We start from the raw sequence: 126,471 nt of genomic DNA, 5'->3' as shown, positions 1-126,471 counted from the left end.
CTATTGAAAAACATGTGAGATATCCTTTTATGAAATTAACAAACAATGAAGTACTGCATACACTACATTGCGAAACAGCGTGCAATTATTATATGTAACACAATACGAACGATCACATAGAAAAGAAAGACAAAAGGAGGATACTAAGAACTGGATAATACAAAAATTCGTATATAAGGTATCTTCTTGATATGCCGGTTCTTATTTAGAAGAGAAAAGGAAGTGTAGGACTTGAAGTTAGTAATGGTACATTATTTCTTCTATTACGATTGTTCTTTCACTAGAGCTCAAAAAGCTTCAGCGAGTACAGAATTCGGTCATACCAACGAGAGTAAGTATAGAGTTTAGAGAAAGCAGAACAGAGCAAAGGAATCAGCACAGTATAAGTTGAATCAAGAAAAGGTCCATCGGAGCAAAAAACATTCCATATGAATGTTGTATAATATTGGATTGTTTGGAAAGCAAAATCCTTTAAATGATACACATTATGGTTTTCGGTGTCTTTACCACACTAAGTAGAAATTGTGAACCGCGTAGATGTTAATTTCATAGAAGAATTGGATCGGACGAGAAGGATAATAAACTACCTTTTAGAAATATGTCGCCGAATTTGTGACGAAACTTAAATCCAACTGTCGATTAGGCAAATTACCTGTTACTGAAATTTGTCGCACAAATTTGCATACTGTCATTCTGTCAGTAAAATATTCCGAGCAAGGTAAGATAACTATAATGTTGCTAACTATGCATCACGGGTTGTTCACAGCACTGAGTGTTGGTTGAAATATCCTCATATTTTTCAATAGTTGAGATTTTCTCATCTGTTCGCTTACTAACTTACTTATCCAGCGCCATCACTGTATCTCAATCTGGGCCTACCACATCTCCTTTGTCTATGTGGACGACCACAAGTCTGTAAAGGACTTTACGGGCTGAGTGTCCGGTGTTATTCTCATGACGTGACAAACCCGCTGGAGCCTGACGAGTCTAATCCGCTGTACGACGGTAAGTTTTACGTACCACCCGTAGAGCTCGTAATTGTAGCGGATCCTCCATTGTTCTTGATTTTTGCCTCGTAAATCTCCAACCCCAGGGTTTTCCGCCGCTTGCTCAGACCTTAGGTAAGCATCCGCTACGTAGGAGAGCCATAAATCGATGGTGTCTATATCATCAGCGTATGACGTATAGAAGATGATCCGAGAAGTTTCCACCTCCGAGTCGCGGATGGACCTCTCTAGTGCTAGGGTTAAAATTAGACAAGCTAGCCCATCTCCTTGTCGCAGACCCATGAAGGTAGCAAAAGGTTCTGAAAGTTTTCCATCACCTGGCATGTGACGTTGGTCCTAGTCGTTCGTACTAGTCTGGTAAATTTGGTAAATATAATCAATGGTTGACTTTCCATATCGGAATCGCCTCTGATAGTTTTCAACTACCTTTTCAACGAATGGGAAAATACGATCTTGTTATATAAGGAACAATATTTTGTAGGCGGTATTCAACAACGTAATACCCTCGTAATTGCTGTATCTGTATATTGGGTAGATGATAGCTAGATGCCAAACACAATGCATCGATTTCCTATCCCATATCTTAGTAATATTGCTACGAATTTCATTTTCTAGTGCTACACCCGCATTTTTCATCAGTTTCGTTATTATTTCGTCAGAGACTGGTACCTTATTATTCTTGTGTCGACGGTAGCTTGAAATCACCTGCTTGTGGAGCTGCTCGTTGAACGGATAGTTTAGTAATTTATGAAAATACTGAGCCCATCGCGAGATGACCTCTAGCTGGTAACTGATCTCCTGATCGCTGAGATCTCGACAACAGGTCACCAGAAGCAACTCTACTACAGCCAAATTTTGATCAAATTCTTAAATGATCATCGGAGATCAACTTCTTCGTTACTAACATTAAATCAATTAGAAAAGGTGCATTCTTCAAAGTCTAACTCACAACCTTCACCCTGTCGATTTGAATTTGGCTCTTAATAATCAACCTTATGCAAAAGCCCGTACTGAACTCGAAGCGTTTTATTAAAATAGTTATAACAGAACAATCATCGCTATGGTCTCTTCTTGCACAATCAATTGCAGTGCCTTTGTAACTGTGTTACTTTCATTATTGGAATCACTGGAGTTGACGAACTTGGCAAGAGATGGAGTAAAGATGGGTTTGGAAATGTCAATTGACCCAGGCACTTCAAAAACCCAGGTACTGCCTTGAATTAAAATTGGCACTAAACCATATGACCCAAACGCAAAATTTATAAAATACCATATCATATAAAATATACTATGGATGCAAGAAATTCAAAATACAACGAACAAGTCACTTGAAACGATTCGAATAAGAGATACTGCATAAACACAAGTTTTTATAATAATTCAATTGAGAACTTCAGTTTTGAGTCTCATCTCACATATTCGATTGTTCCTGTTATTATTTTCAAATCGTGGCATTCAGTTTCATATTGACATGATAACGATTTATTTGCTATTTACAATAGAATATTTTGCGGGATTATTTCTTTTAATTCCTATATAATTTTTATTTGCCGTTTTGCTCTCGCCAAAATAGTTATTCAAAAAGTACACAAATTTTAACGAATGTTCAAAATCTCACGTAGAAAATATTCAATATTATCAAAGTGCAAACACCCCAACCGGTGCACTATTTCTGAATCATTTGCTGAACTAATCGCTGAAACAGTTGTCTTGACTACACTAAATTAATGTAAATTTTATATCATTTGTGCGCCCCAAACTTAAAATTGTAATCGTCCAACGTTATGCCCCACACGCACACAACTAAGCGTATGAATACCATTCGCGTACAACAAACTAACACTACTTTGTAAACGCGGGCGATCAGGGAAAAAACCTCACTGTCAACAACCAACAAAACGACTCGCCAAACGAACGAAAAGAGTATCGGGTAAATCTGTAAATTTCACTACATTTCTCATTACTTACCTAACTCAAACACGAACAACACTAACCGGCAATTCAGACAGCAATAGAACGTAAATTAAATCGAACTCAGCGGAAAATAAGTTAATGAACAACATGCACTTTTCTAACCTCTCGCCTTTTTTTCTGGCTCTTTGTTTTGACAACTATTTTCGCCCACAAACCAAAACATTGACGCTTTCGCCCCTGGAACTGTCGTAGGGTTCCGTCTATAGACATATTTGAAATGACAGTTGCGTGTGATAAATTTAATAATGTGTTCTTCGACACGAAACAGGAATTGATTTGGAACGTTTTAATATAGTATCAGCAATGCGTTCCTTAAACCAAGACACAAACGTATATTCACCGATGTCAATACAATACTCACGCGTATATAATGCTACGCATACAGTGAACAAAACCAATTAGCGCAGATTGTCATATTTAGTTATTGTTCATTTTTGCAGATTTTTTTATTCTAAAAGTTCTACATAACTTCAATCAATTTTAATATAATAATCATATTAATAATAATAGCAATATTATTGATATATATTCTAGTACTTGTGTATATAGAATTTATTTACAATTCTATTCTGTTACGGTTGTTTTGTGTTTCTGCTTCAGTTTCTTTTCTTCTATATAGTCCTTGCGTTCATTACAAAAGGACGCACGCAAGCATGATTCCCACTCCCTAGTTTGTTACATCGTCTCGTGTTTCATTAGCAATCACTTATCACCATAAATAAAGTTCCTTCCCCGTTTCGTCCCTTTTTATTAGTTTGTCGCGCTTGTTCGCGTTGGATTTAAGAGCGTATAGCGTGTGTGCACAATCACGCTCCATAAACAAGAAAAAAAGGTGTGTTTGTTATTTATTCTAAACACCAAGATATTGCCACATGAGGCTTTTGCGTTCCGTTTGCTGTTTGTCTTGCTTACTTGTTGAGTTTTCTTATGAATATAGTTTGACTTACTGACACGTTTCGTTCATTGCTGCTAGGTTCTGTGTATGTGTATATTACATAGTAACTCTAAGTCAATTGTTGTTTTATGTGCTGTATCATTTCCTTAAAATCGACCCTCAATCCTACACTTTTTCATTATAGTGTGTGTGTTTACCTCGGTTTATGCACATTGCTTCAGCTGCTTTAAAATGCAGATTTTCTCTAGTCTTGCCTTTTCCTCTGCTAAATCTGATGAGTGTTTCATTATCGTTTTGCCATCATTTACTTGTTAGTAAGTTACTTGTTTGTTTGTTTTTACAATTTTGATTCCCTACGTTGTCTTATAATTCTAACTCAATTTTGTCGCCTCCAAGTTTGTCGACCTTACTACTCTGTATACAATATATAATTATTTATATATCGATGTGTATGCATGTGTGTATATATATAGAGATGTATAGCGCTAATATAATATCTCACAATACACTTTAAGCTTCTGTTCTATTTAACTTTCCGTTCCTTGTTGAGTCGATTATGTGTCGGCTTCATTCTTACCAGTTGTTGCTTGTTATAAACGTTTGCTACAGGTTCAATTGTCATTTTATGTGTTTTCTGGTCTGCGTATTACATAGTTTTGGTTTAGCTTTCACGCCAAATGTTTGTTATTCACATCGGAAAAGCATACCACATCAAATCTGAAATCATCTACAAGTTCTTCTTGCCCTAATATGCCATTGCTCTTAGAATCGGTTTTAAGTGGTTCGTGTTTTGTTTGTTTCGTACATTATTATAGTCTTTTAGTTTAGTAATGCTTTCAGTTTGAAGCACTTTGCAACAAAAAGTTTCGTGCAAAGTTGCTTCCAGGTTTTCGGTTTCCAGTTATGTTTAACGTTTACCTTCTCACTTAAATTATCAATAGTTTTGCCTTTGCTTTGAGTTGAGTTGCACTTTGTGAATGGATATAGGTGTTGTTGCATTTGCCCTAGCCACAATCTCACTGCCCCGTTCTATGAACACTCTCTTCGCATAATATTGTAGTTGAATTGCATTCTTGTTCGTTCTTTTATTTTTTTTTTTGCGTGACACTTGGTTTAGTATACTGTGACATGCCAACAAAACAAAGCATTAAGTGGGCGATCGCTTTTCACGTGACTTATTATTTTTAATCTGCTTTATAAATTGATTCCTTATTGATGCGAGTACGGGTAGTGTTGCGGAATCGGAGAATTCATACGACAGGCAATCAAACATTCTACCATTCATGCTAGTCAGTTGCATTAAGGATCTGATGCTTTTCACTACCCGTTTCAGTAATCATATTTAAGAATAGGCTGTAAATCATTGTGTTATGCTCAACTGTTGTGGCTCGGTTTTGCGCAACAGCTTAACCCGAATTAGGAAGAGAAGGCTCGTTAGAGAGAGGAGCACTATTGATATAAAACCATTGGTCCCCGAAACAGAAACCTACTAACAGATGACTTTACAACTAACAACGTTCGTAGCAAGATTCAGCGATAATTAATGATCGAAATCGTCGTTTCATATTATTTTACAAAAAAAAGATCAAAGATAAACAATAAACAATAAATTATAACAACAAAAAACTTAGTATAGTATTATAAAAAAGCTATAAAAACAAATTTTAAGCCTTCTGTGGTGGTGGTGTGTGTTTCGTTTCCGACATTCTCATACAGTTTTTTGTTTTTTTTTCCCACGAAATTTACAATCTTAGGTTCAGATTTGCTTTAGATTCAACAATTATCAATTGCATATGGCTGGGAGGCATCATTTTTATATTAATTGAGCTATTTCAGTTCCCTTTACTCCTTTGCGGTGCCTTTCCAGCTGTTGAAGGTCTGCCTAGAATGATTATTTATAAATATAGCCATAGCCAGATAAATCTTCGTACCCATAATGCAGCTTGTGCAATGTGTGGCAGGCTGGAAGGAAAAATGGTGATGGCTTTAATGGTGAGCGTCTTCAAACCTAATACTTTAGAAATAAACTGACGAGTTTCAACTGCAAACATGTTTTAAATCGCGGTGAATAAATTGCATAAACTAAGTCGAGCATGTTAAACATACAAATCCCGCGTGATCTGTTCAGCTCAATCTGTGCCGATTACCCGGCAGTAGCCTTGCACCAAAATGTGTTTTGAATTTTGTAAATAATTTTGAAAAATATTATTGGAATCATACTCAAGTCATATAATTCTATCCAATCCATCCATACAAAAAAAAAACTGATTGACAATAATCGGTGCTTGCACAACGATTTAAATAACACTGCAATTTGCAATAAGTTTCAAACAAACGAACTAATGAACAAACACCGATATCTACATCGAACGAAATTTGAGGCAAGAGCAAAGGATACATTGGCAGATATTCTCAAACATTGGCATTCTTTCGACTAAAATTTCTTTATATAATCTTTGATGTGAGCCACCGCGTTGTTGAAACTTTTTGTTACTGCAGCACTTCTTCTTGACGTAACCACCTGCTACTAGGTCATACCTACCATTTCTGGTAGGCACTGGACTTATTATACCATGTAGACAGGTAGTCAGTCCTTGCTATAGGGGATTGGTCCAGATGGGATGTTGGACCGGTCGTATCATGTGAAGACCGCCACCGCTACCAATATGTCACCGGGCCGTCCCTGTTTTGCTGCAGTACAGCCTCTCCGATTTATCAAAATTAAACTACACTGTGATTTTGTGTTTCCTTCTGTTAGTAGACTGTGATCTAACGGTTCCGGTTGTTTGTTCACGTACTTTTCTAAAAGTCTTGCCTTTTTTGTATGTCTCTTCAATAAGTCTTTCTTGTGTACACTTCCCGCTATTTATTATGTGAGCATTAAGCATGTAAATAATTAAAAACTCTATAAACAACATATAAAATAGCCTTACTGTTACCGTTTCACCTCCTTCATTCTCTCTGATTCTCTGACTAAACGTAGCTGTTGTTGGATACCTTTCAATTGTATATTTAAAAAAAAAAGATGCATTTCTTCCACCTACCGGCAGCATCTACCTGTCTACTGCTATGTTTTATTATCCATACCGGACAGGAACGGGACCATCCGGGTGGATCCTAATAGTGTCTTTGTGTTTCCTTTTAAAAATCGTAGGAAATGTTCGTTCTAGTTGACTAACTGTCCCAACACAGTTCGATACTGGCTTTGCCAGTCGATGCGAACTAGTGTCTTACTAACAACACCATTACAATGCAAGCGCCGGAGAATAGTTTTAAGCACAAAATACACGTCTTTAAGAGACAAAAGTAAAACGTCAGTCCGCTAAAAAGCACAAACTATACATCAGCATGTCTAGAGGTTCATAGTACATTTAACCGTGATAGCATAACCTTAGTAAACTCACTGAAGGTCCTTAAAATGGCAGAAACTCGTAAAAGACGATTTAACAGCAAAGAAAACGAAAATTTACTAACCTGGATGATTTTCTACACCGTGTTATGCAAAAGTTGAGCAAATGCACTTTTGCTATTTATAACTTAATTCATTATTCAGCGTTTTGTTCTACGAGAAAGCAAGACAACATATAAATTATTCTATACACCGTTTTAGTATGGTCCTTGTATAACAAACATGATTAGGTAGTTGCCTCTACGGCTGTGAATTAACATAAGCGCACACAGTTGAGCTATGTAGTTTGACCAACGATCACGATGCTGCTTCTGCTATTAGTTGTTGATTGTTTTTTATGCTGATCACCACCAGCTTCTGTTTGGTTACAGTTCTACGGCTATTCAATGTTCCCACGTGTTTGGATATTAGATTTAATGATTGGAAAAGTTCACGCTCGAACCAACACCATTACGGTGTGTGCAAACTCTTGATTTTACTCACGAACGTTGCAATGCAACGAACGGTTGGACGTCATTCCTATGACGAACATATAGCACCACGTCTTGCACACTAACGATCAAGTCTTTCTACCTTACCGAATAGCGAATAACTTTACGGAGTAGTGATGAATTGCATCTTGCATGACGATTGCTTTTGAATGTTCTGCTTCGTTTCACGGAAAAATTGCTGGTCCATAATCGTAGTCATTGTTGAGTGATGGAAAGTGCGGGAAGTGTTGACCGACGGATTGCAGTACGTGTGTGAGAGATTCGCTAAAGCACACACACCCGATGGATCTCATTTCTCATTTCAAGTTTCCAGCACGATTCCTATCCATTTTAACGTTGCTCATTATTGTCAACAAGTATAGCAAACTGGCTAGAACGGTTCTAGCTGCTTCTGCACCGGTTCTACCAGCAATGCCCAATGTTACATGCGCCGAAGCTTCTGAATCCCGGCTTGCACGTACTTTACGACATTGTGCAGTGAGCTATGCAGCGTCATGGGTCCATTTTCGTGATCTAGTTCGATAAAAAATTCTAAAACAAAACCATTATTAGTCACAACACCTATTTTGAAAATTAAGTTAGACAGTAAAAAGTGTAACATCAAGGACCATTCACACTCACCGACATGATTCCCCCGTGAAACTAAGCTGTCCGCTTGCTCCCAAAGGTCAAGACATGTGGAAAGATGTGTAAACAATGTTGTCTGCTTTTGATACGCATTGTGAACCTGTTACAAAAAATAGTAAAAGCCATATTAATGTACAAATATGCACTGTTTGTGACAAGTTACTGCTTGCTTTCTACAACACCAGCACCACCCGGCGAATATATTAATTATGCGCTTACATTTATTGGCATTATAATGCATTGGGCAGGGGACGAATTCATCGGTGGTATGGATCCAACGTGATTGTTCTGACCGGAGCTGTAACCGGAACTCTGCAAAAACAGAATCAAGAAACATTGCATTAATTATTTGCCTATTCATGCAGGAAACCCAAAGTTATAAGGAAATAAAGTAAATGTTAAACTACCTGTGAGCCAACGGACGTTGGCGACAGTGGTGATGGAGTGTTTCCATTAGCCAACTCTGCCGGCACTGTGCTGGTTTTGTGATTAAACTCGCCGATTGTCTTTGCCGTCTCTTTCATTTCGAGTCGGCGCATTTTGTACAGCTTGAGATAGATCAACGATTGACAGCGCAAACTACAATTGCATATAAGAAGTACGGACGTCAGATATAATCCGTTTGCTAGCCAAGCTTTGTCTTACCTCAGAATGGCCACCTTAGTATGGATGTTACCCTGGACTGTTTGATTTTGTAGTTGACTGCGAAACTTGGACGAAATGAATCTAAAAATAAAAAAATGAATCAATTAAGCAATACCCTAAGCTGCAACTGAAAACCCCTTTCCGGTGGATTATAATGAACTTTTTGACCACCTATTTCCATTCCCACATTATTTCGCACACACTCACTTAATTAAACAAAGCGTATCTTTGTACATCGTGAAGGCAGCTTTCTCGGTAATCGGGTCCCGCTCCATCGTGTCTCCGGTGAGCAAGAAAAACAACACGGCTTCCAGGTACAACATTGCTTGTGCTAAATGGTCTCCCTCCCGGTCAGCTGCATGCTTGAGTCGCTTGGCTTCCGACAGAAAACGGCTTTGGTCCCGTATTTCCGGTACTTCTTCGTTGCGCTCGAAATACGACACGTACACTTTTTTTATTTGCACCGGGATCTCTACTGGTGGTCCAACGTTACCATCGGTATTTGGTGGATTCCCTGTATCAAACCCATTACCAGGACCGACTGATATCAGATGCGGTTGACCTTGATGATTGGAGCTACTGTGAAGCAATGCTGCCTGATGCTGCTGACCACCGATGGAGCTCCTTTCTGTCGATATTGCTGACCGTCCTGCATTTGCCGCAGAAGCGCACTCATCTAACCGATCATGATTGGTCGGAGGAAGTTGGTCAAGTTGATCAGTCTGGAACCAATGGAATAAAAAAAAACAAAACATAAATAGCAACCATTGCTTCACATCGCACAATCGTGCCAAGTTTACCTGTAAATTTGCGGATGATTTATCCTTTTTTCGGCGCTTCTCCTTATACGTATTGTTGCTACCGGCACTAGTAGACCGTTTACGCATACGACCGCTTCCACCCAATGGGACAATGGATTCTCCTTCTCCTACAGTACCGTTTGTCATTACAGGTCCCACAGGTTGCTTCCCAAGTTTACTATCCACCAACAGGTCCTCCCTGTTGTACTCTTGCTTGATCAATGATTGAGCTGCTCCCGCATTGCCTTCCTGCTTTATTACACTGCTATAGCTAGAATATTTTCCGTTACCCATACGGCTACCGCCAAACAACAGAGAAGAAGCTTTGTCTTCTTTTAGGCGTTGTTGCTGTTCATCGTAGCTGAGCTTCTCGGATTTGGCCAACAACTTCTCATCGTATTTTTCACTTTCGCTCCCTTTCGAATTGATTTCCGATTGACTGCCAAGGTGATGATGATTGGTGTATATAGTTTGATGATTATGCCGTTGATGCATCGAAGGTGAATTGTTTCCGTAAGCTGCATCACTTCCGCCTCGATACTCCCGGGCCTTTTGGGCTGCACCGCTGTGATCACTGTTTATGGAATTGCTCCGATGTCGCAACGAACCTCCATTCTCTAACACCGGGGAACAGTCGTCCGCAAGAACACGGGAAGGAACACTACCGCCGTACGTTAAGCGCTCATCCAATAGCCTCGGGGTTGAGGAGGAACTGTGCACCGAGCTGCCGCTTCGATCATGGTGCTCTTGTTGGCCAACCGAATTCCGGCGCCGCTTGCCGTGCAATTGATCGTAAGGGCTATTACTCTTCTGACGCGCCGAAGAGGCACTGCGGTGTGCGTTGTAGCTTTCGTGGGTTCGCAGCCCAGGCTGCGATCGGTTCTGTGCTGGTGGCGGTGGAATTTTTAACAATCGACTTAGATCGATCCGACAGACAAGCGACAGGTTGTTAGTACTTAAGGCACCACTGGTATGTGAGAAAAGCATCTTGTCCAGCGTAGGCGAGACGGCAGCAATAACCCCCGTTGCTCGACTGTTCGGACGACTCTCTCCCGTATCGGACGAAGGTCTCGGTGGTGTGTCCACATTGCCCACAAGCTCTGACACGGTATGATGCTGCTGGGTTGTTCGACGCTGATCTGCACTAGTTGCAATTTGGCTGTTTGCATTTGGTGTCGTTGAAGTGCCATTGCTTTTCGCCACATTTAGCTCGTCCACATGGTCAATGTACACTTGACCTTTACCCTTACCACCTTTACCTTTGCCACCCTTGCCCTTGCCACCACTTCCGGCGGCCGTATTTATAAACACTCGAGCAAACAGTGCCGCTTTCTTATTTTTGTTTTGCTTCTGCTGATTGCCAAAAATAGAGAATGAATAAATGTATTATTATTATTTCATCTTATCGGACAATCATTCAGCAACACACACTTGATTGTTGGTACGTACCGTCTCTTTTTTGGTTGGAGTATCGCTTTCACTATCGCTGTGAGTATCAGAGCGATCATCGTCGTCGTCATCATCGTCATCGACCGTTTTGTTACCATTGGTATTCAGCACTCGGGATTCATCCTCCTGGACTAACGTCTGGTTCATTGACAGTTTATGGCATTTCTTCGAAAAGCTTCCATGCGTTATGACATCAGTCACTTTTCCTCCATTGTTTTGAAATGGAGAAGACAGAACAGAAGGCCTTCTAGAATGAAAAAAAGAATAATGAATAGTTTAACACAACCCACTAAAGTTACCGCTTCATAAAATAGCATCAGAATAGACATTATTCAGACTTACTCGTCATTGCTGTCGGAAGATAGATTGTGCAGGTTAAAGTTATTATTACTCCGACTGCTCCCGCTGCCATTACTGGTTCCTTGTTTTATTGACATTTCACCAGCGATCGCTTTATTTCCCTTGACTGTCGATATGTTGGTCGTGGGAACATCTATTGCCATCGTTTTATCGTGCTTTTTCTTCGTTTTGTGCTTTTTTGTTTTCGCCGCAGGCACAACAGGACCGATTTCAACTGGCGCCGGTGTAGATCGTTCATTGCCAGAATCTGAATCACCAGAATCTACTGAGGATGCTCCGGCGCCGGCTTCAATAGACGAACCAGATGACGAGGAACTGCTCCCCGTAGAAAGCACTGTTTCGCTGCTGCAAATTCTAGAGGATTTGCGTGATTTGCGGGAGGTTACCTTTTTCGACATCACAATTCTATCCACAGACGGTATGCTAATCGGAGGGCTCATTATACCCGCAACTCCACCTGTATCACCTGCTCCGTGACCGTACGCCATGGAGTTTCCCACCGTTGAGTTACCACCCTTTTTCGTTGGTGTCGATCCATGTGATGATGTTTTACTGGACCGATGCCCACCACCACTTGCTATCGAATCCGCATCGGAAAAGCGAGCACTGGATGCGGCACTCGTAGTGCCCCCACCGCCTCCACCACTGCTATGAGTATTGTGCCCTTTACGCGCCCGTCCCCGTGCTTTGAGATGTGTTTTATCCTTCTCAAAGGACTGCGATCGACTCCGCCTTGTAGCACTATATCGTTCATCTTCGCTGCTACTAGTTGAGCTATCGCGAGCTTCACGTTCATTACCGGAACCGGCAATAAGCTTACGTTTCCACTTTTTCTTTTTTGCAATGTTAGATGTGGTCGCTAATAATGCTATACCATTTCCAGATGCAACCGTGTCACCTTCGGGCTGATGAGCTAAATGCGCATTAACGTTGTGCAGGTTCACACGATGCTGCTCATGATCGCCACCAACCATAGTAGGTACATCTGCGTCATCCGAATCGGAATCAGACATGCTTGAGATAGGCTTGATCAGGCTAAACTCTTTGGCTTCCTGCAGGGCACATATCACATCTTCCTGCTCGACGATACTGTCGCCGAACAAGTGCTGCTGCTGACGATGGTGGAGATTGAAACTACCAACCGGATGATGCTGTAGATCCGGACTTTTCGTGGGACTAGACAACGATAACCGGTCGGCGCTGTCATCCTTTAGCTCACTTTTGATACCGGCAGTTGGCGAGGCACTGTTTTCGCTGGGATACGGTTCCTGTTTTACATACGATGACGACGAGGACGATGCATTGATACCGGACGAAGATATACCCGTGCCTGCAGGCAGTTCGCCATTGCTTGCGCTACTGCTTGCGTTTGACAAGTGGTCATCGTCCAGCGGTGGTAGCGGTTCGTTTTTTACCGGCGCACCAGAACGTCCATCCGCGATAGGGGATGCAACGAGCGTACACGGTCCACTGTCACTTACACCGCTCAATCGTTGCGGCCGCAATGGAGATGATATGGAATTTTCCTCGAGCGCGCGCTGCAGACTATGGTGTTGATGTTGGTGATGGTGATGCGAGCCAAAACGGTCCCCGGTGGCACCACCAATATGGGGGGCACTTTCGCTTGTTGGCACTTGTTGACTACTGCTGGTAGGTTGCTTTAGGAAATTTAAAAGCGACCAATCGCTCGGTCTCCTCACGGGACTGCTGTTCCCACCGGCACTTCCACTTCCTGTTCCAGCTGATCCAGCGACCCCTTCCACTCCCGCTATGCTTCCGACGTTTCCATTTACGTCCCCGCTCATTGGAACGCTGGAAATGGGAATGCTCACGCCCCGTTTATTGCCAATGTTGGAGTCCTCGCTCGAAGATTCCTCAGCACTTTCGTTCGAAGAGGTATCACTAGAATTCCGTTTCTTTGATTCACCATCACCTCCATCATCACTATCCGAACCATTGTTCTGATTATCGTCCTCTATGTTTGATCTAAAAGTGACAAAAAAAAAGAAAATATGTTTACAATCTTGCGCTTACAGCGGGAAATTTTTAGTGGAGACAGAACGAGCATACTTACCCTAGTGGACGAAGCATCGCTAATCCGGAAACTGCTCCACACGCCAACGGTAAATGGTACAGCAAATGTAGATACCGACACCAGCGGTCATGTTCGCAAGGACGACGGTGAAATGACAGGCGCACCAATCAATCCATCATCAGGTCACAAGCACACAGTTGCAAAGGCGGTCATCAGGATAATCCAAGGGATGCGACACACATATGGACACAAATGTCGGACCACAATGGTAAAATTCGAAGAAAGACGACACGATTCAGGCACGGTAAGCAGGATAGTAAGAAAGAGAAATATCGATTAAAAATTTGTAATCAATAATTCAACGATTACGGACGGCACAGCTACGCCAGCCTGCTGGCAATGCTTGCTTACGAAACTACGTACTCTAAATGGGTGTTTTTGTGTCATCAGTGAAGAGTCGTAAGGAAAAGGGATAGTAGATTATTCCGACATGAAGTTCGTACCGTCCCACAAATAGTTTGAAAGGTAAACCATAAGTGAATGAGATAAATTCCTCAAATGTTGCATGTACGAGCAAACACAAATTTATGCTATTAAATCCATGCACTATACCAACTACCGTTTAAAAAAGAATATGTATGCTCCTAACATTATGTAGGCATTTATTAATATTACATCAACCGACTAATGTAATTATCTTCGTAAAAACACGTTTGTTTGCAATTGTTTTCCTGTGGGCTTTGTTAAAAAAAATCCCTACCAAATCGTGCAACATGAGTGCATAAACAACTTTCTTTGCAATTGCGTCTCGCTAGCGAAGAAACAATGCACTACGACAGTCGCGCGACTTACGACAAACAAACGCCAAACAAAAGCCCATTTGCTACCTTTGGTGCACAGTACAAACGCTACACACACCCAACCAACCATAAACTCAATTACTACGGGATATCTGACAGACACGTGGGTCAGCCCTACGCCCCCTACCCTACTTCTCATCTACTATCTGAACCGACATGGCAAAACATTCGCCCACCGTTATACTTACGGGACGCTTTCGTGGCACCTTCCACCAGCGGCTCCAAAAACCCCGGTGTAGCATAAACGTGCCTCTTGTTTGCGCTCGGGTTGTTGAAGTTAAATTTCGATTCCAGTTCCTTACGCGGCGTGGCCCCGATCTCCGTCAGCGGTGTCAAGATGTTCTTCTTCATTTCGTGCAGTATCTTCTCAACGTTGCTGCCCTGTTTGAGCGGAGTTGAAATATCACTTGAATTCTGTTTTGGCAATGGCATTGTCACATGTTGGTGTGTTTGTAAGTGTGTTTGGTATTGTGTCGATGGGGGAGATGATGTTTGGCGCCGGTGTGAATTGAGTAGATAAATGGTTAAAACGGAAGCACGCATGAAATGGGCGAGAGTAAACATGAAAAGATTGTAAAAAAAGAAATAAGAGAGCGCAAACACTCATTAGAAATAAACCTTTTTGACAATAATATCCGAACATAGTACAGCTAATTGAGCTACGCAAACAAAAAATACACACACAAAACGACAAAGTATAACACATGCATTAATATGTAACGATTGCAAATAGCATAGAGTGATACAAACAGAAATTATCTACGTTACAATTGGAGGTTCACATGTCTCTTTCTAATAATAAAACGTTAATCAATTATTACTATTTTTGACATATTTTTTCATTACTTCTATGACTTCAAGAACTCAAAGAAAGATATATTGAAGCAATTAATAGTTCATGTATGAAATCAGAAATCATAAAGCAATTTGATACCTTTTTCAATATAATTCTTGAATTTTTCTACTAGAATTGAAACTATTGTTGTACAGCGGAAAAGTTACATAAACTTTACAACTTAATCAAGGTATTTATGAAGAAAAGGATTTCAGTTAAACAATAATCAAATATCGACCAACAAAGGATGCTAATCTAGGGGTATGTGTAAGTAGACGTTGACAGTAGAACAGTAGGACGACCAAACGTGAAACATTGGTGATGGTAGTGCAATGGGTTCGTGTAAGTAACATAACATAAGGACACATAAAAAAGGATAACTAACTACTCTAGGCATTTTTGCATTTGCAACCTGGGGCAGTCGACCGTTGGACATTTGCGAGGGTAACTTATCACTGCCGAAGGATGGGCCACCTGTTCCACCGCTACTACTGCCGATAGTCCCCCCGGACGATGCTCGTCCGTTCATTGCTGAAGGCGGTACGGATAAAGGCGGTCCTTTCGATGAGACTCCTCCATGCACCTAATATGGGAGAGAGAGAAAGAGAGAAAGTGGTAAGATACGACGTGTTTGCAAGAATGTAAATTGGATTGATGAAATTGATTATATCTTAGCGGTTAACATACACTTCAACTGAGCGCGTATTACTTTTTCGTTGTTGACCAATATTTCTTCAAAATAGGGCGTTCAAAGGAGAGCGATAATAGGGAGCCGAAATGATTGCTGCGTACTTTAAAAAATAATTCAAGGTTACTTGATTTGATTTGCAAAGGAAAATATGAACTGCCCTTAAATGAAGTATCCATTACAGTGAATTTACATATGAACAATAAAACGACTAAACAAAAAAAATATACGGAATACTTTTTGGAATAGTCTTACCTCGTGTTTGTTGAACGATCCAGGTGCGGAAGAGGACGAGGAAGTCGAGGACGAGTAATGTACTGGTAGATTGTTTCGTCCTGCACTCGATCCCGACAACGACGATGGTCGTCCATTGTACATCGAACGATTGTCGGCCGGTTTGACGAAGTTGGCGATACTATTGCTAATGGTACTACTACTATTGCTATTGGTTTTTGGTGCAAGCGACCGATGGTGGCTGCCAGAGACCAGGCTGGGCATCACGGTGGAGGGACGTAGGGGCGTTGAAGGGGTAGGCGCGATACCGATCACTTGATACGACGTGTGCGGTTCCATAATATGCTTCTTAACTGCCTCGAAACTACCGAGTCGCTGTGCGATGTGCATATCCATATCGGATGGACTTTGCTGCAATACAGAAAAAAACACAAATAAGAAATTAAAAAAAAGTGTTAATAAGACGTTGCTTCTAGGCGGCAGTTATGAGTTTATGCTTGTTTCACAGAGTTTGTACATGCATCACAGAGAACTTATAAGATTATTTTACAATTGTGGTATTCAAACATTCAAATAATAATTCGCTTGGAAAAACAGATTAAACCCATTGTCCCGATCCTTTCTATTGTCTTTTATTAAATTCATTCGAGAGTAAACACTATCGTTCTCGATTGATGCGAAAGGTGTCCTCCGGTATTGCAAATAGCAAAAATAACCACATTTGAATATCTCGGCTCGCGTTGTGCGTTCGTTGACCTGCAACGTCCACAGTTGGACGGACGGAAACGCGAAGGAAGCCACCATAAACAAGCGCTGAATAATCAATGTAGTGCAATCAATTAAATTTTTATCACTACCGCTGCTTGCTTCATTTCATTAAACGATTATCGTACTTAACCTGGCCGGTTGGTTGACGCTGACGCTACGTCAGCCCCATCTCCCATCGGGATTTGCGTATACTTTAGCGATTTTTCCCGCCTCTTGTACCTTTTTCCACCCACAGACAGTTTTGCAAGTCTGTTATTGATTGATATTCATTTTGCGCTGTGTTACTTTTCTCGTCCATACTTCGCGCTAAAAAACGTGTATTAGCTGCGCGATGTGGAAGTAAGAATTGCGATGCATCAAAGTACGTAAACAATCAATCAATAGTGAACAATATGGATCATTACATCTTCAGAAAAGGCATTTTTAAACCACACATGCACACAACGCTAAAATGCATAAACTGCGAACACTTGAATAAAACATATAGTTATGAATGTTTAAAATTATTGATTCCGAATGGCTCTGTATCTCTATTCTCTTCTCAAAAATTCTGGACTCCTCATTGATTCATAAATCCTGGAATCGTTAAGAAATCAAAAACTTATGCATTTCTAATAATTTACAAAAAGAGTTTCTAGGTTCTTCGGCCAAGTTTCCCAAAACAATAATAAAACACCTTAACAACGGACTATCGGAATACTCAAAGTGTTGTAAAGATTGGAAACTTAAAATCAACGAAAATAAAACCGAAGCGATTTATTTTTCACGCTGCACTAGCCAAAGAAAACTCCCGATCGGCAAAGTAAAAATAAAAAATCAAGAAGTCGAATCGCAAAATAAAGTAAAATATTTAGGGGTAGTACTAGATAAACGACTAACCTTTAAAAACCACATTGAAAGCAGAACACAAAATGCCATAAAGGCCTCAAGATCCTTGTACTGCTTCACAAATAGAAAATCTAAACTGAACTTAAAAAATAAGCTCCTTCTCTACAAATCTATTCTTCGACCAATATTGATATACGCGTTCCCCGTTTGGGCAGACAGCGCTAAAACGTATTTGAAAAGGTTACAAGTGTTTCAAAACAAATTAATAAAACAAATACTAAACTTACCCTTCTGGCATAGCACTAATGACATACACAAAAGAATTAACATGATGAGAATTATAATACACGCAGAATTTCTATTGAATAAATATAAATCAAATTTTTTTCTGAGTTTTCCTGCGGTATTGAAATTCAAAAGATAAGCGTAAAGCTGGTACATGACATGTCATGAAGTATAGTTAGTTAAAACCAATATATTGTGTAAAGGACTAGAAAAACCCAAACCAATATTGAAATCTAAAACTGAAATTGTAATTCTTAACATATGTAAATAAAACTGAACTGAACTGAACTGAACTGAACTGAACAACAAGAGTTTCTTCATCCATGTAAACCATTTGAGCTGACTTTTTATGTCCCCATCTATTTTAGTTTACAAACTACTTCATATTAAAAGGAGAAAACGTTTTGAGAACTCATTGTACTCATTTCATCACAACTGGTGCTGATAACAAATACTATGTCGAACAAAACAAAAATGAAAATGAAAGTATTAAGTATGTTTATTGTTGCTGTGGGACTAATTATCATGATGAAACAGATACATGAATTATGTGACCAGTATTGTTTGCTAACAGCTTAATATTTCAATTGAATGGCATTTTATCGAGAGCTTTATTATGGCCTAATTTCAAAAACAGATTTTCATCACAGATTTTGATAGTCAGTGGTTCATTGTCTCTATCTTTAAGGTTCTGTGTGGTGCATATGTTCGTTTGTCTGAAGCGTACCATCCAAACGACAGTGCCATCCACCATGCCGATTATACGAGCACAAAGCGGAATTGCACATGCAAAACATGGCATCGCACTTAAAGCGCACCCCCAAAAGCGATGATCTCGTTTGGATTCCATTCTCGCCTAACCGTGGCTCAAAAGACTAGCACCGGTTGCAGTCTGATTTACGGACGACGCGGCGACGTGCTTCGAGACATTCTTCCTCCGTCGTCGCCCGATGCTACACAATAATGCAATCAATGTGCCCGAGAGTACACAACTTTCTACGCATCCTGCAGAAGGTGCAAAGCGGCGTACTAAGCTTTTGCTCTAATCCTCGTATTTAACCGTTTTGGTGCAGTGCTCTTGTCACACCTTCTTGTGACAGAAGTCGTCTGTTCTGGCGGGGTGGTTCTACTAACGTGCTGACAAGTATAAACGCATAACTGCACACAGAGCAACAAACGGCGGTGGTACACAAATCGTGTGCAAACATAATAATGAGTATGGTTTACGAATCATGTGATATACAAAATTTATTTAGAAGAAGTTTATGCACACATAATGAACAGCCATTTCCGGTGAAAATGGGCATGGCATGTGGCATTTCTTTATTTGTATATTACCCATGAATAGAACGTTTGTATTATGAATGATAATGTTCTAACTCTGAGAAGAAATCAAATTATTAAAACCTATCTTTTAGTACCACATCTACATAGTAAGACTAAATAATCCCAAATATTTCCTAACAATGTTATTGGAACAGCAATAAAAATGCCATTCATTCAAGTAGTAATTATTTAATCGGTACGCAAAAAAGATCTCTAGTGTTCTATTTTCCTACACTACAACTGAGCCAAATATGCAAATCGATTCGACTAATAAAAACAGCTCCAGGGTATTTGTTTACACTACTTTATTCTTCCATCGATACCAGGGATTTGAGCTCGGTGTATAGCTCCATCGGACCGGAAGGTCAGCAAAATCGGACATAAATGGATTGATATGTATGAAACTGGAACGTGATGTATGTATCACCCCATCTCCATCCCCAACGTCAAGTATCCCTTGCCATTTGTAAATGTGAACTTTCTTTCTGCTCTGCTGAACCTTTTTTCCAGTTAGCCAAACAGAAGAAACAACCAGCAGAACCAACCATGCTAGACTTCGGTACAAAAAAAAAAGATATGTTATCTTCCACGAAACAATATAGGAATTTCTGCAAAACAAAACATTCATCCCAACAGCTTTGCAGTGTTTCGCACTAAATGGATACACTAGTGGAAAGATAAATCTTATCCAGTCTATCGTATGTGTGTAGGACGGATGGACATAAAACGATCAAATACGCACTCGTCTTGCTTCTACAACACACACACGCCAAACGATCTCGTTCGACAACGTGTGATTTATGCTAAAATCAATTTCTCCGCCATCTGGGGAGATGATGGTGACCGTTGGATTTCGCTATCGCGCTCACTGTATCACAGTACAGGAATACAAGAGCGGTGTGGCAGTTACTCGACGAACGAAAAATATATTTTGCGCTAAATCGAAACATCTTCTCCCACAACCAAATGAGCACGAGGGCATATATCCCCCCTTTGAGATCGATTTCGATTCCAGAGGCACGATTACCACACAAAGCGGTAAATAGAAGGATAACATTGATTTATGAAAAATATAACACACGACAGTGTGTCGTAGGAGGCGAAAACAAGTTCTGTTGGTGTATTACAAGACCCGAAAACTGACCTGAACTTGGAATAAATCGGAACGTCATCACGACAGCGAACCACCAATTCCACCAACCATAAGGACAAATGAATTCAACTTTTTCGCTCGTAAAATGACACTGTATCAATTTCATTTTACTTTCTGCAAACCGAAAGCATAAGGAAATGTAAAGTTTATGCCAAGCGGAAACGGAGGTAGAGCATATAATCAGGAAAACTAAGCACGAACGAACGAGTGGCTCTTGCTTTACGACTTCCTTACAACGTTCGGTTCCCAGATCTAGCAGCAAGCACTAGCTACCGTCTAAAGAAAACCCAACTTTTCTTTGAACGAAAATTGTTGAAACTCCACCATCGCAGCCTCGCACCATCGGGGGTGGTGGCCGACACAAAAAAAAAAGATGTGCTGAAGGATCTATGGCCCGCGAGAGACATTAAAGAAGAGCGGTAAAACTCTCGTTTGCTCCGTCCCGAACCAAAAGCTAGCTCATTTTAAAGTCTGGCCAAATATAGTGAAAAGGTAGAGGAAATGTAACCACTGGCAACAATAAGAAATAAAAACATTGGGAGAACAGAGAACTAGAGCATCGTAGGAGAACATACCGGGGGAAACATCCAACCTATCGTCCGAAGAAAAAAGCTCACGTTGCTATTACGAAGCTCTAGTGGTTGGAACTATTTTTAGCTTGGTTTCGTACTTTTTTCCATAAAAAGGATGAGTTGGGTAATCTCTAGGTTTGAATAGTTTCAACTATATATATTCTCTTTGTTTCCACAACATTTAGATAAGTCTCGAATTTGCTGCTACAACTTTTTTAAGAAATCCGAATACACAATACATGTTGTCATATGATTTCAAATCAAAATTATATTATGTCGCTTTTTCTAAGCTTACTTAAAATGATACTTGCCATACTACAGCAAATCTTCATACCCTGTGTAACTGTGAGGTTTTACAATGAATTTCTTTTACCTTCCCGAGGAAACACATGACGAAAATTTAGTTTGTACTTGTGGTGGTAAAATGTATGTACACTAGAGAAGCAAAAAGGAAAATTAATGAATGTATAACTGCAGCCTTATCACAATGGGTGGAAAATGCGACTATGTCGATGCTCGGTTTGTGCTTGCCACGGAACCTTGCTTCTCTTGGTCTCTAGGTGTGTGTACATAAGCGCACCTTGCTCATGCTCTGTTGGTTGGTTGCCATGGTACGAATTTTCGAAGATCAGTTCCCAATTCTTCGGAACGCTTTATTTTTATCATCCTTTTTCCTGCCCTTTACAATAGTGTTTAGCGTCCTTCTTTCCATTACTTTTCTTTGTGGTTTCTTACTGTTTTTATCAAACATAAATTTATGGTTCTTTATTTATTGCACTTTTTTCAAAAGTACACAAGAACATAGGAAAAGAGATGCTTTATTTCTTTTAGTTACATTTTTTGTGGTTTCACCAATGTCTTATTTGTTTTATTAATATGTTCTTTTCGATATGTCTGGTTACATATGAAAGGACTAGATTGAATCTAATCTAATCTAATAAATATTATTGGTTTAATTAGCATTGAAAAAATATGAGTTAAAAACATGTAATTAACAACGCTTTATGAAGTATAAAACTTCCAGAAAATCCTTTACTAACAAAATGTCCTCATCTTGCTGTCCATGTAACCCAATATCCTTTATTTAGACCACTTTCCACACATTTAGACCACAAGTTTGCTCAGAATGTTGAAAAATATTACGTATAATCTTATATTATTCTAATATGCCGTTCTTTTAGTGATAAAAAACTAATTCAACCTTAACAGTTTTTATACTTGAAGCGCAATTAACACTAAATCACAAATTGGTAAAATTGGGAAACAGTTGCTTCTAAATGTGTAACGTAAAAACACGTGTAACCTGAATTTAGATATTTCAATAACACCATTATGGGGAATGTATACCCACATATAACGAATTACGCTGTTGCAAAGTCCTAACAGCATCAACAACATAGCGGATCAGTAAACTAAAACAATTAAGCGCGTGGAGAGTTGTCAGCAACTCAATTAGCAGAAAACAAATGGGAACCGAAAGCTCACAAAAAGACAACGCTACTACTATCAACACCTAACAAATGCTCTGGCTCTCTCATAAAACCACAAAATCATCCGAAACCACCCCACAGCCCACAGACACATCCTTCAACGTTCAATGCACTCGGTCGGTTCGTTCGTGCAAAACAGATAGCATAAGCGAGGCGGAAAAAAATAAATACTCCAATGAATCGCACAACCCTGCATCGCAGGGCAAACCACCATCGGCATCGAGAGAGCCTTGTCACAAATCGTTGAACCAACCCGATAAATTAGAGCCATTCGGTGGAAACTAAAAGGAAAAAATGCAAAAAGGCAAAAACAAAAAAATCTTTGTTGATGGAAAAGCGAAACATCCTTTATTCTCGCAACTCTCTCATAATCACTGACTATAAGAGACGATTGGTTGATTCGCAAAATGGTGGCGTAATGGGCTCTAACCGGAATAACTATTTCTGTATTGATCGCAAAGACGCGACAGATAAATATCAATGAAACACAATTTTAACCTTCACCTACAAATTGTAATTTAAAATCCATCTAATTCGTTCATTGGAAACTCGTGTTCTATTTAACTCGCGAAGTGAAGGATTGCTGCTGATGGTGTTGTGCTACCGTCGTGACATTCGACAACAGACGCCACTCTATTGGTTGTAATTACACGATAGCAATCACAATGCTGGAAGCCGAGCGTTAATTTCCGATTGGTAAACAAGCCATCAATCGTTGTGTCTACGCCTTCGTCCTCGACAGTGGCGCCGCCTTCACTTGCTTTGAAGCCATTATGATGGCAGGCGATGGCGAATATCCACGCTTCTTTTATACAGCTTCTTCAATGTTACCAGTTCCACCAGAGAACTATGCGAGGATAACAAACGCGGTTTCGTGGAGTATTTTATCCGGACACTTCACCTACGGATTTGCCCTGTTTTCAACTTCGACAACTAATGCTTCACCCACAATCAGCATTGAGTAAATGGAACATGATTAAAAAAATTGGGAATGGTTTATTAGATTCAAAAATATATAAAAAATACATAAGAAGATAGAAAAGATTTATCGGAGTATTCAAAATCCCGAATTTTACAATATCCTTTAAAGAAACCTGACGAAAAAAATCTCGACATAACCTAACTTTTTTTTAAATAATTAAATAATAAATAATAACTTTCAATAAACAAGGAAGCAATATTATCCACAACGTAGTTACTCCACACAGTCAGCATAACGAGTACGCAAAATAGTCATACTGTGCTACTCATAGTACATCAAAGGGTTTATGTACGGAAGTACTATTTGCAAAAGGTGCACCCTTGCCCACAGGAGACAAAACCGGTGCCAAAGGTGGGACGGGCAACTGATGAAATGGTAAACATTCAATTACACTTAAGCGTCTGACCAGCGAACCTACACCCCATTTATTTTACCTTGCGACCGAAACGATGGGATAAAATATAACACAACCGATGACCAACTCCCAAATGTATGGTGACCAAAGCCATGTGATAAAAGCACAAAAAAGCGTTGGAAAAATACATCACGCGGGGCTTGTGGGACGGAATCATTGCAGAGCACCACTCATCAAACCAATATTATTGCGAATCCGTTGCAATAAACTACATGGTTGGATGAAAAAAAGAAAACCAAGGATGAGCATTTCAAACCACAACATTGAATTACGCCGTACTGCCGCCCGTTACCATCCCCCCCAGGGGTTTGATATTAACGTTAATATATTACTATTTTGTTGATGATTTTTCCCAACGTTTCCTATCCCGTTTTCATGCATGTGAGTATGATTTATGGTACATTCATCAGGAGAGTTGACTGACGGACGCTAATTGATAAAAAGTGGTGGAATAAACATTTGTAGATTATACAACATATTTAAATATTTGCATATTTAAAAGCAAGGAATACTACAAAATTTTGATACGTTAATGTAAAGAATAATGTTTCATTAAATTCTTTACAAAACAACAAATTGTTTGCAGTATCCGCTTTATCTATCATCAACGAAAGTTTTCAGTAGATATTTATTGACTAAAGGGTTTTTAAAGAGAGAGTAGACATAATTTAAAAAATATACATATATTTCATTTCCTGGAATTGATTTATTTACGATTGACAAGCACTCCACACAATGAAAGCCAGAATACTTCCGATGTCATTCAACTCTACTGGTCTACGTGCTATTCCTCCCGTGCGCTTTCTTTTCAGCACTTTCAGCACAAACTGGAACAGTGTAAGAAAGCTTACATCTTACCGCTGGCATTTCACCCAGCATCCAACGTTTGCCTCTCTTCAGCAGACACTAAAAACCTCAAAATATTCTCGCTCGTACGTGAGGTGACGGTGATGTACGTGAGCGTTTTAAGATGTATATTAGTGCCGCTTTCTCCCAGGAAATCAACCAACATCCCACGAGAACTTTCCGTTTTTTTTTTTTGCTTCATGCTCAAGTGTGCGCTTCCCAGAACAACCAGCCGGTACGTACTTTGTGGAGATGAAAAGTAAAGGATTACCGAAAAACTTCCCTGGATACCTTCCGTGCGAAATGAAGCAAACCAGGAAACATTGGAAAGACGGCGCACATTGCACAACCTACACCAGCGCTCGGAAGGACTGATCATGTGTAACGTACACGAGCGGAATTCCAAACGGACACAAGACACGCGCAGCTATAGAAGGATGCATGTGCGAGTTCATATCAGTGTGTCATTGTGGCTTCCATCGAACACACTAGCGCATCAACATGAAGGACATTGCACTACCGCCCATGTTTAGTTTGACGAGCAAAAAATCTAATCTTCGCTTGATCTGGTACGTCTTCCCCGTGGTAATCCTACTTTTTTTATCAGCAAAGGTTATCGCTCCTCAATTTACCCGTGGGAGAGAGCATGCGTTACAAATGTTTTCAATCATCCACTCGGAATCGCACCGGGTTTGAGCACGGTACATGCGAGTTTATGCGAATACCTTTTAGCTATCGTTTGGGGAAAAAAGTCTTCGCAATTTGAAATCGTAAAGGAACTCGTTTGATACGAAAACATCGATATTGGTATGGAACAACATTAACGAATCGTCAAACGCTTTTTCAAGTTCGTCAAGTACATAGGCAAACAGTTTGAACTAATAAGGCAACATAATATGTGTAAGTGAGCTTTCCCATCGTCGTTCTACTATAGCAATAATTTAACCCACACGACAGGACTGAAACAAAATCCCATTCGAACCGTTCGATAGCTCTACGTGGTAAAATGATCTGGTAGTATACTACGCCTAGAAGAAGAAGTATACTCGCAATAGGTTTTTCGCAACTCAAAAAGCAACTTCATTCTGCTAATTCCCCGTTCCACCGTACATCGGTATCCAGACATTGATTGCGAGGTACATGGACAACATTTACAATCAAACAAGAAACGAAAAAAACGTAACATAACGTTGGCAGAATTATACCGACAAACCCAAAATTGATGCCAATTAATCTTTCCTTTCTCGTTCACTCTCCTGTTTTATCTTGTCTCGCTTTGGTATTCCCTTTTTTTGGAACCGGTTGCAAACTGTACACTTTCTGTTTCATACTTATGCTTGATTTCCGCACGCACACAATTCGCTTGCACCTGTTGTGAGCGAACATCAGCAGATGTTACTTTAAATTATATCATCATTTTGCATCTCTCATCTTCCACGTTAAGAGCGAAACGTTTTCGTTTTGCTCCTTTGTTCCCATCATCCGATGGTTGTCCTATGTAGTTCAGTTTTTTTCACATTTCATTGGCTTCGTTTATGTACCACCATTGACCACTGACGAATTGATGAAAATTGAACCGTTTTTAATTCTGGTTTTACAAAAATGCCATTTTTTCAAGGTTTTAGTTCTATATGTGTACGTTCTCTATCAGTGTGCTACTCAACAAGGCTGATAAGGTACGGTAAGCAATCAAAAATAATCTCACAAACACAATCATATATTGGTGGTCAATATGCGCACGGTGTAAAACTTAAAGTGAGTGTGAAGTACTCTTGAGTTGTTTACATCGTTACAGGGAACAAACAAGCGACTAGAATAAAAAAAAACTCCACGAAAAAAGGGCACTGCTTCAAACATCGTTTGAGACCTGCCAATGCCAATACCGGATTTTAGCTCAATAAACGGAGTAATAAACATGGTATGCAATGTGCAATTTACCTCACTCACGAACTAAAAAGGCTCTTTTTTTTATTTCACAAATAGCAAAGTTGTTGTTTGTTTCACTTACGCGTTTAACACGTTGCTGCTCTTCATAATACGGTACCTACATGCTTTATGGTTTCATCGCACGAAAGAGATCTACATGTAGTGTTATCTTCTTGAAGTTATCAATGAAGTTGAGATAAGTGATTTCCATCGTACTTCCATCAGCAGGTGTAACAAGTGTGACACTTAAAGGCACAATGATCTTCAACGACAAGCTTGATGTCGTTATGAACATGATGGGGCCATATAAATCGAGCTGTGCAAGATGTTTACTTTAATGCAAGAAGGTGATTCTTATCGACAGCAGCACACAAGAGATTTATTCTCTTCTTAAATTTGTTTCGATAATGTTTCGATAATCATGATAATGAAACGTCTACTAATACAAAGCTTCAAACTAAAAGTTACCATATTTGTGTGATGCATATTACTGGTCTAATCGAGCACCGGAAATATTAAGTCACGTGGCCAAACACTTCTTCGCACGTTCATTCGTTTTCGATTTGCAGCGTTAAAGCGTTTCTTCTCCATGGGTGTTCATGCGGCTTTTGCAAAATACCTCATTTAGTATCAGAATTACAAACTAAACAAGGACTCTGTTGCCATCACATCGGCAACCAAAACCTGTAGGGCCACGTGACACCGTGGGCCGAGTCAATCGAGGTAAGAATCTGAACGTTCTCCCACCATCCACGGCAAACGTTGCGTACTCTTGTGTGTACAAATACAGCGAGACTGGTCGATCGTTCGCTGGTTTGCACATGTACACCAACCATACAGCGACGAGTTGCTAAAAGTGACGCAAGCAAAAGTCAACGAGCAGCATCATAGGCTGCGCAAGTGTGTGTGTGGTTTAACGACGTAACGACAAGCAGCGTGATGCAAGATGCAACGAACAGCTGAATTCGTTCATGTGTGAGTGAGCAAAGATCGTAAAAAACGGCTGCAAACAAACAACAGCTCTTCAAATGATTAGGTGCAGTTGATTACTTACAGAAACTGAAACAAAACAACAATAACAAAAAACACACACACATACCCCAAGGAAAATCATATCACGTGTCAAAGAAAGTAAAAGTAGAGGCGTTTTATTATTATATTCTTTTCAAACACTTCCATTTCAATCGTTTTTCCATGTGTATCACAATCCACAAGCTTTTTAACGACAGCACCCTTCTTCGTTACATATTTAACACGAGACACAATAAAACTGAAGGGAGTTTGCCAAGGTATGTTAATTTAATTCACATAATCGTGCAACAATGTTGTGAACAGGTCAACCAAACAACGACATGCTTCCGGTAGTACCGGTGAGAATCGATCAGGCTACATGGGGCTATCAGAGCACCGTCATAGATTTGGTTTATAGAGCAGACCACCTTATAAAAGAACCATTAACCGCTCACGCAATTGCAAGTCAAAAGAGTACAAAACAAGCTACAAAAATCATGCACACGTTCCCACATTTACAGTCTTCCGGTTCAAAATCCTGGCCACGTGACGGGAGTGTAGCTTCTCTGCTTAAGCCCGACCATAGGGAGAAGGAAGTTTTGGATTAAGGCGTGTATAAATAAATTTGCAAACGATTATAGTTTCATCCGAAACGAGGCGCTATTTATACGCGGCTTGCCATCCGTCAAGTGTGCTGTTATAGGGCGGATTGTTTTAGATGCAAGTTTTCGGAGAAGTAATTTAATGCAAAATAATCATCGTGCGCTAACGTAAGGCATAACACGTTCTCTATACATGCAAAGCGAATCTGTTGCCATCGATATCATAAACGTAAGTAACGTGGCATTATTGACTTAATTTCATGACGGGATTGAGATAATCGCATTCGCAGTAACGACATCATTATAAAACCTTGCGTTAACCACAAGGCTAATGTGGGTTGTAAGACAAACTATATATCATTCTGGTCGCAAGAAAGAATAATATGTACAATAAACATCACAATCGCAAGTGAAAGATTATTGAAATAACAATTTGTTATTTTAATAACACAACCCACAAACCATTTTGTAAACAAACAAATATAAAGCTACTATGAGCGCAGAAATGTATCGGAGAATCGTAGCTTTTTTTTGCAGGATTGAGCTACTTTTCAAAGTCTCCGAGACAATTGTCTCCGTATAATTGCACGGTCACAAAACTCATTACTAACTAACTCTAACTAACTATTTCAAAACTATCTCTTTTGATTCAATTACATAAACACCTTTGATTACCTATGACTATATTGTCAATTCGGATGCACGGTAAGGCCATGGTTTATATTATCCACACATAATTGAAAATATTCGAACACTAATAAGGTTCAGACATATTTGCAAAAAACTGCGTCCAAAATCGTTTTGTTCCTATCGATTGACTATCGACTGCTATTGATACCAAAGGTCGTTATTAAGCCTACTGATGAATTTCTCTTGTATGTTTTAATAAAATATTGCATAATAGTAGCTTTCCACATTTTTTCCACTAAATATCTACTGTAGTCTGCATCATACGCGGTATAGACAAAATAATTAAATGAAATTATATTGTGTAGAAGAGTTCGCTTCCGTCGTCTTCGTTTCTCTCATTGATTTATCATGGTTTATGCTTTAAAAACCGTATTGAAGTAATCGATAACACAATAGTTTTACTATTTGCCATTCTGGCAATTTTGAAAGAATATTTATGATTAGTTATTCGGGGTTTCTATCTCATATGAAATATGCTTATCACAACCGAGCATGCCCGGGATAAGGTGAAATGCAAGGAGGAAATGCTTTGTACTAATTGTATATAATTCAACGCAAACGTCATTGACAATATGACGAATGTCGCCATCATGGATTAATACATAAATATGCTCAACATAAAATAAGCCTAGGATGAAGGCAAAAAATGTTATGTTGCTAAACGACACAAAAGCTTTGCTAATTGTCATTATTGTTATTTATCATGTTCATTATCCAACTCTAACGGACAATTCCGATAGAACAACATTCCTAGATGCTGGTTCGCACTGCATAACTAACGATAAAAAAATACTAAAGAGGGCAAGCATGTAGGGTTTTCCGTTGGGTTGTCCTTGGTTGACAAGTCCTTATACATAAGTTACACAAGGTACCCCATACAGGTAATTGTAATTCAATCAGCTTCTTACCTACAAAGAAAAAGAGAAAACAAAAAAAAAGGTTAGTATGCTTTGCTAAAGAAGATAATAATAAAACTCACATTATGATAAAGTAAAATATATTTCAAAATAAAACAACTAATGAATTCTTTTCTTTTTTCTTAACTAATTCCAATAGCATTATTTTCTAATGTAACCGAGTATTACAACTATTCCGACCAATGGTTTTGATTTTATAAAATAAATTGGAACTTCTAAAACCATCAATCATATCTACCACATTCAACAAAAATGCGAAAAAAATATGCGGATTATGTATGCACGGTATTTAATTGAACAAAAAAAAAACCGATTGACATGCAGCTTGTATCCAAAGCTTCCATTTATGGCACAAATCTGGGGACATTAGGCCGGTGGGTGACAGTAAAGAGCAATGAACGCTCAACCGGAAGAGATGATTTTAAAAAGCCGCTCGCATTCTGCCGACTCTTAAATGACAAGTGCGGATATCGCATGGGCGAGGGATTAAATTTAATCAGCACTTCAACGTGACACTAAATTGTGACCAGCAATTAACAAATTACAGACTAGATTAATATCGCTTTCTGTCGCTACCCGGCACACCACTTCTATATGGCTCCATTAAGTATACCGAAGGACAATGAACTTTCAAATTTATTGAAAATGTTTCAAATGAAAACTCAAATTTCAAACAATTTCAAAAAATTGTCGTTCGTAAATGATCATATCGCTCGTAAATGATCATTTACATATAATTTTAACACTTTTTTTAATATTTCGCAAAAGGAAAGAGCGTAATTTTGTTTATGGCTGCTGTGGTTTTTGACGACTGGTACTTTATCAGAAACTCGCCGGACATGGAATCATTAATTGCGTTCGTGTTATTTTTACCACCACTCTTCTGTTTATATTCTTTAAATTAAGCCTTTCGACCATTCCGTTGTACTCGAAATATGACCAAACATTAAACCATAAGCCGAACCCATCATCAGGCAATCTGTCCTGACTCGATTTCGATCTTATTCACACAAGCTCGAACCTTTTCATTTCAGACCTACACAACGGAAGTGTGCGAGGAAATCAACAATCTGACAGGCGTCTGAGTCTTTAACTAGGAAAACGAAGCGTGACAACGCTTGCAATGCATGAGTCTACGTATGTGCGGCTAGAGGAATTTTTTAAAGAATGACAGACCGTGCGTACAACGTTGCAGACGATCGAGAAAATGTTGATTTTCTAGCCGTATCCTTGGACCAGCAAAGATTCTCAAAAGCATCAACGACACCTAACGTATGTAAATGCCGTCTGTAGCGGTACTACAAGACAATCTTACACCGGTTACACAGCGCTATTTGAGATATTACATCGGTTATTTCTAGTCAGTCTCATCAAAGAGATATCCAAAAATTGTTCTATCGGCATTCAGAATAAAAAAAAATGTAATGAATCGAATCTGACCGATTTCTTACAGTAAGGACAGTGACTTTCTGACTACGTAACAATAAAAATAAAACAGCGTGACCTGATGAATCGTTAAGTCAAAAAAAAAAATTGAATTGAGTTAATCTTTTAAACTATCTGCAATCGAAGAATCAGTGGTATTGGTTTATCAGTTGGTATTACTAGCCTTTTTAAAAATTTTCACCGAGATAAGGAGACTTCCTCACTTGTATTTTGGTATTCATTATTTGAGAAGCGAGAGAAATGTGTGTTGCGTTAGCAATCTTCATTGACATCAAATAAAACCACTGTTAAAACAATTACACACACTAATGAGTTTTATAGTATAAACATAATCAAAACAGAACTAATAGTTTAAGTATTGGAAACACTGTCAGCATTTGTAACTTTAAATGTTAAACGTGTTGTTAAATGCATTTACACATTTTTAACGTGTTATATTCCGAAAACTTTTGATTAATTAAATTATGAATCTATTAACTTGATAATTGACACTATTGATTATTGTTTCTTTTCTCTTGGTAATTCTTATTCTGGACCTCTTTCAAATTCCCGCTCAAGCCATAATGAGAAGCACAAACAACGAATATTTATTTCAATGAAAAGCAGCACGCAAGATGCTAGCTCATTAACCGTCATCCATCATTTTATCATAGATTAGAACCATGAACGGTTGAGAAGGTATTTTTGTGGTCTGCTTCACTTTTCGGTTGTATGAATTATGGGAATTATGGTTTCTTAAAAATGTTTTCCAGGGTTATTAGAAAAGCAAATGCTAATTGGAAGAAAATTAAAATTAATTCTTACATTCAATATCACCTAATCGCGTCTAAAAATCACACAAAATAGAGTGAATCAAAGCGATCAATACAACAAAACACCCAAAACACAAACAAACGACAGAAATTGTCGAAAAGGTATCTTATTAATGTGACAAACAATTTATCCCTTGCCCTGAATTTTCTCTTTCTGAAAATATAAAATTTACGTTAAATGAAAACAAAAGATAGTGTCACTTTGCAACTATTACAAAAAAAAACAATAAAATACAGAAACAAATGATCTATTTCATAAGCTTAAGAAATCGTGGCTTTTATTATCCCTACGTCTTCCTAGGGTAATAACAATATAATTAATGTTGGAATGAAGTTAAAAGATAATTTTAGCTCTCTTTCACGCCTCCATTCGTTTCCTATTTGTTGAACACTTTCACAAAGAAACGAAACATACTCGAAATGACAAGAACATTAAGCTATTCGCACGATCGGTTGTTTAACCTTGTGCGGCGTTAGTGGACGAAATGAAATATGACCAAACATTAAACCATAAGCCGAACCCATCATCAGGCAATCTGTCCTGACTGGGATGGTCGATAAAACGCGCTATTTTAAAGCCCATTACCACTAATTGAAGTGAGCAGTTATCCGTCAAATGTGGTTATTGTAACTTTTGCGTTAAAAAGACACGACTAGTGATAATAGATCCAATAGTTTCTTTGTTAGCTTTCGTTTATTAAAAAAAAATGCAATTATTGCATTGCATGCGCAGCGTTTTAAACGTGAACAGTAGACTGATCTTCAGAATAAATAGCAATTAAGAATTGTAGAGAAGAATATTTTCATCTCACCCTGTTGTTCATCGCTATGTACTCTATTCTAGAATTTACAAAACAAAGTAGAAAACAAACATTTACTATTCAAAATCGTTCTTTTTATTTATTTTCTTGCTCCACAAACAAAACAAACCAAGCGAATTCAAACTAATTATCTCTTCGAGGTAAGGATAAAAAAATAGTTTGAATTCGTTGTGTTTTATCGAACACAGCTTTTCCACAAAGCCCGAAAACGCGGTAAGGGCAGTACTGAATAGAAACTCATACAATCTGCTCAAGGTATCGATCGATCCGTTTATATGAGCATAAAGTATCTCCTTGAAACGAGAGCAGAAAATCTTTCTCGACCGACTACACATTGATCAAAGTTTTTTTCATTCTACTGCTGGTCCTTAATTGAAGAAAAATTAAAAATTCTGAAAAAATAACCATCATAATGGTGTTGTTTGGAAAACAAATAGCAATACTCATGAACGTGAACAACTTAGACTTCTCATGATGGGCTCGCAGCAGCTTGTGCGAAGCAATTGATGTAAACTTATACGGGCAAAAGAAATATTTCCTAAAAAGAAGCATCCCCGAGGGCTAACCAACGGAATGGATGGATCGAAAAACGTACAACATCGATTCTTTTCCTCAATAATACGAAACACACTTTTTTCAACGAAATATCCCTCAACCGTTTCAGTTGACTCTGTGTCTCGACGACTGGAATAAATTGGTAAAGAATACACACAAACAATGGAAGTGAAAAAAATACATTAAAAACCAAGAAAACTGAAAACTGATCGAATATCCTGTGTCATTCTGTTATCAACAAACAAGAAAAAATTTAACATTTACTTCCAAGCTTTCTTAGAACACGATTTGAGGCCACGCAGTTTATACCCAACAGGTATTACAACTTAAATCGGCTTCCTTATGTTCTTCCAGGAACTATTACAATTTCTAAACTATAATGTGAAAAAAAATCAAATAGCAAATAATTCTACTTACGCATTGCGTGTATTGTTTGAGGCTTTTTTTCATTAGGATTTTTTCTTCTGTAAATTAAGGATAACATTAGGCTGGGTCGATAAGGGTCCAACAACGGCTGAGTTTGCGCTATTAAGATATTGGACAACAATGCAATCGTATCATGGCCCTGTCACAAAAGACAACGCATTCTTGGAAAGACAAATAACTACAAGATTTGTAGCATAGACAAACGACAAATAGACTGATGTCTATCTTGAAAATACTTATATACAAGATAGAAGATAAATAATCTTCTAGGAAGAAAATCTGCCAAAATACACACTGGAATTTTAAAATTAATGTTGATTTTTTTTAGAACGTCCGTATAGACTTATTTTATTACGTAGCAAGGGTAGTCAGTCATGAGTACGGGGGAACATTCCGCAAGGAATATTGTCTCGGTCATGTCTTGTGAAGACCTGCACCACAACCAATGTGCCACCGGATGTTTTTGGTGCTAGAACTGCCTGACTATTCATATTAACCGATACGGTTTCTATTAATCATATTAATTTTTGAGGGTTCAACAATTCTACTGCAGTTAATGCTTAACTTACGCATTTCGAACATGACACGGTAGGAGAACAATAAGACGTAATGTTATACAAGTGCGTCGCCAGACTGCAAAGAACGCGCCATCGAACGTCTTTCCTGAAATATATGTGTTCTAGATTCTTTCTGATATATTAGTCCTACCTTGCAGCTGAATATATCTTGACAACAAGCAAGGACCGTGGTTTATATTTGTTCTAGCGATTCCATACAGCATTTTATTTCTGATAGAGTACCCTTTGAACTGTGCTTTGTATCGTGTATTTGCCACGAACATGCACAAATGCCAAAGAATTTACTTTTATTCACAATTAAATCTAAAACTTCGAAGTACAAAAATGAGTAACAATACAATGCTTAGAAGCAACAGTCTATATTGATACTTATACAAATGTCAATGTAAAAAAATCTTAATTTTATAAAAATTCGTATAATAAATTTTGACCATAACATTTGCTTCATTTATAATACATATGTATTATATGCTACTAGTAAACGCAGTACATTAAAGCATAATTATAACTTTATAAAATATCTTGCATCAAGACTACCAGAAAGCGTAAGAACAAATACTACTGGTGACTAGTGAAACAAAGCGTATATTCAAGAAACCACTTCCAAAACGTTAAAAAGCATTGTAATTTATTGCACACCTTTCACTAACCTCACTATCCCCCGCACGGTATTTTTTTTTCGGTGTAAATGTTACATGGACGCTACCCTTACGTGACTGAAAAAAATGCCCTCTCGCATTAGTACACCCCCGGTGGAAAAAGTACATTGCCACCACTCTTGGGTGAACCCTTTTATCATCCGATGTGTTGTGGTTACAGGTTTACAGGACGCAAAAACGCCTCTTTTTGTCACCCACCACCACCAAACAGTTCCGCCGGACCGAAGCAGCGTCCAAAAGAGCGGTAAAACGTACCAACTTCGGAAGAGAGTTCATGCTTTGTCACGTACACCTTTTCATCCTTGCGCACACAGCGCTTCTTCCGCATACGTACCCTCGGCGAGACGTACGTCTCTTTGTGGGTTTCCGCCGAAGGACACACCAACACAATTTCCCTTATCTTTGCGCCACCGATGGTCGCACGTTGGATATGCGCGCGCGAGTGTACCGGCACGTGAGCGAAATGGAAAATTGAATTTCAATTTTCCTCACCCGTTGTAACTCCGGGTGCCAACCAGGCCGCGTCGAACATTTTCGTCGATCGTACGCGTCCTGCTGTTATTGGCGGTGGACATGGGTGGAAGGGTTCGTGTGCCGAGGGCAATATAAACGAAGTTGTAGGTACGTTTGCACCATCACAAGAGCGTTTCCTAACTGCGTTGGTTGTCTATTTCTGGGACAATCAACATGGGTTCAAGGATTTGTGGGGAAATAAAAACTTTTACACGCCGAACTATGAATGAACATTAGAACGACGAATGCATGTCATTATAATTTAGAATTCATGCGATGAATTAATTGCATATTTATCATCATCATATTTATCATCACTACATCACATTTTAAATATAAGGACACGTGCATTTCGGATAGCAAAGTTTTATTTTAAAATACCAATTAACTAAAATTGCTGCTACAATTTACGATTTAACATTCAAAAACATTGGAATTAATTTTTTACTGCATCATTCTAGGCGCAACTCTCATCTACATTCGCCAAAACTCTGAATGAAAAACTAAGCTATAGGTGAAATTAAAAGCTCCATGCCTGCGTGCATTCTGTTAGTGCAAATTTCACAACCATTGCACAAGCTGTACCGCGAAAGTTATCTCATTTTGTTAGCAGCTCCTCACCGATACATTAAAACAAAAACGCCGAGACACAGCCTCGGGAGAGTATTCCATTTGGAGTGTGGAGTTCGTATGCCTTGCCTTGCAGCGGCTGAACCACATTATCCCTTTCTTTACCTTACCGTAACCTCATCATTTTGTCATATATGAGCGTGAGATGAGGCTGTGGCAAAGTGCATCCCCGCCCCCAGCCGTCTCAGTTTCTTCGTCCTTCCCTATCCAACTTCACCGGGCATAAACACATCAGACAGATCGTTACTCATTTTCAGGATAAATAAACTCGCAGATGCAACCGCACATCTCTGCGGATGACACACAGCTTATCGGACACAGTATACATTGTGCACTAAAAACCCAACGGCTACTCCGTTTTCTATCGTCCGGTACGGCATGGTTCTCGTACCGATCCATATTTAAATCTCCACCTAATATGGACGTGACTAGGGTCATGAGTTACGTTCACAAAATTGTTTTTCTTACTTGTTGTAGAGAAAGTTAACAGCAAAACAATAACCTTCATCTGGTGCTATTATTCCATTTAGAATGCTCTCTAAAAGAATTTATGAATCATTATGGCGTACACAGCATAATTTATTTAAAAAAAAATTAAAATGCCATGCAGTTTCATTAAATAAATATTTCGGAGCATTGTTCTACAACATAATGATATAGTTTCAGAACTATATAAAAAATGATTCAACACATTAAAGTATAAAATATTAAACAATATAAATTCACAATGGAACAAGAGAAATTATAACTTGAATGAAACGAATTATTTTCAATCCCGGCAAAGAAGCTCTGCCACCCTCGCCAAATGGACAAAAAAGTTTAATAACTCAACCACAAGGGAGAAGAAAACGGGATACTTATAAGGGCAGTCTGGTCCGCTTCTCACACGATCATCACGGATAATGGTAAAACTTTAACCTTGACGTGATGCAATTCTGCATACATCAACATCCAACGAGTTTCGCTTCCAACCAACACTTTGTAATGGGGGCCGTCGGTACCATCTGGGACCGTGTGTGCCATGTGCGCGCTCTGCTCCATTTTGTTTGGCCTCATGTTGGCCTGCTCTTGCGAAGCTGCGCGCTTGCTTCCTAACCGACAACCCCAAACACAACCAGCCCGTCTTCTCTACCTTCGCGCCGAAGTATGATGTGTAATTAAACTTGCAACAACCGGATCATTCTATTCGTTCGATGGCATCCCTTTTGTCGTCCGTTTGCCGGTTATGGGAAGGTCCGTGTGAGCCACGAGACCGTACACAGAGAAGGTATGGTTGGTTGGTTGGGGTGTATGTGTACTCTGGATGATTATTCCAGAATACGAAGCCTTCTGTAGGACCGTCAGACAGTTCACCGGTCGCTGTGTGACGTACGCGCCACCACGATGATGGGTTCGGGCTGGACGACGACGACGGTCACGAGCACGCCGAATGTAACTGATTCAAACTGTTATGCAAAATGTGAAGCTGACATGCAGAAACAGGCTGTTCAACACTACCACAAGCTCGTTCAACACAGCAGTGTGTCGTGAGCATGTGAAAGCGCAGAGGATGCATTGTACCAGCACATAGTTGAAATGCACGTCCTACAGTACAACCACCATCATTGGAATGAGGACAGGACACGACTAAGGGTTTTGCAAATCTGTATCATAATCACTAGGAGTGTATGGTGCGGTAGGTAGAAACAAATCAGAGGCAAGCGTTATGATTAGGCGACAAAAAAAAGGATATTTTATCTAAAACATAAAGTTTTTACAAAAAACATTACAATTATCAAGAAATTTAATATAATTCATAAAACATACAGATTCTGCATGTGTTCTGTGATTCTGTTCATATTTTTTTTACCTACAACGAATATGATTTGACATATCGTCTTGTTAGACAGTCGACCCTCTTCCCCAAGCAAACGATCTCCACTCCAATTCACCACCACTTGCTTCGTGTACTGTTGAAATTTTGATATTTCTATCGAATGCAAACCTATCCTTCAAACAGGCTCTTACGGTCCATCACCAACAGCATCATCATCTTCATCATCACTAACGACCGGTGCGGTGGTGGTGGAACACCAGGAACGGTTGTATTTGAGACCGATTCACTTTCCGATCCGTGTTTAGATCCGTACCGAAAGGTCAACGGGTGGCACGAGCTACGGGCTGGATGTTTGCACCGTTGGCTCAGCTTTTACTTAATCCGCACCCCGTGAGTGTGGAATGAAATTAATCGTTCAGTACACGATGGATGGATTTGCTCACCATTCATATTTTATGGATCAATTATTTCCATTTATAAGCAACGGCTATGCAGAATGATATTTATATCTTCGTAGTTTACAAGATGGACCATTACTTGCAGCAAATAAAATCAAATAAAAAATATTGGTATGGAGATGATGTGCAATTGAAATATTAACACAATTCCGAAAAATTCGTTACCTTAGAAATATTTCTCTTTCCTCAAATTAAAACTCTCTGCAGTGACAAAAAACGAATCAAAATCTGAAACACTCTCCGATTGGGATTTTTACAATCTCATTAAAAAGCAATCGCGTCTTCGTCATCATGCTTCTTCTGGGCAAAACATTTTAAACACGCTTTCGCCTCTAACGTGTATATGCAAAGAAGTGCTGATGAAGGTGCGGACTTTGATGCAAACACGCAAAAACCCTGGTGCTCAAGTTTTGTTCCGTTCTTCACACAAATATCGATTCACTCCGGTGGGTTGACTTCAATGTAGTCTCACCACAAAACATGCGCATCCTTTGCACGATGATCTACTTTGCTCCTTCCATCAATCATACTTTCCTCCTCCATTCGTTCTTCGTTTCCTTCCCGAGAATCACTAGATTTCGTAGTATCATCAACACTCCTCTGACGTTCCGGTGCTTATGGTACAGAGCAGAGCGTTTCTTGCAGTGGGTCGCACTTTGGAAACAATTTCCATCGACTAATTATGGTAATTAGTGTTTGCTTTGTCAGGTACAATCACCTCTCCGCGCGTATGTTCTCGCGCGTACTTTTTCCCGACAGCGCTGGGGATGGACGGAGCGCGCCTGGAAACGCGCATACAGCAGCTTAGTCTAAATAATGCTTGGTTCTATAGATTAAGCAGATGCGGTTGTGGAATTTGAGGTTGCAAAAACGCTTTGTCACGGTTCTGCTTGCATTACAGTTAATGCTTTTAAATGAATAAAATCACTGCGTGTTAGCTAGGTACAACTCACAATCATTAGCAAATATACATGACGAGCTGACGTACAGATGAGTCTGCGCAGATAAACGATTTATGCACGGAGTTCGTATTACATCTTGTAATCTAGATGTAACCAATTTAGTGTTGAGAACATTCAAAATTTTATTATTTTTATTTGTTGGTTTTCCGGCTGTTTCTCCAAGCGCTATCAAACTGTTCCAAGCTCATAATATCAAACAGAGCCGGTCTTCTCTGAGATATCGAATACCTCAAAGAATAACGAAAAGTACCAACATAGTCTCAAGGCTTTCGGAAATAGTTCTTCGTGATTTGACAATACTTGCGGATGCAGGAAACAGACGAAAGAGTTTTAGCATCCGTTGGCAAAACGAGACAGTATCAACAGTTCCTTCAATATTGCATTCTTAGTCGATGTAGACTGTAGAAAATGTCAATCCGTAACGTACTTTGAAGCAGGATTTCTCTTCAAGGATTTATTTTTACACAACATTGGAAGCTAGAAAACGATGTACATGCAAAAGGAGTACAAGTTAGCAGCATTTGCCTCCAGCTGCCCACTCGTTTTCCACTCTTCGCTCACAAAGCGAGCCAGGCACCAGCCACCTCGATTCGTCAGCGGAACTGAGTAAGATTTTTCATAGTGTGCAACAAGATAACACTCCAAGACAGTAGTCCACGGGACATCCACTAAACCGTACGTATCAAACCTACCAAGGAGGAAAGGAAAAGTTCGTGCCCTCGTGGGAATCGAAAGAGTTTCCATAGTTTGGTGTTGTTCCACTGGGAAACGTTTTTTTCTTACCGTAACTGCTCTGTGCAAACGAACGAACAAATATTCAACTACTCGCCAACGAACGGTCGGTCAGCAATGTGTTGGAGGGTATTTCATTTTATGTGCATATCCCATCCCGCCGGTAAACGAACGCTTATGGTAGCACCGGAACCACCGGTCGTGTGTTCGCTACGGGTCACAAATTTCAGTCAAAGTGGTCAAATTGAGAGTAGGAAAAACAACAAACAAACACACACGCCCAATGCGAACACAGCGCAATGATGGCCAAATAGAGAAATGAAAAGCACACGTACTACCTACAAAGACGACCGGTTTCTCGTCGTCACGCTCCGTCGCACTCGTAAACCCATTTGCCAACGATCTCTAGGTTACAGGATAGCACAGCAATCATATAAGCTAGCAATGATCGCAATTGGGGCGCACTCGATAAGGAATCACAAGAAATCGTCCAATAGAATGAAGCAAGGTAATACGATTTCTTGCGAGGTTGTGTTTTCGCCTTCAAAGTAAAAAATAACATCTTCAAACGATGTGCTGTTGTAAGTGCATTTGAGAACAAACAGCTCGAAAAGAAAACCAAATAATAAGCATAAAAATGTCCAAGAATTTTTATAAAACACGTCGGAAATACGAGTGGAAATAAAAAAAAATAACAAAGCAATATTCAACATTGCAAAAATTGTAATATAAAATGAATAACCCTCAAAGCACCCATAAACAAAAAATAGGAAATTATTAAATTCATACAGTTCTGGATAGCATTGTAATAGAAACGTTCCAATCAAGAGAATATTAGAGGAAGAAAAAAGAAACCTACAACCATCCACTCTACCAGACTATCCCACAGACTTCAAAAACAGTTGCACGATACTGGAAAAGATGACGACCGGCCGTAACTGCATCTAGCAGCTGCTTGTCTCAAACACACCGGAACGGGCAACGTAACATCGCACGCGCTCAGCTGGAGAGCAAAGGAATCGAGCGCCAACAACCCACACATGGCAAGAAAGAAAAAAAAAACCATCCACAGAGCGAACAGACATAACCTTATTTGCCCAGTTCACGGTTGGATAAACATTCCTCGTTTGCTCGTCTTGGGATGTGGGAGCAATATTCGTATCTCCGATGGGATTAGAAGAAGACTCCACATACAGTGCACATCCTAGCTCGCAATAGTTCCTTTCAATTTGGACCTATTCCGAATCCATGGGTAACACTTGACAAGATCCGAGTGGCACATCCTCCACAACCACAACGGAGAATTGTATGCACAGACACCGCTTTAAGCCCAAAAGTTTCCTATCCAAACGATAGCTAACATATTATGCCGGACAACGGACGGAACAAATATCCTCACACAATCCTTTCTTCTCGAGGGCATGGCACACAGTCAGCCGACCGATAGCCGAAAATGTTTCATTGATGCAGCTTTAGTCAGATGCACTTTTGGGCTGCTTGACTTTTCTGCACCGAAATATTCCTATTCTGAAGACCAATTGTATTCTCAAAAGTTAGACATTCTTCAAAAAACTGGGAATGCGAGTGTGTAGAAATTTCTAATATTTGATTAAATAGCGATTTTTGGTTTACATAATACCATTCTATCAGATAACAGAACAAAAACAGGTCAATGTCTCCAATATGTACATCCAGTCAACTAATGATTGACCTGACTTTTAAACAAATATTTCTTTAATATGCAAATATGCAAATAGTATGCAAATATACTGAATCTTTACACATGAAAAAGTAGATTTATAAAAGTAAATTTATAAGCTAAGATTTGAAGCACTTACCACTTTAACCGGTGCTGCGAATAGTGGTGCTGTTGGTTCCGGTTCCCGTTCGGCCTGCAGTTGGGCACGGGCTTGTTTATCCCGTTCTCTCCGCTCCATCCTTTCATGCTCATCGTCGTGCCTGTGGGGTGGTAGCAACAGAAACCAGAAACAGATTAGTTAAATAACGAACTCCGCGAACGACGCTTAATGCTTTCTATCCATGTCCACTCAATTGTTAAAACATATGCCTTCACATGAATCAACTTTCAATCAATGTAGCATAAAATGTACGCTTATTGACACAACGAATGAATCAAGGTTCTCTCAATGCCTACTCGTGCAATATATTTTTTGTCGCTGTATCATCTGAGGTCAAACAACAATGCATCAAAAACAACAAAACAAAAAACAAAAAAACGCGATCCAAACTCGCATCGACCATTTTAACAGGGTCTCACACACAAGTCCTCAATTTGTAGCGCGTTAAAGCATTAAAATACAATATCATGGCCAATACCGTCATGCTGAACGTTTTATTCGATCGAATGCATACGGGTGTGTAACTCTTCGAACATTTGTGCTCTCGCTTCGCAACAATGCTAATTCCATTGAAATAGGAATTAGGTTATCTTCCGTTGGGTATTGGATGCTGGTAGAATTCGCTGGAGCTTCGCCATATAAAAACAAATATCCAGCATCGTTAGCCACGCTATTGCAACAGAATTATTTTCTTATTCGTTTTTACATTCTAAGTGTGTTAACGATTTGAAGCAGATTAGGAGAATATAACAAAGATTACTCCTGCTCCCCATCATTATATTACATCACCTCGCGGCACTGTACTTTGAAGGAGTGTTCATATTAACTACAATGAACACCAACTTCCAACGGAATCCATTAAGGCTGTGTTGTGACATTAAAGCAAAATATAATTGAAAATGGGAATAGAAAGATTGTAGAGTGACATAACATTTGATTGCGGCTCGCGCGTCGTCCTGCCCTTATATACATTCTTTTTCTGTTAGTGCTTCACTCACCGCAGTAACAGATTAGAGATGAGAACAATCACTCTTTTCAATGATTTGAATCAGAGTCAAAGAATGGGTTTAAAGGGTTGAAACCTTTACTCACTCTTTTCAGATTCATTAAATTGTATTGCAGTGTATTAATGATTTTACCACTCTTTTGCGTGTATACTCACTCTCACTCTCTGTGCCGACTAGAATCTCACTCAGGAGTGAGTAAAACTGTTTTATCACTCTTTAGATTATAATCACTGTGTAAGAGTGAGTAAAAGAGTAGTATACCTCTTTTGAGATTGAGATTTGAGGTTAAAGTAGTCATAAAAACTCTTCGTGCTGATTTATACTCATTCACTCTCTCGAAGGTTTCAACTCACTCATTCACTCTTACTCAGCGCGCACATCTCTAACTCAGATATCCCGACCGTGAAGCTTTCTACTTCGTAAATACGACATAATAGTTCGACATAATGTCCGACAGTGACAGCAGCGGTCGGTGTAAACACCGCATGTTTACAACAGCATATAATTTAACAGTATTGATTATGTTTTTAATTTACAATTTTCACTTTAAAATGCTCATTTCAAAATGTTCTACTTCATATGTCATTAAATTCTCATTTTGGCACACTGTAATAACACACCGAATATGTATAAAATGTATCATCTTACGTCTCACCAAAAAGAGACATTTTACGCATTCGTATTTATTTCTCCTTAACATTAGTTGAACGGTTCCCATTATACATTGGACGAACTCTGGTTAGTGATACTAGGCGAGACACATGGAATTTTACCCCTTCAAAAGCCTATGAAACAAATTCATCATAACACAAAAACCGGAATCGTCATGGTCACCGTCCTCGACAGCCCCGGTACCTAGAAAAGCAGGATGGTAAGGTTCTCACGGATTAGATGAACGCAATACCAGGAAGTTCTACAAAATTCCCTGCTGAAATGCCAGCTTCAGTGTACCACGTACCATCTATCTTGCGATGTCTGTTCTAGTTTTCATGCTAATTTATTTATCATTTCCTACCAGTGCTGGTCACTACACACCCGTCCTATTTCTGGCAATATATACCCCGTAGGCGTCATTGAACTCGTTTACTATAACAAGATACGCACACATTGGTGAGGGAAAATTTAGCTAATGTGGCGCTCTTTCCCAACGATATTGATTATTTTGTCTACATCCCTTAGACGAATTAGAAAAAAATGAACTTATCCACATTCCGTGCACTAAGTGCACACGCAAACTTGTTCAACGGACGAACATAACGGACAAACAAAACACACATACACCATTCACTACCGCACAACTTCAACCATTCTTCGTACAGCTCGCCATCGCAGCATCTCTACATGATGCATACTTAATGGCAGCGTTGCCCATTCCTTTGGCGATGGGGAAAAGTCGTCATCAACGTTCGAAAAATTTGCTATCAAAAAGGACACGAGGTTCGTCTGGCAACAAACCCGGACAAAGAAAAAAGCGTCCGACAAGCATACTTCATCGTTCGCAGGGTGACTTTATATGATCCGTACCAGGATGCTGGGAAGATCAGCAGCAATGTCAGGCTAGTAGCTCGAGTACCATGCGACGTGATTGCTTGATACTGTGCTGCATATCGCTCCAGTTTCCCTACGTTACTCTTTCTCACTGTACAATCCCACACAATATAAATCTCGCCATATTGTGCCTTTCCTGCTTCTCTGTGATCTCGCTTATACACATCAAACATTATGCACATAGGTGCCGAAGATGGTTAAAATGAATTTTATTTTCATCGTTCACCGTACGCAAGGAAACTGATAATAGTCGTTGCAACCAGTTGGGAGTCATGGAGGATACTTTCCGTATGTCGCTACTAGTGAGCAAATGCATTATAAACAGTTTCCATCTGGACTAGCTATCGTTTGCACCGAGATGGGCTTGTAAAATTATTTTTTAATGTATTCAGCTCGTCTACAACACTAATTTAAAAAAAAACTCATTTTCAAACATTTTTATGAATTAGCACACTAATAATGAAAATTCTATGTTGAATACACAAAAATCAAAAATATTTCGGTTTGCAAATAAGAAAATATTTGATATGGAAAATTGAAAACATGCGATCAAGATATTGATTTTATAAAGAATTTTTTTATTGAGAAACATTAATTTTATAACTCTAAAAAAAAACACTCTATATTCACACTATGTTCATAGAAATTGTTCTTTTGAGTGATCGTTCTAGGTAACCTGCTATGATAAATATAGATCTATTTTTCTTTAAATTTGATTTATAATTCATCAAATCAAATTGATTACCAATCACTCAAAATTGTCCAAAACAGAAAGCAATACTCAATTCCCACTATCAGAGACTAAACAAATATATATGTTCTCTATTGTTATACTCACGCTATTAAAACAAATCGGATGAACCACACAAAAATAATTTAAAATCAACGTCAAGTTAATAACTGATAGTGGTTTATGGTTTGATGTTGATAAACCGTATTTGATCACTTCTCCGCAGGCAAATAGTTGCGGTTAAATATTATAGCCTACATGGGCGAGTTATTACATGTAGCATTCTAGGCCAGTATGAAGTCCCACAAACCGCAGATGCATTCGTATTCGACTTTGAGATTCACTTTAGGCAGATGATGTAGTGGTGTAGCAGCCTGCCGATACTTACGACTTACAGAAATGCGTAAACGCGACCCGTAAAGCAGACCAGACGCTAATTTTGTTAGATTGTGTTATCACAAAGTTAACCAACCTCATCGGCCACAGTAAGCCTTCGGTAAGTGTGTGGTAATATGTAAATATGTATACGTGTGTAAGAAATTGTCTTGCTGACAAGACAAACTGATGCCCGTGGCCCAGCCGGAGGGAAACCAATTCGTTTCGCAAATCACTACATAAGCCGTTCGTAACAACCAGTCTAGTGCACTGTGTTTAAGTTCAAGCCAAGCAACGGCAACGGAAGGGGATGTAAAGATATGTAAAGATATACATGCGTTATTTCTTCCTTTGAACAAGAAGCTTCCCCGCCTCATAACTTTTTGCAATACGATCCCGGGCCGCTGAACTTAAACAAGAGGCCTAGCTGCATTCGAAAACTGTATCATTAAAAACGGTAAGAAAGTTTAATAATAACGGAGACTGAGATGCACTGATTGTGGCCATAAACGTCATTAACCTAGACATTTCGTGGCACGGCAAAGAGTCGCAATTCAAAAAATCAAACAAGTGAAAAAATAATTTGTCGTTCAGAGTAATACACTGCAAAAAAGGAATGAAGTAAATTATTAAAAACCAACAAAAAAAATTCTCCTAAAAACATTACGGCTAATATTCAATTAAACATCTAATTAGCGTATGCCTAAAGCTCATTTAGCAATGTGCCCGCTCTGGTGAATACCGTTACAGAACAAACCGATAATGAATTTAATTACACCAATAGTCTTATCGATTGTTAGCGAGTAGTAAAATTGTAGGGTATCGATTTAAATCACCCATATCATGTGCACTACAATACCTCAGAGCATTCCAATTGAATGGTTCGAAATTTTAATCATTCCACACTCGTCTCATCATCTCCACCGGGTGATTTAGTAAATTTGCTCCAACAATCGAATCATCCCAATAATCGACACATTATAAAGCTAAACACCCCCACACGCAGTACGGAATTCCCTAACGTGGTGGCATTCGCAAAGCGATTTGTTTGGTTTAATTGAAAAATATCGCTTCTGACATCCTGACCCAGCACGAAAACTGTCCGGGCTTCAATTACGCTAAAACGGTTCAAAACGGATGGGGTTGCCGAAACCGAACACCCGGAAGCATATTGTGAGCAACAAAAAACACCCTTCCACAGTGAAAAACTCTTCAACGCTTCAAGCACCGCAACATCTCATGTTACTACCTCCCCGTTTGGAGTTTTGTTGGAGCAATAATCCGCTTTCGGAAGTTGCAGTTTAGATCGATCGGGTGTATAGACTGACCGAGTTTCACCGGAAGCCTCTGCCTCACACCTGCACCTGCTTACTTCGTCCATTTTCAGGGCAGATTCAATTATCTGACCGAAAACATTACACCACGAGCGGCATTATACCAAAATGACTAACAAATAATATTCTCCATCAAGGACATGATATGCACTTTTTGTGTTGTGTTTGATCGACAATTGCACGTTGCGGTACTGCAATAGAACAGTGCAATCGAAAAATACAGGGTGTATCACATCTGCATTTAATTATGAAATATCTTTGATTTAAATGAAGTAATTATGTTTTTTTTCTTCTAATTCTGTTTGTGATTCTAATTAATATAATATTACTGAATAGCTCAGATTTTACTCCAAACAATTAAATGAGCCCCTTCTCAGCATTTTTACTGTTACTATGTCATGTGTAGCTGTTCTTATAGCTGCTGATACCCAAAACAATGTCCTTGACTGGTTGATGTATTTGCTTTGGATCCCCATTTACCTCTCAATAGATGACTTGCGTCATCAGATCACTATATACGTAGGCCAGTCAATATTGTCTGTGAATATTAAACGATCTGCGAAGAAAATCTCACAATAAAACCAATAAGGCAACTGCAGTAGAACGATTTAGATGTTTTGTAGGCGATAATATCTGTACTGACAAACTTGTACCGCATAATCTTTAACTAAAGTGATTTATATTTTGTTAATAATCGAAATTTCACGATTTCTAATACGACCTTAACAACAACTTTTTTTTTGGTACACTCTCAGACATTAGTGTTCAAAACGGTTGTATATAGTTGGAAGTGGCAAGGCTAGGAGCCCCTATTCAAGTACAATAGGAAACAACAAATGTGTAATCATTGTTTACGCTTTGTACGTCACACATTGTTATTTGTTGTAGCGTTTTGATAACTACCCGTGCCCCAATTTATGCTGTTAGCATTGTCACTGGAGCAGCGTTAGAGTTATTATGTTTATGTGTTAGTGTTGCGAACGTTTTGGTTAATAAAAGTTTCACACCATCATGATTGTACGAAAAACAACAAAATACAACGTATATACAGTCCAATAGAAACGTAACAAAGCACAAAATGAAGAGAGTTGGCGGTAAGTGAACTCTTTCTTCTATTGTTATCGTCCTCTAAAAGGAACGATCGAATCACGCATTCCTCAGCATCATCACATCAAGAGATCTGTCTTTGGTCATAAAGAAGATCTTCCTTGATCATTACCTTGATGACCTTGATCATTAAGAGGATTAGCTTTGCATTTTCTTTCGCGTGGTTGCATTCATTCAGAGGAAAGCAATTAACCATGCGAGTCGCAAAAATTTATTTTCAAAAATTACGTGCGTTTAATGTCAAACTTTAACACGTTAAGATACAATGGAGTTACCCATAGTAAAAAGACTTTTCAAAACATCTCTTTTTTATGTTATAGATTGAATAACATTTTTGTTAAATTATTGTTAAGTTATTATGTATTTGCTTAGGTTCATGGTAAATATATATGAAATACCCTGTCATTTACACAACATACATCACGAGTTTGTATCCTGTTGCAAGCGTTTCACATAGCAGTTTTAAGCAAATTGATGGTCTATTTAAAGTTAAAAATGTTTGCTTATATGTCTATCATATTAATCAAGTCCAGAAATTTGATATTTTAAAATTTTGAAATGACAACATTTTAACCTCGTTTCAATACCTGCAACGAACGATTGAAACCGTACCCTTTAGGAGAATGTCTCTACTCATCCCATTGGCAGTTCACTCGGTTTGTGTTTATTCTATTACCAAATACCATAGAAGTTTTTTTTTCTAAACCATGACCGCCGTGTCCCATTGTTTCCGGAACACTTTCTACGCACAATTTGACGCTAATAAAATTAAACCATAGCGGGTCAATTTTGTACCGGTGACAGTTAGTTAACCCAATAAAGAACCACAGTTGCACGTACAGCACATATGGTATCTGCTTGCGGTAAACACGGTTAGCATCGGGTAAACATTCCAATAAAAGGAATGATATGATAAATAATGATAGGTGGGGGTGGAATATGAACATTTGAGCAGTAATTTTGTGAACCTTAATTGTACTGATGCACTCCAGCCAGCGTAGGCCGAACGAAATCAATCGCATTTGATTGCAGATAATTACAATATTATTCTAAAACACCAATAAATTAAACAATATTTTTGAGGTTTCACTGGACAATGTGAGTGGAAAACAGTATAATAATTACAACGAATAATTTCGCAACATTATCTATCAAAAAATCATTAATTCTTCTATAACAGCAATCAAATATTTCTATAAAAATGGTTATAACTAACATGGGATTAGAGTTCCTAGAGTTTCCTATTAACGTTCATACGCGTTCTAACGCAATTCACGCACTTCGCAGGAAATGCCAAATGAACGCCCACTTTCTCCCGCACCCTTTCCTATCTCTCCTTTACCAGGAAGTGCTAGATGACACATAAAACATCAGTAGCGTGCGTAGGAATCACTGATTTAATGGCTTTGAATACAATCCCGCTGGTTCCTCCATGCGTTTTAGTTTTACCATACACACTATCTCCCTTTATCTCTCTCTATCTCTCCCTTCAGCATTTAGCAAATCTACATACCGCTTAAACCCTATACCATATACTACCAAACGAGGACACTTGCAACTTGGCCCGGTTTGGTATTATGGTTCCAACGGTCGATCGATGCAAATGCTCGAAACAGCACTATAATGTGAGCATCAAGCACTACCTCACCCGATGGTGGATAAATATGATGGTTTATGATTTGATTACCGCGTGGCTTATCAGGTGCGTGCATCTTTCGTTTGACTTTCGTACGTTTGCGCTTTCTCCCGCTCACGGATATTTAATGGAGCATAAGCATTTTCGGGAACACTGACTGACAACGGTGAACGTCAACAGTGTGATGTGGATCAGAATGGATAGAGAGAGAGGATAGACAGAATAAACATTTGATTACATGTTTGAAAACGTGCAAACATGAAAGAATATGTTAGGCAAGTGCTCTAAACCTTTTCAATAATAACAAAAACATAAAAATGGAAATGCAGATTTGTGAGTTTTAGTATGAAAGTGAACAAAGGAAATTGATAATTGCATATATTAACTATATTCACTCAGTCTCAATTCAAACGAACTTCGTGAATTCTTGCAATGCACCAAGGTTTTTTTCCAACCTTGGTCACATGACAAACTTTGCAGACAAATCTTCGCCCGAATTCTTAGCCACCGTTTGCTCAACTCGCAAATAACACACACACACGATCGTAAAACAAGGGCCCGCGCGGTTTAAAGTGCTTCAATGTTGTAGCGACGAAATGTTCCACAACCTTCGTGACAACCTTCACCTGCTCCGCTTAAATTCCATCAACGCCATTTAACACCGCTATACCCTCCAGACGCCGACCGCCCGTCCCTTCGCTCCGTGAATATGCACTATAACTTGTTACCCTTACTTAATCCCCCGGACGACGAGATTTCTCCACTTTCGGATACATGACGGAACCGGCATCGAGGCAAAAAAAAAGCTTATAACATTTAAGATACGTCCACAGTGGACGATGTGAAAAAAAAACGAAAGAAAATGACGAAAACTATTCCACACTCATACACTCATACCTCATAGCAACTAGCTTCGCTCGCCGTGTAACAACTTTCACCTGTCCGGGTTTCAATTCCGGTGCCCGATTGCGGCGGCCCAGGTGTTGAAATAACTTAGATCCGGGTGCAGAAGGCTACAGATCGGGGGACAACGATGTCTAGGTGTTGAATGTTTGCCACTCATTTGTTTCTAGGTTCGTAACATTGATGAACTAAGCAGAGTGCTAAATAGAGCTGTAACTCAACAACAAATCATAGCTACGTTATGTAGATCGCAAGGGAAATATGTAAACAAAGTTTCAAAACCTCTCCCGTGGAATGATTCATTTGTCTTATTTCGGACATATTTTTTATGTCTTGCGTAACTTTTCCCATTGCCTCACAGCTACTGACCCGCTCCGGAAAGACGAACAACGACAATAATTAAATTCTGTTGAATATTTTCGATCAACAGTATCACACACGTGAGAAGCGTACGTATATACACGATCAAAAATATCTACACCACCAACCTTGATGCATCCATGTATAATCCCCAATGTATTTGGTTTTATTTTCATTCGAACACATTTTTTTTCCAAAGTGGTGATGATTCAGAGCTCGGAATGCAACTGCTCGGACCACCTTCTGTTCCCATTCTCAAGGCGCGGATTTGTGTGTGCAAATACAGCACACTGACACTAATGCATTAACATACAACTACTATGAAACGTAGTTTCACTCACTTTGACATCCACTTAATTTTTACTTTGTTTTAATAACATTTGCATCCACACTTGAACATGTTTTATGTTCAAATACGCGCCTGCATGAAATTTGCCAAAGAGGGGATAAATGTGATGTCAAGAGGATGTCAAGAGGGACAACTTAGTAAAAGATCAACAAAACGGAAATACGTGTAGGCATCAAAAAACAAAAACTAGTACTTTAAGTCTTAATATAAACATTTCTTTAATAATTTCAATGAAAAATTCAGGTTTCTAAGCTGTATCAAGAGCACAAATAAACAACTCGTTTTAAATCATATCGTAGCTAATCAAGCACAGGTTTTATATGAAATTCCTGCCTACAATTACAACATAGCAGTACAGTTTCATAAAAAAAATCGTTCTTAAAACCAATTTTATGCGTTCTACTAGACAACGATTTGTTTTTGTTTCTATTTACGGTACCATGACACCATTACATTCTACTCTAATCAGTGCTAATAGATCATTTCCATGTTACACCGGAAACGGCAGAACTCTCGCTGCGATGATACGTTCCAACGAAGAGTGGCGCTGTCACAGTGCCAGTCTGACTTGCCAACGTTTTCTCGTCGGTGCTACAGGACGTTCACAATAATACATATCGTTTAAAGTTCTACATTATAGATATCAATTTATCTTTAAGGGGTAGCTTCCCTGAAATATTCCCATTTAAATCAATCAAATGAAGTATTATTAAATTCTGCACCTTTCTCTATTATGATATTGTCTTATCAACTTGTTGAATTAAATCGAACAGGTATGTTTGCATTTATGGGATTGTAGTACGGTTCTTGTGCTATTATTCAGCCCGCTTGCTCCTTAAAGAATTAATATTAAATATTCAAAAACAAACACACGTTGGTACACGCATCAGTTTCAGCGTAAGTGTGCGTAACGCCTGTAACGATGATGGGTCATGTCTGTCATATTGCTAACCTAGATTAATCGTCGCGACTCGCTTTTGAGTCGCTCTCACGCACGTCCACAATGAAGACAACCTCCATTTCGAACCTTATCACCTACAAACACCAAACAGTGGCACAGCTGCTCTGCTCACTTCAGGCCGTCTGTTTGAGACATGGCCCCAACCCCTCCTTCCCTTGAGACACAATGGACGGCTCACGCGGTGCGACATTGCAAAGGCAACAAACATTCGCCATCAGTAAATGGGATCGACATCAGTTCGGTCCCATTAAATTCGCAACCGTTCACCGTTGCTACGATGACGCGCTACCTTCCGTTTTGGTCGCTTTTTACCCATTCGCGTATCAGTTTGCCCCCAGTGTATGGTACTCTTTTTCCATTGTTGTGTCTTACATTTGAACCAATTCTACGGCGCCAACGGTTGACATTCGAATGCGTATGGGTTGCAAAGCAATGGGCCGAGGAACGAATTATTATGGTGTTGGCGCACAGAGATTAATTTGAAGAAATGTGTTTCCAAATCCTGATTCAAAACATCACGAATCAAATTTCAAAATTCAACATATTATAATTTCATTAAGTAAAGCGAAATTTCAATCTTCTTTACTGATGTACAATTCGTTCAAGAATACATTAAATCTATTGATTGGACTAATTACAAGAACGGAAATCCTCACTTAACATACATTAAGTAAGTATTTCTAACATGCTATTTTAGTCTCCATTCCGTCGTTTTTGGTTAATTTGTTTCACCTCATTTTCTGACACAGTTACCAGAGATATGGTGGCGCTATAAATAAATAAATGAATCCGGCCCATTCGCCAAACTGAGGGTGGGCCAATTTCCACAAAAGAAAAAATGCAAATTCTCAACCAAACCCATTATCAACCAGACCAGTGTCAGAGCAGACACCGTTTAGTTTACAAAAATTCTTTGAAAAACCCCGTTTAAGGTAGATTATAGGACGAGACTATCAGTAGAACTAAAGCAAATACGTACACATTACAAATAATTAAATAGAATCGATAATGATTGTGAAACAATTAATTGTATATAAAAGAAGAAAACGGCATTTTTTTCTAAATAAAAGTAAATTCTAGAAGTCTCTTGACGCAGGCGGCTATATAGAGCCCAAAAAAGTACTAAAAAAAAACAAAGGCATTTTTTCATTCGTTACGGACTGTTGAGCCGAAGTTCAGTCAGCAAAACCAATGGGAATCACGATAAAACTTTGCACCGTCTTAATCCGTACCAAAACTTCGGCCGGGCGCACAGTGGGCCCACTGGATTTTCCTATCCACTTCCTTCATTTTCTCAACTACACCCGAAACAAGAAGATTTCGATATTCAAATGAAGGTCGTGTTTGTCTGTGTCTATGAGAGCCCTACTTTCGATCGTCCTTCGTTTTCCAATTCTGTAACACAGTCATACACAAACAAACAAACACAGCAACAAATTTCTCCGCGAAAACGCCGTAGCATGCTTATCACAGCGAATGTACCACCCGAAGAACTCGGTTAAGTGGTATAAGAAAGAAATTTAATTAATACAAAAAGCTTCGCCAACTTCTGTGTCGCATTTCGAGTAGATTGGAAAACCAAAGGAAGAAAAAAGATCCGGACACAATCCAACCGTTAGGTCGGACGATTACAAAAAAACAAACAAAAAATCAATGAAGAAAATGTATAAATACCCCCAAAAAACGACAAGGTCGAAATGTGTTAAACTTGAAATGATATTTCAGTAATAATTAAAAATTGCCCTCAATTATGCACATAGAAATATAGATAGAAATTGCTTGATTTATGATTGATTGCAGTGCGGCATTTAAATTTGGTGCTAAAGAAATTACTAGCGCCGAGATCAATCCGTATCTTGCATCTGACACTAAGAGAAATCAGACTCTCAAACTGTTACAAAAGTAATTCGTGCTGCGCCGTATTCACCCGAATGCGGGTGATGTTCTTTGAAATACGCCTGGAGCGATTATGACGCGGCATCTAAAGGGTTAAACAAAGCTTGTTTTACTAAGTGGTATTATAATTTCAATTTCAGATATACGACCTGGTCGTTCTAAAGCAAATAAAAAAATATTTAAATTAATATTTTAATTTAATAATTTAATTAAATTTAATTTCATATTTTAATTAAATAATTAAATAATATTTAATAAATAAACATGAACACAAATTATCGATTATTTTAATTATAAAAATATATATTTATGTAATTAAACGTCAATAGTTTCAAAAATCAAATCATTCTTGATTCTTTAGACCTGAATTTTGGCGCATAAAAAACTGACGAAGGTCTCAAGAATCCTGGAAGGTGCAAGCTAAAAAGCTAACGTTAGCTAACGTCTTAAAAGAACGTCGAATAATATCGGGCGACAAATAGAGGAATCACCACACTGAAGGGAATATTGGTTTCTGTTACAATTATTAGGTCTACTATTATTACAAACGACCAAACTGATGGAGTTCCTATAAAAATAGCAAGAAAATAACTGGTTTACTTCGTATATTTTGTAACGAATAAGAATCAAAGATTGTTGATCGAAGGTAACGTTAATTTCTAGCAACGACTACTGGGTCAAACCTTCAACTGGGATTTTGATACCGATCTTAACACTACTACGAACAGAAGCCTTCGGGTCTAGCCATGATTGACTGCACATTATCGACAGAAGGTCACTAACGTTTCGCGATCATGATGTTCTGAGACTGATGAGAGTTCACCTAAAAATTCGTTCCATTCTCTGCTCTAAAACTTCTATAAAGTCAAAGCTTTAACCAATGCAAATCCCATCCCTGGGAATCTATTTTTGGCAGCGGAATTTGAATAAATATCAGTGACTTCTTCATCGAATAACGTTTGTCACCGGAACCGGCAATGTTCGGCAGCAGTAGGTAAGAAGGTAGACACAAAAGAGGTTTGTGTAATAAAATGTAAATGTAAGCGACGAAACTGGGATTCGTGTCTGCCTTCGCATACACGGGATACGGATGGATCGTCCCTAGCTATCGATTATGTGCATTCGCAACGATCTCACCGCACGGACGGCACACACGGTGGGTGTTAAATATGCATCAAAGAAATGGTCCCAATTCTACATCTGGAGTGCTGGTACCTACCTTGGGTATAGCGATTTGTTCATGTCCAATTCACCGACTACGCCGGTCGTCCGGAGCGACGACGCGGACGACAGTGCCGATGAAGACGGTGATGATCTGCCGATCGATCGGTGGCGCCTGCTTATGTCTTATGTCCTAAGCGTACGCTTGCGTGTATGTGTTGGTGTTTATGTTAAAGAGAGCGCTGAGTCGTCGTACCAACAACTCCCGGCGAACGAAACAAACGACGTTGCTACTGTTTCTGTTGATGCTACTATTGCGGTGCGTCTCGCACGGTTGTTTCATTGCATTGCACGTGCGTGTACGATTGCACTGGAGGTTGATTATTGCTGCTAATTTTCATCTACTAACGGAAGCTTCTGCTTCGGGCGGAAGCTGGCGTTAAAGACTCCCACCGCTCGCACACAAACACCCGGCGATTATGTTAAACGAAAAACCATGCACTCAACATTCTACTCGGGCACAAGATTTTTGCTATTTCATCTAACTTTCCTCTGCTATTCCGGTATCCTACCAGCAAGCACACGGTTACGGTTTCGTGGGCTTTTTGCCATTTACTGCCGCTTTTAGGCGGAACCGCCCTTTTGCGGGGTAACAATCGCTTCATCCACCAGAACCGTTATTGCACTTGCGTCGGCTCGTCATCGATACGATAAACTATGTTTTCTTTAATCATCGATGCACGCCCAGAGGCGCTAACAAACTACGATACGGACACATACATCCATGCATATATAGAAATATATACACGACGGACGATCACTATATTCTTCCACCCCTTTTCTATTGCCCCGCTTTGCTATTGCTCGTAAGGCTACTTTTTTTTCTATTGCAAATTGATTTTTAAATTATCTTCGCATACCATTGCTACCCCCCCACGCACGGTGTGTAATCACTTACATGCACTTTCTTCTTCTGCTGGGTGTTACGGCGAAGGTACACCCACACCCACACAACCACACACGCCCACACAAACACACCTTCCTTCCCGCTGTTTCACCTTTTCCTTTCACTCTTCTTTTTCACATTTCTTCACTAATTTGTTGCGGTGCATCACGTGTGTAACGGTGTGCGAACTAGCCCACTTGGTGTGCGCACCAGTTTCGCCTCCCAAATATACAGATTGGCAAAACAAAAAAAAACAATACTACCACCCCTGAGGCGCGGGATGGAGATGTGTCTTTTAAATTGCACCGCTGTGTAATCTCAGATGTGCGGGGTGGTGATTTACACTCTCTTTCTTTTCTTTTCTATTGCACTCTCTATCAGCACCCACTAACACAGCGCCATTCCACCCGTTCACAGCTCATCAGTGCTGACGGCTCATTTCCATTGCATTTGCGCTACAGAGAAACAATGCACGCGTACGGTGTGGCACACGAACGCAACGGGCCACGGAACTTTTCCTCCTCAATTTTCTCTTACTATCACTCTCTTCGGCGGCAGCCACTGTTGTGGAGGCACGTGTATGCTCGTGTTGTTTAATCACTTGCACCACACACTTACACAACACAAATACACTGATCACCCTAGCGGAAGAGAATAGAAAAAATAAAATATGAATAAACACATCACATACGATACATAATAGGAAAGATCTTATGCTGAGATCATGCTCCACATTATTTTGCTAAGGTACGTCGTCCACTGCGAGTGATGATGGTGATTTGTTTTCACTTTTTTGAATTTTGAGATCAATTGTCGCATCAATGACACATGTTACTGATGCATCTCAACATGGTTCTCTCGATGTTTCGTCACGAGGTTTTCACACAGCTTTTGTTGAAAGTTGAACTGACGAGTGATGTGACAGTGGACAACAACATCTGAAAATGAAAGAAGAATAAAAATAGAAAATTAGCAAGAATACATAAAACAAAACTGCTTATAGCAAACATGAATGAAACAAGCAACAGAAGTGACAAATTATCATGCAAAAAGAATCACACATCAGAAAACCTCAATCAATACATGATCGATTTGTGTAGATGGAAAAACAGTCCAATCAGTTCATCCTTGTACCTTTGTCTACTTGTGCTGGTGCAGCGATTCCTTATATGAACAACAGAAAAATAGCCCCCATGCCGGAAAGGATTCAAAAAGTAACAGAAGGAATTATATCCCTAGCCCACAGAATGGACGCTGCTGATCATTTTGCATGTGTGGCTGTTCATATTCATCATATTATTCATTAACCTGCTACACAACTCCAAATCTCCCTTAATTCCAAGTAATCTGAAAACAATTACCCCACCCTGAAGGGAAGTAAGAAGGTCAAGATCCTGGAAATAATAAACCCAAGAAAAACCACACCATAAAGGTTCGGAGCGGTAGTAGCGTCCATAGCAATTCACTGGAGCTGGCAAAACGCCAACAATTTTACTGGAGATACTGTTCATTACTCTCCAGGAATATTGCGTTTTGCTATCAACTTTTCCATTCGTGATTTGTTGATTTCCGTATGGTTTCACTCTTGCATCAGCAGCCGCTAGGGCAGAAGATGAGATTCCAATGTTTATATGGGCATTACCGTATAATTGAGCACACACTACACTTACAATCATCAGAGTTATTGAATTTCCCTCCAAGTTTAATGACTTCTCACAGCGGACAAATGATCGATTTCTTTTTGCTCAGCTGTAGCATCATTTGCCGTTCTTAACTTTGCCCACCACCACCAGCAACAGTGATACTTTTCAGCGAAACAAATCGATTAAACAAACGGCACATCGTTGTCATTATCGTCATTACAATCGTTACGATTCGTTGTGTCGTTCTATTGTCGCACGAAGAGATGGGAGATGTTTCCCTTTCGGCAATCGAGCTGGTTGACTGACATTTAAATTTAATTACACACTTCCAACGTTCCATTCATTCAATGTTGTTGAAAAAACGGGAAAATTATAGAACAACTTTCAACCTCAAATATTAAATCACGTCACGACGATCGCGTGCAGTTTAAAACAGGTATGGTAATATTAAGAAGTATGGAGACATAATTCGTGCCTATTTGAAATCCATGAGCGAACTCTCCAAAAATCCAAAACTCCGAAAAAAAAAATCTCCGAAAATCCAACGGAAAAGAGAGAAAATCAAAACTCACTTTATAATTCATCTTGTAATTGTTCTTGAGTTCCATGTTGATATACCATGTTCGTAACATTGTTTAATGCTTCGTAAACTCAATCTTAACATCGCATGATTGTTTCTCAATGGAAGTTAGATATTCCAAGCGACCTTTTTTTGTGTGTGCTCAAACTCCTTTCCCCATTATTTTTTTTCATCTATTTTTTTCACTATTCACCTATTCCGCAATCTTCTGTTCCCAAGATCCAACGTACAACCTACCAATAATACACATTTTATCATGCATCCAACTTCTACTCATGCAAACCGCGTTCCGCTTTTCCGCCCCAGAACTTGTCGTTCCTTGCCGCGTATGGCAAATTCCATACAGTTCCACAACCACATCCACAATGACGTTCATCAAACGCGAACGATAGAACATCAAACATTGGCGAACATGGGACCCTTGCCAGTGGCGCTTGCCTGGGTTGGCTAGGGTATTCAAGACCATTGGAAGAAAGCTTTTAAGAAAATCAATGTAGACAGGATCTCATAAAATTCAACGCTGCTACCATCAACCGTACTGCCATTGAACGAACATAATTTTCCACTGAGTTACCAGCAACCGCATCAGCCCGTTGGTTATAATTCATGAAACATATTTTTCACCCGTCTGTTATGCATTGTGATCAAAGAAACTATTAAGAAACAGGCAAAGTTTAAAAAGCTTCTTAACTCGCTTTAACATTTCAAACTCGTTTTTGAATTGAATACATTAATTCGACTCAAAGTCGATTTTGAAGATTATTATTTTCATATCGGCTATAACCGATAAAAAGGCGATATAACTTATTATAATGATAAAAAGAAATCACCTGATACATTAAGGTGTCCCTACATAATTTCGGTAATAAATGGGATTAAATTGGTTATTCTTTTCCATGGGATACCGCCTATGTAAACATTAGAGAACACGCCATATTTAGAGAAATTAATTGAATATTTTGAATACATTTTCTGTACAAGCGGCACGAACTTATACATAGAATGACATCGAATACTACTGAATATTACAATATAATCCACTTCTTGTTCCAGCATTTAAAAACTATGCGTTTTTATTAATAAATTTGTTGACAATAAATTACCGAAAGCTATTGCCTGCAATTCGATTGCATAAGGGAAGAGCACAAAGCCTCCGCCCGCACACACATCCATTCTCCAAAGAAAAGTGCCTTCATTTCACCCCAAACTGGAAACTCTACCCTGGCTACTAGCGACGTTTCCCTAAACGTCGGCATGGACATGCTTACAGAAAGTAGGTTGCGGTGGTAGCTGGAACGATTTCGCATCACATCGCATCGCAAGTACAAACACCGTTCGTAAGAAATGCGCCAAAAAAAATGCCCCAAAGCTCTTCGTTTTAAGACCACGGCCGTGGAGGAGGATAGAAGCATCGTTATTACCGTCGTGGTACGCCATTTGATTTGGACTTTCGACAAAATGGATTAGAACTAGCGCACAAGGAATGCAAAAGCAAATAACAGTAAAAAAGTGCGATAAAAAGAAAAAAAACCAAGTGTACCATTTTCAATCGCCAACGTAACCAACATGTACGTTTCACACACATACACACTCATAGTGGCTCCAAACTTAAATACATACCGGCATGAACATCAGCACGTTGAATACACACCCGTAATGCTTTTGCAAACCATGGTGAGGAGAATAGTATCGCCACTCTGCCCTACCAGAGCCATGAAAAGGCGCAGGAAAACACACGCATACTTACGAGAAATAACGGATCCCTCTCCTTTTCCACCCACAATTGGCGAATCTTCTCGTTGAATGGTTTATAGCGATTAGAAGCGATTTGCCACACCAAAAGCCAGCGAATGCCACCCTTCGCAAGCCGAGATAACCAGCCGAAAAAACAAAAAATGGCAACAACTCTGCGTTGCAGACGAACGATTTACTTTCCTACTTCCAACGGGACAATCTGAGTGGTCTTATCGCGTGTAGTGGGGGGGGGGGGGGGGAAGAGGGAAAAAAATCCTCCGTACATCAATGGAAGTAGGGAGATAATTGAATTGAGATACAGGCACTATACGCCACACACACCCACACTATCATTCTTGCTCAATCGAACGAACGATATTGTCCATAAAATGTCGATAAACGCGGCACGAACTGCTTTACGAGTTTTGGGGAGAGAAAAAAAAACACTTTCAAATGCCAAAGCATTTGTCAGCAGTGCAAACGGACGGATAGTTTCGAATTTGCTCAAACAAGTTGCTCGATGAAATATTTACGCAGTAATGTTTGACAGCAACTAAATTTAATTTAATTATGCTATGCAATGTATTCTTCACCTAGTATCTGTTCCCTCGGAGAGCTACACGGAATGGGGTGTAAAATCACACTCGGTTTGTTTGTTTTTACATTGTGTTTTTTACCCTTCATCCCTTAAACATACAAAATCAACACGACTAAGTGGATTAGTTCACCTTCGTTTTGGCAAAATAAACAACGCAATGGTGCTGCGAGCTAATCGGACAGCATAATCCCGCCGTTTTATCCTGTTATCCGTACTTTGTACGACTTGCGCCCATTCAATACGTTTATTCGACTCTACTACTAAAGCTTTGTCGGGGTTGCTTGGTAATACAGGGTTTACGAGTTCAATTCGCAAAGTCGCATAGCGTTCAACTTGAACTAGAATTTGCCAAGGTAGAGATCTAGAATTCTCCACACTCGCTCCACATCTTGTTCAACAGGAAGAGCAAAAAAAATCATTGCAAATGTCCAAAATACAATTACAAAGCCTTTACAGTATGCATTGAGTGGCACAACAACCTCAAAAGGCCATATTTCCTGATAGTCCTGATAGTCAGTCTTGCGTCCGGAATGCATAGAGGAAGCTACAAACAAATTCAGCTTCCAATTAAAATCCAGAAAGATCGAAGGATTTTACATTCACCAAGACACATTCTAGTTTAATTTCCAAAGAGTTCAAAAATGGCTTCGACTTTGGGGACAGTCATAACTTGAGATAAGAGCTACAATCTTAGCACGGTATCTGTCAAATAATCGACCAACGTAATTCTTGAAGAAATTTCATTAAAAGCTCATTAAGCCTCTGTACGTGTTAATGCATACATAAACACTATTTAAAGGTATAAAAGACCTCTTTGCCCACTGAACTCGAAACCCCTGTAAGAACCTTTCTAAACGCCATAAACGCAATTGCTATAACACTGTGTTCGAAACAGTTTGATCTTCAAAATCTTCAACTGCAAAATGTAATCCCGGTCTTGGTCAGATACAACTAATTGACCTTAATTGTTACAATAGATGGGCAATGCTGATATTCTGCCCCAGAAACTCATTAGAGAAACAAAGAGAAATAGAAAAAGATCGTGAGAGAGATTGAAGGGATGAATGGAGGGAAGCATAGAAAGAGTTTTCGCCCGTCCTAGTCCGATGGTCCGAAAATAGAAAATATATTCAAAAGCAACAGCCGCTCACCGAGACGGTACAGTATTAGTCACACACAAATCACGGTGCCATCATAAAAAAGGCACACAAAACAAACCTCGACGACGACGAAATACAGCAGCGCGCACACAGAACAGAACCCAAACGGTGGGGACACCTACCCAAACACCCACGTTCTACCGTGTGCACAGCATCAAGTGGCGGTTGCGCCGGGATCAACAAGGGGAAGACATTTTTGTGCATTTTGTGCACACAGAGCGAAGGGAAGAAGTGCACTTAAAATCTGTCTGCTGGGCGGCCCCGTGACGAGGTGACTTCCTTCTGCGGCGGCCTCTTTTCGCAAAACATCCCTCCCCCCCTGCGCCCAAGGCCGCCACGGTTGAGAGTGAAAGGAATGTTACTTTACGGGACGGTCTTTCACTCTCGGCGGGTGTTGCGCGCGCGTAACTGTGTGTGCGGTATTATCCGATGAGGCAAAAAATGCCACCCCCCGCCCCAGTGTACGCGTGCGATCGAGCTAACGAACCGTCCGCTTTAGTCGACATTACCGGATACATCTTCGTGGGAGAAAGTGTGAAAGCAAACACAACGGATTCGATGCGAAAATGACAGTTGGAGTTGGAAACAGCAGCTAGACATATTTTCATCGCAAATTGATGAATACTTAGCTTGTTTCATTCAAGCGGATCAGAACCAATAGCCACAATTTTTCAAGCAAGTTGAATTGGACCAAACATAAGTGAGTAATTGTACATCATACTTTGATACATAAAAATAACTCACACTGATTACTACGAGCTCTAATATGGGGTGGCCTCCGGTGACATAGTCGCAGTAGTGCCAATCTTTACACAACACAGCCGATATAGAGTCCCATTTTTTTAACAGGACCTCATGAAATCTTCCTAACAAACATATCAGACCCTAGAAACGTAATAGTTCTTTTTGGGTATTTATTGTAAAAAGAATTCTCAGTGACAAAAACATTTGTCGTGTGCTACGTCACAGCAACTAGTTTTTAGGTTTCCACTGTTGTACTTTACTGTATTTTAAAGCTACCTGTAAGTCATAGTTATGTTAAAGCACCAAGCTGTTGAACTTTTCCAGTTCGAGTACGCTTGATTCATCATGTGCCTCCCACGCTCAACACAAACAAAACCACCTGCTGGGTCAAAGCACCGAAATTTGAATCCTAAGGCATAACACAAATATACTCACACCGGGCCACTAAAAATAGACCTACGATAAGGTAGCGACAGTAGCGTACAATATCGGCGGCACGAAACCGAAGTAACATGAAATATTTAAATGAAACCAAAAAATGTTGGCAAGCAATCAGTAGTGCATTTTGGGCGAGAGCTCCCTGCAAAACTACGATTAAATCCGAGCCTTCTGCTCATGCTTTATCCTATGCACTGCATCATTCTTATCATCATGTCCAAATAAAATATTGTTCATTCGATTATTTTACATTCACTTTAAATAATAACGAAAGGAGATAAAGCAAGGTGAAGAAATATTTTAAAAAATAGTAATATAAAACAAATCTTTTTTTTGGAACTTACAAACATTTTTTTGAACAAGATTAAAACTACTATTACAAACAATTTAATGTAAATAATTAATTAAAATCTGCATTAAAAAAAATTCTTAAAAAAAATACAAAAAGTTAACATATAAATGTTTTGTGTTTAAGTTCACCATAGAAAACTAGCATGGTATGCAAACTGAAAGTTCAAAGTTCGATCAACGTTCCATGTCCGTCATCGAAATCGCATAACCATTTCATCTCATTTGAGTTGTATAATAATGCAATAAACGGAGAATACGACCGTAAAACATCCGATCGAACCCAGTGAGACGCGCACACACCGATTTTAACGATTCCATACGTACCCCGGAGCAACATACCTCACACCGGAAGCATACGGCGATGTAGTGATGCTCGTGCTGAGGAATGTTCTTGCAGTATATGCAGTTTTGCGAAGAAACCAACTGTTGCTTGCCATCTCGATCTATGGCTATTTTGGACCTCCGTACCAGTAGTGAAGGCGTATACCCCCGTCGCAACAAATATAGGTGACGCGGTTTTTATGGCCGATTAACGACCCTACTTATTCTCCGCTTGCAATCCGAAACCGAACATTGGGTGCATGTGTGTGTGTGTGTTCAAGGGAAGCACTGACACGTCTAGCATATCCAGCCTTGCACTTCTTCACAACCGTGCACGTACCATCGGTAAGGGTGTTTCTCATTATGCACTCACAAATTCTCATACACCATCCGAGAGATCGACACATTGATTGTGCTGCTGAAGCCGGTGGGACTCGTTCACAACAAAGTTGCAGCCGATCGCTTCGCTGTAGCACACACCCTTCAACCCAAACCTGCACAGGGGGTTTTGGAGATGCATTTAAACGGTCGTAAAATATAATGCACTCATGTCGGTCCATAAAAAAAACACCGTAAGCACAAGAGAGATAGAATGTGAAGTGTGGAGTGCACGCGTTACGGGAGAAGAACGATGGGGAAGAACAGTAAAAACAGCTGTCACAGCCATTTCTCTCAGTGTCCCCAATTATGTGTTTGACATCTGTTTATTCAAATGTTTCACTTCCTACGCTATAACACGATAACATCCTGCACAAAGTCGATCGTTATCTTAACTGTGTGAAATAGTTGAAAAATGAAACGAAGCGTTATGGTTCAAAAACACAAGAAATCAATTGTTCGTGGTTTCCTAATGCTATGTAATAAAATCACTATTTCTCACGGAAATAAAAAATAAATAAAATCAACAATATAGCGTACAAACGAGGAGCATTATCCTTGCAAGAAAAAAAAACTTGTAAGTAGTGATGTGCGCACCTGCACCTGAACCTGAACTAACCGCTTCGGAGCAGCATTGAATCCAAGCAATTATCAATGCAGATGATTGATTTGTTAATAATTGATGTGTTATACTGAACTTCAAAAAAAAAAAACAAGATTTTCCAAATAGCCTTTGAATGTACACATGTAGTGGTAGTTTTTATTAAATTTAATTAAACACCTTCTGGCCGGTGTGACCGTTAAATTATTAATAAAAAAAACCGTTGTGTCATGCAAAAATTGACGGTTTGCCGACGATCACAGCACGGATTGTGTATATTTAACAAAATGCCATAATGATTTCAAAACATAATCGATTTTTTATTTTAACTTCTAATTTTAAATCAGAATTCAAACCTATTCCAGAAACAAACTCTAAGCCGGATTCAAAAATAATTCTAAAGGCTTTTTTCCCATCCCTACTCTTTATAATGTTTATTTGAAAACCTCATAGAATTAATCCCATTGGATGGAAATCTTCTAAAACTATCTAACGAAAACTGAAGTTAAAGTATATTAAATTCATTAATATATTTTTAACGCATTTCAAAACTATCGTATGTATCGTACAATCTTGATTTTTTCAATCACTCTATAGTTATGTAACACCTGCTTCATGGTAATAACCAATATTATTTATCCTCTGTTTCTAATTAGATATCTTCCTGTTTTCTTTTCACTTTCTCTTTTTCTTCCCATTCTATTTACTCTGTTTTGTGATTTGTCCATTTCCTCTTCTATTTGTTTCCTTCCTTTTTGTCTTTCCGGTTTAGTTGTACTCGCTTGTTCCTGCAGTTTTCTTAATTTGCTCTTTTTGTTGTAGGGTTTAGTTTAGGGCCTCTTTAGATTTAATTTTTTTTTATATCTTTGTACAGCCCGCGAGGCAAACAATTTTTTGATTAATAAATAATAATAATAAATAAATAAATATTTACTCATGATGGTCGGCAATACAATCATGAGGCAAACCTGGCAATACAATCAATAAAAAATACTAGCAACGAAGTGTTTTTGTTCCTCACATAACTTGTTAGATTGTTTGTATAGGTTACCTCTTTATAATGTTGTATAGCCAAAAATAACTATTGTCCATTTATTCACGCAGTTTACATACACGTTTGATATCAGCTCTTATAGTTTACATTTTATTAGCAACTCCGTAAAATAAATTAACTGAAGGATAAAATATAAAATCATTTAAGCAAGATAAAATATCAGATCTCTAGTATACTATTTCGATATTTACCTACAAAACACAGAGACAATGTATACTACATCTATGTCAAAATGAAATTCAAAAGCCTGCCTGCCTTCTCCCTGAAAACAACTCTTCAAATAGCTTGACGAGCGTTTGATTGATCCATCACATTGCTCGGTCACGAATATCATTGGCCATCAACATAAAACACTGAACGCCCCCTAACGGCAACATAAAAACTACGCGCCAACCAAACCATGGGCAAACTAGACGGTTACATTTTCCATTTGATTCTTGCCATTCTTGATTGACCAGCGTCACGCTATCACACTGCGCTATTGCGATCGAAAAGAATTCCAATAGTTCTCCATTATTGATCAACCACAATAAGAAACATTGCTCCGTTTGCTCTCGCCTTTTCAACCCGGTGCAGCATACATAGTAAAGTGATATAAAAATTGTGCCCAGGAACAGCTCTGCAGCCAAATTCATTCGCCTTCCGAGCATAGACAAACAAGCGTACCCCGAACAGAAATCGCGTTGTGGGAACGTGAACCACAACACGCAGTAGAGTGCTCGTTATCAAATCGATGTTCATAAGTCTAGCATTTTTTTTACCCTTTACTCATATTTGCAAATACAATGGAACGGTAGCAGCAGTTTGCTCAACAACAAAAAACCACCCCATCCTGGCGTGACAGCATTTACAATTGTTTTACGATTTTTCTCAATTCTACTTCCATTTGCCTTAACTTTGCACAAACCACAAAACTCGATTTTCACATATGGTGCATCACTGCACAGAAAATATACAACTTGTAAAAAACAAAAGCAAAATGTGTACCGTACCCCTTTCGAACGCTAAATAGAGGAATACATGCATCCATTTTGTTTATTTATTTGGTTGTGTTTTTTTGCAGTAGATGCCTGCTTGCACATTTGCACCGACTGTCTCTATTGTTCGAGAGCATTTCGGTTTTGCTCTTCTCCTTCCGGCAAACCCATTGTGCAAATGCAGCAAGCGGCGAACAGAACTTTGCTCTCAGCATTATTAATTTCTCTTCCTTTCTTTACGCGTTTGGTTTGTAAGTTTAGATGCAGGAATGCAGGAAGAAAAACACTGCTAACTACAGCAAAAGTAGCACTGTTACATTAGTTTACCGATTGTCATGCAACTAGCATGTTTTTGTTTAATCAATTATGTCTAACTTTACAAGCTTTGTTTGGAGTTCTGGACAATTGTCCATACAATAATTTTCCATTTTTAATGTATCTTTTAATTTTTGATTGCACAGACGTCTTGCAGAGGTAAAACAATATTGGTCTACTAATACTACTACTACTACTACTACTACTACTACTTATTCAATTTCTTATAAATGACACAGTGTTCTTCATCAGAGAAATGTATGTAGCAATGAGTGAGAGTGGATTCATAATTCGAATAACTCTTCAATAAAAACTACAGTGGAAAACTATTTTTAAAAAAATATTAACCACACGACTAGTTTTTGATGTTGGATCACATTAATTTGCATTTCTTTGAAAACCTGTTAAGCTTTTTGCGATACAAAAAAAAGAAAAATCTAACCACTTTACTAAAAGCATAAGCACAGTGATTACTGTTTGCAAATTTATTTTGTACAGATAAGGTAAAAAAACAAATAAAAAACAAAAAAATGTATCCATCATCTCACATAAAAACGCTTAACCGTAGCAAGAAAATGCAAAACAACTGTCGAGAGCTATAATCGGCCGAACAGAAATTGTGTTCATAGCGAAAATAAAACATTGTGACACATTGCTCCGACAACTGCGGGCGAGAAAGCTAGTCTGAAGATTGCTGCTAAGAGGACCGGTCGAGAAATTTGTGGGAGAAGATGGAGCATACTACCCTGAATTTAGTCTTGCGCAGTATATTACCAAATGATTAACCAACGAGTCCACTACCTGGATGGATGTCCGGACGCATTATTGCGAACAGTTTAATGCCCTTTTCCAAACCCTTAACAGCAAAACTTCCAGTTAATTTATACATTTTACTGTTACATGTACGTTGGCATTTAATTTATTTTCATTTTTACGATTCAACTCGATTTTAAAGAACAACGTTTACTAACAATATCCAAGTAATTATCGACATTTCAAACATATTAAGGATTAAAATATATTTAAGTATTTTAGAAAATGGTTACATACGCTAATCTAAGAATTATAGTTAGCTACTTGAAAAACTCAAAAAACTAAAAATCAATTACTTTTAAAAGGTAAAAACACGGCGACAACAAATTGGAAACCAACCTTCACACGCGTTTCAAGCGCGAGCATTGCAAAATGGGAGAACACGAACGCGAGTGGCCGAGAGAAACGAGACGGCATTCACTGGACGCAACATGAGAAAGTGAGAGTGAGCGTGAGCGTGAGGACGAAGTGCCCTTCCAAAACAAAATCATAACAAAGAAAGTAAGGGTGCACCACCGGCCAAGGTTCGCCCCACGGGGAAAGGTGGATGGTGGGTGGTGACGCGGTGGTGGCAAACGTTGAAAAGAACAGAACAGCGCAGCAGAGGAGAAACAGACAGCCGCCAAAGCGAGGAAACAATGAGCAGAAAAGAAAGCGACGGCACAACATATTTTCCCGAAACCGGGCATAACGCACGCGTCAACCGAATACCGAAACGTTTTTGCCCCCTCTCAGTCTTGCCTGTCTGCGGTGGCTATCTAGCTCTTGTTTTATCATAAACATTGGGAGGAAAACATCGCTCCGTCCCCGGTCGCATTCCCACCACCTCGCCCGCCCGCCCGCGCTGGTGCACATGGCGCTGGCACAAAAATAAACGTGCCCAAAGCGACCGTTTTCACAGTTCCACCAAACCCGCGCGTCCGTGATATTACGAGCTCGTTCCGCTCGACCCCGTAGTTTTGATTTGGCGTCCACCTTTGCCAGCTTTGTTACTGATTTCCGTATAAATATATAAATAGTTGTATGTGTGTGAGGCTGCTGTTTTGCTTTCCGCAATATAAGCTAAACAATATTTTCCTTAAAATATTTTGTAGCAATTTCGAACCACAACCTCATTTGGCTGAAATATAGCAATATAGCTTTATTGATTAGTATCGTAACGCACATGCCACAACGAAGTACAACAATTGCGCAGGAAGGTCTCCGCAACACTTTACCGAAAATGGTTCTTGTTTTGAAAACATCTGCGCAAGCAACTGTTTAAACTGTGTGGAGGAATGGAAATCACTTCTTCCTCAAGCACGGCTGAACGGCTAACTCCGCAGCGAGAAGTTTAAGAAGCCTCATTTTCCAAGTGATTACAGCAGAAGTTTTACTTTGCGGAAGCACACGTACAATCTGTGGCAAAAATAGACTCCTTTTTCTCCGCAAAACAAAAAGCGAAAGCGCCTTCATGGAAGATGTTGGGTGGGCAGGCTTACTTTTGGACTATTTTTGAGCATATCTGTAACCGGCGGACAAAACAAAGCCAATTCTGGGTTTGCGTGGGAGAAACCCCCGATAGCATTGCAATGCTATTAATAGACGCATAGTACAGACCGCCCGCCCGCCCTTAACGGCATGGAGATTGGAACGTGTAAAGAAATTCCGCTGTGCTTCTATGCTCGCTTCGCGGTCTACAAGTCGTCACGACATATTTTTAACGCATTCCATATCACGCAACATTATGCGGTTTTCTTTTAGGCGGATGGGATTACAATTTATTTGCTACAATGTTACGATCATTACACATCTTCTGATGAATGATGCGATTCACAATCATTACATCCTTTACGTCTAACTTCATCGCGACGCATATTTACCACGCAGGAAAATTAAATCCTACGCAGATGTGATCGGGTCCTGTGAGTCTAGACTGAGGAGAGGCTGAGGATTTTGCCTTCAGGTCTTCAACTTAAACTCTGTTTATCTTACAAGTTTACACTATATTTTAAGATGATGAATTAACTAGAGAATTTATCGTACATATCGTCGCTGTACAAATTTTAGTTGGAGGCGACGAATAACGTTTCCATGGTAACATTATTTCCCACATCCATGGATCATTTTTTGTGTGGAACATTTTTGATTTCATATCTCTTCTTTTAACTCCTTTCTTGCAACGCCTTCTAAGATCCTCTCGCCAACAATTTATATTTCCATGTATACTATGGTTTTACCAAATGGTTTTTACACGTATCGACGTCCACAGACGCGCAATTTGAGAATGTTTTTAATTGTTGTCCTTGGGTAATCGCGCGTTTTCTAGCAGTTTTCAATCGGATCCTTTACAAGATTTTCGAAAAGATTTTAATCGTGTTCGGTGATACAGTGTGAAAGGTTTCTTAAATGACAAAACTGATGCAAAATCCTATTCGACCCGTACGCAGCACTTACTTCTTCTTCTATCGGCACAACTTTAAGAAGTATGGGACTGACATTTCTGGCTTTCTGCGTCTTTGTTTATCCGTAGCTGAATATTCAGACCGAAGAACGGGGGATTTTGGTCCCGATCCGTTCCTGTGAAGACCGGCGTCGCTACCAACAAGCCACCATCCAAGTGCCAATAAGACTGGACTCAACATCCTGATTAATACAAATCAAGGAAAACCAGAAATGATCATTGAATCCACGAAGGATAAGGAAAAGGATACCATGTTTTATAGCAGCTTATGAAGGTATTTAAAAAGCTGTTTAACTGCTTGATTCGCTGCAATTTTTCATGTTTTTTATTAAAAGAAATGCGAGGGTGTTTCAGGAGCAGTTGATTCATCTCTGTTGTTTACTTCTCTAAAATAAATTTATCAAGCCAGGCAACCAGGAGTCTGTCATCAAGTCCCAACGGTCAAGATGTCATCAACTGCAAATAGGCAAAATACGTAATATTGCTATAAACTTCAGGAAAACATCTTTTGAAAGAAAATCTCGATTAAACCATAGGCAACATTCGTCAGAGAATTGACTTCCATCATCATATGGATCATTATACTTCACTGGATATTTCGGGTTTGCGATTGCAGTCCATGTTTCACCAGTTCATGTTCATGTCCATAAAATTAGCAACTTCCACCAATTGGGAAGAAAACGCCTTTTTAAACATCTTTAATTTTACGTACACTACGGAATTCTGTTGCATAGCCCTGTAACCGGACCGATTAGCTAGTATTAACCAAATGCATCACAATGATAGTAACACATCTTGTTCGCTTACATCTAATAATGCAACATCTTCGTAGCTACGAGTTGTCCCCAAACATGGTCACTCGAGCAAAGCTTAACCTCAAAACCTATCTCAACTTACACATACACGGGTAGTTCCCCTCTAATTTTTCTCTTCTTTTTTTTTTGGCTTTGCCACCGATGTCCATGTTGGCCTGCCGGACATGATGGATGACTATCTGTGGTTTGAATTACCCAGGACCGAACAGTTGTTGGTCAGTAACAACCATTCACGAGAGAATGATTCATTCGATTTTTGTCCTCACCATTTTACTGACTCATCAATGCATCGGAACAGAGCATCGGAAAAAAAACCGGATGGAATTGATGATAGTAAACATATCTACCAACCACCAGCCTGGAATATACTGATCTCGTCGATATTATACCTATATACTAAATACATCGAACCCACCACCATCCAGTTTGATCGCTGAAACAAACTTTCCATTACCAACCGATTAGCATTAAATGCCGGAGTGGAATTAAATACTGCTTCACCCATTGCAATCTCCGCCAAAGGGAGGGAAACATACACAGAGCTACACTTTAGCCACACGAGAACATGAGGAAACATTGTATTCTACTACAGCACAACATGGTGAAACACCGCCCTGTGAGTCGGTGAGGGCCACCTACCGATTCGAGTGCACCACCATCATCAACACCGCTCGTTGTAGCAATTCATCACGAGACGCGACGCAGTTTACCCCCGTGCGCGCCCCGCACGATCTTTAATTCCAATTCTCCAAACTCGAAGTCATCTGTCTCAGGGCCATCATGCAAGCTTGGAAGACAACAACAACAACGGGGTGGGGAAAAAAAAACGTACAAACTGAAGGTGCTTCGCTATAGCCGTTGCTGACGGTGGCAATGAGTATTTAGCACTGCTCTACGCGAGCAAAAAAAAACCATAGCCACCCAACCACCCACCACGGTATGGTCGCGTATCGCACCAACACACGCAGCACAGCACACAATCGGCCCAAGTTGGCTTAACAACGACAGCAGAAAAAAAAATCACCCAAGCCACCTGCAAAAAGTGGCACACTTCGCGTTCAACCGAAACGCACACAAACAAAATGGATAGAGTGCAGCACAACACCAAAAAAAGGCACACGCAAAGAGCGCATACAGCGAAGAAGAAGTAGGGGGGGAAAAAGCAGTAGAAGGTTTTGTTTGGGACAGGATGCGTTTTTGGGCGATGGGGTACTTTTGTTACAAATACGCACCTACGGCAAAGGTAAGGTAAAGATAAACGAACACTATGCATGCCCTTAAATTCGTATCTCTTTTCCTGTTCCAATATCGCTTTCCGATTGCAGGCAAACCCTGTTGCTAACGTCTTAAATGTGAGGGGCTGACGACTCTCCGAACACAGCGCGCAGAACGATTTGTTTAACGAAAACACCACTTATCGCAGCTCGCATGTTGCTCGTCGACACCGCAGCAGAGTGGACACAGCACACGCCAGCACACACCGTGCGTGTCAGCTTCTCGGAACGGCATTACTGGCAAGCAATTGGATGGGATTGATTGATTAACGGGCGTTATCGATTGATTGCTCTGCTGGTATAATCCCCGACCGAGAATTCCCAACCCCACCTATCGAATATACACGATTTACCAAACTATCAAACCGCGCGAATGATGTAACTGATACAGTTACAAGGCTCCCAAAGCTGCAACCGCCCTAATATGGAAAGTTGCTCTAAGACGACCAATTTTCATTTAAAGTCAATTTCAATACTTTTTATGTTTCTTAAAGTGAGAAAGATGCACACGATGCATCAATGCACCAAGTCAGAATACCTTAGCAGTTTCTTATTGGGAGCTCGTCATGGCTGCGTTGAATTGGAACACTAATACCATACGTAAACGGTAAAACATTCATGTATGTCAAATTGTCAAAGTTTGAATTCTTGGAAGATTTATTAATCCTCATAGATTCATCATTAATCCTATCAGTACTTGACCTATTTCGTCTGTACAAAAATTTTCTTGTTTCAGAAGTTCCATAAATATAAAAACTAAGTAAAAACACGATTCCTTGGAGATTCGTGAACCGTCAAAGATTGACCTTTAAGGTTCATAAATCCTTGAGGATTCACGAATTTAAGGAGATCGATGAACCTTTGAGGATTTCTGAAACATTGAGAAAATCGTGAAACTTCAGAGAATCCAGAGTGATTCATTCCATTCAAAGATTCATTCAACACCATCGAACATTATTACAAGTTTGTGACCATGACCGCACATTATTTGTTTGTTTGTTTGTTCTTTACGTTGCTATAAATATGCTGCCAATCAACAGTTGTAATTGATTGTTTACGACACATTATAACTGTTATTTATTGCTTTACCTCGATAGCATGGTTTAATTTTGTTTTTGCACAGTGTCCCCAGTGCAGCAATGGCTGTTATTGTTTTCTCAAAATATAAATGCAATTACATAGTGCTACTAGAAACCCGTAGCCTCCGTGTATCGAGTACAAACAATCGCAAAAAAGGACATTTTAATTATGACATTTATCAAACAACCCCTCACACAGTCAAAGCTTTCAATCGATGTAAGTACAACATCAACTGTAGCAAAAAAAAACAAGAAACACTCGTTCGTTCGTTACAATAAAGCACGTACACACACGTAAACGCGTGAGCAATTCGCCTACTGCAACAAACACCGATCGCCAACAAATCGCTAATGCTTTCAAGTGCATGCTGATGATCATCACTCACCGTGACAGCCTATGGTTTCTCATCGTCCCTAACGCTTGCAAAAGCGCCCAGCAACCCTTGAACTAGCGAATAAATTTACTCACCTTGGCGTTGAATGAATCGGTTTATGCTCACTGCTCACATACACACTCTTGCGAGCTATTTTTTGTTCGTGTATTTCTTCCTTCCGCTGTCATCGTTGTACGGTGTGTGTAAGCAGCAGCTGTTTTCGTGCTGCGCGTGAGCTTTTGTTGCTTCTCACAATGATTGAATTTCTGTTGGATTTGTGTGCGTACATTCACCAATCAATAGCGCATAACGTTTAAGGGGTTGCACCCATTTCAACCTTCGACGGGAAGTTTTGCGCAAAGCAGCCCCCCCCCCCCCCCCCCAACAATCCAACTTTACACTTCCTTCGTGTGAGTGTTTTGCGCTGTTGTTGTTGTTTTTTTTTGCACCCGTGTGCCATAACGTGTGTTTGCGTCACACAGAAGGCTTTTACTACACTGGCACTACTACTACTACTACTACTACCTACGAACCGCACACTCGCACACTCGCACACTATCGCACACCGCACAATTCACGAAACGTTCACGCGTTCGGTCACAATATGCTTCTCACATCTACAAACGTCCGGTATGTTTAATCACGCTGCTCACTGGCTGATTACGATTACGCGAGTTATCACATTTAGAGAAACGATCATCGTTTTGGTCACACAAAACACACACGCGCACTCACACACGCACACACACACGTCTACGCAGTCAGCGCTGCGTATACGTACGCAAACGGTAGATAATTGTCGTGTTATGTGTGCGGGGCTCTATGCATCGCATGACACGCGGATTACGACTTTGATTGCGCATTACTTTGGGGGTCGAACGAGACACAGAATTTGCACGGCGCTTTTGTTGAACGTCGAAGAAAAACAACCTTTGCCAACAACAAAACAAACACACACACACACAACACGCGTATACCATGGGTACGCAAGGGGGGGAGGGAAACAACATCCTTAGCCATCACCACTACACACGAACAAACCACATCGGTGCAAAAGCTGTGTGAACTCGTTTTGTTCTTCGTTGGTCATTTACGATCGTACTGAATTTCCGATAGCCATTTTTGCGTTTAAAGTTGGCCTTGTTACTGTCCTTCTTGTGTTTTGTTTTTCCACAGTTTCAACAGAATGTTTAGGAAGCACTCATTTAATTATTTTTCACTGCGTTTGACCCATCCCATCCCAAATGTAAAACGACGTCTGACGATTACGTCGGAAATTCCGGAGCTGTGACTCCTTACATCATAACAATCGTCGTGGAAATGAATCGGTCGGTAGCAGTGAGTGAATAGGCAGCAACTCACTCATTGGGGCTCACACATAGATCATAGAAACCAAACCAAATAATACAAAAAACCACAGAAAGATCCTATTATTACAGCCACTTCTGATAGAATTTCCCCATAACATCCGACTATTTTCCATATTTTCTTCAAAACAAAACAACGTAACAACCATAATCGAAAACAGATGCACGTATACACACGGGCACACAAGCACCCTTGCACCAACACGCACGATATATCAGTCGATGCAAAATAAACATAAATGTACGCCAGAGCGAAACGTTGCGATACGCTTGATTTAGTACAAATTGATTTCACAACCGAGAGAGAAACGAGCAAAATAAAAACCTTCCTCAAGCGGTGTTTGGCTGCATTCCACGCGAGTGCATTCGGGGTGCAGATATTACGCACGGACGGCAAACGGAGGCACATCTCGACCATCGCCAGACCCTGATTGCACGTAATGCATGCAGAGCGTAGGAAAGGTTTGGTGCTGTAAATTTAAACGACGCACAAGAAACGAAACGGTAGTGGTAGTAACAGGTAGTTACAATATTATGAAAAGTTTACCTAAAACACCACCAAATCCAAGGCAATTTCAAGTTGATTTCGAAGGCTATCCAAAGTCAAATATATTTAATGCACTTCGCAAAGGAACAAATGGAGCTAAATTGTCTCATAAAGGCAAAATTTAATTAGGTAGGACTAAGCTATTTAAGATTCAATATATTTGAAAGAAACCTTATCTGTAAGTTTCCACTAAAAAACAAATTATTTTAAACTAATGCAAATACAAATTTTTTGGAATGTACTTTTTTTTTAATCCAATTCTTTTGTTCATTAAAACATGTCTGCTTTCATAATATTAGACATTTAAATCTTAATCACGGCGTCGTTCTTCTTTTTCCGTGACAAATGAATAACAAATCAATTTGTCATGTAATAAAGGTGTTTTGACTCAACATACATATCATCTATAAGGATAGGATCGAAATAAATATGTAATGGGATTTTTAATTACATTTGGAAATTATTGGTAAAAATTTCCAACTCCATTTGATCCTTCTTCAGTTAATCAAATATAGGCAATGTTAATCCTTCGACGAAAAGTAAAATGGTTCTAGCTAACCTTTACCCACTCACCAACGCCGATGCGATACAGAAATGTCAAAGTTCGTAGGGTTAGCAACAGTTGAGTGCACAAATACAATCTAGGAATAAAGACCCGCCGCACTAAAGATTCCAATGAACTTTTCCACAGAAAAAGGTTTATGCTCTTTTGAATATGAACGCGCATTTGAATCGCGATCTTATTATTCGAGTATATCGTATTAATACAGAGTTTGTTTTTTATCGGTACAACAACCTCAAGAGGTCTAGGCCTGCCATTTCTGGCTTTCTTTGACTTTATTTACCCGTAGCCGAATAGTCGTCTAGCTTTCCAGACGAAGGATTGGTCCGGGATGGGATTTTGGATCGGGGTCGTGTCCTGTCGTGTAAAGACCGGCGCCACTATCAATACACCACTGGGTCGCGCCAGATCTACCTAAGCACATTCTAATTAAACTTCAAAAATGCCAAGACTAGGAGGACTGTCACGCCTTAAGATAGAAAACTTAAATCTTATCTTAACGGTATCTGTCGAACAATTCAGAGATGAATTGATACAATGTTTTTTTTTTTATGATTAACTTACTTGAATCTACTCGAATCTGATCTGCTGTTACGTAAAACAACGGAATTCAAGTAATTTCTTGAAAAAAAATCACCAAAATATCATTCACAATAAACTATTGTTCAGTTAATCTAAACAGCAGTTCCCATTACATCAAATGTTTTTTTTAGAAAGTTGTTTAAATGTTTAAAAGATTAGCATGTACTAGCTTGGGTATAACCAGTTACAGTAATCCTTTGTTTAGAAAATGTATCGAACAACTCACCGACACTCTTATTAGGTAAATCTGTTCTTCAATTCGCAGGTTCATTTGGGTTGCAAGTATGTGTGATAAATTAGTAGCGGATAAGCTTCCTCCCTTAAATTTTTCTTCCTCCGGTGTGTCATGTCTTGAGATTTGTGTTACGGATTCCCATATTTTGAAGGTGGGAATATCCTTTCCGGTCAAGCTTGATACAGTTGAGTAGTGATCGATGTTGATTGTGAAGCGGGTTCCGGTTTGGAGGGACGATCGTTAAACGATGATACCTTTGTGCACGTGCACAAAGTTTGCGATATGGGTGTCCTTTGTCAGATGCGTCACAATCCGTTTTCGTGACATCGATACAAAAACACGAATGAGACTACACGCACACACTCCTTCTTGTTTGTGTTAGAAACAGTAACATCATTGTGAAATGTGACAGCCGAACCCAATTGGGTTTTGGAGTTTAGAAATTTCACTATTCCATTGCGATTACTGCTTTTTTTTTTAGAGTGGACTGCTCTCATTCAATGTTCGATGGTTGGTGCGACTTACAGCTGCTGGTTACTGTTGCCGTGTTGTGTTGTGGAGCCACCCGAGACCACTTCTTCACACGGTGTGTTGTCACAATCACCGAAAAGGTCTGTCCGAAGAAGAAGATCATGTGAACGGGGGGGAAAGAAAGGGCGAACTCCAATCGAACCAACGTGCGGCCGAAAGCACACGCACACCGGCACGATGGTTTTACTCGAGCGATTCGTGTCTCGCACATAATCACACACAGTCTTGAGGCCTCCTCTCTATAATTGGCTCTATATCTCGTAGTGAGTGGTGCGTTTTTTTACTTGTTTGCCTTTCTCACCCTCTTGTCGACTCAAAGTCATCCTCATTCTACTTCACCCCTAAAAAACCCCATCTCATTAGGAAAGGCGACGGAAAGAGAATTCACTTCTCACTGGGAATAAACTCGCCCGTACTCACTCACACCGGGGTTCGTGGGGTTTTCTGGCCACTTCCTTTCTGGCAAACCCCTAACCAATGTGCGTTCCGCGTTCAATGCCTACGACAGACTTTTTTTCTTCGCCTCTCTTCTCAATGAGTTTGCATTTGCCGACGTACTACCTTCAAGCAAGGGCTTCCCGTTGTGCCGTTGTGTTTAACCCTTCATCTTTACCCGATGGCTGACGAATAGTTCAGCGGAAAAACGGCTACCGAGCTGAAACGGTCTTTGTGTTACGTTGCTTTTTTCCCTCCGATTTTCCTTGCACTCATTTTTGTTGTTTTATACATCGTTGCTTTTCGCTCACGTACAGTGTCTTTACAGCTTTCACCGTACACCGTTTATGGAAAGAAAGCTTGTATGTCACACGTCGGCACGTTTCACGTACACCAAACGGTCGGGAACCAACATAAAACACATGTGTAAAAGAAAAATCCCGACATACGCGAAATATTCACCGTCGGGCATCACTACCGCGTTTGAAAATTATGCAAACTTCAGCAATTGTAAAGCAGTAAATATGCTTCCTTTTTATCAAAATGCTATGAAAACTTCGCTAGCAACCGAAGTAGCAGCAACAGTCTAGAGCAAACTTCTTCAAAAATCGGCACACGCATGCATGGCATGCTACGGACGAATAGCAATGCACACATCATAAAAACACGCAACCATTCGAGCGCACACACACGCGTACACATAACAGTGGATGTGTGTGCGCGTGTGTATGTAGCCTTCGCTTCTCTCAAATGTCAACCGCACAAGGACTTTTATGGGATTTCTGAAACTTTTTCTGCGAGTGATTTTTCATCTCATCCTCTTGCTCGTTCGCACACTCTGTGCAAAAGGATACCGGCGCAAACGACAGTAGGATGCCGATTGTCACTATGTATTTTCGTGAGTGTGTGTGCGTGTGTTTGCATGTGCAATGCAACAATGTAACAATGGAATAGGGGTTTTTGCTACTCGAATGGATTGCAGTTAGGAAGGAGAAAAATATGGTATTAAAAAGACAGGACAATATACTTGTTGGTGTGTTCTGCTCCCAATGCACAGGAGCACACGCACATGACTCACATACACTTACACACACACACGCGCGCATACATCACATACAATGTATCGTAACAGCACGTACACATGCAGTACGCAATACTCGTTCATCGGGTGGTTGATAATTTCATTTCCCTTTACCTCCAATATTTCACCTTATTGCCTCCTGAACGATACTGTCTGCGTTCGGTCGTATCTTCGAGAAAGAACGAGCGATTTCAAAAATACACCATTCGCGAAAAAAGGGCACCCGACCGACCGTCTACTGGTGATAGTAATGATTATGAACGCTACAGAGCAGTGGGACCGAGCCAGGCTATTTGCTACTCTGGCACCAGCGGATCGCAGAGACGAATGACGAAAGGGTGCACGAAGTAACAGGCAAGGTAGATCAGTCAGTTACAACCGAAACGTATGGGGATTTCCGTCTGCACTGCAATGAACAACGGAATTGATTATTGAGGGCAACATTTTTCGGTTACTTCCTTTGCCCAATATCTCATCTGCCAGCGAGCCGTTTGGTACATTATTGGAACAGTTATTTCGACCCTTACGCGACTAGGATCTGCGTGTTCTTCCCCTATCACCATCATCCTAGCCCTTCCTCCAGAAGACAGAACACCAACCATCTCCACGCATTACAAATTACATTCGTTCACTCACTCGCGCTAACAACGGAATCACCCGTGGCCACCGTAGAAATAAAAGTCCTTTTTGCGCTCAAGACCAACGGCACATCCGCATGACCGATGGATTTTTCGGAGGCTGGCCACTTCCGACGAACCCCGCGCACCCGCAATACACGGTACCGAAACACTTTCAGTCAAAAAATCACCTTAAACGGCCGCAATGAAAAATGTACAACACGCAAAGATCGCCATTTTATTTTCTTATTGTTGTTGTCATTCCTGCTCTTCAGTGCTTAGCGCACTATGGTCGATGCATTCGGACATCGCCATACATCATCATTTGACACTCCTCGGAGTAAATTTACATACAGTTTTATGATTTTTCGTCAAATCGTACAGCTGTGCAACTAAAATCCTATAATTATGATTGTTTTGTGCTTTATATTCATTAAATAAAGTTCAAGCTGTATCTGGAAAAGTATGAAGAAGATTATAGGTTCAACATTTTTTATTGAACCACTGATAAAGCAATGTAAAACGCTGTAAATTACAATCATTTTACAGAGAAGCGATTCAGGTGCGTTATGAAGTCATCAGTTTGTTTCAATTACTTTATAATTCACTCTGTGTTTAAATATATTTGAACGAAGATTTTAAATAATTGTGGGATAAAATGTCAAAAATGCATGTCAACTTTTTAACGAAGCTGTGTTTTGCTGTCGTAATGAAATATTTCACGCAAAGAGGCGCGAAATTTGACGGTTGCTGACAATCCACGAAACGAGAAGTAAAATCGTGCTAGGAAGTCTACCGGCAACTCTATTTCTGGTTAAACAAATAACAAAATTCAAAATATCCGAACTAGACTGTATTTTAATAATGCCTTTCAGAAGCATGGAGTTATAAAAGATCTATTCCTAGTTCCTCGTACAACTCATAGAGCTCGTCATTGTAGAAGCACCACCATTGTTCTGCTAAACATTCGACGCCATAAACTCTTCTGAGCGTCTTCCTCTAAATGACCAGGTCTCGGAGACTTGCGTAAGTGCATATCTCAGCGGCATGGAATAAGGTGTTGAAAGCCTACGCATTTCTTAATTCTAACACATCTTTGGAAATAGGTTATAGGGAAATGCTGCAGTTCATGGTAAACGACGCGTGGTCTCTCAATTGCGGCTTTCGGTTACCCAAAAAACAGATTTTACTTTGAAGCGTGTGATATGAATTATTAACTCTTCCTTTACGCCAACCAACCTCTGTGTATAAGAGTTGTTAAGCAAGAAGACGATGTGTTTAACGAAGGGAATGCTAGTTTCCAAAGACACGAAATAGATCCTCATCGAAAATAACCATTCACTGCTAACTGTATAACCGTAAGGTTCAAATGGTTAAAAAGGTAACTCTCGCTATTAAGTAAAATCGGTGAACATTCTCACCCTGTTGCCGTTTTATGTACCGATACGTTAATTAACATTTATTTATTCTCTCATTTGTTATTAGTTGCATTCATCATTGTGTCACGCGTAGTTTGTTTACCTTCACTTCCATCGAGAGCGCACAACGAAAAATGGTGTTACGAGCTACGTAATTAGATGTACTCTCTCACCGAGCGTCGGTACGTATGATCCATGTCCTTATTTCTCCTCTAATCTGGTTAATCGAAAGTAATGCGCCCATACGGCTCACCGATTGGGTTTATGCGTTTTTGTCGACGTTTGCACTTGCGATTCTTTCCTAAAAGAGATTTATCTTACAAAGCTCTTTCGTTTCAAGTTGACCGTACACTAGCAAGTGGTGTAGAAAGAGGTGTTGTTTTTATTTTCTTTGTCAAAAAATATTTCTACCTCTTCGCTTTACCAAATCCACCAGCCCTTGGGTTTCGTCGCCAGTTTTACTATGTTATGGGTTTTTACTTTGTCACTCCATCAATATTGATCTGACACTGGCTTGTATACTTTCTGCTATCGAATTTGTTTTTACTCCCTCCATCCTTCATTCGCTAAAATTCAGTCCGTAGAATAGCGATGAAATGTTGTACTTACACGATATCTTCTATTACACATGACATTCACTCACGTAGGTTCTTTGAAAGTATGCGAAACTCAAACATTAGCTCATTGTTCTAGATTTTTCTAATAAACTTATGATTGCGGCCTAGATGGTTAAAAATCACCCGTTACCTTGAAATGAATATAGCTTCATTATGCTAGTTAAGAATTTTATTTTCTCCAATACCTCCGACGTTCCAAAATGCACAGAATACGAGCGGATATCATCTTCAAGAACAATGTTTTAAGTTTCGACTACTTTCAAATATGCTTCCGTTTGGATGTCGCGCTACAGCTTATCCTCGGGGGATGCGAAATAGATGACTGAATGAATCTGAATCGAATCGAATTTAGAACCGTAAGAAAAGAAATAAAACAACTATGCATGTGCAGCAACAAGATACTATTTTTCAGCTTCACACACGTGCGTGGTAATGAAATCTTACTAAATGTTATAAAAATTTGGGATACTATCTGCCACCTATAGCATTTTGCTATCGCTAGCGAGCTATAAACACACACACTAACGATTTTTTCTACTGCTTTGTAGAAATTATGCGGGTTTCTATAAACAGTAAAATTATCCTTTTGCTTTCGCTAAATCTAGGAGAAAATATGTTGAACATGTAAAGAAAACTAAAAGAGGAAAAACAGTTTCCAAATTAAAATTATATATATATACCTTCAACAGGATTCCCTATTGCAGCTTCGAACGTGCATCGTGTTTGCTTGTAGTCTAGGAGCCCCCTTCGTATTGATATTGATGTAGGATGAAAATGCCCATTTCAATTATTTATTGCTGAGCGATTAAATCAATTTCATTTATAAATGCACATTGTGGAGAATATTGTTTGCTAGCTGCCAGATTGCTAACAAACTCGTTACAAACGTTCGAAATATAAACACACAAATACTTCTTTTCTGCGAGATAATCCTACGGTACGACTGGTGAATACAGTTTCCTGGGCCTTCACTAGTTATTCCGCAGGTTTGAGCATCTGGTGCTCAACTACCTCTCCTTGCAATAGAACCGGCATATTTTTAAAAGATTTAATGCATCCTGAATTTGCTTAAAATGTTCCTTGCAATGAAAAAAAAAATAGATCTATAATAACAACACGCTAGTACTTGTCGCTATATGTCAAGAGAAAATGCTGGTCTTATAAACAAAAATGCAACTAAAGCATTTCGTATAAGACACATAAAAATATAATATTCCCGCTCGAATCGAATCAATAAACCAACGGTGGATAATCCTCGGGGCTACGATAGATTAACAACAAGACACAATTGCACATACTTCTACAGATACGTCGTTCTGTCGTACCGTGCATCGTACGTTTCACATATCTAAGTTGTCGTCAACTTCACACTGCACGTGTCACTACTATACCATCATCCGTCCTACATAAAGGTTAGGGGGAAGGGGTTCTTTTCTGCTGCTGCATAGAATTCAGCACAGCTACGACGGTCGTCCTCCCGGTCGCTGTTAAAACCGTGCCCGTACGTAGACGGCGCTGGCATCGTGTGAACCATAGCCAAGACGTTTGGCGTGTTTGTACACCTCGTTCGAGGCCGCTGTAATGGGCAACGATTGCTCCAGTCCGTCTGCTAGGCTTAACGCAAGCTTGAGGTCTTTCTGCATGTGCTTCAACGCCTGATGGGTTGGGAATTCACCCTTGATAATCGCTATTTTTACGATAGAGGCAATATAGAATGTTAAATACCATCATTTAAAAGGAACAGGACAAAGCGAACTATACAATATATACTTACCATTTCCTTTCTGCAGCATCATTTCTGAGGACATGCTAGTTAATTCTAGCACCTCCAGAACGTCCTTCTGCTGGAGCCCAGCTCGATCCGCTACAATAACAAATTGGTCAGTTTCAAATTTACAATTCTTTTAGACTTGTCGTACAATTTACTTACCTAGTGCCATCGCTTCAGCCACTCCGGCAAGCGTAATTCCGGAAATCATCTGCAGAATCAGATTCATCTTTGTAGCATTGCCAACGTCACCCAGGTAGAAAGAATTGCGGGAAATTGCTTCGAAACAGCTTTGACATTCCTCAAACAGCAATCGATCTCCGCTCGCAAGAATGATAAGCGTTCCCTCTTCCGCTTGGTTCTTCGACCCTTGTATCTGAGGATAAAAAAGAGTTTGACCGTTACAAAATCTCTCTTCTCCCTTGTGGCAAGATAAAATACAGATATGTTGCTTACTTGTGCTTCCAAATAGCGACCGCCTTTGGAGATGATTGCTTCATTGATGTCATTAGAAGTTTCTGGATCGACACCAGTCATCTCAACGTAACCTTTGCCGGCCAGATTTGCCGACATTACGCCACAGTTACCGAACACCATCTGGAATGGTGCAACAACATCATGGAACAATAGATTAAAAGCATATTTTTTATCACCGCTCGTACGGTGCGTTACTTACATCCTTTGCAACCTGCGGATCAGACACGCACGAATAGGTGACATCGGTCATTTCTACCACATCTGACGGAGTTTCCGCAACTTCCGCACCGACCTCCTGAAATTTGCGACATTTGTTGGCGCTCCGGTTCCAAACCACAACCGAGTGGCCCGATTTGATCAGATTTTTCACGATCCCACAGCCCATAACGCCAAGCCCGAGGAAACCGAATTTCAGCTGAGATGCTTTGATATTGCGCGATTGTACCGCATTCGAAACGCTTGACATGTCGATCTCAGGCGTCGCTGGTCGGGTGACAGTAACCGGACGGTTCAGCAGATGCGTTACCGGCGCATTGCGTCTTACCGGACTAGCGTAGCTATCGATATCCAGGGAAGCCAATTCGCCGGAATCGTTCAAAAGTTTCTTCTTGCGTTTCGGTGACGGTGCGCCTGTCACACCATCTTCTAGCGTGGCCTTTGCTTTGTTGCCAACTGAACGCACCTTCGTGATAGATGCCTATCCGATGCAGGGAAAAGAAAATCAAGACAGATTAGTCGACATGCATATTAGTAATGTTTGCAATTGCGATGCACCAAAAAAAGGTAGGCTACGGGATATACGGAAACCCAAGATTTATACTGGTGGGATGCAAAATTTAAAACAGGGATGGTGCCAAAACAAAAGTAATGAAATGTAATAATCAGTCACAAACCATCTTATCCACGTTCAATTTGAGTGGCAACGAGGCACGTACTTTCTTCTTGGCTGATTTCTTTATCAGCGGCGTCGTGGTGGCATCGTCCACCGATTCCAGGACGGCGGGTGTCGACGTGTTGTTAACGGAGGCTCCATCCTCTGCCCCACTTTCCTCCGTACCGCTGGTAACGCCTTCCCGCAGTCTATTAAATTCTTCGTCCGGATCCGGGCGATTAGCGGCTTCGTTTTCCCCAACGAACAGTGGCTGAAATTTCTGTTGTGAAGTAGAGTGACATTATGTTGCGCTCATTGCAATGTTGTCTTTTAGGGACAAGCAAGGGGCGGCCCGGTGGCATGATGGTAGCGACACGGGTCTTCACACGAACGGACCAAAATTCCATCCGGACCAATCCCTCGTACGCAGGACGTTTGATTATCCTGACTATTTTGGGTAAATAAGGACACAAAAAGCCAGAAATGGCAGACCTAGACCTATTGAGGTTGTTGTGCCGATAAAGAAGAAAAAGAAAAGGGGGACAGTACAAATATTTACCTCCGGATTTACGCGGAATTCTTCTATCTGTTTCAAAGCCTCTTTGAAATGGGCAGTTTTGCAGGAGTTTATCAGTGTATCCTTAAACTCCAGATACGGCTTGATTTGCGTTTCCTCGATCCAGGCACTGTAAATAAAGCGTATTTCCGTTGTTAGATAGCACTAGTCCGAATCTTTCGTTTTGTTATTGGATACTCACTAGTTGTTGGAGCCGAAGAAGAAAATACACTTTACTGGGTTGTTCTTTTTGACCGCAATTTTCCGCAGTTCTGCTGGCGGAACCGAGATACGGCCGGGCCAGGGCGAAAATCCCTTCATCTTTGCCCTGCACATAACAAAGCACGGGAAGAGAAACATACGAACATATTACTAACAATCGTCACATGGATGCAGAAGAAAAACAACAGTTCTCGGTTTGAGGTTATGTTGCCTATTCTCCCGCTTCTTTCGTTGCGACATTGATGCAAATGTAGGTTCCGCGAATCATTATTCACACATACGGTTTTATGATGCTATTCGAACACTCCATCATAGAGCCCACGAATGCACAGGGCAGAATCATAACAGAATTTTGTTCCACTGGCATTGAAAATTGGTGCCGTACGGCAGATCACTTACCAAACGAGATCGTTAACAGCATAACCCGTGCTGTCGGACATTATTGTTTGTTTAATGCTAGTCGCTGCTTGGAAACCGCACCACTGCGCGCTTGCTGTTTGCTATGACTCTGCTCTGCTGCCGTGCCTGCACTTGAAGGATTGCACCTCCGGGGTCCGCGTTTTTCGGGTTGGCTTCGTCTCGCTGCACGAACCGCACCACCCTCTTCCGCTACGTATATGCTCTGGCGTACGCACTTCCACACGCACACACTCAATCAATTAAGCCGTCCGATAAGCCGACGCCAAGCCGACGACGATGATGGTGGTGGCTGCTCGGGGGTGACCACGCTTAATGTGACAATTATGCACACGTCGTCAAAAGCAACAACGTAATGAGAAACGCTAGCCCAATGGCTTTTCCGGCGTGCCCTGCGGGTATCGGATGAAAACTGCTTCGAGTGTTTTTGTGAAGCGACCGCGCGTCACTTTCGTCACTATGGTGGTCGTGTGTTTGCGCTTCCCTTTCGTACGCGCGCTCAATCTCTATCTCTTTCTTCTCGCTCTCGCGTCAGCCCTACGCACGCACACCAGCAGAGGCAAACTTACGGCAAGCGCTAGAAGATGATTGCCACCGTAAAAAAAGTTCTCTTTGGCGGAATGTATCACGGAACTGCACTGTATACTTTACAAACTGTACAAACTGTACACTTTCGTACAGACGGCACACGTCTAGGGCGTTTCCAGACTGGGGAGTTCCTCACCGCAATCGCTTGTACAAACTTTTCTTTGGTCAAGTTTTTCACAAAAAAGTCGTGCTCACTGGTGCAATTGGTGATAATAAAAAATGGCGGTTGTTATGATTTTGATGCTTCCGAAGACTTGACACAGGACTTGACAGCAGTTGACAAAACGGAATCAGTGTAATAAAATTTCTTGGCAAAGAATAGTAATTAGCACTACCTGTAAAAGCAGAAATTCAGCGCAGTGACTTGTTTATGTGGTGTATTGTACAATTAAAAATAAAATACTAAACCAAACCTATTTCTCTGGATGCCCAATGTCGACTTTTGTTTATTGAAGTCGCTTTGTAAATTTGAAATAAAATCGAAAAATTTAACGTAAAACAATGCTTGCTCTAAATATAAACTGAATATCATTAATTAAATGCGTAAAAACAAAAGTTTACGCTCCAAATAATGTAATGACATGACCATCAAATTCTTCATCACTAACCATTGTGCATCATGGTCCGTGTGGGGTGACGTTTGAAATCAGACGTTTACCTTTCGAAACGGGTTTGAATGAGCCGTTACGGAGTTGAGCGATTATACCATGCTGTATATTTTTGGATTCCAAATATTGAAACATTTATTAAGCCCAACCTGTTGATAGCCTTAAACTCTTATCTTGCCTAGTATATACTTTGTGGGCTCCATTTGCTGAGCGTATTCTCGCTATTAGGGAAGCTCTCAGATAGCATGTGTATCTCCATTCTAGGGCATACTTTTCCGTTGAGCGTGGGTCACCATTATGTAAGTTTGAAGTAACCAGAGATATATTTGAAATCTCGGTCTCTTCTGGAGATCTGGTGCAGTGTGATCCACTAGAACAGTGATCTTAAACTAGTTTAGGCTAACGGGTCAGTTTACGTGTCTAAACCTTCTTGCACGTCAGAATTTAACTTTTTCTACTGGCATCATACTCGTGTTTCTGGTTAAATGCTACAGTTGGCTGAACCAGAGCCAGACAACAGAAGTACTTCTAGTTATTGACGCACCGCTACGTAGGGAGAGCTCACAACGTTGGGATCGATCGTTGATGCAGTGAAGAATAGTTTCTAATATGAAGGTGTTTAGAAGCCTTTTGTTCTTCAAACAAATCAAATGGTTGAAAATAATGATCAACTATTTGAAGCATTACTGCGATTAATGTGACTGAAATTTGTATTTGGAATTGCCCAACTTTATCATGAATTCGTTTCGACCTTTTTACAATCATAAGCTTAAAGTAATTAACCATAATTAAGATCAACATACTCTATTATTCGTTTGTATCAGACGCATGCCGTGTTTACTTAAATGTATTACATAATTAATATTAGCACTAACATCTTTTTCTCATCGTTTCCTATGCTAGTCCTAGTGAAGCGGTTTTAAAGTAAATATTAAAAAAACCCGAAACCTCCTTCGGAACGAGGGCAACTAATACTGTATTTGTTGCTACTATTAACTAAATAATGAACAAGTAACACCCAAAGGCATTTAGACCAAATTTTGGGGAATAACTAAAGAGAAAACATAGTAGATAGATAGGAATAGTATACTTTCATACACTGCTAGTTTTCTTCACAGCATGGCATTTAGTTTTTGGTTCATTTCCGGTGGAATTCAAGCGCTACTAGCAGTGCCCGATCATTTTGAAAATAGAGGCAGAAAAATAACGCAAAGGATCAAGTGGTAGTACAAGCTGAAGAAGAAGTAAAATAAAATTCGAAAGATTCAGCAAATTGCGATATCGCATTCAAATGCAGGGCGTGAGAGTGAAAATGGGCAACAAATAGTGATGGGAAAGTACCAATTTTTCTGAACGGAACGGAACTATTATTTTCTGGAAAGATCGGAACGAACTTAGCACGCTCATTGAACCTTCCTTTACGAAAAAATGTGATTAATCCTTTATCGTGCAACATAACAGGTGGGCTGATAATTGTTTGGCCTATGACAGTAAAACACTTTTTTTTGGCCAAATTATTTTTTTGTATTCAACATACGTCCCTTCAAGGGCAATACACCAATTATAGCGGTCTTTAAATTTTTCGATACCCTTTTTGTAGTAGTATTTGTCCTTTGCCTCAAAAAAGGCCTCAGTTTCGGCGAACACCTCTTTATCCGACGAAAATTTCTTCTCAGAGGACATCTTTTTGGGATCTAAGAATAGGAATTAGTCACTGAAAGCCAGATCTATGAAATACGGTGGGTGGCGAAGCAATTCGTAGCCTAATTCATGAATTTTTGCCATTGTTTTCACTGGTTTGTGGCACGGTGCGTTTTCTTGACGAAACAAAACTTTTTTTTCTTCAAATGCGGTCGTTTTTTGGCGATTTCGTCCTTCAATCGCTCCAAAAATTTGATGTAATAGTCGCTGTTAATGGTTTTTCCTTTTTCAAGATAGATTATTAAGATTATTCCTCGCAAATCCCAAAAAAATTGACGCCATAACTTTGCCAGCTGATTGTTGCGTTTTCCCCCGCTTTGGAGCAAGTTCATCGCGTCCAGTCCACTCGAATGACTGTCTATCGGACTTTGGAGTGAAGTGGAGAAGCCAAGACTCATCCACAGTAACATACTGACGCAAAAACTCGGATTTATTTCTCTTAAACAGCTCCAAACTCTGCTCCGAATCATCTACTTGTTGTTGCTTTGCGGCAGCCATTTTGCACAGAGCTATCGCATATCCAAATACTCGTGAACGATATGTCCAACACGTTCCTTAGACATCTTTAGGGTGTCAGCTTTCTCGATCAGCTTCACATTATGGGTGTTCTTAATAATTTTGTGATTTTTTATAATGTTTTCTTCTGTAACCACCTCTTTTGGGCTTCCACTGTGTTCACCGTCCTTAGGGCTAATTTTACCACTTTTAAATTTAGCATACCAATATCTGATGGTTGATTTTGGTAGAGCAGTGTCCAAAGACTCTTCATCAAGCCAATTTTTGGCTTTAACTATATGTTTCCCCTTCGAAAACTAATATTTTATCATCACGCGAAATTCCTTCTTTCTTCGCGAAATCTCCTGTTGTTGATTTACAAAAACAATCTTATTATTATAATGATTTCTTCATAAGTTCTACCGACGATAATATTTTTCCAGAATTCTGAACAATTCAAGAAACTTAAAATGAAAAATAGGGAAAAACAAGCTGTAGAAGTAAGTTAAGATGATATTAAGATGAGTGTTTTTATTGAAAGAATTAGCCGTACAAGTAAAGAACCGAAAGAACAACGTACCGACGGTAGATATGTGGTTCGGTTGCACATAATCTAGCCTTCTCGTGTACAGAACATTATCGAGGCACACGGATAGCCGTTACCCATGAGAGTGGAAGACAACAATATCCCAGGTTCTTCGAAAAAGTGTATTAATTTTCCAGAAGAACATGGAACAAAAGTGAACACATTAATGCTGCTTTGAGCGTTCCCTATATTAAGTTGTGAAGTAGCATGAGTACCAGAAGTATACGTTGACGTTGTAATCTTTGGATGACGAATGTCATGCAGGTGGAAAAAAATTACTTTGTGAATGTTTTTGAATCTAGCTTCAATCGTTCCACAGAAGGAACGGAACGAACCAAGTAGGTTTGGAACAAAATTGTCATCACTAGAAACAAACAATTCAACAATGAAAAAATAAAGATGTGCGAAACCGGCATCAGCGGAAAGACAGAACAAGAAAACACATTCCATTCCGACCGGAAGCTACAAACCGTGCTTCGAGAAGGAGAAGTACCGAGCTGGAAATCTTTTTCATGCGATGTTTTGTTCAGTCGACAGAAAAAAGTGGAAAAATGTCCCGGGTAGGGTGGTAAAATAGTGGCTGAGAAAGTTTTGCACCTGATGGAAAATGTTTGCGTCAGGTTTGGCGATAGCTGGTCGTTGTGGTTGAGTCTATCGTCAACTAGACCCCGGGACGCTTCGCGATCCAAAGCCAGTCGAGAAGGGCTAGGATATCGAGTCAAAAGCAGTTGCCAGCGTTCCTAGGACTCATCGTGCAACGTTAGCGCAATTTTGAAGGTTGAGATTTTTCTGTATGTGGGTTTTTGTTCCCCGAACAGAGAACCAACCTTAATTCGCATTTTACCGTGAAAGGCTGGCAGGTAGTGGTGACTGAAAACATGTCACCAATGGTTGGAAGTTTTACGTTACGCTTATGTTTCCCTTACAGATTCCCACGAATAGCCACCGCTGATGAAGGTTACAAAATGAGATGAGTTTTTGTTGAAAAACTTCTTGGGCATGTTTTTCCGCTGCTTTGCCGCGTTGGAATCAAGTCGCTTTACGGGAAGAGCCTCGACGCGGCTAGAAAATTCCCTTAAAAATATACAACAGCGTGCAACTCGGAACCAGTGCCAACAACCGTTTACCGATCTCGCTTTGATGTTATTAATTATGAGCGGTATTTGGTAGATTTTTGTTAGAGAATATATTTTCTGTGGCACAAGCATTCACCAGCATTCGGCACCTCTCCCGCTTTCCACGTTCGACCTACGCTTCCACGTGGCGGTGCGCGAATGCTTCTGGCACTGGCAGGAACGGATGGTGAAACATTTATACGCAACTTTCTTGAAATCTTTTCCGAAAGAGGTGGCCCCACCATCAAGTGGCTGCCGAAGGATGCGATAGGATTTGAACAGAAAATTTGGACTTTTCGCTTCATTCTGAATCAAACCAATGAAGAAGTGCTTGTGAGAAGTACCGGGAGGGAGGAAAGCAATGGGCCAACGAAATAAAAGCGCAACGAATTCCACTTCCCATGGATTCCGTCATCGTTCCGTGCGTTTTCTCACCTCCTTTCGTCTAGTCGGAAACGTTTGCGTATTTCCGTTCAACTTGCCAAAAGCAAGAAAAGAAGAAAAAAACCGGAAAGGCAATAAAAACGCGCGCACGGAGGTTTTATTCGGAGGTTTCGGGCAAAGTATTTATGATTTTTGAGAAATTTATAAACCCACTTTTATTTGATTTAACATCGAACATTGTTTTATGCGAGTTTGACAGACGGCTTGCGGGTGTTTTCTACCATCTACTTCTACGTCGGCTCGCGTGGAGTAAAGATGAACTTTATTCGGTGCGATCTTGTGGCTGGTTTGTGCAGGTTGGAAATGGGATTGGGGAGTTCATAAGATCACGGAGGCGTAGAAAACAAACCCTAAAGTAAAACATGAAAGCTTCAAAACCTTGCCGCAGGGCAAAATGGGAAATAGTGTGCACAGTAGAAAAAAGCAATAGGCTTGTGTAAAGTAGCAGACGAGCAATACAAAGTTTCACGCTCAATTAAAGATTTGCCATGAAACAGATGAACGACACACCAGTTTTAGCAGTGGAATTTCGTTGCATTTTCTCATGTTTAACTTCTTGTACTGTTTTACCAATTGCGACATTGGTCTTACAGAGTTCGCTTAAAATGTAATATGAATACATTATAAGGCCTGTTTTCTGGCAGCTTAAACCTTATTGAGGTTAAAATACAGCTCCAATCAAAAAATGAAATAAGCAATTAATCAAACCACATAAATTTAGCCATAACCACATTAATTTCAAATTTAGGTGCAGCACGCCTACAAAATATACTTCCTTATGTAACAAGATCGTTTTTTCCCTTTCGTTGAAAAAGTAGTTGGAAACTATCAGAGGCGATTCCGATACGGAAAATCGACCACTGATCATATTTACCAAATTTACCAGACTAGTACGAACGACTATGACCACCCTCACATGGCAGGTGATGGTGGATGGAAAACTCTCAGGTCCCTTTGGAAAGGTCTGCGACAAAGAGATCAATCTAGCACTAGAGCGGGCCAACTGCGACTCAGTTTTGGAAACTTCGGGGATCATCTTCTATAAGTCAGTTCAGATCATGACATACGCCGATGACATACACATCAATGAGTTACGTCTCTCCTATTTAGCGGATGCTTATCTAAGGGCTGAGTAGGCAGCAAAACCCCTGGGGTTGGAGATTAATGAGGCAAATACCAAGTTGATGGTGGCACCACCAGCCGCCCTGGTAACAAATACTAACTTACACAGGGGTGACGAAGAAATAAGTGATCGCGCTTTCGAAGTCGTCTAAAATGTCACTGTTGAGATACGCACTAGGATGCTGGCTGACAAACCGGTCATTCTACAGGTTCTTCAGAGGAATCTTCTCCACTGAAAACACTTGTCGTGACGAACGAAGCTGGGACTATATAGAACTTATATAGTTCCAGTATTCACATATGCCTCTGAGACAATGACGCTGTAAAAAAACTCGAAAAGAAATCCTCTTAGCCGCGTTCGAGAGGAAGATGTTCAGAAGGAAATGACACCGGACGACCCAGCCGGTACAGTCATTTTAGGTCGTCCACATGGACAGAATAGGTGTGATAGGTCAAAATTTAGATGAAATGATGGCGTTGATGTGGAAGGTCGGGTTTATTGATTGCCAGACAACGGTGCTCGACCGTGAGCAGCTTAGAGGACTCCCAAGATCGCCACAATTACAATACAAGTACAATTTTACAATTCTGCATGTTCTGTATATAATATCCGGAGCTTAATTGCCACAAACTACAAACATTGGTAGCTATCGCGAAACAAGTTGTTAAAATTTATCCACCTGCTTGGTTTTATCCACCATTATATATATATCTACTAGAAATGGTATCGCGAACGTTTTTCCCCTACCAGTCTATAAAATCATACCAACCATTATAAATACAGATCTAGTAGTTTTGCTATTTGTCAAAATGAATGGTTTCTCTTCATATCGTCGGCTAACGAAGAAGTGTTTTGCGTGATGCAGCAACTTGCAGCACATTCCTTTCACCTTTCCCATTTCACGACTAGGCTAGTTCTTCTATTTTATTTCTTCTAAAGTGACTTTTCCCGTACGCAGGCGGTCCGGTTCTAATCGTCATTTATTCTAGAGAAATAAGTTATTCGTGAATGAAAGTGTAATATGTTTTTCATTTGAACGTGGTTAAATTAAGGTAATTCCGACTCCACATGGACGGCGGTCGCGGCAGTACCGCGAAAAACGCGGCGTGGTTTAAGATGGACAACTCTGCGGAACAGCAGCCACGGAAGATTTGAGAACCGACACGGACCGAGATGAGCCGGACCGAGCAGATGGTTAACGAAAGTTATAAGCGTTTTTCGCGGTACCGCTCATGTGGAGACGACCTAACAGAATACGGTTAGTTTTGAAAAGGAAAGAGATTAGCAAAGAAAAGCAGACAAAAAATGAGAAGAAAAAAAGCGGAAGTCCGTTTTACCAGAATAAAAAAATTAAATTAATGAAAATTTTTATAAGTTTGTACTTTTCCTTTTCAACAATACATCTCCCATTACATTACATTACATTTCCCGTGAAGTAAGCTCTTAAATCTTCACATAAAACGGGCTTGGTACCGTATAACTACTGCATCGAGGCAGTAGGTAAATATATGGGTTGATATAATAAGTTTAGCTCGTTCGCGATACAAATTAAAGACTTTTTTAACTACTACTCGATTTTTTCCCCACGATTTGTATGGTAGTCATGACAGTTGCCTTCACCGTTTTAAGGGTTGACAAGTTTGCTGCGTTGCGATACCAATCCGCCATAACTGTCATTATAAGGGTTGATATTTTTATAGACTAGTAGTTAATTTCGTTCGCGATAGGGACCATTAATATATGCCGTTATATATAATAAAATACACCGCTTGGGGTGGTAAAGCGGTGAATTTGGTAGTCGAGCATTGGTAGGTAGTTTGGTAGGTAGTTCAGCTACGATCATCAACATCCGTAAATTAAGTTAAAGAAAGAAATAAATGGCAGGACTAGACCTCTTCAGGTTATTGTACCTCTAAGCAAGAATATATGTCGCTATATACATGGTTTCAATTTATTGCTTCTGTAACACGGTATATGTTCACGATGCCAATTATGATGTAGAAGTTCACCCCTGTGTTCAATTATGATGTAGAAGAATTGTAGAGGTTGCTCTTTTTTGGGTCAAATCGATTTTTTAGTACTTGAAGAATTTCTAACTGGAGGCATTCAACACTGTAATCTCTATGCAATTGCTACTCATCAGCGTTTCGTCAATGCTAGGAGACAGTAGCATAATACCTTGGGTAGTCTCTAGCTGACTGCTGAACTGATCATTTGAAAACTCCTTTAAATACTTAGTCCATCGAGAGAGCATCTTTGATAGGTAGCTTACCAGATTTTTGAATAGTGATCACGTCTAAATTTCTATGGTGACCTACTATATCCTGGTAATATCAGTAACGTACTCAGGTTTGCTAAAGTTCTCGTACCAGCTCTTACATTTGATCATTTATCTTCATTCATCGCCAAACCAACCATGTGATGTTGCCTAGACGTGTTTGGATAGTGGATATGACACATTTAGTTATATTCGTTTGTAAAGCATTCCTCCTTTCCATCTTCCATCTCTACATTGTATTTGTTTTCTGGTAGCAAAACCTTACCTAACACAAATTCGAATACCTGCTTGAGATGACTGTTCTATGAGCAGTCTGAGTTGTGACAATCTTCCTGTTTATACTGTCTCTTTTTGCCTGCAGGCGCGAGCTTCTACAACGTGTAACTAGGCATAACAAAAATGATAGAAACCGTAGTTCCATTCTCGATCATTTTTTTCGGTATCATTTAAATTAGTTAGGGTATTAAACTTATAATATCTGGGAAAACTTTGTTAAACTTTAGAATAAATGCTAGAAAACCAGTAATAAAAAACTTATAAGGAATTACTGTACATAATAGCTGAAAACTAAACAGAAGGAGCGTCTAAAACTGCAAATTAAACGCTGCTGTAATCTGAAAGACGATGTAAAACACACTGAAATACTGCTGGAACATTAACGCAAAGTGGCTGACTGGAAAACTGAAGGAAATCTCGTGCTAGATAAACCGAGTAAAACTGCGAGAATTCCATTAAAAATTGGTTATAATACCGAAAAGTAAACTCCGATGCGATGTTGAATTCTTGCACACGATAGGTTTATCGAGACAATATTTGTGGTCATTCCTTTCTACGCACGGCTGTAAAGAATGTAGAAGATGAAGAACAATTCCACCACACCTGTGTTTCTTACGAGCTCCCCTACTTATTACATCGAACGTAGTTCATTCGTACGAGTTGAGGGTAGCTTTTTTTTCTTCTTTTGTTCATTAAATTGAAGAATTTATACCAGGGGAAGATTGCTAAGTATGTTCCAGCGGTAGACATTTTATGAACTCGTATGATGCTTATAAACCTGAAATTTGGTGACACCAACATTGTTTCGCACTTTTCTTTCAGGGCACTTCAAGGATGTGCGCCCCGTTTCAAAGCATCCGACGCAATGACGACAGTTTGTGTGGAAAATTCTCATCGTCTTGGAAGTAAAAGTTCTCGTGCGTTTGAGAACGTTTAAAAAGAAATTGACCGATTCTGCCGCACCATGGAATGCTCCTATAGCGCATAAAAGATCACTTCCATCCAATTACCTCACCGTCTCGACAGTAAACTGTCCTTTTCGTTTCATGAAAAAATGGCAAATAAAAAACACATTGTGGCATCGGAATTTTGTCATTTGTCATTGATACTGGCGAAAGTTTTGAGTAGGGTCTATTGGCTAGCTATCGAGGCTAAACGACTAACCGAGCAGGGGAGAAATACGTGGCTGCGGATCGTAGCAAAGGGTTAGAAGATGCCTTCCAGTGGATGATAGTGTATATTTATGAATTAACGTTCTGATGCTCGGTCTACAAATTGCTGCCAATTTTGCACCACCCGAAAATCGTTTATCTCGAAACCTTTTGTGGGGCAGTGGGAGCAGTGGGATGGGAAGGACGGAAATGGGCTCGTGTTGCGTTTGAACTTGCGTGCGGATGTACGTTTGCGTTGTTACGCTTAAAACAGTGTTTAGGGGAAAGCGGAACGAAGCGGAAACAATAAAAGCAAGGAGATGGGTTATTTCACAGTTTTGATTAATGGTTTTGTGACTTTTCTTGTCCATTCAAAGGAAACTGCTTCCACTGGATTGTAAGAATATAATCTTCCTAAACAAATCCCGGATTTTGTTCCGAGTCTGACGCAAACGAACGATTGTAAGTAGAACGCTGCTTGTGAAGCTGGGACCAATTAAAAGTAGATAAGCTGTCGTATAGCTCAGGTTGAGCATCAATTTAATGCGTTGGATGATAAACTAAAGTGTGTGAGTTGGATAGAAGGCAGCAGTACGCAATTGTGCTTCTAAAACATGCTGTCCATCGTTAGAACATACTCCAAAATGTTAAAAATTGAGTGTTGATTGAAGGTGATAAAGTGGGATCAGTTTGGTTTGGAGTTGAATTTTACTCATCACATCAATTTCACTTATTGCAAAAGATAAAATGAACTTATTCACAAAACGGCAGCTAACAACCCACTAACAACAAACACGCGTAATAGGAAGCAATCATGACATTTTATAAATCATGGAAATCAGGAAGCATTTTTCATTATCGATTTGTATGAAAGCTTTATAGAAAAAATCCCGAATGCAAATGAATCTGCTTGTATCAGCAAAATTGTAAAAATATTATGCGATTGCTCATCAAAACATTTCACAATTTCCTCGTAACGGGGTTTGAATGTATTCATGAATTATTTATAAAATAGATCTATAACGAACACGTGTACGGCGTTATCCAGCAGTGAGTTGGATAGTGATTTTCTAGCTCAAACCATGCTATTTTTACGATAAGTACTGTATCACTGCGTAAGCTAACATAATAGAACATAAAAAAGGATTGAAACATGATTGAATACTGTACTGCCAGGGAGAGGTTTCGGTTGTGAGAAGTAGTTGCGAACATGACCCGTACGGGGGAGTTAAAATAGCTCGATGTATGTGAATATGTTAGAATTAATGAGCATGGCTTTTAATGTATTCCCCCATCTGGATTCACTGCGTGAAAAAATCTGTTGAAATGAAACAAAAACGTACTTTTTTTTCAATCGCATCTCATTTTCTGATGTGGAACAGGGAACTGTACGCTATAGAAATCGTTATAGCAACACAAAAACTTGGTGCCATATGTAACTGTGCATGGCAAAAGGACGATCACTAATAACATGATTTTTATAAAATAAATTTTAATTGATTAAAAAGTGTTTGAAATGATGAAATAATGAACAACGGATGTTAATCAATGGAGAATAATTGTTTGTTTTGAGAATTGCACAAAGTTGATTTAATTACAATGTAAAAGAGCCATAACTGGCAGTGACATAATGTTTTGTTGGGTTCCTTTTACGAACATAATTTAATTTATTTTCTATTGGGAGTTAAATTTAATTACCGACTGCATATAATCATTCCAAGTAGAAACAGAAAAAAACGAATAAGTTGTTTGAGGCATTCGGACAACATGATGATATTAATTAAAGATGCCGCTATGAAACAGATTCGGCAGAATACTATTATTTAGTAAATATCAGCTTTGATTAACCAAATATGGCAAAATATGTTTGGCTTATACAGTTTACTGATTGATAAAATTATTTCAAGCTCTACATAGTTTTTTGATTAAATATTATTTTAATCCGAAGGCTGAGTAGCAAGATAAGATGCAGTATTTTATATGTGTAACTTTTATCGTTGTTTTCTTATAATCGCCTTATTGTACCAATAGATATTTGAATTGGACTTTCAATTTGGGCCACATTTACAGTTGCAACGTCAGAAATTTGACTGTTTATGAATAAACTTCATTCTTTTATCATGATCCTCCAGGTTTCCATGGAGGTTTACATTTTTGGAGCTTTACATTTACATTGTTTACACTCTGAACAGGTTTTTTTTACATTGGAACCGTGTTGGTATTTCATGTGTATTATTGTTGCATCAATGAACTGATTATTGGACGTTTCCATTTCAGCGAGATAATTAAACATTTGCATCATTCAAATATTACTGCATTCATTAGATCTGTATATTGAGTGAGAAAATTGCGTATGGATAATATGTGTTTACTGATTGTGTGTTTTGAGTGCTCCTGTGGGAAAAACAATGTGAAAGAAAAATAAACTACTTAGGTAATTGGAAGTTGTAAAACATCCGAACACAAGCACCAGACTAGAAAATTTGAATGAAAATATACGATTGTTATGAAAAGGGCACAGTTCGTTTAAATATCGCATATGAAATAAATCCAAAAACGGTTTATGTACTTGCTATGTAACCATACAATTAAACCTGAGATAATCTTTAATATTGTAGAATGTTTATACTGAATTCAAAGTGCATTTAAAAAATAACTAGTTATTAAATTATTTGTCAGGAGACTGATGCCTGAAATAAACCCTAATTTGAATTTATTCTGATATCTTGTAATAGTAGTGTTTCGGATTGTTCAGAGAAGAAGCTTTAAGTATAGAATTATTGTGATTACACTCGCTTTATATCAAAGGGATCCATCGCAGAGTGTGGTGAAAATTTTGCATTACTTACCACCTCTGCAGCGGTCGTCACGAGTGAAGAATAGAATTAACACTTTGCAGGACGATGAAAAATCATTTCGATCCCCGTTATCCCGATTCTTAAAGCAAGCCAACTCGACCACCACTTCGCTCCGGTGCAAAGATGATTCAATCAAAATTAAAACAATTACCACCATTTATCCTTCCCTTTGCCGATGCAAAGCAGAAAAGCGGGCGTTGTGCAAGAAGACGAGCTGCTGAGTGCTGATGTGACGGTCGAGCGCGTTCATGCAGCACCATCTGATAGTGTTCCGGTCCGGTCCATCGGGACAGTATCTTCATTTCGCATCGTGTGATATCCATCCATCAGTCGGCATAGCACCAGCCGTCGGTCAGAGAACTGCGCTACTCAATGAAGATCTCCAACCTTCCGAGCAGCGGGTCCCCTTTGCGAATGAGCTTCCCTGGATCCCCACAGGAGTCTTTGATTAGCGTAAGAATATTAGCATGAAGAAGGAGATGGATTCGTCCTTAGCGCAAGAGCGAATGTGCTGGAAGCAACGGGAGGTAGCAAGGGTAGCTTTCCGATACTTCGCCGTCCTGTAAAAGTGTAAGGGAAGTTTAATCAGCTTCGGGGATGATTTATTGAGGTAATTACGTGCCTTAGATTAACAAGGAGCTGTTTATTATTAGCGTCCGGAGATCCACTACGGGGATCCACTATCGGGAGAAGTGGATTGTATTTGTTTTTGCTCTCTTTCTATTCAACATCAAAAGATATCACTATCAAACGAGCTGTCTCGAGAGATTAAGGACCAAAGCATTTCAAACAGTCGCATGGCTGTGCTTCAGTTAAGATTTTCACTTTATTTTCCTTTTGCCGAAGCTAATCTCACCGTCGCTTATATCGAAAGGATTTTCTGGCCCGGTGACATCAGTGGCATTAGTTATGTTCGAGTTTTGCATTTGTCAATCGCTGCTGTTACCCAATTTAATGATAGCTAAGGTATTAGCCATTTGTAATAATTTGTAAATCGGTGATCAGCAGCAAAATCGGTGGATGGTTTGGAATTAGAATTAATGTGCTAATACAGATTTGCAATAGCAAATCGGTCCAGTCTTCGAGGTGCTATTGTGAAATAAAATTAATCAATGCTGAAGAAAATCCTGGAGTCTTCATTGATGAATGTTGGATTTAGCAATAATTTAAATCGTTTTGATTTACCATGCTCCATTCATGATATTTACACCAAATGATAATTGGTCAATAAAATTCTGCTAGAGTTTTTAAGTTTAAGATATATGTCAGCTAAAGAATTGAAAATTTTAATACTTCCTGAAGTCCATGCTGGCTAAACCCATGCCAAGCATTACACCATATGGTGAACTCATTAGAACATCGAACATCTAATAGTAGGATATACAATAAAGTCGTTACATTTTTTTTTATGTAAACTTAATCCAAACGAATTATTATCTAATTTTTGTCTAACTTCCCTTCTTCTGTAGCTTTGTTTGCTCCTTTTTATGTGTTGGTCTATGTAGTGTTTTTAGTTATAATGTATTCTAGTTTGTAAGAGTCTTTGTCGGAGAAGAACTCGGTATGATGGTAGCGGCGCTCGGGAAATCCCATTCGGACCAATCCCCCGTAGGACTGATTATCCGGCTACGTGGAAAAAAAACTGGAAACTTAATAAGCCAGAAATGGCAGGCATGGCCTAGTAGGTCGATAGGCCAAGAATAGTGAGAAGAGTTTTTGTAACTTTAGTTCAAGATTTGATGTATAGCCCATTTAGTTAAACAATAAATGACGATACAGTACTCAAAATATCTTAATGGTGAAATTCACCGTGTGTCTAGGGAGATATCAGAACAAGAACTGCTGCAATATCCAAGTGAAGCATATAGCATATACCACAAACGCAATTACATCCAATATGCAAAAATAAACCATAAGCAAAAGACAAATCCGATACTGAGCAATAGCTGTAGCGACCTCGTGAAAACTTTCCATCAATCCGATTCGTACAGTCGCGCAAGGAATTTGCGTGATGTCAAATTTCTCATAGCGATCTCAATACAAAACAGCACTCGCCTTTGTTCAAGTTTGAAATTGGAGATCGTCTCCTATTTGCAGATCGGAGACCCTGCATAATTTACCCGAGCAAGAAAGCCACTGTCCCAGAATAAGTGTAAAAATATGCAAATAGTAAGAAAACCATAGAACAGTCAATAAAATAAAATAAAAGTAAATAAAAGTATCAAATATCAGATAGATTTTGCTCACGATCTATTCCCAAAATAATGATATAAATGAAGATTATTCGTTCATTACAACAGTCACCTGCACAACCACTCGTGCGTGCGGTACTATTTTAACAGCGGAATTTATTTAATCCGCGGAATTATCAGGATTTAATCAGCGGAATTAAATTTAATTTAATTTTCTCGCCGAAGTACATCAATCTCTACTCTCGCAAGTGTTTATTTCTTAAGTACTGTGTGATGTATTATATTCTATTTCTATTCTATTCTATTATATAACATGACAGTCGTCCGTAGACCTGCCCTTATCCAGTTTATTGCCAGTTTTTTCCTCTCTCTAAATAAATTTGCGAATTTCGCGTGACCGTTTTCTAGAAAGTCGCCTGCCTTTGGAAGCCAAGTTCCTCACTTTCTATATTTACGCGCTGTACTCGGTTGAACGTTTTAACATTTGTTTCAAGGGTGAATCTATCCGATAGAACTACATGGGACTACAATACAAAGTGATCGTTACGCGTCTGTAATATAAAATGGTGTCAGTTTTATAATTTTTCATGGCGACCGTTCTATAATATTATAATCAGAACAGATGAAGTTTGAGGTTACGAACAACTTCAAATTGGATTAAAATTTTGGTTGGTAGAAAAAGAAAATATTTTTTATTACAGATTACCTCTAGGTGACATTAACTGAAGACTTACGGATGACAAGATTATCACGTTTTCTCCAATTTATGTTCTTTCCAGCGTTTTTTGAGCTAAAAATGAAAACAAAACTGATATTTTGGAACATTGGCTACTAGATCTAAGCGTCATGGTCCAAAAAGGGATTGAAGAAATCGTTTGCGTTGTAATTAAATAATTTACGCGAATATGATACAAAATCTGTACATACTCAAGCCAATATTCGCAAATGTGGCTGAGGCATACGCAAACAGATATTTTACGACGAAGCAATATGTTTCGCCCATTTATATCCGGAGTTGTAACCCCCACTAGCTACTTATCGTTATCCTTTCAAATTCAATTTTGTCATACTTTGTCCGTAACATAATGTAGTGAACCTAACGACATTGGACAATCATCATTTCGGAAACAAATAGTGGTACAAACACCGTGCCCTTGCTGCCTTACATCAACCCATATGCCGAATCTAGATGCGTTGTAAAATGTCAAGATGATTAGAAACGAGATGGTGCTGGCATGGGTCCAGCACAGAACACTAACTACGGGTGGGACTCCAGAGAGGACTAAGGGAAATAAAACTTCTTACCATTTTGGGAGCAGGATTCGTCCCCGAAAAGGATTTGTTTCGAACCCTTCGGTCGAACGATTATTGGAAACGCTTTCACTGATTACGATCGACACATAGGCAACCAGTAGGATGAAATTTCATCCTGGGATTCGATAGATGAAGGAAAGTTTTGGCTATGACACACCGGCTAGTCTATTTTCCATTTACCGAACCCTTGCAGAGCTTTCGGTCGTATGAAGGGTCACGAAAGCCGGAAGAAAACTCAACGGAGTCAAAAAAGGATTTCTTAGGCAGCGAGTGGAATAAGCGTTTTGCAAGGCCAGGAAAAGCGACTTATGTTTTCCGTGAGTTCGTTGCCTTGCTTTCTTACTCACACACACACACATGTGTGGTGTTAGTTTTGTAAAAGTTACTTGAGATAGTGGTTCGATGGGGGCCTACTATCGCATTGGGATCAGCATTCCAGTACATACGGAGCTTCATGGCGCCCGAGAGAGGCTGAACGTTCCTGCAGTCGTGCGTCGCGACAAAACTATTGCAAAGGCTCTTCGCCGAGAATGTCCTTTGTTCTCGGTACCGTGTTCCACAATATCTGCGCTCCGTCAGCTTGCGTCCCATGCGATGAAAAATATCTTTCTTCACCCTTGTGATGAACGGGGTTCTTCGCCGTTGTGCGAGCTCTTGTTGCATCGTCTGTCAACATATGCCGCTTTCAAAACAATCGAGCAGAAAGTACAGAATAAAGTTGTGACCGCGTCTAGCTTAGCTGCCACGTAACCGCTTCCTTCGGTTTCTACGCCAGGCCATACTATTGCGTATTGCAATTTGGGATTGGTTTTTCGCTTGTAACATCAAATTGCTACAAGGATTACCCGATCGTATCCGATAAGCTTGTGAGCTTGTGCGCGATATCCTCCGTATACTTCGGCACCGGTACGGAATGGCCATTTGTCGGAATAAAGAAATGAAAGAAAAATGCGAAAAGAATGCTCTCATGGAAGGAAAAAAAGAAACAAACTCACCGAATACCACCGTTTCGTCGCGAGGTTTCTTTCGATTCAGCTTAAGACTGGATGCTTCTTTGTGTATTACAACCGGTCCTTTCAACCGGCTCCGCTCGATACGTTCATCCCATTTACAATCCTTTCCGTGCGAAAGTTGTTCCAAAAATTCCAAAGAACCGTTGGGTAAAGGAGACGCTTTTTTTTGCTCTTTCCCATGGCTTCAGCGTGGAAGGCAAATCAGCAGCGGTACGGGTGAAAAACAACTTCCGATGACTGTTGTCGAATCGAACACACATATAGCGTGGCGGTACGGCGACCGCCGTTCGGATGCTGGGTGGAATCGAAACGAATAAAATGTGATAACTTCTTCGTTTTTATATTACAATTTTGGGATTTAGAGTTTATTCGTATTTACGATTATGAAAATTGGTTTACATCCTTCGTCCTGAAGGACCGTTTTTCTTTTCCTTCACTTTCTGCCACCACCATCACCATCGAGGCAAGTTGAGCCATTTAAGGTTGTTTCTGTTGTTCTGCTGTTTTTCTCCCTTGTTATGCTGTGTGTTTTTTTATGTTGATTTCAATGTTGGATCGTATTTTTTGGGCACCACAGGCGTCGCATCGGCAGAGTTTTTTCGCCCTTTGGTTCGTGGATGTGTTGAGGAATGTGTGTTTCTTTTTGCTGCCCAACAGCTGGCTGCTTACTTACATTGGTTTTCAGCTTTCCTATACCAAAAATTGGGCTATGTTAAGGCGAAAAATAAGTTGAAAGATAGTGGCAAAAACACAAACAAACACAAAAAATACACATGTCAGGGGAAAAGGGAACAGAACACTACACCACACACACACACAAAATATGCGGGGATAAAATAAACCACGTACAAAATATGGTTCCATTCGAAAGAAACACGTCCCATTTGGCTAGAAGTTGTTGCGATAGAGTTTCAACTTCGGGCAAGCAGCTGGAATGGGTGGAATGTTCTGGGGTCTGTGGGTTCTGTTTGATTTTGGTCCGAATTTCGTTGCAATTTCAAGCATTCGAGTGCAACACCTGCAAACTGTTGTACCGCCTGTCGTAATGGGTCGATCAGGATTTGGGACGAAAGGGTAAAGCATATTGTTTTGCAGATTGAAAATTATTGGTCGTAATTTTCAATAAAATAAACTGCTTACGTTTATGCAACAATGCAATATGGCGCTACTATTGTAGCCAATGTTGGGGCTTAGTATTTTAACCGTGCAGATTACGAAGCTTATTGAAAATAACTGTGCCCGGTATTGTTTGAATAAAATGTATTTTATAAAATATATCTTAAATATATAGCGAAAGAATTTGGAGCAGGGTCAGTATTTAAACTTCTGAAAAACGTCAAACAGGATTTTTTAGAGAACTGAGAATCTTGACTCCTTGTTTGAAAGTGAAGGTTTTGGGAGATGGTGAATAGATATCGGCCTTATACCATACCATACCAACTAGTCATACTTTGTGGAAGGTTTAGAAATAATGTAGTTTTTTGAGAAATTCAAACGTAAGACATTCTACTAGAGCATGTTTTGGCTGACTGTAATTGCTTCGTTTGAAAATTATAATAATATAAAGAATGTGTAGCATATCTGCTAAACAGTCTTAAAACGTTCCAAAATCTATTTATGTTAAAATTCACCCCATACTCCTCTATTGGGATATTAGAACAAGAACGGCAATAAACAAGTAACGCAAATAACTTAAACCTCAGGCGAATTTAGAATTCGCGCAAAGAATTTGCGCGATGCCAAAAGTAAAAAACCATAGCGCTCTTATTACAAGACAGTACAGGTGCGTTCCACGGCAGAGTATCAACCATTGCAGTTGAGCAATACACCCCACACCCGTGCGCTTGACTTGGTTCAAGTTTGCAACAGGAGACGACCCAACCGTACGTAGCTTATAGGGCACAGAACTACTCCATCTAACAAGTAAGAACCGGTATGTCCGGTATGTGGACGAATGGAAATTTCCATCAAATTTGTTCTCACGATGTATACCCGAAAATTATGATATAAAATAAAGATTGACCGTTGACTAGACAGTCACTCGCAGCCACTTGCACACGCGGTAACTGTCGTAGTTGATCGTCGTACTCAACTAAAGAAACCAAGTGTTATAGTGTTTTATTAGGGACACTGTCCCAATCCGCAGTGAAAGAAAAATGTAGACCTATTACATGGCGATCGTGTTGTGATTGAGAAGAGCAGTTATAGCACAAATGTACAAGTTTCCATACCATGTTGATTACATAATAAAGTTCTTCGACAAGATCGTGTTTTTCGATCAAGAATCGACAATGATCGACGTCACATATTAGGTGATGATTGTTGTCTCATATAAGTTTATACAAGCAAAGGCGCGACTAAAAATATGATCACACCTATTTCTTTTTTAAATTTGAACTATAAAGCAATGAGTGGGTTGAATGAGGATCAACCAACAGGAAATTTCGTTGGTTAAGATGCTCCCGTATCATATCAGATAAAACAACAAAACAAAACAAAAAAAAAATGGTGTAGTCTTGTAGTTCTGGTTAGAATAATCGATTTATATTGTGTGATCATACTTCAAATACAGTATGTGATCATACTTCAAATTTAAATCCATCTTTGGTAACCATATTTCGTTAGCAAGATTGATGCTCAAATATGATCTATGCTGATTATATTGAATCCCGCACATATTACAGCCTGAGAAAATTCACAACCACCAGTCAAAGCGCCTATTGCTATGGTCAAAGTTCGAGCATAAAACATGTATTCTCCGCAGTACGGATTCGAAAGATACGGTACTTTATTCAAAGAGTCGAAAATCTATCTATAATCAGGTTCGAATCTTGGCTTATGTGGGAAGGAAAATGGATGAGGGTGATTCGTTTTCTTGGTTTGTAGTTTGCTGATATATACAAGTCTTCAAGCTCGTGGTTAATTATCCTTCTCCACACGTCCTCCCCACAAATACCTCCAAAGATAGTCTGCAGCACTCGCCCGTCCAAGACTCATGACATGTCTGGATGCGATAGTTTGGAGTCTGTGGAGCCCATAGTAAGTACGATTATCCATTAAAATGGGTCTACGGATTTTGCTGCTAACGCTAATGCCCGAAGTTACGATTGTACCGAGGTAGCAGAATTCCTCTGCTGCGTGAGGTAGCGTCGTCGTCAACTACTCCTAGGTCTTCATCTTCTTTGCATCAATTCCTCAAGGTCTCACATTTTAGTCGGGTAATCATTCTCGTAACATGTACGAAGTTCAAACCTTGAAAAAAATAAATCGGTCAACAATAATAATCTCCTTGAAGTTTGTCGCCAGATGTACGCTGAAACGTTTAATACGATGTGCATTTTATTACAAAAGGTATTTATATCAATACCTTATCATTATTTATCAAGTAATAAACAAACATACTAACATAAAAATAGTAAAAGTACAAAACCTTTGTTTAATCAGTAACAGTGAATAGGATCAAAAACCGGTTTAAAAAGAATTAGAAAACTACTAAAGAGTCCTGCAATATTGATTACTTTTCCCATTATCTTAAGCTGTGCTCCAACAAAAAGCAAGATAGTAAACATATTTTTCGCTGTTGCATGTGCAGACTATTAAACGCATTATATGTTTTGCATCAGCTGTCGATAACATTTTTTCCCACACTATTGCAAACATAAAAGCACGTATCGATAACGGCATGCAAAAAAAGAAAGAAAACAAACGAAAAAGAAAACAAACCGTTTATAACAGCTTTAACCTTCCGTTTTGGTTTTCACAACTCTTGGCTTTGGATGCTGTGTTTTGCCCCGACCAGCGACCAATCTCGTCCAGCGGCTCAACATCGCATCATAAAACCGGAAAATAAGTAACCGAGGTCGTTTTTCTCACGGTGGTGGAATTATTTTGCCCCGCATCAAGAGCGACCTGCGGGAGCGATGCCGGTAGCGGATGAGTTTGAGGTTTATTTTATTTTGCCTTTTTCGTTCCCCTCGTTTACTGCATCCCTTGGCCAATATGTTGCTCCAGACTTCTGGAGGTACGAATTGAATCCAAAGTTTTATTTTCTTGCTCCAGCAGCTAAGACGGTACACGGCAAGCGAAGAACTGACGGTTGGGTCTGAACTTGTTTACGAAGCAACATTTATTCGATCCTTTTGCATGGTCGTGCTCTCTCTCTCTCTTTCTCGTTCCCGTTCGCAAGGTTATGAGAAACTCCAAGGAAAGCACTACTTCTTCACTGTTTAGGGGAGGCAAAACCGTACACCAAGTAGTAGGGAGCGTGGGGAGCAAAGAAAAAGCGACGAAAAAACATATTCCCGGCCCGGGAAACGGAAACACAGCCAAATGGCAAGTACTGCCCGCCCTGCGCTCCATGCTGCGGATTCGGTTTCGGCTTATAACCGGCAAGTAACAACCTTACGCCCGTTACCGTTTATCGACGACTGTTTGGGCAATGATGCTAATCCATACGGTAAACATCGAACCAGATTGTGTTGAAATATGAACAGAAATAAAGTTCCACTCCATATGCCGCGGCGTACGGTAATGTGCTCGGTGGCTGGAGGGCCGGATCTGGCGGGATGGGCGACACACTGTACAAGCGCCACCGTCTCGGCGAGGGTCGGCAAGTGCGGAGCACGGTACAGATGTCGACAATTCGGGCAATCGATTTGTCACAAAAAGTCCTTACGCGACCGTATTTGCCCTGGCGCCCGTGTGACAAGTGCTGATGTAGAAAGTCAACACTCAAGGAGTTCACTTCAAGGGCGGTGGAAAGCAAAACATCGGAACGGATCGAAGTTGTTTACCGCGCTGGGTGTACGAGCGGAACGGAGGAGGGATTATGATTGGTTCGCATGGATCGTCCGACGATGGTCGTGGTTAGCAGCAGTAAACGTGAATCAATTACCGTATTTTCTCATCTTAGTGGGCCGGTTTTGTAAAACGGCGGATTCGTGTGTGCCAGAAAAATGTTCACCCATACCTAGAAGCCTTGTTGCGTTGAAGAACCGAACCATTTTCGCGGTGTGGTGAAAAGTTACTCTATTTAGGATTAACGCTTTAGTTTATGAGATGGCGGTTTCAAGTGAGAGCCGTCCATTTAATTCCCAATTTGTTCCGATTAGCAAATCAAACAAAAAACCAAGGCAAGACTTGTTAAGCTATTTCTCTAACAAAACAAAAATCGGGAGCTACTTTTTCCAGACACTCGGATGGACGGAGCCACACGAATGGAAACATTTTCACTTCCATTCATTCCGCTCGGATTGGTAAATCGTATTCGATAAAGTTAGCAGCCGGCGGGGGTGAAATTTGTCGGTTTTTTAATCCACCCCCGTGCTGGATGCTGGCCCCAGCCAGCAACACTTTTGCGGGCGGTTCTGTGCGGGCGGTGTGGGCGGATTTTGCAAAAGGATTTGCCGCTTGATTTGGTCGAACGTGGTGGATCGGTTTTGGAGCGTTGAAGCGAATCGGGAAAAATCTCCGCCCAACCGAGTCCGTGGATTCCGGTTGATGGCCTAATTATCGTTAAATTAATAACCACCATCGAAAGGCTTAAAACGGCTGTTTATTTAGTTGTGCTAATAATTCCACTTTACCTCGAGGATGGTGTGTGCGTGCGTGGGTGTGTGATAATGCTCACTAATGCCCGCACTCTTATGGTGTTGTCGCTGTTTGTGGATAATTTGTCGACGAAATTTATGAGCTTCGTCCGGTTTCAAGCATGGAGTTTTGGCATGGAGTTGGGTGTTTGGAGAGAGGTTTCAAAGCGGTGTGAATAGAATCGTTTCATTTACAGCAGTTCAAGTGGTGCTTTGTTTTGTCAATAAATATCCCTATTGCAGGAGTTGGTGAAATGTATTTAAAGTGTAAATTTTATCAACAGTAATAATTGATAGCATAACAGTAATATTGCAAAGCATCAAAGCAGTACTTTTCAAATAAGTTTTAATTGGAGTTCAACTCACGTGTGTGAATTGATGTAATGCTAGATGTAATTATTAAGCTATTGCAAATAAAAAAATGATAGAAATGAGTCTATAGCAAACGGCCATTAAGTGGATCATAAAGGATCTCATTTCACAGAGGGAAGAAAAGTGGCTTGGGAAGAAAAGTGTAACAAGACAGTCGAACAAGTACAGTAAAAAACAACATTAATTAATGTCACGTTAAACATTTACATTCCTAATTTTTTTTTATAAAACAATACTTCAAAGTATATTACCTTATTCGTATACATAAGCTTACATTATGGATTTCCTACTAATGCACCATGCCACTGTCAGCTGTTTTAGCTCATCTTTTGAAACGTTCTGATTTAATTCATTATTGAAAACACACTGGACGTATTTGCTAAAAATTGACAATATCGTTATTTGTTTTTTTGCACTCATCAGTTTTAGTTCCGGTTTCATTAGCTGGCTAAATGTTGGCATTTTAATTTCGTGATCTTTAATGATTTGGCAAAAGTAGTTCCAAGTTTTTTTTTTATAATTTCACAATCCTTTAGTTTGTGTTCAATATTTTCCACACATTTGCAATTTTCGCAGTTAAGGTGCTGTACCATTTTATATTTAAATTTTAATTCCTGAGTGTACATTCTTTCATTATGTTTCAGTGGGATGTTTTTGTATTATTTGTGGTATTGTAATTGTACTACTGATAGATTTTTGGACTGCTTTTGTGCTTGATTTTTTTTTTATTAATTTATCTGATAGATAAGCCTTCTCAATTTTAATAATTTTGATACACGGATTCTGTTGTGGAATATCTGCTATGTATGGTGGATTTTGAATGTGATTTGATAATTTGCTACTGTATGGAGTGTTTTCCATTTCTTTTAGTAGTCTATTCACTATTAAGGCTTTGAGCTTTATTTCGGGGATCAAGAGGTTTAAACCTCCTTGCAGAACTAATTGGTGCAGGGCTATTTCTGGTCCACTTTTAGACCATAAAAATGAACCTAGCTTAGATGTAATATTCGCTAAAAGTTTGTTGTTAATTGACAGAACTGATCCCATAAACCATAATTTAGATGTGAAATAGGTATTCGCTACTATGACTTTTTGGTACAGGCCTGAGAGAGTAAATAGGATCAACATTCCTAAATGCAGAAACTGTTTCATTGAAATCTCTTAAAATTGTAGTGAAATTCCTGAGTGAGATCATTGCTGGAAAACATAGTGAGCAATCTCCCGTTCCTTCAACATATTGAGCAATCTCCTGAGGGCAGCCTCGAACGAAGTACAAGTCTTATTTTGCTGCCGTATCCATGTTGTTGTGTAATGAGCAACGCGAACGGTAGCTATGGAGCTTGAGCATATCATTTCAGTGAAAGCAGTAAATTAAAATCTCGAAATATACCTTTCGATAGTCAGAACTGAGGGTCCTATTAAACCGTTAATCTGATCAAGTTAAAGTCTGAGTTGCACCAGGAGTCTTCTAGATCGCTCACGGTCGAGCTCCGACGTCTACATCTGTTCTACATCTTAATTTGGAAATATCCACTATTTACTCTCCTCTATGTGTATGAGTGACTTTACGGGTTTAATGCACTTTACAGTCTCGGTCGTACGATGTCATTGAAATTCAGTATACCGTAGTTCTAAATGCCGTTTGAAACATTTAGAATCAAGCACATTTTGCCATATATTTCGACGTAGATTCCGATTCAAGTTGGGTTTGTTAAATAAAATTCCAGCACCGACGAAATTGTCTGCTTGTCTCAGATCTTCCATAAATGCTGGGTAACAGATCACCATTTATTCATCGATGATTCGGCTATGCTGCTAAAGAGCTATGGAACATCATATAGAAGAACAGATTCCCTTGGAATATCTTGCAGCTTTCTTGAGACGAAGACAAGTACTTTCTTACAAATGATACTTAGTTAAAAACCCTTCTAAGTATCTTCCTTTCGAACGTGACTTTAAGGGTTTCGTATGTTTTGAGTAAAGCGCATGTCTTATAGGAGCAAGTAGAACTAGAACCCTCACTAGTTGGCTTTCATTCATAAAGTGATTGCAAAGCATTTATCGACAGAAAGTGCACTACAATTATGTATCTCTTTGCTAATGCAGTGTTTCTTCAAGCTTATCCGAACGATACATTAAATTTAATGTACAAATTGCAATTGAAGAAAACAATGGTTTTTCTAAAACTAAACAAATAAAACCCACTTGAAAATTGTAACCGCAACTTCCGCCAATTGTCAACATATTTTACACCTCCAACGTTAGGTCAAGGCAAGAACAACAAAAAAATTCAATATCCTTGCCATTTTAATTTCCTGTCCCGGTCAGCATCCTTTCGATGCGAGGAAAGGAAAAAAATGGCCGCACAATTTGGCGACAAATGTTTGCACCTTAAAAATCCGAAGGGCAGTAAAGAAATTGCTCCACAAACCATTGTTCTTGATTAGCACCGTATGAAGCAGTGACAGCATCACAGCTGAAATATTCCTGAGGTTCAGCACGCCCGGCACTGCCCTTTTGAACACTTCCGAACATTAATGGTCTCCCGTGTGTAACGGGAGGAGTAAAAAAACATAAAAGAATTAATAATCCTCCATTATCCGTCGCTTGGTGGTGTAAAAAATGGGCATCAGCCCGGGCACGATGAAGGATGAAGGAAATCCCAAATCGGTCCGAGAAAGATTTTCAATTATGTTCAAATTTAACCTTTTTTTTTTGTTCGACACAATCATGCTTGGGGAAATGGTTTTAAGTGAGACCAAAAGGTTTACGTTCGGTAATGGCGAGCAAGAAGAGGTGACGGTAATATTTATCTCGCCATTTTTGATTCACCTACCGTCAAGGAGAGGACTCCGTCGCGGGCAACAGGAACAAACGTCGTGTTAACGACGGTCGGTAATAAGGATGGTACGGTACCGTGAGCGAGCCTCAGTAAAGCTAAAGGTTAATATGTTTGACGATTGTACTGTCAACAGCAATATCCTTGCAGGCGCGGTGGTGTTCGGGAACGTTAAAAATGTAGCACAATCCCCAATACCCACCCAAGAAAGAGCGAGCTAAAATATGAACCAAACACCGAAAACCCCAACGGGTATCCGAAAATTAGAGGTCGTTTACTAACCGAGGAGTGAAGTAAATAACAGCACACCGCGCTGGACAACACGGATGCCCGCCAAAAGGGCCACCAGTTTGTGCTATAACATGAAAAAAAGGGGAAAGGCATAAGTAAAGGAAACATAAAAAAACCAGCTGGTCAAAACCCGAATATTGCTTTTGTCGCGTTCGGGTAGAGTTTGGCGCTCTCTACGACAGGCATACCCATGTTTCCCCAGCAGGGTTTTGCTTCTATCTTGTTTTTTTTGTTCATCTTACCTATCCACTAACAGATACAATACAAAACGAATATTGAAGTTCCGTCCCCATCTCACCGCTATGGTGGGTGATGCTGTTACGAGTTGAAGCAACCACACAAAATCAAAATGGTTTCCTGCTCTTAATTTTTACCTCTCTCTGCCCATTTCACCAATTACCACCGGGATTTCCGCATGTGCGACTTATCCTTTCGTTGCTTTGTCTCTTTTTAGCAGGTTGAGCGTTCTACTTCTGTTCATATTTCCCATGTTACATATTTTCTCCTTGGCAGTGGCTCGTTTGATGCTTATTTCGCCGTCTTGTTTAGAATTTCTGCGAACGTTGTAACGCTGTGTCTGCCCGTAGGAACTTAATGTTTGTTTCCGCATCGTGAACTTTTGTCGGAAATTGTGTCTGTTTCGCGAAACAACGGATCGAGTTCGTTCCAGATGGATGTAGAATGTAGTTGAAGTTTTATTTCTCGTATTTTATTCGTCAATTTCATACATACGAACACATAGAACACAAAAAATGGAGGTGGAAATTGATTTAAGTATTTTTTTTTACCTAAATAGATTATTATACTCCAAACTATTGCTCCTACAGCTTATGGCAATTTTCAAATTATGAGAGATAGCTGTTTGTTTACATTGTTAAACATTCTTCAAATATGGTTTTCTAACCAATTAAGAATAAAAAATATGACAGTGCGAGTATAACCAACGATTTTCCATCTAATCGATTGCTGAAGATTTATTGCACGATTCATTGACAAAGAGGATATTATTACAAATAAACAGCGCTATAAGTTAAAAAAGAGATTAAAAAAAAACAAAAACAAATACAAATAGAAACGCCTAACAAATTACTGGCAACATGAATAAAAGATAAAAGAATAGCCTTACGACGCAATGTGGGATGAAATAGAATTGAAAAGTGAAATGATTTAAAAATGTACCGGCACAGTGAAGAGCCCTTTTATAGAAACGTCACTTTTTGTGCACGTTCTGTTCGCACCAAAAGGGTCAGTCCCGGGCGAATCACACAGAAAATTAAATTCCCAAGAAAGTTTGTGCTGAATGGATCAAACGGCTCGCAGAAGTGTCTTATCTGATGGATTAAACGATACAATTTTTTTTTCCAGCGCTTCTTGTTGTTTTCCACCATTCCTACAATCTCCATTTAGCAGTGCTTTATCCGTGGCGTATGGCCCTGCTCAAAATGTTAACTTTTTGCCGGGCGACCGCGCTACAGCGTTGATCTACCCGATTTTCTGTGATATGAAGAGAAAGTAATGCAAAAAAAAAAAATAAGAAATCTCAAAAAGGGACGATGTGAGTTGGATGGGAAAACCGTGTGGTCCTTTTTTCAGACCGCCTGCTTCCATTGCGCGATACACTTCCGCCTTTTTACCCCGGGTTGTATCGCTGGTTGTTCCAAAGTGTCACTGAGCGGTGGTACGATTTAACCAAGGTCACAAATTAGAGTTGGGATGACAAATTTGACCTTCGTGAATGTGCTGCGCTGTGCATGTTACGATTTGTGTGCTTTTGTGCGGATGCGTGCAGTGAAAGGTTGAAGCAACATTAAGTGCTAACGCAAGCTAAATCTAAGCCAAATTGCGCTAATGAGTATCTGAAATGACTGTAAACTCTAGAGATTTTCCTAGGCCTTTTTTGTATGCACTAAGGGCGTCAGAGAGCATTCGAAAGTATGATGTGATTTAATGGCTGTAGCCTTCTAATAACATTGAACTCCGTTAACTGGCTTAATGGTCCTTGAGATTAGATAAAAAATGGCTGAAGTATCGATCAATTAACAGTTTAAATTTTACTACTTGACGGTAGTATATGTGATTCACTTTCAATCCTAATGTATAAACCGTCACATCGAGATTAATCGATAATACAAATACCGACAGATGCCGATAATTTTCTTTCGGATAAACTTACTCCTTTGCATAGATAATATGGTCACCACATGCGCGGCAGGACGTGTTTCATTATGTCAAAACCGTAATCTATTGCAATCAGCATTACACGCACCGTTGGTATTCACGGTAGGAGATAATATGTTTCATTTTCCGTTCCCCATTCGTGGAAACATTGCACGGAAAATCACCGTGGTAACACAAAAACACCTTGTGGCACGTCGGCACGGCAGCTCTACGAAAGGAAAACAAGAACCGGAACGTCTTTGATGGGAGATGCCTTTAAGGGAAGGCTAAAGTGAAAGCACAGCCATAAAACAGAGTTTCCCGAAGTGGGAGTCAGGGGATGGGAGTTGACTTTTGCCCGTAACGGCTTACCGCACCTTTACGGCTCGCAACGCACGAGCAATAATCATCCGCGGTGGCCCATCCCCCACGGTGAGTCCCACGTCGCACTGCATCGCCTTCGCACACCGGCTGTCCCCAGCAAAAAAATGGTTTTTGCGTAATTGTCGAGCACGAAATCGCGCGTTAACATCTAAATTGTTTATGTTTCCGGTTTGGAGCGGAGCAAATATTAATTATTCGCACACCATTGGCTTACGAATGAGGTGTGGCCCATCCCCCCCGGGGGTGGGGGTGGGCGAGAAGCAATCCTTAAGGCTTTGCACAGGGTGGAAAGAGGGCGAATGCTGTGGGTAGTGGTGCGCTCCACCAGTACACACGCCAATTGCAACGAAGGGAGATTAGGATGAAAAATGGTTCCCAGCGAAACGCACTGGTGTTTCTTGGATATTTGAATGTTAAAAACAGACAGCGCAAATGAACCACTGAAAATGAAACTGAAAAGAGCACTTCGATCTTTTTGTGTTTTGTTTTTGTCGCTTCTGGCTCATTGTTACTTGCCGGGGGGGACAGCTTAACGGGCGGTGTCGGTGCGTATGACATCGAACGAGGATCAGGTTTTATGATGGGAAAATGCGTGACATAACGTTCAGTAAAAATGCTGCTACTAGAAAACAGTCTCGCGCCTTCGGGAAGGGAAAAGCGCAATCATGGCAGGCCGGATTCGGATTCAAATTATGTTAATGTTGCGCAATATACGTGACAAACCGATGGCGTATCTGCTCATTAGAGAGCCAACAAGTGCAAATAAGTGAGATGAATAAAAAGCCAAACCAAAGGCAAGCTGTAGCGACTTAATCACTTGCTATACGTACGACACTTTTGCATTGTATCGTTTCTTTTGATGGTGTAGAAAGTACAAAAGAGGAGGAAAAACACAGACAGGGAGGCAATAATTATTGAGGTGAATTTGCAATTAATGGTGTTTTTTTTCAATAGTCGTGTTCCATCTTAACTCAATATAAACACTGCCAAAGAGAATCACATTGTATTAGTTATAAAAGGTAAACGACCGTTTGTCGAACGTTACCGGCAGGCAAGAGCATGTTGAAATACTATTAAATAGTATACCTTCTACTATCGCAACAATACAGAAACAATCGATGTTTAATATTGCTGTGCCATTTCATCCATTTTAATCATTTTATCAATCATTAATGAATGACAATATTGATAGTGCTCAGTTCGTGGAACGCCTATTAAAAACCTTTGAAAAGTTTGCGCTTTGATGTCACGGAATTTACTTTGTGGGACGCATTACGGAAATGTTGCAGTAATTTAGTAATTAAATTTTGTGTCCCGTAGGCGTTATAACAATGCAGCAAATTTACACATACCGACTAGTAGCCTATTACTGGAATAAATCAGTTTTCATTATGTCAATATCAACTGTCAATATAATTCCGGAAATCATTCCACTGTCGTTTGGCGCATTGTTGGTGATCGGTTTTTTTACAATTTTACAGTATTTGAACATTATGGCATGAATAATAATTGCAATAATTCCACTTATTTAGGATACAAATCATGGAACACATCGTTTGGTTTGCTTTACAAATGCTTTAATAAATGATAAATGATCAATTTAATGATAATCGTAATCGCTGTTTAGTAAATGTAACAAACTTTAGATTAGTTTTTAATTTCAGCTTTAGTTAAGCGTTAAATGTGTGTTTCTTTAAGGACTCACGAATTTTTGAAGATTCTGGAAATAAAATAATGTATGTAATGTTAATGAATCTAAAAAGATTCAAACATTCGTTAATCAACAAGAATTCATTAATTTTCAGAGATTTAGATGTAAATCATTAAAACATTGTGTATCTTTTGAGAGTCGAATCGCAGCTCACAACTCCACAACAGAGTTAATACAAGCGACTCATGAGAAGGTTCCTTCTCAATGCTGCCAATACCCTCAAACCACTTTAGAACAAACTAGTTTTACAACTAAACTACCATAATGTGGTGCCGTTTGTTTGTAAGTTTTTATTATGTCAGGGCATTTGTTTTGTGAATAATATCTCAACTATACATTTTTTAATTTGATCCAACAACGTGATCACTGCAGTTAACGGAGATGGGTTCCACCTTACTTTTTTTTTCAAGAACTGTTTCTAAGGACTACTCTGCCGGCACAACAATAAAATGTGATGCAGAAAACTCGTAGTGGTTTTAGCAGAAATGTTGCACTCTTTTCAACCACCGCCTTCTGGGTTTTTTAGTGACGGTGAGTAATGTACTTCATGCAAGGGTAGTGTCATTGTATTTGAAGCACCTTTCGAGACAGCCACTTGCACGGTGTCTTCCATTCCTAAACTGATGCGGTGCTTGATTATAATTTGTAGTAATTTGTGTGCGGTGGTTGAATAATAGATTATATTTTATTAGAAAACTACTTCAAAACCAACCACATCCTGTCTGGCGTAGAACAGTTCGAGTGGTCAGAAAGGTACAAAAACACACTTTATCATGTCCTGGGATGCATTTCGGTACGTTCTTGTTGAGTGGGGTTGTTTTTTCCTGCTTCGCGTGTAGCAACGCTTTTTACTGTCCTGGTATAGTATCCCAGTCCTCGTTTCCCGACCACCAGCTGCGGCAAACGATAATGAAATGAAAGCGATATTATGCAAATATGTTTGGCCCTGTGTGTTCCACTTGCTTGTTTAAGGCATTATGTGGAATATAAATGGACATGATTGCGGAAGGGAAAGCCAGTGGGTGTGGTCTCAGTACGATGTGCCAAAGTGCAGTGTTAGACACATTACGAAGCGTACGACATTGAGGATGGTTAAATGAATGGAAGGTCGAGGTTGAAAATGACATACAAGCTCACACATATGTGTAAGGGAGGAGGACCTTCATACGCCACGATAAGAGGATCGCACTCCTCAAGCACGTTCGGGAACCCAACCGTTTTACCGCAATGCTGTGCTGCGAACCGAGCTACGTCGGGAAAAGAGTATCTGTGTTGGATTTTCCTTTGAAGCTAGCTTCCTTGATGGGATAGAAACGCCTGTCTCTCTGTCACTTCATCATTTGCTGACATTTACGTAGGTTGAGAAGAAAGCTTAACGATACATGGACAAAGGTTCGCAGCTTCAGGTGAGAATAACAGTAGCGGCTGTCTTGCGACAAACCAAACCTGACAAATTTATTTTTTTCTTTTTATTGTCATCCCTGGAACACTTCCTTGACTGGCGGGAAGCGTATGCTTTTGGCTGCCGGATGCTAAAGGTTGTCGGATAACGGAAAACTCTGCGATGTGGGGTGTCGTTTGAAGCGACAAAGATAAATGTAATATTAGTGTGCGAATGGGACCTTCTTCAGTTTGTCTGCGGTTCTTGCGAGTAGATGTCATGCGATTTTTTGTACCTCGCAACATATGGCTTCAAATTGCACTGCATTTAATCTCGTGCCATATTGAATGCAATGCAATGTGTGGCTATGTTCAAATGATTGCACATCTGCAAATCTGTTTTGTCCAACATAGATGTAAAGGTGTTAAACGATTTTTGAATTATGGAAAAATATGAAATAGAAGTATGAAAATAAATGAACTTACTTACTTACTTACTTACTTACTTACTTACTTACTTACTTACTTACTTACTTACTTACTTACTTACTTACTTACTTACTTACTTACTTACTTACTTACTTACTTACTTACTTACTTACTTACTTACTTACTTACTTACTTACTTACTTACTTACTTACTTACTTACTTACTTACTTACTTACTTACTTACTTACTTACTTACTTACTTACTTACTTACTTACTTACTTACTTACTTACTTACTTACTTACTTACTTACTTACTTACTTACTTACTTACTTACTTACTTACTTACTTACTTACTTACTTACTTACTTACTTACTTACTTACTTACTTACTTACTTACTTACTTACTTACTTACTTACTTACTTACTTACTTACTTACTTACTTACTTACTTTCTTACTTACTTACTTACTTACTTACTTACTTACTTACTTACTTACTTACTTACTTACTTACTTACTTACTTACTTACTTACTTACTTACTTACTTACTTACTTACTTACTTACTTACTTACTTACTTACTTACTTACTTACTTACTTACTTACTTACTTACTTACTTACTTACTACGACGTGACCAACCCACCGGCACTTTGCGAGTCTAATTCGCTAAACGATAGCGAGTTTATCGCACAGCTCATAGCGTTCCGTTCATAGCTAGGCCTTTTGGTGGCCAACGCCCTTAGGCCTATCTCACCAAGTATGTTGTTGTCGATAGGATCTCCTCCTCCAATTCCCTGTCTATTTCGTCCTCGTAGTGCAGAGCGATAACACCCAGTTTGGATATACGGACTAGTTCCAACCCGTATTGGACGTATTGTGGCGCACGCCAAAAAGTCAGGTGTTGTGTAGTCCATTTTGCTGGGCGATTAGAAGATGCTATTACCAGACGCTACCTTTAGATGTCGCAAGGCCCTCCAAAGGTACTGCGCGATAGGCAGCAGGGCCAGAGTCTCTCAGTTTCTATTTTCCGAATCAATTATGGAAAGAATACAGAATGACAAACTAAAACATATTTTGCAGCAATCAATTTCTAACTAATTCTATATATATGATATTTTGTGTAAATAACTAATTAGCATTGCACACTACTTGCTCTTAATTAGTCCTTGCAATTACATAATAATTATTAGTTTATTTGTATTTCACTTGTTCGCTTTTTAGTGCCCTCCAGTTAGTGATTGAGTTAAATTCTATTCCTTAGTAAAATCTATCTAGTAACTAGTACCTAGTAGCACCTAGCAAATTTAGTAACTCCTCAATTAGCCTACAAATAGAATGCAATGCGCACAAACTTTAGAATAGTTTAGAAAAGCAGCTATACTGCGTTTCGTTCCATGAAGTAAAACCCACGTGTGCACAGATACAATTCATGCTACCACCACACTGTCAGCACTATTGCACGGTTACATTTTTATTGCTACTCTTAACGCGAGTACACTCAGGGTGTCAGATATTAAAATTTAAACTCATCATTATACGATACACTATCGTGAGTGCTTTTTTTACTGCTTTTCACACCACGTTAAGTAGTTGTTGGGTTTGTTTTGCTTGTATCGTGTAAGCATTCTACGTACACGGTGCGCTTTCAGAAAACTTTCTGGTCAATTACATGTGCCTGATGTGAAGACTTGGTGCATAGACGAATATTGAAATGCAAACCAGTACCGCTACGCGGAACCGTACGTAGCCGTGATGCACGGGATGGTGGTTATGATTTGAAGAACCGCATTTTGAAAGCATCCACGTATGAAACAAAAAATCCCAGCTTAACCCCAAAGCAGACCAAGTGCAGGGTTGTGTGAATGAAAAATGTCCGGGTCCTACCACTTTTCATATTTTTCCGTATTATTTAACCACAAAAGGTCTACCGGTAGTGGTAGAATATGAAAACAAACACTTCAGGATAATGACGCGTTTCATGCACTTTAGAAAGGTTGTGCTACACCTTAACGTATTATGCCGTACCACCTAGGGTGGCAACGCGTTATATGGTCGACGGTTGTTGCATTCGTAACTGCAGTTATGACTGATTTATATCTTAATTTCTATTCTAGCCTCATCACTCACCTCTTTATACATTATTTCAAGCTTCTTTTTTGTGCAGGTGAGAAAATAGTCAGCGAAAAGTAAATGTGAGTAATGTGAAAACGGAGAAACAAATCGCGCATTCAGTCTTACCCTGAAAAGGAAACGAAATTGCTTTCAAGTTGCATATGTTCATACAGCTTCTTTTGCAAATATGTACCCAAACAGTGCAACGTTACGTTTGTTTTATACGCTAGATGGAAAAAAATTGAATGTAAAATAATAAAATACACACCTCAAGCATCTCAAGATGCTTGGTTTGGGTCGACGAAATGGAGATGCATTTCATTTGCAATGACGAGTTCTCCTCGTTTGCCGCTGTAACCGAACAAAAGCGGCGTCACACAGCGACGGATGATTTACTTTCCCACTTGACGTGCCCATACATCATGCATGGGTTGCATGGTGGGAAAGAATATTATAGCGGCATTTGTGTGGCTACGCATATGAATAGTGCCGGAGCCACGTTGTGTGGAGGCACGTTTGCGTGTTTACATTTTATTTAATCTCATTCATCGCTTATGGATATGAAATTTGTCTGTCATTTACTATCCGCAGCCAGTAAACCACGTTTCATAAATTAAATGTAACTCATGCAGATGACTAGCACGGGTGGCATGTTCAGTCACTAATCATATAGCCATTGTATGCGCGCCACTTGCCGATACTGACAGTTGCTCCCATATACTTACTGAACCACTGAAAGGGTGTTGCGGGTGTGAAATGGAAACCGCACACGAGCGCACCCGGCTAGGAGAGTGAATGAACAATACAAAAAAAAGAACAAACATCCGGGCACAAAAAAAAGGATTATAAATGCTTGCCATTGACAAAAAAAAAACACACAATTTCATACGTTGAAAGCCGATTTCCCCGATCCCGACGTCTAGCATGCTTTGGTTCACCGTGCGATGTCAATTGAATTATCCGATTTTTTACGGTATTATACTTCACTTCTGGTATCCACACACACAGACACATACACACGTGTACATCAGCTTCCTAGCCCGCAACCGAACGCGCCATGTATCCGCAGCGCTGCCGGGCACTTATAAATCCATTCACAATTCACGTGCGGTTAATCGCAGGGATGGTTAAACGGGAAAGGACGCTAGGGCTGACCGCACCCTGGCACGTCAAAACGATTTTCTAGCGGAATGTAATCCGGATTATCGTTTTGTTTGTCATCGGCGCTGCCATCATGGGTGCGCTGCTGGTGGGAGCCTTTGCTGTGCGAGCACAACTAAAATCTGTTTGCACGAGTGTTTAATTTTTTACACTTCAACACCATTCAAATCCTGTCCGGATCGATTGGTTTCGATCAAATTGTTGAATAGGTGCTGGTATGGCGTTGCAGGAAACATTGTTACTGAATGTGGATTGTCTAAAAGATAAACTGTAGCAGCAACGTGGGCGAATTCGCTGGAAAGTGATTGAAATGATGATTGATTGGAGATATATTTAATTTTGGTTTTCATTTTTTAGGTTTAATATTGAATGTTTTTTATGGTACTGAACAAACAAACTGTAATAAATTTTACAACTAATGTGTAAAGCACGTTATGGTGAATGTTTGCATGATTAGTTTTACAAACAACCAGGCGTCTCCATGCAGTTGTTTGTTTATTGGATGGAAGCAATTTCTGGGTTTTCACTAGCACACGGCGATGAAGTTATTATTTACCATTTGTATAAGTAATACCACACTCATTGAAGCAACACTTAAGCTCTCTCATTCTACCATTTTATTTATTTATTTATTTATTTATTTATTTATTGCTGCACTTTATTGGTGTGATAGAACAGCAGCAGAATAATAACTCTTTAGATTGCATATTGTAATACATCATCGATGTGTTGGTTAATTACGTGTAAAGGCCTCTGCAGTTCCATATAAACGATACTCTACATTTTCTACTTCGGGATGGGTGAAGCGATATCAGGCATTAGTGTTGGACTGCATAAAAGCTGAAACCACAACCGCCACCGTTCAGTTAATGAATTGTTAATCAATCAGTGAAACCTGTTATTTTTCATTGTACCCGGCCACTTCTCAAATGTTTTACCTTAGCCTGTGCCAAGTGTTTCGTGTGCCGCGCGCTTCGATTTGGTTGGCGGAGGGTGAAATTGAATATTTGTGAAAATGGTATCTGGCAGCAAGCACGGGTATTACTATGGGCGGTTAAATGTGCGGTGTGGAAATTTAAGCGTTCTGATAACCCACCAAACAAACGCTTTCATTCGCATGCGATATACATGGTATACCATGAACGTGGAAGAATTCTACGCGCTTGTAGTGGATTGTGCCGTGATGACGGGTGGAGTGAACCCGGTGAACCGTTTGGGTGCAACACTTTGATGAAAGTCAATTATACGTTAAATTGTACCGAAGCCGCAGCTATAAACCGCGTACAAAAATGCGCTTTTGCTTCACTTCCGACCGGGCCGAGGTGAACCGCACCGATTTGGTATTTCGCATTCCAGAACAAATATGATTTTATCCTTGCGTTGCTGAACGCATTTATCGCGATGGGCTGCTTAAAGCCTTTTTAAACTAGGTCGTTTTAAGTAACGGTTACATTAATCAATGGTTGAAGTGCCAAATAAGGCTACCTTAAGCGAAATTCAATTAAAATCAATTAAACGTTCGAAGTCAGTATTAGAAAAATAAACCGATCAAACCTTTAGTTGATCCTTAATGAAAATGAACGAAATTTTTTATTTTCTTCAATTTTATACTCCTAGCTGGATAGTCAACCATACGTCAATCCGGCGGGGGTAAATCTATCAGTCCTGTTGTGTATAACCGGCGGTAATGTCCTGTCCATTACATTACCGGGCCATACTAACCATTAACACTATGACGGTAATTATAACTAGGTGCTTAATTCTGTATTCATAGTTCTTTATAATTACTCATATGAAAATAGTTCAATATTCATTTCCCATGGGAAAATCTTCGCATTTGCCCGATATGGTCGATCCGGTTTGTTTTATGTCTTCTCTTATCTAATGAAAAGCTATAGTGCCCAATAGTAGTCTTATTTTGGCTCCCAAAGCATAAAACACCGCGAAAGCAGTCTCCCTGAACGTTCCAGAAATCAGCCTATTCTGGACTTAAAAGCTTCTGGACAAGACGATCTTTGTTTTGTGAAAGTGCCAGTCTCATTTGGCCAGCAGGGAATCATCCAGAAAATGCGATTGTTAAAAATTAATTTCGGATTGTTACTTATATCCTTCAACCGAAGATTAGCGACGATACTCCGAAGAGATGAACAGAATTTTTTGGGCTAATCTCAACCAAAGAATTCAATTCAATATCTTTGAGGTTAACACGGAAATAGCGAAAAAAATTCTAACATTGTTGTTCTGGGTGGAATTAGCCAAGGTTCTGAACAGTAGGCGTATGGACGCTCGATAGGACTTTATAGCATTTTTTTCTGAATGCTTATTAAGCCTAGGATTCAAGCGAACTTTATTCCAATCAATTATATTTCTTGTTGTTTTTAATGTTGTGTTTATGAAAATGAAAATGTTTACCAGGTATTCTGTTGCAACTGGGTAAAAGTTATCGTATGACGAATGAAATTACATTCATTCAATTCATTGTAATCATTACAAATTTTCGTAGTGTAGTAATTATTACTTTATTATTCACTAAGCACCATTTATTTGTGAAGCTCAGTAAAAAATAATAATGTCAAACAATTTATGTTGCCATTCTCATGCCGTTGGATGCAGATTTGAATTGAAGGCATTAGCTTCGAAATTAGTATAAAATGGCTTCTATTAACATCCACACGACAAGCAATACAGCAACTCGTTAGCAGGTTGTGAAAACTATTCCGAAGCATACGGTGAAGCAACGTATAATCTATTTCTAACGACATATGTTCACCTGAAACATATCACCAAGTCTCTGTCCAATAATTGGGAAACGAGATACTCGCGTTCGTTCCAAATTGTCCAGTTATTCCTGCATACCAATGTCTCCACGGTTCAGATGCTGAAAATGAACTTGCTCACGAAGATGGTCACTGTGGGCAGGTGAGTCACGATTGAACCAGTAGCTGAACTTTCTGCTCCAAAACGAGTTCGAGATAGTTGACCAGCTGGTTGGTCGGATTTCATTCAAATCGTTACCATCTAGAGAACGGAATAGTACGCATGTGAATTTAGGCAGTGCTGGAATGTATCTGCCCACAAGAACACAGTACTCGTCGGGAACCATTCCGTACGTATATCTCCAGGAGTTATGTTGTGCTCTACTACGGTTCAACAAATATTACGGTTGCACGTGCCGGTTTGCCAGAGATGTCAACAAAGTGCACATGGCATGTCCATTCGATGTACTCTAATAATATCAGTAATAATTCCGATAACATATCGATATTAATTCCACCACGTACCTAACGGTACCAGCACGCCAGATTTCCGAAGAAATCGTGCTTCCGTTACCGATAGGTGCAACCGGTCGGGCACTCCAAGTGTGGTGCACGAGCACAAAATTGTGGCACACCTTATTTGCATCATGGATGCAAATCAACGCTGTGCCGCACCGGGAGTGGATGAAATAGTTAGGTTCCCCTGGAGCGCTGAACGTATAGGAGTATCTGTTATTTGATCTAAAGGTCGATCATTCTACAGCACGGATAGGGTGGCGGAAGAGAGATGATGGACGCGGTTGGTAGAGGTAATGGAAATCTGGAGGCCAAGAACACCGTTTCCCGTAC

General features: G+C 39.7%; 2 protein-coding genes across 4 annotated transcripts; both read right to left on the bottom strand.

Moving 5' to 3' along the window:
• Window positions 1-4,919: 4,919 nt before the first annotated feature.
• Window positions 4,920-80,586, bottom strand: LOC128305669 (uncharacterized). The gene is made up of 16 exons (XM_053043238.1): window positions 80,541-80,586; window positions 55,813-57,332; window positions 42,367-42,487; window positions 16,331-16,720; window positions 15,773-15,970; window positions 14,741-14,966; window positions 13,732-13,762; window positions 11,640-13,643; window positions 11,298-11,544; window positions 9,849-11,198; window positions 9,256-9,770; window positions 9,049-9,129; window positions 8,811-8,982; window positions 8,623-8,715; window positions 8,398-8,503; window positions 4,920-8,307 (listed from the first exon to the last, which is right to left on the bottom strand). The coding sequence occupies exons 2-16, from the start codon at window positions 55,833-55,835 to the stop codon at window positions 8,198-8,200; spliced, it is 5,667 nt and encodes a 1,888-aa protein (XP_052899198.1). The 5' UTR covers window positions 55,836-57,332; window positions 80,541-80,586; the 3' UTR covers window positions 4,920-8,197.
• Window positions 80,587-83,161: 2,575 nt separating this feature from the next.
• On the bottom strand, window positions 83,162-87,461 carry LOC128300457 (cytokine-like nuclear factor N-PAC). Of its 3 annotated transcripts, none has more exons than XM_053036519.1 (9): window positions 86,678-87,461; window positions 86,259-86,384; window positions 86,060-86,186; window positions 85,523-85,771; window positions 84,829-85,326; window positions 84,609-84,749; window positions 84,315-84,528; window positions 84,159-84,248; window positions 83,162-84,071 (listed from the first exon to the last, which is right to left on the bottom strand). In XM_053036519.1, exons 1-9 carry the CDS (start codon window positions 86,716-86,718, stop codon window positions 83,872-83,874), a joined length of 1,686 nt encoding a protein of 561 aa, XP_052892479.1. In that variant the 5' UTR covers window positions 86,719-87,461; the 3' UTR covers window positions 83,162-83,871. The 3 variants fall into 3 exon arrangements, with proteins under 3 accessions (XP_052892479.1, XP_052892478.1, XP_052892480.1); XM_053036518.1 differs by having other exon boundaries at window positions 85,523-85,780; window positions 86,678-87,460; XM_053036520.1 differs by having other exon boundaries at window positions 85,565-85,780; window positions 86,678-87,460.
• Between the last annotated feature and the right edge of the window lie 39,010 nt (window positions 87,462-126,471).

This window comes from Anopheles moucheti, chromosome 3 (genome assembly GCF_943734755.1).
Source record: "Anopheles moucheti chromosome 3, idAnoMoucSN_F20_07, whole genome shotgun sequence".
In the NCBI taxonomy this organism is placed as follows: Eukaryota; Metazoa; Arthropoda; class Insecta; order Diptera; family Culicidae; genus Anopheles; species Anopheles moucheti.
The sequence above is the reverse complement of the archived record's forward strand: the minus strand, read 5'-3'. Positions and strand labels throughout refer to the sequence as shown.

Excerpts from the sequence above, each read along its gene's own strand:
- LOC128305669 (XM_053043238.1), bottom strand. The coding sequence starts at position 55,835 with ATGAACAAATCGCTATACCCAAG. Across the intron at positions 13,763-14,740 it reads AGGTGCCACGAAAGCGTCCC|TTTCCGGATTAGCGATGCTT; the intron begins GTAAGTATAACG and ends CGTGTGGAGCAG. Across the intron at positions 13,644-13,731 it reads GCGATGCTTCGTCCACTAGG|ATCAAACATAGAGGACGATA; the intron begins GTAAGTATGCTC and ends TGTCACTTTTAG.
- LOC128300457 (XM_053036518.1), bottom strand. The coding sequence starts at position 86,718 with ATGTCCGACAGCACGGGTTATGCTGTTAACGATCTCGTTTG. Across the intron at positions 85,781-86,059 it reads AATTCCGCGTAAATCCGGAG|AAATTTCAGCCACTGTTCGT; the intron begins GTAAATATTTGT and ends ACTTCACAACAG. Across the intron at positions 85,327-85,522 it reads AATTGAACGTGGATAAGATG|GCATCTATCACGAAGGTGCG; the intron begins GTTTGTGACTGA and ends TGCATCGGATAG.